Raw genomic sequence first — 134,266 nt, 5'->3', positions numbered from 1 at the left:
TCAGTGCTGGTCTTTCTGTGGATACTGGGTGTTGATGGGTTAGCAGGGAGACCAAACTGAATGGTCTGTGCCTGCAAACCTGCTCCTTGTAGCTGCTGTGGGGGCAGCTCAGGACATCTCCCTCCTGGCAGCTTGGGGTTGTTTCTAAAATGTTCTTCAGCATTGATTTGTTCTCTGAAGTTTCCTTTCGGTATTGAAAACCATCTGTTTTCTTCTGCCAATTTGGCCCCACTGACTTATTCCTGCTGGTTTTTTCCTCAGCATCACAGGGGAACGCTCAGGGAAGCAGCCTGTCCTTCTGGCCAAGCTACCTAGGCCCACCTCGCTTCTCCAGCATCAGCAAAGGCACTGGATTTGTCAAGCCTCAACTTGCCACCTGAGCCCTGGAAGAACTTAGAGGAGATCCTCAACATCTCTGGTTCTCCCTCGATCAGTGGTGGTGGGTGAAGTGAGCAACTGCCTGGGGTGGGAGAAGTGCTTGCAGCCACGTTCAGGATGGGTTTGGTCACCCCAAGGCTGGGGGAAGTCTGAGGTGGATGTGATCTAGGCTTATCTGTGAGATGGGAGGGCATCCCTGAAAGATTGGAGGGTGGTCAGATAATGTGAGTACAGAAATCCTGTTGGAACTGTTAGAACAGAGAGGAAGTGCTCTCAACCTGTGCTGTTCTCGCAGAGGCAGAGCAGCAGCACGGAGGAGCAGGTGAGCCTAGCGGGGCTGCCTGCAGCTTTGGACAACACTCTCATGGTCCCCAGGAGTGGCCTTCAGCATGCAGCTGGCACATCCTATGGATACAAACTGCAGTGCCTCTGGTAAGGGCACTGCTCCCTGTGAGGAGGGCCCCTCTGTGGGCTGGGTGAGGGGCCTCCTAATGCCCTGCTCGCTCTGTCTGTAGGAGCCAGGTGAGGAAGATCGCCAAGGAGAGGGACAAGGCGAGGCTCAATTTGGAGAAGGCAGAGAGACACTGCCTGCAGCTGGGCAGGGAGCTGGATGAGCAGTACATCGCTCTCGAGCACACCCAGAGCAAGCTCAGGTAGGAGGGGTTCTTTTGGTGGCGTGGAGAAGATGTGCTTACACATCCCAGTGTCCCTTTTGAATCTCCCACTTGTTTTGCCCATGTGTCAGTGGCAGGAAAGTCCTTGAAGACCCCTTTCCACCTCCTATGGTCTCAGCATCCTTCCAACCAAACTCTCATCTCCTGCTTTGTGCATGGTGAGAGAGGGTGTCTGTACCCTGTGGCCATCCAGGAACATGCTCTGTCTGTCCCAGCCGTGTTGCTTATTTTCTCCAGGAATTTTCAGGCAGAAATAGAGGCAAAAGAGCTGCTTTTGCAGCAAGCAGTGAGTCACCAGGCAAAGCTGGAAGCTGATACACGGCTCCTCCAGGGCAAAGAGGCCAACCTGCAAGGGAGACTGAAGCATGTGATGAAGGTAAGTAAAACTGCCTTGGATGAAACATCTTCACTCCTTCAGAGGCGGCAAAGCAGAGGTGGTGACAAATATAGATAGTTCATGTTGCTCTTGTTGGGAAGGACAGGAATTTTATGCAGAAGAATCGTCAGCCACATCCATACAATTTTATTAAATATGGAGCTTGTTACCTTACCATGACATTACTAAACTGCTGTGTTGTCTGTTGGGACTGTTACCCTTGGTAACATCTGAAAACACAATGACCAAAGCTGAAATTGTGCCAGGGACCCTGCTGAAAGCAGAGATGGTGATGTCTGCATGCCCAGTTCTGTTCAGTGTAGAAAAACAGGTGGAGATAGCTGAGGACTTGCTGCCTTGGTTAGCTGTGAAGGAAACCACACAGCTAACAGTGTGCTCCCACAGTTTTGGGGAAGAAGAAGAGATGATCCTGTGGGGCTGTCTAGCTCATATTCTGCAAAACCCACTCCTGTCCTTTGGAGAGTTGAGCCTAACCCCAGCCTGTGTGATATCAGAAGTGTGTTGTGCTGTTGTGGTTTAGGAATGGTGCTCCCCAATTTAGCTCTCCTACCAAGGCTCTCCAAACCACACTGCTGCTTGCTCACTCCCTCTCCCTGCTTTTCAGTGGCTGGAGAGGAGAATTGAAGGCACAAAAGGCAAAGATCACGGGTTGAGATAAAAACAATTTACTGGAAACAGCAATGAGATAAGAAACAACCAGTGACAGCAACAATATTAGTAACAAAAGTGTACAAAAGAGAGGGTGATTCACATGCAGAATGCAGAGCAGCCACATTTTCCCTGGGAGGAGTGTCCTTCTCCCTGGAAGTAACAGAGAGTCCCTTCCCCCTGTCCCCAGCAATGACTGAGGTGGTGCAGAATAACATCTGGGCTTTAGCCACATCCCCTCCTGGTTACTGCAAAAGTCAACCCTGTCCTGGCCAAAAACAGGCCATGCCCAGGGTGTTCTGAGAGCTGTGCTGTGTTTGGCATGCTGATGTGTCCTGCTGAGGACCTGTGGCTGATACCCATCTTGCCATGTCAGGACCCGCTGCATCAAGGAAATCTCCATTTTATCTGCAGGAGAACTCACAGCTGCAAAACAAGGTCACGGAGATGGCTGAGAAACTGTCAGCCTCTGAGGAAATGGTGTTGGAGCTGCAAAAAGAGCTCAGCCACATTGTGAAGGATAAGGTAACCTTTCTCTGTTGCAGTTAAATAGGAACTTTTCAGGAATGCATGAAAAAATCGATCTTGCATGTTTTGGGTCAGTAGTTATGGCCTCCCAACCCGTGAGCTCTCCTGCACATTAATGACAACCTGGAAGCTGGGGGAAAAAAAAAAGGGGAGTGAGGAAAACTTCCAGTTGTAGAGAACTCTACAAATCTGCATTCTTCAAGTGAAAACTTTATAGAGTTTGGTTTCCAGAAAAGTTTTATTTTTCACTAGTATTGAAGTAAAGGGTTTGTTTTAGTGTCTTTCACTCCTAAAATGAATCTGGGGAAGGAAGTGAGTCTGTGTTCTTGTTAGCCAGCAAAACCTGCCTGTATTTGGGTGTCTCAAATATGGAGAAAAATGTTTTTCCTCCTCTTTCTGACCATCCCACAGGTGATGGGTCCCGTAGGGAGCTTTCTGTTGAATCTATGGGTGTAGCACCATGACCCCAGTGATTTAGTAGAGCTTTTGACTCTCCATTTGGAGAGGTGATGATTTTCTTGATGAGAAGTGTTTCCTTGTGCTTGCACAGCTGGAGCAGGGGGAGCCCCACAGCCCAGAGTTCCTGAAGCAGAGCGAGCGCTTTGCCGAGATTGTCCTGGAGTACGAGCAGCAGTGCCAGGTGCGTGTGGGCAGCTCTCCAGCAGTGCTGGTGTGACAGTGCTGCTCTCTGCAGCACATCTGTTGGGCACGTTGGTCTGGGAGAGTGGAAGGAGGCAGACCTGATCATAGGGCAGAGGGATCCCTCTTACCTTGCACAGAGTCCTGTCTCCTCGCTCCTGAAGCCCTCCATGGGTTGTTTGCCTTGCTGGGATTTTGGCGGGGGAGAGTAGGGGTGGATCATAAATTCCTTCCTGCTTGTAGGCACGAACTATTTTGTTAGGGAACCATGTACCTCTGTTGTTAAGGACAGACCATGCTGGGCTCTGCTGGATTTCTTCTTGAGCACAAGGAGAAAGCTGTTCTTCTTATCTGGAAAGCTTATTAACAGCTAAAGTCTTCTATCTTTTTGTTTTTCCCTTCCTTCTCTTTGCCCCCACTTAAAAAAAACCCAAAAAAACTTGTTGCTGCTGAACTCTGCTAGAGAGTCAAGGTGAGCTAGTCCAGATATGTGGTGTGTGTGTGTGTGGTCCAAGAATTGGTGCTGTGTGTATTGTATCTCCTGCAGGGTGCTGTGCTCCTTCCCAGAGCTTGGGGCTCTCCGGGGCATGAGCACAACCTCTGTTTCCCTTCTCCCATTTTTCACTTGTGTATTTTGCATGCTGTGAGTTGCTGCGCTCTGTTCTGTGAGACCTGTGCTTGTCACATTGCCCATTTGTTCCCAAATGCTGTGTGTGGCTGGGGAGCACCACTGAGTGGGGACAGTGACAGTCACATCCCCCCAGCAAGGGCTGAAATGCAGACTTCCAGCAAAGCCACTCCGTGGATGCATCAGGCAGCCCCTCTTGAAGCTGTAATTAAAGGCAAACATTCTGAAGCACTATGCAGTGCAGCATTGCTCCAGGTGGCACCAGAGGGTTGGATATGCTTGGTGCTGCAATTTTTCCTCCCATTCGGCAGCCCCAGAGTTGTCCATGAGAATGCTGATGGATGGAAAGGTTTGACCTTCAGGCTTCACCCTCTGAAGGCACCCACTCGTGTTTATTCTTTACCCTCATTGAATGCTCACAGCCCCCCTTTCCTGCTTAGAATGGAGATGAAACAAACTGGTTTTGCACTGATCTACATCTGCTCAGTAATGATTTATTAATTGGGAGTATCCTAGTTCATAGTCTCTTGCAGCACATCAGTTTCTGGGTGGCAGGATATGGGATGTAATTGGATGTCTGCTCAAAGTGGACAGTCCAGAAGAAGGCAGGATGCCTTGTATACTGTTGCTTCCAGTACAGGACAGAGGATGTGAAGTGAAGCAAGCAGCTGCCCATCTCCAGACACCTACATGGAAGTGGCTCATTGCACTGGTGTGGTGGCTCATCACTTGGAGTTCAGCTGTGGGACTCCTTGCTGGTGGAATGGGATAAACTCCTGTGCTGGCCTTGGGGTGTCTCTGGCACCAGGAGACCAGCAGGACCTGCCTCGTGCTGTGCTTCCCATGGGATCAGCACCTTCTTACCTTGTTTTATTCCTTCTGCAACCTGGAAATGTTCCCTCCCAGAGGCCTGTGGGCCTTGCTTCCCTGTAAATCCTGCTGGTTGCCTTGTCTGCGTAGAGTAGTGCTTGTTGGCTGGTCCACATGCCCACAGGAGTGTCTTGAAGATGTAAACACAAACCTCTGGGCTCGTGCTGAGATCTTGTTTCTTCTGTTTTGGATTCTACCAATGGTTATTTAGGTCAGGAGGGTGTCAGGAGGCCCAGCCCTCTGAGGTGTCTGCAAAACCCCCTGGCATTGTGTGCTTTTGCATTCAGGGGCAGTTGCTTTGTGCTTTACAGTGTCTAGTGATGGTGGTCTTGGAAGTCTGGGGTTATTATTTCTTCATTGGCTCTTCCAAATTCTCTCATGTCTGCCTTTGTTTGGGAAGGCTCTGCTGGAGCTGGGGGAGGCCCTTCATGTTCTTGGTGCTGCTGGAGCTTTGTCCTGTGTTTTATTTCAGGTGCTGTACGACCAGAATGGAGCACTGCGAAGAGAGCTGCAGAGGCTGCGCCTCCAGCTGCAGGAGAGCAGGGCTGAGGGAGGGCTGCCAGCAGCAGGTAACATGCAGGAGGGCTCAGTGCCCATCTTCTCAGCAAGAACAGCGTTCCCTCTGGATCCAAGTTAGCATGGGAGTGCGGGGAGGCTTGTTGTGCCTGAACTGCTGCTGCCAGTTCTGGTACTGGGCAGCTGTGGGAGGGAAGAAGAAGATGGGTGGTGGGGAGGAGGGAAATGGGGAAAGGAGGCTTTCCTGACTCAAGAGCTGGTGATGGTAGCCTGTGCACTAGGCAGCTACAGTGAACAGGCAGATTTTTGGTGTCGAGGATGTTGAGGGAACACAATGCAATAAAGAGGAAGTAGCCCCAAACTGTGGGTTGGAGGATTCAAGTTGAACATGAGATAAAAACTTCTGGCTGAGAGGGGTGATGCAACCCTGGGACTGGTCACCAGATAGATAGGGAATCTCCATCTTTTGGGGTTGTATGGACTGGATGAAGCTGCAGCCATTCTGATCAGTCCTGTCTTGTAGGCCTATCCTCACAGGCTGCTCTCTGCCAGCACGCCCCTCTCTAAGCCCTTGTGTTCCTTCTTCTGTGTTTACAGACATGTCGCTCCCAGTGGAGCAGCTCCAAGAGCAGCTGCAGGACCTGAAGGTGCAGCTGGAAACCAAGGTGAGTGGGGTGGGGGGAGATGTCTTGACTGCTTGGTAAGCACAACTGCTGCAGCGTGACTGAGAAGACATCTGCTCCAGTAGGGTTGCTGGAGAGAGAGTTCAGGCTGGGGAGCAGGGTGGTACCTCATCACTCATGTGGGGTTATTTCATGTGCTTCTCCAGCCCATCTTAGCTGGTAGGAGGGTCTGGAGCCCTCACTGTCTGGCAAGGGCTTTGTGGAAATCACTGTCACCTTGTGAAATGTTTGTGTGGGTCTTTTGGGGAACCAGAGATCACTCAGTGTTGCTGTCACAGTAAAATCAGGGACAGGACCAAGGGGAGAAGCAGCCTGATGGCAAGGGCTGCATCAGAGCCCTGTCACCCTTGGCTTGCAGCACGCTTCTAACCTGCTTGCTGTGAGGTGACAGTGTGAACCCAGTCCCCTCTTTAGACAGCCATGAATGCTCATGGGAGAGGCCTCAGTTTCCACATTTACTCCTTTTGCTGCTGAACTGAGAGGTCAGTGATGCTTGCTGGGTTTCTGTTGCCAGCACTGCAAGAGAAAATCCTAAACTGCCACACAGGTGACAGAATGGTTCAAGGAGCACAAAGCTGCCTACAGATCTTCTGCCTGCTTTATAGTCCTGCCTTTGTGCACATCAAATCCTGGAGTTTCTGGTGTTCACAGGGGAGCTGTGGGGAGCAGCAGCTTCTCACCACCTCATCCTGACAAGGAACCGCTCTGCAGTGGAGGAAGGATATGAGAAGCAGTGGCAGATGATGCCCTGGCCTCTCCTTTCTCCTCTCTGGGGTTCCTTGTAAACAAGGAGAATGGGGAGGACTGTGCTAATTGCTGGCAAGAAATGGGACCTTGTTGTGTTAGAGACTGCTGCATGAGACTGATGCCCTAAGTTCAGCAGGGACCAGAATCGCCTGAAGAGAGTCGCCTGTTGAGTGGGACCAATAGATCAATCTGAATTGGAGCTCTTGGAGGAGAGGAAAGCTCTCAGGAGCATGGTGCTAATATCCCAATCACATCTCCTTCCAACAGATAAACTGTTATGAGGAAGAAACAGAATTAATGCAGAAAAACTTTGAGAGGGAGAGGAAGGACAGTGAGGAAAACTTCAAGGCTGAGATGCGCAAGATGGAAGACCAGAAAAGAGATCTGGAAGAAACAGTTGCAAAGTACTGGGTTGTAATTAATAGCCTGAAAGAGCAAAAATGTGAATGGAGCCTGGAGCTGGAGGAGAGGATTGAGATGGAGCAGGCCAGCTGTCCCAGGGTGGGACAGCAGGACACTGAAGACATTTGCCATCCAGGGCAGCAGCTGGACCAGGACAGAGAAGAGATAAAGAGGCAGCACAGGGACAGACTGAGCCTGAGGTCTGGCACCATTCTCTTTCTGGGGCTAAGCAGGAGATCAAGGGTGCATCTCCTGCTCATACCAGAGTAGGTTGGGCTGATTTTTCACAGGGCTGGAGATCTGTTTTAATTTGGAAGAAAATCTGGCCAGTATTGCAGGGCTGCAGTTGTTTGAAGTGAGACATCTAAACTCCCCTTACAGGAGTGCTTTTATTTCAAGACTAAGTTTCCCTGCATCTTCTACAAGGTTGTGTTAGGGGCAGTGCCCAGCAAAGACTGTATCTTAAAATAGTGAGAGATGTAAGAGAGCTTTCATTACTGTTTTCTTATTACCTCTCTCAGTCCTTCAGCAAACCTGCCTCTACTTGCTAGATGATCACAGCTTGCTATCTTAAACACAGTAAAAAATATCTTAAATTTCTCCATAGAGGTAAAAGAGACTGGCTTGTGAAAGAATGAGGTTGTCACTGAATAACTGTTTATCTTCCCTTCCTCCTGCCTCTTCCCTGCTGTGTCTCCTTTTGGGAGCAGAGTTCTCCTTGGCAATATGCAAGCTGAGGATTTTGCTAGGTCATTATCCCTGTTTTAGGGCTGAGATATGGGGTAGGTGAGGGAGAAAGGAGGTGACTTGGCTGAAGTCTGTGGTAGAGCAGGGAAACAAATCCAAATAACAGGAATACAAGGCATTTAAGCTATTTTACCTTTGGTGAATGGCAGATGGACTGACTGCAGTGGGGAGCTTTCAGAGTTGCTGGAAAAGATGCAATGGGTGTGAGTCTTTGAGAAGTGCAAAATGTGTGGGAGCTTTCTGTAAAGTTTAACAAATTGCCTTGACTTTGCAACATAAAAACCCCTATGTATTGCATCTCCAGAAATGTACATTCAGAGGCTGGCTGAGTTTTTCAATCTGTGATATCAAACCCAGGTCAGGAAAATGGTTTTTATCTTAAGGAAAGATGCAGAGGTTGAGCATAACCAAGAGCTGTCATGGAGTGAATGCCAGCATGAGGACAGCTGTAAGGCTTTAATGCAGCAACACTGGTGTGAGAGGAGGTGATTTCCCAATGATAAAGGCTCCAAGGTGAGGCCTTCAAGAGGAGGGCACCCATGAGAGGCAGCAGTGGAAGCGTAAGAAAAAAGACCAAGTCTCTGTGGAAGCAGAGGCAGCTCAAGTTGTAAGAAAAGGTTAGTGATAAACAAGCCAACAATGTGTGAAATGCTGGCTGTTGAGTATAAAAAGATTAAGGCACCAGGGTGAAATGGAAGTAATGCAGAGACAGTGAAGCTGATAGCTCTGGTTTTGGAAGGGACAAGGTGTCTGGAGAGATGTCCTCTGGGGGGAAAAGGAGCTGATCCCCTAAGACTCAGATGAGCAAGTAGACCAAAATCTTCTGTTGCAACTTCAATGCTGAAGGAACAGATAAGAAATGAACAATTGTGTGATGGGCACGCCAGTGCAAACAGTGCAGATGTCTGTTGTAACAAATGGCCTGTTCAGTCTAGAAGCTGGAGCCAAAGTGGAAAGCATTTGTCACGGAGAAATGGAATCTTGATAGACAAGGGGAAGTGCTCTCAAGAGAGAGCAAAGGTAAATGCCTTCAAATAGCAGACAGAGCAGCATCTCAGGATATAGACCTGACCTGCAGGGCAAGAAAAGGAGGAAAAAAGCTCTGGGAGACAGAGTGGTGTAACAGCATAGGAGGAAACCTGACATTCAGGCTGTCAAAATAGAGCTGAAAAGGAACAGGTTGAAACTGGAGCTGATGCATCTCAAAGATGTCATGCAGTAGTTGGAAAATGAGCTCAGAGCTCAAGAGAGTGTCAGGTTTGAATGCAAAGGCAGTTTGCAGAACTAACATGCTGCTGCTGCAAAAAAAAAACCCAAACCCCAGATGCCTTATGAGACACAGGGATGCTTAACACTGTGATGGTGCAGAACACTTTTAACAGCAGCTGTGTTCTTTCTGGGTGTTCTAACAGCAGCTTTGTTCTGCCTTGTTACTATTGCAGTAGTAACACGAAGTGGACTGTGAACTAGGATACTTACAATTCATAAATATTACTGAGCACATGTAGGCAAATGTAAAAGCTATGTTATGTCTTTTACTGACCATGGGAGTGTGGTCAGGCAGCTGGGATGTGCTCCTGTGGCTGACTGCACACTCATCTTCTCTGCCTTGCACATGGGTGTTGGAGATGCCACGGGAAGCACAGCATGTGAATTCTGATGTAAAACTCGGAAAGCAGCTGCTCTGAGATGAGCAAACACCACACAGTCCATGGACTGGTCCTGGTGCTTCAAGGAGAGAGGAAGAACTTCCTCACACAGCTCCTCTGCGTGCCACAGGCAGTGCCACAGACTGCAATGCTGTCCTCCCTGCCAGGATGGACGGTCTGTTATCCTGTGCCTTCCCTTGAGGAATTTGGGTCCTGGATGGCTCTGGTGTTTAGCAGCAGTTATTGGATAGGACTGTCCAACACAGGACTAAGCTTCCTTCCCACAAGTGCCAGTATTCATGGCCTCCTGGGAGACTGGGAGTACCAACAGAAATGGAAGGATAGTGAGGCCACCTTGGATTTGGGGTCACAGCTCTTGTGTCCAGCACTGTAAAATCACAGAGGCCTGACAAACAAGCTGATTTCTCCAGACGTGGCTTTATTGCAGTTGAGGAGTTGGGCTCACAACCTGGTTATCCTGTAATTGGTGTGTCTTGATGAGTCAAATCACTTTGTATCCACAGGACTGCAAAAGAATTTTAGCCAGCTGGAAGCCACCTAAATTCAGTCTGATCCTCTTTGTCCTTGTTTCCCTTTATTTCCTTTCCCTTGAAGACCTGCTCCTTCTCTACTGTTGTCTCTTGATTGTCCCCACATGTTTTGCCTGAGTTATGGGAAGGTTTTTTCTCAGTTTTCTTTAGTTCTTGCTGCCACTGGAAACCAAATTGGACAAGGCCAGGGAGCCAGCACAGAATGCCAGAGTAAACGGGGCTTGTACATGGTTTTCTCACTCTGCTGCCTCTCCCTGCATGGGAGACCTGTGCTGGCTGCTGGAGAACAGCTTGCTGAAGAGTTAACATGGGATGGATTTCTTCCTTAGGAAGCTTTAGATAGGTACTGGGGTCACCCACTGAGCCATAAATCTGGGGAGAGACAGGTTTCTGGTGAAGATAATCCCAAGAGTCTGCTAAGCTGTCCCTCCCACTGTTCTTCATCCTTTGATTTTAAGGCCTCTGACAGCGTTGCAGGACTTTGGATGTCCCCAGGCTGTCTGCCCTGGGCTGAGCTGAGTCACCTGTTGGGGCAGAGACACCTCACTCCTGAATCAATTCAGGGCCATATCTGTTCTGGCTTGGCTTCACTTCGTGTTGCAGGCCAAAATCTGATATGAGACTACCCAAACCAGGGCTCTCCTCTGGGAGGCTGTGCTTTGCTGCTCTCTGGCCTGAGGCTGATCATATTCCTCTTCCCAGTAGGAAAAACAGGAGTGAGTTGGGTAGAGGGAAGGTGGAGGAGCTGGCTGAAACAGCAGAGTTAACAGCATTGGTAAGAAGCCATTAACCCCAGCTGACAGGCTCTTGGCTGAAGGATTTAGAAGGACAAAAACTGCACATGCTCATAGAGGAGAGCAAAAATGTTTGTTTCAAACATTCAAACCCAGTCTTGCTTTGAAGAACCAGCTTCATCTTAAAACTTGTAAAGTAGTGAAAACTTGTGTGACAAAAGCCCCTGAAGGTCTTACAGAAGGGAAAGTCTTCAATGACTTTCACTGCTTTTACTCCTTCTCCCAGAGGTTTGTCTCACTCCCAGAATCAAACCCACATGCTCAGCCAGTCTTTGTTGCCTCTGTTCCCACCCCAAGCCTCTTGTGCATGATTTGTTGTTTTTTTTTTTTCTCAACCTTATCCAGAGTGAGAAGAGCAAGGAGGAGCTCTCTCACCCAGATGTCAAGAGGCATCAGCTGGGCTGTGAACCCCCTGAGCACAAGGCTGGTCACAGTGATGGCCTTGGCACTGCCCAGCTGCAGAGCCAGAGGCTTCTGGAGGCTGAATGGCTACTAGGAGCAGAGATTGCTGCAAGGCTGGAGCACCACCAGAGGCATGCAGCATGTTGGATGGAGATGCAGCTGCTCCAGCAGCAGCTCCAGGCCTCGCAGGAAAAGGTGGGTATCCTTCATTTGGTGGCACACTGCTCAGTGGTCTCTGTGATGTTGGATTTGCCCTGCTTGGGGCTGTGTTGGACACCTTCCCCAGCCAGAAAAAAGTTGTCCTCTTCCTCTTTGTGGGGGACAAAGGATTCTCTCTTCTGCTCAGGTATGGCTGAAGCCAGTTCAGGTGCAGCTGGGGACAGCTCCTTGTTTGCAGCTGCCCCTGGAGTATCCCCTCTGTCCTTGTCCTGTGCAGGCTGGCTGGGCAGAGGGGATGGAGGCTGTGTGCAGGTGGTTCACACAGGCACCAGGAGCTGTGGTTCCTCATGGCTCAGCTGACAGAGGAGCTGGAGGAGTGGTAGAATTGGATAAGGGTTGGACAGGGATGACAGCAGCCAGACGGGGCTTGTCTGAGGGATGGGAAACGAGGTGGTCAGAGCAGAGTAACTCGGATCACCAGGACAGAGAGAGGAAAGCCAGTGTGAGAAACCTTCCAATGTGTTAACATCCCTCTCCTGCATTCTACCCTGGGGACTGGCTTTCCAAAGTAGAGCTTACCCATGCCAGCCATTCCTAGTGCAAAGCTGGACCAGACCTGCTTCCCAGTACCAAGTTTGCCCCTTGGTGGTTACAAGAAGCAGAGGACATATAGTACAGGACATGCAGTACATCACAGCTAGCCTGGGATGTATCCAAGAACCCAGGTGAGCAGCCCCCTCTGTATCTTGCCCTTGGGGCCCTTGGTGCTGGGATTCCCTCCCAGAGGATCCCTCCAGCAACTCCTGCTCCTCGCTACTCAGCAAGGGGAGCATCTCTCAGCGAAGGATCTCTCTTTTTCCTCCTGCAGCTCTCAGTGCTCTCAATCCCTTGCCTTGCAGGCTGCCCAGTGAGCACCATTCCCGTGGTCCTGAGGGCTGAGGGTGCTACCTAACCTCTGCTCTTCCCCAAAACACAGCCTGGGCCTATCCCATTGTTGGCTGAAAGCTGTAACCAGCTGCCAACCTCTCTGTGTTACAGCTTTTGGAAGCCAAAGCAAGCCTGAGCCTGGCCCAGACCCAGCATGCTCTGCAGTTGCAGCAGGCCAAGGCCCAGATAAACAACATGGTGCCAAAGAAGCAGTTTGAGCAGCTGCAAAACACCTTGAGAGAGGAACAATGCAAGACTCAGCAGCTCCAGGAAAGCCTTCAGCAGCAGGCTGAGCAAACATGCAGGCAGCTGCTCAGGACCCAGGTAAGCAGGGAATTGCAGGAGCTCAGTCAAGGGTACTGTGAAGGGAACACTGCTGGCCTGGCAGCCTGAAAGGCAGCTGTGCTTGAAGCCACCAGAGGTTTGGGTGGAAGATGTTATGCATAAAGAACCCACATGGAAAATGCACTTCCCTTCAAATTCAGCTGCAACTTTAATTCCTCATGAATCCTCCAGTCACCACCCTGCACTCAAACAGGTGGCTTCATCTCTAGGGCACTGAGCAACCAGGTGTTGGGTTTTTGTGAGTTTGTCTTCTGGGCAAAGATAGAGCAAATTATAACCTAAGGAATTATAATGAGCACAAGGCACAAGGACTGCATCCAAGGAGACTGTCTCTACCTGAGCTTTCCTGAACATGGCTGGGAGAGGGGAGGCCAATGGCTTATTTTTATAGAAAACATTGCTGGAAAATCTGTGCCTTAAGACTGGTTGGGTGCAGACCTAGGGAGGGTTGTACATCTGTCCCACTGCTCTTTGTGTCCTGCACCTCTGATGATCCCCCCCTGCTCTGTGTCAAGGAGTGTGAGGGTCCATGAACAGGGCCCTGGGGAAGTGTACAGTGCAGGGTTGCCAGAGGCCAGGAGAGTGCTGGGACAAGCCAAAGATAGGCTTTCTTGCCCACTGCAGGAGGAACACGAGCATCTGCTGCAGGCAGCTGTGGAGCAGGCAGAGGGGCTGGAACACAGTCTGAGGAATGCTGAAGCTGTGCTGGCAGAGAGGGCAGCTCAGCTCAGAGATGCCCAGGTGAGTGCAAGAGGGGCCAGTGCTGTGTGTCCCTGCCTGTCTGATAACCCTGCATGGGATGCTGAACCTGAAGCCTCCTGTTCCTGCTGTAGGCCCAACTCTCCAGGAACAAACTATTGACTGAAGAGCTCCGTGGAGAGAACAGGAGGTTTGCAATGGCCCTGCAGGCTGCTGAGCTGAAGCAGAAGAGCATGCAGGAGAAGAACCAGCTGTTGGAGGAGCAAGCCTCAGCTCTGAAGCAGCTTATTGGAAAAATCACACCAGCATCTCTGAGTGGATGATGGGACATCTGCAGTGGCAGCCCCTGGTCCTGGCTGGGGTTGGTCAGGTGCAGAATGGGAGGTATGGCTGGGTTGGGAAATCAGTCTTGTCCTCTCTGGTCTTGCCAGGATTTTCCTGTGCAGAAAATAGCAAATGGGGAGCCCAGAGTCCTTTAAGGAAATTGGTCCTGTGGATAGCTGAGTTTTCCAACTGAAAGCAGGAGCTTTGGTGCCTTTCTCAGTGGCAGTGTGCTGTTAGGTCAGATCTGTCTCAGGGCAGCCATCTCACAGGATTTTCTTTGGCACAGTGTTTGGTGGTGATGCAGGTGCTCCCTCTCTGCAGAAGGTTGATATTGGAGCCACAGTTACATCTCAAAAGCCAGGGCAGATGGGCTTGCAGGTCCCTGTGCTTGGCTCACTCCGAGCAGGAAAGCTGAGTTGTGGCATAAAGATGTTTGTAATGTTACAGCACCTCCTGCCATCCCCAGTCTGCTCTGTATTTCAGTAACCTTGCCCAACTGCTGCTGAACATCTATTCCTGACAGCTCCTCCTATAGCCTGAGCATGGGATCCAAAGCCAACCAGATTGTTGCCTCTGCAGTGAGCAGGACAGAGCAATGCTGTAGTGCCCCAGGCATTTATCCTGTTCCTGCATTCTTCCCTGTTTGCTTTTTCAGGTCCAGTCTGAGATGGGGGCTAAGCAAACCTCTAGTCTTACTTAGGGCTAATGTTTTTCCAAGTGTTCTCTCAGACACTGTGCAACAGCAAACAGCTCCAGTAGGAGAACCAGACAGGGAAAGCAGTTCTTCAGCCTTGTTCTGGTTTTGTGCTAACTGCAATCCTTAAAATCCTCTGCTCCCTTTCCCACCCCTACTCCAAATAGCCCCTAGGCCCTGCCAGACCAGTGCTCTGGGATAAGAGATTCTTCAGAGGAACAGAGGCACAGCCAAGCATACTGGGAAAAACCCAGGCCCATGGCCCAGACTGCAGTGATCATTCACACAGCGCCTCAAGAAACAACATTTATGGGTCTCTGATGGGGGACAAGGCTTCATGTCTAATCCTTGTGCAGCCTTATCTGACACTTGGAGGAGCAGTTCTACTGAGGCACTTAAATAACCATCACACTGCAGGGTCAGGATGGCTTTGGCTGGAGAGCTGGATCAGAGTGCTGAATGAACACCACATTAACTCTTAAAACCCAAGAGACTGAGGCTGAAGCAGTTCTTTATTTTGCAACCATGGAGCTTTCCTGGCTTCTAGAGCCCAGCCAGTCGGTATCTTACTCCCACATGCACAGTGTGAACGAAGAACTACTCCAAACAAAAATGCACTTACAAACCCTGGTTGTAGCTGTGGGGCCTGGATAAAGCCCCCCCACTATCCTGGATTCCCAGGATTGCTACATTACCAGTATGCACCCTTTGCTCATGAAGAGCTGTGGTTTTAAGGCATCAAAGGCTGTTAGGAAGAGTGGCGGGGTGCCACTGCAGAAATACTGATGTGTCTGAAGTCCTGCACACACCAGAGCTCAGTCCCCATCGTGGGCAGGCCACCAAGCAAGAGTTGTCCCTCCTGTCCTGCACACTTAGGACAGGACGTGCTCCAGGACTCCTTGTCTGATCAACTGCTCGCATTTCCAGCGGGGTAAAAAGTGCTGCACAGAAACACAGAAAAGCCCTCCTTGAAGTTGTTGGATTTGTTGCTGCACACAACCAGCTCTGTTTGCTGTGCTGTATTTCCAGTGCCTCATGGTACCAGATCAGGCAGAGCTGCAGTCTGGACCATGCAGACAGCACGTGCAAGAAGCTGTGTATGCAGGGACTGGGACATGCTGCAAGGCCAGGATAAGCAGGGGGATGTCATGGGAGTGAAAGGGAAGGAAGAGAACAGACCACACTCCTGTCACAGGTACCTGGCTGTTCTTTTTCAGCAGGATGGTAGTGCCATCATCGATCTCAAACTCCCCGTGATCTCTTAAACACCGCACCTGCAAAGTGGAAACACAGCTCTGTAAGAGTCCATTGAAAAAACCAACCACCCCCCTTGCTAACAGTCCTCAGCACAGGAACATGGTTTCTAGTTGGTCTAATTAGTTAAGCTTCTGCAGAAAGCTGCAAAAACCTCTTCCTGGATAGTTCACCTCACCACAAACTCCCTGCAGACTAGAAATGCCACCTTTCAATGTACTATGTGCCCTCAGTACAAGGAGTAAAATGCTGGCAGGCAGAGTAAAACACAGAAACCTGTGAAAACTTTGGAACTCTGAAAGGCTTTGCTTGATGAACTGAATTGGGACGGGGATGAAATGCTTGAAAAGAGATGGTCAAGAAAAGGTTTATTCACAGATAGAAACCAGAAATCTTACACTTACTTCAATGTACAAGCTTTTAGGAGGTTTAATGTCCTGTGTGAGATCCAGCCCCTCCTCTCCTCCTACTGACCTCATGTAGGTAGCCAGAGACTTTTTGTACCGATTGAACCACTCCACCTGTGGACATTAACAGGGTTGTACCCACAAATGATGAACACACACAAATAAGTGTTTACAGAAAAACATGTTAAATGTCATGTTTATAGTGGGGGGAAGACTACCCTGTTTTGATTGTACTAAATAATCCTCCAGGAGGAATAAATGGAAAGAGGGGAAGAGTTTGAAACAAGGCTGACTCACTTCCTCAGCCGACATGTGGAACTGGATGGTGTTGGGCAGAACGCTGCCATACTCCCACCTCAGTGCTCGGATCCGCAGCAACCGGTCGTACCTAGGGGAAGAAATGGGGCAAACCCAGCATCTCCGCTGAGGTGAGTGCTGGCAAAATCCCCAGGCAACACTGACACCTAGTAATCTAAACTTTTAAAGAACAGGAGGAAGCAGAGCCTTCTCTTTGTGGTGATATCAGCAATGAACACAAGGAGAACCAGCTCCACAGCTGCCTTGCTGCTCGTGGAAAAGCCACCTGCCCCGGCCGAGTCCCAACACCCTGTCCCTGGAGACCCTGTGCCGGCAGGGATGAACCAAAGGACGGCGGCCACCCCCCGTGACACTCACAGGTAGGCCAGGAGGCAGCGCTGGTTCCGGAGCAGGCAGCAGTGCCGGAACCGGATGAGGAAAATCAGGTCCGTCCGTCCCGACTTCGCTTCGGACCTGGGAGATGTGGGGAAGGAGAAAGAGGAGTAGGAGGAGGGCTGCGGGCCGGGGAGCAGCACCACCCGTGCTCTGCGGGACGCGCCGGGACCAGGCGCCCAACTCACACGTCCGCCTGGTTCCGCTCGTAGAGCGCCCGCATCTCCTCCAGCGCCTGCCGCAGCTCCTCCGTCTGCAACAGCGGACACAGTCAGCGAGAGCGGGCCGCCGGCGGGGCCCGCCCGGTGTTCCCGGAGCCCCCCGCTCACCCGGAAGGGCGGGAGGTGCCCGCCGGCCGGGCCCACCCCGGTGTTCCCGGTATTCCCGGAGCCCCCCGCTCACCCGGAAGGGCGGGAGGTGCCCGCCGGCCGGGCCCACCCCGGTGTTCCCGGTGTTCCCGGAGCCCCCCGCTCACCCGGAAGGGCGGGAGGTGCCCGCCGGCGGTGCGGTGCAGCTCCCGCACCAGCTCCATGCCCCGCTCCGCCGCCATCGCGCCGGCCGCGCGCGCGGGAAACCCGCCCGCGCACCGGCCAATGGCGGTAGGGGCGGTGCCGACCGCAGCCAATGGGGGGCGAGGGGCGGGGCTTGGAGGCGGAACGCGTCTCCCGCGGCCCCGCCCCCGCCGTTACCTGCGCTGAGTTGTGCCGGTCTCGACGGCCGTGGGTGACAGCGCTGCGGCTTTCGGGCGCCGCTGGTGACACTCTTGGGGTCACGCTGAGAGCCCCCGAGCGGCTGAAGCTAAAATTAGAATTTCTACCGCACACTTGCCTCTAGCAAGCCTGTTTCCCCCAGTCCTCTGGATCGTTTGCGGGGTGCCGCACCGCACTGCCGCTGGCAGCCTCCACCCCGTGCTACCCCCGCCCTTCCCATTGCATTTTCCCCCTTTGGCAGCCTTCAAACCCGAAGCATGCCAGCACTAAAGGGAGAAAAAGGAAAAAAAAAAAGGATACGTTTGTGGATGGGATGGGAATTTTTTTAGCACTAGAAGCTCCGGAAAGAAATTCAATAGCCCAGGACCACAGCTTGTCCTGCTCCAGGAGCTCTTTTCTGTGGCCGTGTGTTTCTCACGGTTACTAGACATAAAAAATGAGCAGCGTTTCGTGTGCAACTGCAGCCCGGATTGGAAGAGTGGGGAGAGCACGGTGGGGCTCTCACAGCACGGCTGAGACACCTCGGCGTGGTTCGTGTGCCCGAGACATTTCTGCTGCTCGTGTTCAGGACGATGCGGCAGCTGCGCAGCTGAGCAGGGACCGTGTCTGAGTCTGGCAGGAGTGTTTTAACGATCCCAACAACTGTTTAATTTGGGATTTTAGGCATGGGGGCGGAAATGTCCAGAAATGCTCCAGTCGTCTGCCAGCTGGAGATGGGCTTCTGCGGGTCTGTTCCCCAGCCCGAGCTGTTTCCTGGCCGCACTGTGCTGCTGCCAGTTGTGTCTGCAGAGACTCCCACCCCTCCCTGCCTCCCACCCAGCCTGGGGCACGGCAGAGGTGCGGGGCCTGAGGAAGGCGCTGTGAGGTGCCGGGTCCCCAGAGCGCTGTCGCTGCAGGAGCGTCACGTCTGGCTTGTCATTAATCATCGCGTTCTGCAGTGATAATGGCCCATCCGAGCCAGGAGAGATAATAGCAATAAACAGACATCCCGAATGCCAACTGTCGCTGCTGAAAATTGGTTGTTGCCTCTTGCCGAGGGATAGAAATGTAGCTGAGCCTTGATTGAAAATTGCCGGGGAAGCTGCCTTATCTTACTGCTTTGCCAGATTAAAAAAGCCTCATACATAAGAATAGACCAAATGAATGAAGAATTTACAAACATCTATATTTTGTGTTAGGAATTGTGTTAAAATTAGGAAAACAGCTGAAGACACTGATTTATACAACTGTGACTATTTCAGGCAATGAAGGTTTACATATCACAGTTTAACAAGATAAAAGATCTCCCACAAAATACATAGATGACAGACAACTCATCTGAATTTGACATAACACAGCATCAAGTACACATGTAATGTGATGAACAGTGCCAGGTCATTCCCCAGTTAGGTAACATACAACCTCTTGAATAAGGCAATTCAAATATAACTCTTAATTCAAATCACAACATACCCAGGCAGCATGCAGGGAAAAGTAATTTATTTTGTATATTGGAATGACACAACTTGCAACATGTTTCCATTTTATGTAGTTAGAGCAACAGGATATAAACCATTCAAATTATATATATATATATATTTATATATATCTCAAGTCAACAGTTGTCTTTACTGGAATAAAGATTATCTGTTTTTGGTAAAAATAAAACTATTTGAATTCACTAATTAACAAAATGCACAGTGATCAGAAACCCAATTCTTCTCACCATTGTCTTCCCTGGCTTGCTTGCGGTTCCCTGTGACGCAGCAGCTGCGCAGCCCCGGATTCAGAGAGCTCTTGCACAGAGGAACAAAGATTCCCTGGCACGTGGTTCCCACGGCTGCAGAGTGTGCCACCCACACCCCACGGACAGCAGTTCTCCCATCACACCCGTCACACCTTATGGCTTGGAAACTGCTTTTCCCATCTCCATTCCCAATAAAACACACACGTGCCTGACCTAGGGGGAGTCAAAAGTTGAATTGCTTGTGGAAACACATTCACTGGAACAGGGCTTTTATTTCCTTTTTTAACCAGTTAATTCGTCCAGACCTTTATGACCAAGACATTCAAAAAACTGTGAATCTGCTCAGAAGGGAAAAAAGTCTGAGCCAAAAATCTCTTTGAAGTGGTGGAGCCTAACAGACATGGCTGAGGATTTATTTCCACCGCAGCAGACCTGGGGATCACAGAGGATAATGAAGGCTTTCCCTAGTATTGAAAAGTTCTTTCAAAAGGGAGAAATGAAGAAGGGAAAGAAGATTATTCTCTATAACAAAAAAAAAAAAAAAAAAAAAAAGGTAATTTCTAAAAGACTTGTCTAGGCAGCTTCTCCATGCTAAAAGGCTCTACTTCCCCCTGTTTTAACTGGATACCTGCAGGGACGGATCCTCTTGCTAAAGTATCGTGTCCCCTGGTGGCTGGGTGTCCCCTGCCCTGCCCCCGTGTGAGGAAGGGGACAGATCTGGATGCCAGCAGGATTCCCTGTGCCACTGCTTCAGGGCTGCTGGCAGGTGCGTGGAGGGAATGGCTGAAGCCCCTCAAAGCTGTGGGTGAGGGCTCCCCATGTGCCACAGGGCCTATTAAGGACTAATAAATAAATCATGCCCATAAATTATGAAGAGGCTAAGATTGGATGCAAGGGGATCCAAATGCCCCAAGCCTGGGGATGGGATTCTCGAGAGATTTCTCTCCTTTGGGTAAGCTACACAGCAGCCACAGCAGCAGCAGCCAAGGTCTTCCTGCTGGACAGCTGTCCTAGGGTTCAAAACCCATCTGTCAGCCAGAGGAACTACGGGAGAAACCGATTTTCAGAGTGATTGTTACCGGATCCTGTTTATCACCTTTGCAAAGTTGTCTCGTGCCTCCTTGCTACTCTATTTACTGCTCTAGTAAAAAAATCATTGGAATATTTCTTTGCCCTTAAAGATACAAAAAAAAAAAAACCAAAAAAAAAAAAAAAACCAAAACAAACTTCAAAAGATATGGGGAGAAAAGTTCTTTCACAATGACATTCAGAGCAAAAAGAGAGAAACGACATCTTACAGATCATTAGAGAGCTATCTTTGGCAGAATATTTCAAATAAATTATTTTTACAAAGATTTTCTGCAGTCATATATTTATTTTGAATAGTTCACTTTCAGCTATAGGGTTCACTACTCTCTATTGATAGGAAAACACCACAAATATAAAAATATATGAGCTCAGCACAACTTTTAGGCTACCACGACTGTGTCCAATAGTTTCAAAAGTTGTAGATTGATACCACGGAAAATATGAAACAGGTTTTCTAACAGCGTGTGTCGGGTTAGAAGGGCACAGCTCATGACTGCTGTAAAACACACCAAGGAGGGCAGCTGGGATTGGCGTGGGAAGGAGCTGGAGAAGCCGGATGCTCGGAGCCAGTCTCTGCTGTCACCAGCCGTCTTCCCACAGGGAATTGTCTCTCTCGGACCCCTAAGGCTTAGAGATGTCGTGCTGGGTGGTGGCTGAGGGGTATCCTCCCTGGGGAGCAGGTGGCTGACGCCGGGCGTGCTGCGCTGAGAGTTCCCGATGGATCCGGCCGTGCACGGCCCCGTGCTGTGCCCCGGGAGGGAGGTCGAGCGCGGCCGCTCTTGCTCCCAAAGCCGCCCCCTTTCACCTTCGTGTGGGGAGAAGCACCGAGGGAGCCGCAGGCTTTGTCCTTGCACCTTGGCCAGATCCTGCCCCAGACCGTGTCCAGGGCCCAGCAGGATGGTGACTCTGCTGGGACCCCCGCGCCCGAGCCGTGGTGGCCCAACAAGGGGCCTTGCCTGGTCCCAATCTCCCCCTGCAGGAGGTGCCACCGAGTCCACCGAACATTTAGATTTACATATTTTGCTTTGTTTATACAGCATGTACAGAATATACAGCATCGGACAATTATTTCCCAGTAGACTGGAAGTGTCTCCCAAGATGACCTCTTTTATCAACAAATATATATATAAATTGACAGTAATAAAAGAGTCGTACCAACAAATATTATGGCTTTTCAAATAGTGTAGCTGCATTGTGCCATTGAATTTGTGAGGAACTGTGACAGAGACAGAGAGACTGGGGGGCTCCAGCTGCTGAGCCCACGGGCGACCCTCAGCTTGGGGCACAAGGGCTCTGCATTGCTGGGGCAGTGCCAGCTCACGGCGCCAAGCACGGCGCAGGTGGCAGAGGGAAGGTGGAGTTGAATTTATGACCCATGCTCTGGTTTCTGTCTCCAGGCAAACCAGTTCTCCTGCAAACTCTCAGCCCAGCTTTGAAATAATTTGGCTCTGTCCAGCTGGGGTCTGCCTGCCCTGTCCCTGGTGGGGGGACCAGGGGGCTGGTTGGGCTGTCAGAGATCTCTCTCTCTCTCTCTGTCAAGGTTTGCACAAGATGTCTGTCTGCCCTAGAGCGCCTTGTGGCTGTTGGGGGGACACACACAGGGTGATGGGTGACAGGATGACTGTGGCAGGTGGCTTTGGGTGCGTCAGGAAGGGTGATTGCAGCCTCCTCCCTGCCTGCCTGCCCCGTGCTGCTCTCGGGGCCACGGGGAGCTCCCCTCGGGCTGCTCAGCAGGGGCGCATTGGTGGCTGTCAGAGATTGGTGGCTTTCAGAGGAGACCAGGAAAGTGAGAGCCATTCTTTCTGCAGCACATCCAAAATTCCAGAGGACAACTTGCCTTGGTAGTGCTGTCCCCAGCCACCACCCTGGCATGGGGTGCCCATGAGGAGAGTCACCACACGCCTGCTGCCTGCCTCCCCTCATGGGCTGCATCCAGCCACCAGCTGTCCCCCTCACTTCTCAGGCCCAGCGAGCCAGTTTGAGCTCTCTCCCACCTGCATCCTGCTGTTCCAGGGGACCCTTGGTGTGGGGAGTGTCCAGCAACCCCGGGACAGGCTGTGCAGGCAGCTCCCTGCCCGAGTGTCCCTCCACTCCTGAGTGGGACAGTGTGAGAAGCTGCTGACAAGAATTACTGCCAAGAAAAGATGTGTTTCTTTCTGAGATGGTTACTCTAGAAGGAGGAGCAGTTGTCCAAGTGTGTGGAAATTACTTTTGAGAACTGGAGTGGTCACTCAAGCATCAAGATAATTGGGCCACTTCATTACAGTGGAAAATAAGTGATGGATCTAAATTACTGCTACTATCATTTTTTTTTACTAATTCCCATCTCATTTATCTCTCCTCTGAAATACTATGGCCACTCCCTGCAGGTCTCTCTGGCTTATGCTCCCACAAGCAAGCCTGGGGAGCCCAGGTGTCTCCTTTGGCTGTGCCTGCAGGATGCTGAGCCACGAGCGGCCCCTCCCTCATGGCAGCGATGTGGGGAGCAGCGTGGAGTGAGCACCATGGGGAACCTGCTTGCCTTTGAGGTGGGTGAGGTTTCCCAAGGACTGCTGTGCTCCTGGAAGTCTGACTGCTTTTTGCTGGGGGTATCCTGTGGGCTTGTATTTGGGGTGGGAGGTAGAATGTCGTCTGTCTACTCCACGTCCTCTTCTCGCTTGATTAGCGGTGACATTCACAAGAGGTGAACACCAGGTGTGCCAGAGACCTCTCCGGATAGCCTGGAGGCAGCAGTAGGGATAAAGATGCCCATCTCTGCTGAGTGGTCTTCAGGAAGTTCATGATTTGGATTTTACAACCTCATGCCAGGTCTACTTGGCACAGAGACCCAGGATACAAAGACTGCATTTTACAAAACCCTGTGTTTTGTGGGTTTTGCCAGCATGGCTGTGTGTCTTACAGCAGGAGCTAGAAATTGTAGGAGAATTCACCACCTTCTGCCCTTCATCCACAAATAAAACTGCTGGATTGCTGAGCAATGTCCTCAACAGGTAGTCTTGAGAGCTGGACTGTGTGCAGAGCTGTGCCTCCTAATGCTTAATGCATTATGGAAAAAAGAAGTAGGACAAGTATTGTCAGGGAAAAAATAAATAACATTTTCTTCCTTGCTAACGCAGTGCCTGTAATGTAAGAGGTATTATTGCCATCTTTTGCTGTCTGGAGCTGCAGAGAGCAGAGCATGTTTTCTGATTAAGAGCAAGACAAGCAGGGCTCCTGCAAGGCTCCCTGCATGGGCACATTTTTCTCAAGAGCTCGCAAGATGAAGGAGGCAACATGGGGCAAGTGAACGAAGACACAAACAGGCACCAGTCCGTTCTCCTTTGAGCAGGGGGAGTTCAGCCAAGGGGCAGCTCATCACAGCCCACGCTGCAAGGAAAGGCCAGGGCAGTGCCCAGGGCTGTAGCTGGAGGCAAAGGGCAAGGGAGGCATCTCAGCGTTACACAGAACAAGGAGAAATCCGCTTGTGCACCTCCCTACATCCCTGGGAATCACAAAGCCACTCGTTTGCAAAACCTTTCATTAATGTTCCCAAATAAGCTCTGGGACATGTTTGCACCACTGGGATTCAACCTTGCCCACGCCAGCGCAGCAATTTTACAGGGACTTAGAAATTCTGCACGTTTCCAAGTATCTCTGCAAAGAAGCTCATCTGCCAGAATCTCACACTTCTGCGAGCGAGGAGCCTGCCAGGGCCTGTGGGCTGGGGCAGAGGGGGACACACTCTTGGGGATGGCAGTGCCATGGACATGGCAATTTCCATCAGGCAAACAGAGCAAGGCTGTGCTCCATGCAGGTCTCATCCTGGCATCTGCAAAGAGACTCCTCTGGGCTGGAAATAATGGACGAGAAATAAATCCCACCTCAACAAAGAGGTCGGGAGGTGCAGGGAGAGAGCTCTGTGGCAGTCTCCCATGTCCTGCAAGGGTTTAGGAGCTCTAAGTGTGGATAAGCATCCCAAGCCATTGCAACTTGCGCTACTTAAACTCTGCCCATTTTAAGCAAGGGCAGGAAAGTCTTGAACCCCCAGCTACAGCAAATCAGCTTGTTTTGGAAATGTAGAGGCACGTTTGGGTTGGGGGGTGGAGTTGGAGCATCTGTAGGACTCAATAATGGAAGTTCCACAAAAAATGTTTAATCTGCCACAGACTCATGAGCAAGGGACAGTGGCACAATAAAAACTGTGCCTGCAGGTAGTGACTGTGCCTGTGCCTGGGTGATGAATGGGAGGGGCTCAGCATGCCGGGGTTTTTGTGGAAGTTTGCCTGCTCCTTGGTTTGTAGGGGCTCAAGTCCAGCCTTGAGATACAGACAGCGAGGCTGAGCTAACAAGAATAATTTTTCGGTGCAGTGAGAAAAGGAAAGTGTCCCACACAGGAATGCCCCAGCTGTGGGGCAGGAGGGACAGAGAATGCTTCTCTGCAGGGAGCTTGGGAGAAGATGGCATGTGAAAAGGCTTCACAGGGGAGGCAAGCACAGAGCAAGCCCCAGGCTGGACTGTCACTGTGCATAGACAGTGATTTTGGGACCTCGGGATGGCTCGAGGCAGAACCTGGAGGACCCCAGCACCAGGTGGGGTCACTAATGGTGCATCACTAATGGTCCTTCCCATTGCCACCTGAACTGGGGTGGGGCTGCACACAGGGAGGAGCAGAAAGCTTTCCTGGTACAGTACAACAGGCTGAGGGCCGCTCTGAATCAAAGGAGATAAAAATATTGTCCGGGATTGGTGCCTCTGGACAGCCAAAAAGCTGTCCAGGGGCCAAAAAAGGAGGCTGTGCTATACCTGTGCAGAAATTGAGGTGCATGTCCACGCCCATGGCAGCCAGGGCAGGGGACATGCTGTGGCAGTGCTTGAGACAAGGTTTCCAGATCTGGGTGGCACCCCATGGCACTTGTCCCTTCCTGGTGCCCTCCAATGCTGGGCATCCCACCCAGCTCCAGCAGTGCTCCACAGCACCTGCTTTGCGAACAGTGGGTGCCCCAGTGCTCTCTTCCACACTTCTAATGAGGGCAGCCCCAAGCTGGCATTCCCTTTGGGAAAGGGGAAGGAGCCAAGGGAGGGTGCAGAAACTGCAGGAGAAGGGGGTGAACCACCCTGGGGGCACTGGGTCCCAGGGGCAGGACTGGCTGTTCTCAAGATGCTCCAGAGAGAGAGCAAGACCCTGTGGAGACTCCTTGGATGCTCTCAGGGACGTACCACAAGCAGAAAATCCTGCTAATAGCAGCAAGCTCCTGCCTATCTTTGCTGATAACAGCTCCTACTTGGCCAGGCAGGCCCCTTTCCCTCAAAGTGTCCCTTCCCTCTGTGTGAGGGGTGCTGCTGGCTGGCAAGAGGTTCTTGGCACCTCCAGTTCCAACAGCAGAAAGGCTCAAGTCCTTAAAAGGTGAGGAATCTCACTGTATTTATTGTCCCTTGGTGCTTTTTGCAAGAATACGGACGCCTCTGGATGCTTTCCTGCGCGAGTCAATTTTTTACAAGATAAACAGGCTTTTCCACAGCTGTGCTGAGCATGTGTAGAGGCGTCAGTAGTTGGTCACTGCATGCTCAGAGAGGCCAGAGAGGTTCCTGGTGCTCTGCAAACACATTTCTCCAGATGGGCTTGGGTGCCAAAGCCTACAGAAAATAATGCAGGGCTTTGTCTTGGAATTAGAGCATCCAGCGTTAAGTTTTCTGTCACTTTCCGGCTATGCCCAGCTCTGTCCCTCCAGGGACGCAGCTGAACCTCCTCCTGCGTTATGTATATGGCCACCAACGCCGACGATTCTTACCCGAGAATTTAAAAATAGCTGTAACAATAACACAGGGGCTCTGGTTCTCCAGTCCCTGCCCGTAGCAGAAATAGTGCAGCGAGTTCACAGCCAGGCTCGTGACCACGGCGGCCTCAAGGCCTCCCTTCTCCCCTCTGTCCTGTCAGGGAGCAGGGATGAAGATGCACTAATGACTCTTGCGATCACCCCTCGCCCCAGAGGCATCACAGGCTGCCTGGAGCGGGGTGGCACAGGGGCAGGAGCCTTGTTGGGTTGGAGATGAGGGAGTCACACCTTGGGATGGAGCTGTTCCTGGGCTGCCCTGGCACGGGCGGTGGTTTGGGTGGGCCCAGCCATGAGGCACTGCAGAGCTGCGGCTCTTTCCTGGTTTGCGCCTTCTCCGAGCGTTCAGGTTGTGACGGGGATTCGCCTCCACTCCCGCTGAGCCCTGACGAGCTGGGAATATGGTTTGTCCAAGATGGTTAGCGCTGTCACTAGTGTGTTCCTTCTGCTTGTCCTCAAGTGCTTGGCAGTGGCCTGTGGAGTCATTTGGGTGCCTGTCTCTGAATGGCCTTTGCACATGGACACGTGGTGCATCCTTTTCCATGGAAAGGTTTGCTTTTGGCTGGTGGGGTGATGAGAGGGGATGAGAGCAAATGAGGCAGATGGATGGAGGCCGAGGGTTTAAACTGCTGCTTCTGGCAACATCCATAAACCCAGGCCTTTATCTGAGATGCTCGATGTTCTGCCCATGTGAGGCAGGGTGGGGAGGCTGGATGAGGAAGAGGTGGGAGAGTTCAGGCATGAGACAGGGGATCCAGGGAGCTGAGCTGTGACAAGGCGTGACTGTGCTGGGGACTGTGCTTCCTCCTGCTGCACCCCAGCACTGCCAGCCAGTGCCAGCGTCTCCTGGGGGAGGGCAGTTCTCTTCTCCCTTTGGAGAGTGTGGTTTAAGGAGGAGACTGTGCACAAGAGCAGGCCTGGTACCCTCGGGAACGCTGGGGCACCCTTGGGAACATGGGGGCTTGGTGCTCCCCCTTGCTGCTCCCCCATGACCTCTCCATGAGCCACTGGGCACGCAACACATCACGCAGTGCACAGCCTTGTTAGAGATGCCCAAAAGCACACAGTGGGCAGAGAGCAACTGCATCAACAGGGCTGGTGTTTAGCCTGTGATTTAAGCCTCGTCCTAAGCAAGCACTGCTTGCTTTTCCCTTTGGAAAGCTCTGTGAGCAGAACAGTTATTCACTGTCTGCTAACCTGAGTGGCTACACAAGTCCCATTTGACTTGTTAATTACTTCAGCCATGGCAATTCATTCTGAAGAAGCAAATGATGAGGGGGAAATACCAAGATCACCTTTCAGCAGATGCAATTACTGGGTCAGAAGAGCTGCTTTGCTTTCACAATCCGCTGTCTGGAAAAGCACACGGACATCGCTGGCCACGCTCTCTGCGGCTTGGGGAGTGTTGAAGGCAGTGCTTGCCTGGGGCCCATCTCCAGAGCTGGTGTTTGAGTTCAGCTGTCAGAGCAGGACCTCCCAAGCGGTGCGGGGAGGGTTTATCTGGGGACAGCTCAACAGATGCTGGATGAAACACAGGGAGGAGCAACATGCCTGGGCATGGGGAAACTTTTCTCCTCCTCAGTGCTGGCTGAGCGGTGTCGAGGCACATGGGTCTGAAACGGCCCACGGCACCTGGACTGGGGCACGGGCAGGCACCTCTGGAGAGCAGCCCAGCCTCGTGGGGTGTCTCAGATCTGCTTTAGCACCCATGGACCCTGTCCTGGTAATGCATCTTCTGCATTCTCCCTCATAGTTAGCTCATGGCTTAACCCAGCACAGGTCACTGTGAGGCTGCAGCAGGAGCAGTTCTATAGAAGACACAAGCAGAAAGAGCTGCTCTGTACCTTGGGGGCACACCCACGGCTCTCCCCAAGCCTAGGGCAAGCCAGCACTGGCCAGAGATGCAGCACAGGAGCAGCTCCTGGCCCCAGGAGGGTGGGTTGCCCTGCAGCTTTGTCCCTGGGTGGTTTCCTGCATCCCCCTGAGCGTGGAGTGGGCTGTGAGCCCCAGCTGCACCGCAGCACGCACCGAGCCTGAGGCACCATGGAGATGGAACGGGAGGAGGGGCATGAGATGGGGCAGGAGCGGCTGTGCCAAGGCACCACTGCCCCTGTCAGTGGCAGAAACACGGTGAAGGCAAGCCAATGAGTCAAGGAGAGATGGGTACAAAGGGGAAACAATTGGACGGGAGAGAAGGGTTTTCCATAGAGAATATGCAGGAGCAGTACTGGATCCATCAGGAGTCATTACAAACTTTATTTCTCTGTGCATTGTGTACCATTGATAAGGATCATCACAATTAGTGGACTCACTGCCTATAGTGGTGGGCAATACACACAAAGAAAAAAAATGAAGCCAAACAGATGAAAATGAAATCATTGTACATAAAGGTAATCACAAACCTGAACAACCTGCACCTGTGTTTGATTTTTCCCCCAAAACAATGAGAAACTAAAAAGAAAAACCCCGAAACAAATCAAAAGTGAAAAAAGGCTCGAGAAGAAAAAAAAAACCCCACAACTTCATATTCCTAGAGAAAACCTTACAGCAGGTTAATTAAAATTTCCACAGATAGTTCAAAATGAGTACAGATACCCCCAGCCAGCTGGTTATGGTACAAGCATCAGACATGGTTTTCAGCTGAGTGGGAAGAGCTCACCACAGACATGCAGGCTGGGAGTTTGCCTGGCTGCAGCATCAGGGAGCCAGGCAAAGGGCATGGGGTGAGAAGATATCTCTCAACACCAGTGCCCAGTGCCTCCCCTGTGCTGTGCCCTGGGGAGCTCTACACCCACATTTCCCTGGCTCGACTCTCTACCCCAGCCTGCACTCCTGGCTACAGGGGAGTGATGCTGAGTTACACCTCCCTGCCTCATCCTGTCCAGTGATTTTGGATTTGGAGAGTGCAAAACACAGCCTTTTCCTGGGGGGATACTTCCTGGTCACACTCAGTGGAGTGGGAGATCTCGTACAGCCCTTCAGCCCTTACCTTGGATTATTCTGCCTCCAAATGGCTGTGGGAAAAGACCAGCTTTGGGGACCGGTCCTGATGGCTTAACACTCAGAAACAGGGGCTGTCACTACACCTCTGGGGATACAGGGAATAGCAGGGGGCCAAGGGCTTTGAGGCAGCCACCGACTCGAAAGGCAGAAGCACGTGAGGTGCTGGGAGTCAGCCAGGCTTGCTCCCCTCAGACTGCTCACCCCACTCGGGCTCCCTGGGACCTCGTGTAAAACCTCCTGTGGACAGAGGAGGCCTTCACACTGGCTTCAGCTCATCAGAGGACCCCATCCACAGAGCTGGGCAGGGCCTGCAGTCTCTGGGGCGCGGGCTTTCCTCTCCTGAAAACCTCCAGCTGCACGGCTGTTATTGCTTCTCACAGACCCATGCCACAAGCAGTAAGTGGGGACAGCTTTCCATCCTTTCTGCCCCCGCTGAGAGGAAACAAACAAACAAACGAGCAAAACCCTATGGCAAAACCGAAGTAACTAAAAATAAATAAAACCCAGTGAAAAGAAAATGCTTGTAATCTGCAATGCTCAACCCACATGGTTGGAAGGACTACTGCTATAGGATGCTATATACAGATAGATTTCATTTCATTCATGCAAATGTTACAAGTACCACGACAGCATGCCCGAGGAGGCGGAGGAGTGGGAGGAAGGCTCCCGCCGCTCCGCGCAGCCTCGGCTTGGAACACCGGACACGAGGCTGCGGCTGTGCACCCCCAGAGCATGGACAGGGAAAGGTGAGGGGCATGTGGGTGGGAAATGCTAGTTGTACACACGCCAAAACGAAACAAAAAAACCAACCCCAAATCAATGACAAAAACGGTTTGTGTTCTATCCTTAGAAAGCTCCCAGCTTCCCCTTGTCTTCAGTTCGGTCTCTTGCTCCTCTCCAACAGGGCCAGAGGGCCTGTTCCCGAGTGGTGAAGGCAGCTGGATGGCGGTGGGAGATCAGAACCCTTGCTTTCCTCTCCTTCCCTTGCCCACTGCTCTGTTTCTCACCAGCTACTCTGGCCTTCCTCACACCGACGCACCCCGGTCGCCATCACATCCGTCCTCCCGGGGGCTGGCGGGTGGGAGTCAGCGACGGGAAGGGGCTCGGTGGCCATCGGCCGCTCCTGTTGGTCGAGTTGCAGAAAGGGCCCTGCCCCTGGCTCCTGGCTGGGGCTGCTGCCTGGGGAGGGGTCCTGCTGGCTTTGGGGTCCTGCCTAGTTCAAAGGATGCTCCAAAGCCGCTTTCCATCAGCAGGTGTGTGAACATGGCAAATCTCTTTTATTCTTTCTCTGTTCATTATACACAGCTTTATATCTATATCTATACCTATATATCACTCTATATAGATATATATAGATATACACATATTTACTATCTCTGATTGTCCCTTTAGAAGCCCTTTATGTGGCAGTAGGCTTCCAGAGATGAGAAGAATATGTACAAGAGCCAGAGGAGGATAAAGAGTGAGGACGTGAGCAGCTTGGAAGTCCGCGGCCCACCCAGCTCACCTCCAATCTCGGGTCTCCGCCGGTAGAGCAGCACTCCCACACTGATAAAAGCAAAAATGGTGAAGAGGGTGACGGAGAAGGCCAGCGTGCCAGGGGAGACTTGGAAGGCTTGTCCGTGCGCCGCGTGGTAGATGGCTGCGATGGACCAGGCCACCCCAATGCCCAGGAAAACATTCACAGCATTGCTCCCGGTGACGTTCCCGATGGAGGCGTCTGCATACTGGTCCTGCGTTGCTGCTACTTTGCTGGCAAATGTGTCTGCAAAGGAAAGATGGGGAGAAACCCTCAGGAAGCACCCAGGAGAAGAGGGCAGTTGGGGACAAATGTCAATGGCAACACCTGGGGAAAGAAAATAATGGGTAAGGGGATAGGGTACAGCCCCTTCTAATGGAACTTCCAAGGAGCCAGGGGACTATCTGGTTCTTCTGGACTATCAGTATCCAGAAATGCACAAGGGGGAAACCTCAATGTTCAGACATACAGGGCTTCCCCCCGTGTGGCCTCTAGCACCTTTTGCCTTCCTGAAGTCCAGTGCCTTGTGCAGACCCTGGCACTTTGGTAAGCCAGCAGTCATCCTCCATCCCTTGGGAAGAAAAACCATGTGGGTGGTGCATGCTTGCCCAGGTGCTCTGCCAGCTTCAATACCAGTGACAAAACCTGGCTGGCCTTTTAAATGGAAAACCTTGTGTCAGGCAGACCAGCATGATGCTGCTCTGCACCACAGGGAAGTGCTGATTTTACATCCAAACCCACTCTGGATCTGCAGGGGGAAGGAAGAGCAGGAGGGATCAGCCCGTGGATTTGTCCAGGTGAGCACTCTCAGCTAACAATGAGAAGATGAGTCCCGAACATATCTGCACTCCCAGATCACCTTGGGCATAGGCAGCCCAGGGTGGCTCAGGAAAAGAAAACAACAAGGTTATATTTCACATTTTTTAATTCTACAGAATTTCCTTTCTGCTCCTCCCCAGCGGGCTCCAAGGTGAGATGGCGAAGTGCAGCCTGGCACAAAGATCCAGTTCCAAAGGACAGGAGGGGATGGGCACATATAAGCACAGCAAGAGGGTCCATTTGCAGCAAAGAAATCAAAAGTCTGCTTTATTTAAAAAAAAAAAGCTGCCATGGAAATGCACCTGATTGCTAAGGGAAGGAAAGGGCCTTGATTATAGTGCAGTAATGGACTTGTGGGACAGTGCTGATGCCTCCATGGCTCCGCAGCTGCCACTGGAGAGAAGGGATGAGTGTGGAAACAACCACATGCACTTCTGCAAGCTTGAGCAGTGATTTCAGTGCAGGGAAGGCCCCTGTCAGTGTTGATTTCTCTGCACTCTCTTCTGGTGCCTGCCCATCTCCTGGAAAGCAGGGGTGGAGGAGCCCAAGCAGCACCCAGCTAACACAGCATGACCTGGGAGCCAACTGAAACAAGAGTAGCCCAATGTATTCTAAAAAAGAACTTCTTCAATGCCACCTTATGTCAGCAAAGGCAGGAGGGAAGATTTTCACTGTCAAAGGTGTGAAGAAGCCCTGCAAACCTTCTGCCTAAAGCCTCTAGTGCCAGAGGTCTAAAAAATGCTCCTTCTTCTGTTCCTTGCCCCAGATCTGTTCTTCCTTTTGGTACTGCTGCTTCTTTTCTTTGCCTTCGGTAGCATTAGGACAATTTCAGGATCTTTGAGCATCTGAGTGCTGATAACCGGAAGTTTGAAGGTGGTGAGGGAATGTGTGACCGATGCAAGGGCTGGTTGAGCTGGGTCAGAGCCCCTTGTCCAGGAACCAGGCTCTGCCTGCCCAGCACAGCCCATGGGAGAAGGTGAGTGAAAGGCACAGGCTCTCTTACACAAGCTGATGAGGGAATCCCCAGAGCTTCACAAGTTGCATTTCAAGCAGCTCCCCCGGCTCAGCAACCTCGCCATGATCCATCTTAACCTGGTCTCACACAAAGGTGTCCATGCTGGAAAGCATGCCCTGAGTATGGACTAGCACTTAACTCACCTGGGAGCAAGGTTAAAGCAGCAGATGCTTAAAGTGCAGGACTGCCAACGCAGGCAGCGTTTTAACCAAAGACCAACTCCGACTCTGAAAGTCGATACCACGGAGGCTGCCCACAGAAATAGATACTTCACAGTCTTTGCAGTGGGAAGGTCCTTGAAATAATTCCCACGGGACTGAATCCACATCGCAGTTCTGCCCTTCCAGCCCATCTGAGACTGAAAACCGATTTCCACATAGAGCTCGAACCTGTGCTCCAGGATCCTGCAGAGCACAGCTCTCCCAGCCCAAACCCAAACCCCAACCCAAACCCCAACCCAAGCCCAAACCCAAGCCCCAGCCTGGGTGGAGATGGACCTTCACAACAAGCCCCGTGGTTGTGCTTACCTGGCACCGATGTCCCCAGTGCGACGAACACGACTGCAGTGACCGAGTCCTTCAAGCCGATGGTGCAGCCAAAGTGGGATGCCAGGTCACCAATGAAAGCTGTCAGGAGGCCAATCATGAGGATGGAGACAACGAAGCAAGCCCAGCCATTCCAGTAGTCTGTCGGGGGCACGAAGGCAAAAAGGACCTTCCAGAAGACAGTCAGAAAGTGCATCACGTAGTCGAAGCAGGAGGGCAGCTTCTCCTCCCCACATTCATCGTCATCGTCATCTTCCCCTGGAGAAAACCAGCAGTGCCTGATCAGACCTGCCCATCTTGGGGAGATTGGGCAAAGCTCCTGTGCATACTGCAGCCCCCAAAATGCTGTGTCTCATGATTTGGGCCCTGCAGGCCTTGACTTCCAAATATCTTGTTTGCTGGGCAACCATCAGAGTGGCTCAATGGCCTTTCCTTGGCCCTTCCCACAGCACAGAGAGACACCCCAGAGGCAATGGTTTAAAAATCCACCTGCACTCCAGAAAGTGCAGAGCCTTGTGCCAGCACCTCCACCTGAGTTTAACCATCAGATGCCTTCTGGGACTCAGCCTCTGCTCAAGACCCCTTGGCCCAGAAGATGTGGGAAATAACCTACCTCGTGCTGGCTGGAGCTGATTCGGGCAGGAGAACCTGCCAAGAACAACTCTTGCCTCATGGAGACTCCCCCAAGGAAGCCCCTTTTGAACTGCTTTGAGCTGCTTTCCACAAGTGCCTCCAATTGCTTCCAGCTCTCTGGAAAGGCAGCTGCTTTTGATGGCTGCTGAGCTGCTCTGGCACTTCACCTTACCTTTGCTGCAAACCAGGATCCAGTCATGGATTTTTGCCTGCCCTAAAGCCTCCCTGGTCAATCACTGCTGGCTGTCCTTCCCTGCTGCACTTCCCTGCCCCTTCACAGGCTTCCCTATGAGCTCTGGTTGCCCGTTCCTTGGTGTCTGGTCTGACCTAGGTAAGTGGGCACTCCCTTTCCTGCTCCAGGCACTGGCACCTCACCTGTCTCTGCAACACCACTTGGCATCCAGCCTACAGGGAGTCCCCACGGTGTGGGGCTGACCCCACCAGAGAACCCACTGGGGCTGGTGACCCCTTGTCTGACTCCTGCAGCTCTAAGGAGCCATCTGGAGAGGCTGCTGGCCAGCCTGTGCCCTGGGCAGGCTGCATGGCAAACGTGGGGCTTCCCCAGCCTGGCACAGCGCACAGTGTCACTGCTGTGGCATAGTCAAAAACTCCTCCTGCTCACACTGGAACCACTCCCAGACTTGAAGGGGAGGTGACATTTTTCCAACTAAGTCAGTGGGAGCCTTCCTGCTGCCCTTAAGGAACAAGGATGAGTTTCTAAGTCACGAATGTTGGGGATTCCAAGGCCACTGCAAGTTGTGTTAAAGACATCCCTTGCACTTTGGTGATTTTCCATGTCCTTGATCCTTTTTTTTTTCCCACCAAGGATGTGGACCACCAGGTCTCCCTGCATGGCTGTTGGAAGAAGCTCCTTACCAATGGGAAGATGCAAGCTTTAGAGCTTCAAACTCACTATGGCAGGAACAGCACCTAATCAGTGTTATTATTTTGGCAGATATAAATACCTATTCTTGTGCATTGTTGTGAAGATAAAGAACAGTTTTCCAGCCTGGAAAGCCTATTCTGACCCGTGTTTTTCCTCAGTGTGCAAAGGCTGCTAATGGCAGGATACACCGTGCTGTGCTCATGCTGTAATTTTTGCAGCAGGTATTTCAATCCTCTGCCAAGCTCGGGGTGCCATCAGGACTGCTATGGACCTAAATCTTTGCAGAGATGATGAAACAGACTGAAAAATGAACAAGAACGACACCGTCATAACACTCATCCAGATCTGCCTATCATTTTGTTAAGCAGCCATGATGTCTCTCTTTTGAAGAGCGGGCCAGATCCTGTGGAGGTGACTTGAAGCACAGAGTGGGGTTGGATGGTGACCCAGGGGGGCACCCAGAAACGGGCCTGCAAGCCCCAGAATGTTTCTGCTGTGGAAGAAACTTTATAGCTTTTGGGTGCAGACTGAAGGAGCCATGAGTGACAGGCTCTGGAATGGCACAGCAAAGTGTGGCACAGCCTTGCCTGCACCTGCACTGCCCTTCCACAGACCTCACCTTCTGCTTCTCCATCCCCCTGCAAACACTGCCCTGAGCTGATCATTGGGTGGGAAATGGGGATTTAATGTTTCTTTTGTCAGCTGGTGATGGGTGACTCTCACCTGGTCTCCACGGTGAGCTTTGGGGGAAAAACTCAAACCCAACCTCCAGTGTTTAAGGCATTTTAACTTGTCTTGCACAAAGCTTGAGGAGCTAAAGTCTGGATATCTCCAGAGCTCAGAGACAAACTGCTGATCCACAACTGCAAGGGACAGCTCATGTCGACCAAAATACATCCCATTTATTAAATGCTTGTTAATCATCTGTTAGCACTGATCATGGCTATATATTCAAGACATTGGGGCAACAGGGTTTCCACGTAACTGCAGTCTTTACACGCGTCACAGAAATGGGATCCAACCGTCAGTGACTATCTTTGCTTTAACATGGGATGCAATTAAATAATTGGTTCTGGCATAGATTAGTTTAGCCGTATTAGCTACAAAACCTTCAGCAAGGATTGTCTTGCATGATAAGTTCATGCTGAATCCAAAATAATGGGAGGCTCTTGCCTGGAGGCTCTGAGAAGAACTGTGCTGAAAGAGGAGGGATCACAATTTGAGGAGAAAGCTGCTGCACAGCATCCTGCCCTTGTTTCCAGAGGCAGAGGGCAAATGGTTCTGCCATCCTTGTTAATTACCTGGTGCTGGGCAGAGGTTACCACGTATAGCAGACTTAGAGGCTGGAAGCTGAGTGCTCCCCCATGCATTTCAGTGCACAATTAGCCAGATAAGAGGTAATCGCATTCCCCAGGGATTTAATTTAAGCTGGTTGATTTTGCCCTAATGTGTGCACACCCAGCCAGGGCTGGGCTCTGAGGCTGTAACATCCAGCCAGTGAGTAATAGTGTCTCCAGCTGTTAAAACAACATCTGGAGGAGATCTTTCTTTCTTTCTTTCTTCTTCCACATATATGGGAATGATAATAAATCTTGTACTGGGCATACTGGTACACATGGCACTGGCACCTGTGAGAAAGGTACAACAGGGCATTTGAGGGAAAGGCAATTCTCCAAGGGAGGGAAGATAAGACCACACAGAATCTGGTTTGACCACAGATACGATGTGCTGCTGCAGCTATTGGGCTGCTGAGCTGCAATCCTCCAGCCACAGCTGGCTGGGGCAGCAGGAGTTCCAGAAAGCAGGGCGTGTCAAGGGCAAATTTTGGCTCACAGAGAGTGACTGCCTTCAGTGTTGGCACCTTAGCTACTGCGTTGTCCTCACCGCAGAGGTACAGGGAGAACCAGGGATGGGGAGCACTGTTGCTTCACACCCGCATCATTTATGCCACTCTGAATCTCCACGCTGTGTTCACCTCCCAGATCTCTCCCACTGAACTGACATTTTCCCCTCTGCCGTCTGGTACCAGCCAAGGTGTTGCTCTGCCTGGTGCTACAGACACACTTCACGCAGAAGGTTTCCTACACATGAGACAAGGTGCCCTCACGAAAGGGTTCAATCGGCTGCCTTATTTATGCAGGCACTGTAAATAACTCTGCCACCTGTTTTGCCTCCTGCTGCTCCACTACAGTCTGTGTTACTGATACAGCCAAGCCGAGACAGGAGCGAGTGCGATCGTAATTCACCTGGAGCTGTGGCCCAAACTCACCTGCGCTGACAGTAATGGCCTCAATAAACTGCTCCCTCCAGCTGTTTGTGCCAACCACCAGGGCCAGGTTCGTCTTCTTAATGAGCTTGTCCACCGTGTTCTGTGGATGGAGATGCAGAGCACAGAATTAGGGGCTGGAGATACTGGGCTAAAACCCACCAGTTCTAGTGCTTACAGCCATGTGTTTATGGAACAAGCTGAGCGGATTTTAAGCTCAAGAACCCCAGCAGCAAACCCAAATATAAATACTTGCTATTCCCTTCACTGCTGCTAAAAAAGACCTTTTGAAATCTACTCACGGATGGGAGCTTGAACCACCTCAGAGCCACAGTAAAGGCGGCCTGTTATATTTTTATACTACAGAAAAATGGAAAAGATAATGAAATGGCCCGTTTTCAGCTCTTGGCCTGGCATATGCATTCACGGCCGCTGAGCTGCACAACCACTACTTGCATTTGGGGTATCAGCCCTTTGCACTGGGAGTGCCAGGCTTGGGGCTCACTCAAGGCTGCCTGTAAGTAGGACCAGCACATAGAACTCACTGTGAGAACAAGGTTGTGTTTTAAAACAACCTGCAGCATTTGGGATCCCAGCTCCCGTTCCGTGTGTGATTCCATTCACTGCCCCACTTTGCTCCAACACCATCACCATGTGCCTCCCACTGCTGTGCAAACCCAAAAGGAGGGTCCCCAGCCAGGGGAGGAAGAAGAACAGGGACAGAGGATGTGGACAGTACCTTGAACTCGTAGGATTCCTCAATGATGATCTCGAGTTTGGTGTGCTCCCCCAGGACTGGGCGCCCCATCTCTGCGATCCGACGCTCTTCCTCCTCCTTGCTGGTCAGTGGCTGCTTTTCTTCATTCTCCTCTGCAAAGCAAAGAGCCTGTGGGTGAATCAGGCCCAGCTGGTCACTCTGGATCTGGCTTCCTGCCAGAGGGGGAGGTCAGGAAGCCTCTAGGTGGGAGCATGAGCGACAGAACAGTGGAGAAGGAGTTCAGGAGCAACAGATAGACAGGATAGTTTTATGAAATGCTAGCAAGAGGTCTGCAACTCATCCAACCTCAGGAGGAGTCCTGCTCATCCTGGGGCTGGGGAATAGCTTATTGCTGTCTCTCCCACAGGGATGCTGGGAAGGGGAAAGATCAGCACTGAGGCTGCTCCATTCCTTAGCACTCCAGGCCTGCACTGAGGCACGGTCAGGACAATTTCACCAGCCTGTTACAACAAGAGAGCACTGTCAGCAGCCCCAGGGCTAAGATGCACATGAAATCTTGGCTCTGCCTCCTCCTGAACAGGGCTTTGCCTTGGAGAGGGGGCTGCCAGCCAACGCCTGCTGTGATGGTGGGGCTGGAGGAAATAGCACAGATGTAAGAAGCCATCCACAGGCCAGTGCCTGGCTCCAAACCCTTAGAGAGGAGGCAGCAGAGGGACTACAAGAGCAGTGAAGCAGGTCTGCACCTCCACTGTCATCTGTGCAACCTCTGGGGCATGGGGACTGCAGGTGGCATGCCCTTTGTCACTGTCCCTTGTGCAGACCCCACCGAACTCCCTTCCAGTCCACCTGAGGGATGAGCAGAAGAACATCAGGGCTAAAAAGGACTGGAGTTCATCTGTCAGTAGGCAAATGCCCCAGTCAGTCCACGTGAGACTGACATGGTGCCACACCACAGATACCTTGGATGGAGACCACGGTGCAAGGAAGAGGATGATCTCTAGCCTGGACCTTCCTGAAGACAGGTTTGCCTATTAAAGTGATCAGCAGGAGATCAGCAGGGGGGACTGCACGCACTGCACAAGCTGTCCCCATGCAGTTAGTAAACTCCACTCCTATGTCACACGGGGTTAGTGCTGCTCCCTTGCTGGCTGCCCCTTGTCTGCTCAGGTGGCACAGAGCTGAAGGAAAGCCCTTCTCCTCCTGCAGGCCAGAGGGACCCACCTTGGAGCCAGAGCCTCCCAAATCTGAATTATGTTTCCAGGGCTCTTGAGGGGCGGCTCTGCAACATGTGGGACCCAGGACCTTCTCGTCCTGCATTGTTCAGCTGAATGAGGGAAGCTTGGCTGGTTCAGGACAGATGAGCCAGCCCTGCTGCTGGGTCTCGCCGGTGGGAAGGGCAGGGGCTGCACATCTGAAGCAGCCATGGGGTCCTGCACATCCCCAGTGCTCAGGCACCTGGCTCAGGCCTGGGAAGTGAGGAAAGAGCCCAGTGCGCAGGGAAGGGACGACTGGATTAAATGGAGAAGCTCACTCAGCTCCAAGAGATGGAGAGTGGTTGCTTGTCACTTCAGAGGTGACAGGTCACCCTCCCCGAGGTGGAGTTAGGTGTGTGTGGCAGGCAGAGCACTCTGTGAGAGGACACGGTGTTAATGGGACCGGCCGGGGCGGGGAGGCCGCGGCTCAGCGCCTTCTTACCATTCCAGAGTTTCCCTCCAGGACAGAACAAAAGCAAAGAGGAAACCAAGAGGAAAGAGCGGGGTGAGCATATGGCCATGAAGAGAAAGGAACAGGGGACAGGGGAAGAGTAGAAATCCATACCTGTGATGGTGAAGCCACCTAGATGAAACCAAAAATGAGAAAAAGGGAGAGAGAGAGAGAGAAAGAAAATAAATGAGGATTAGCATTTGCACATCAACACAGACATGGTGGTCCTTCCCTGCCCCGCTGTGGACATGGGGGCTGCCCCCCAACGCACACCCACACACCCCAGGGATAGTGTGGGGACACCTGAACACAGGCTTTTCAACCCACATCTGCAAGCTGCCACCCCTTGGTGTCCCATAAATGCCGTGGAAGGGGTAAAAACAGTGCAAGTCTGCCCCGGAGCTGAGGGTGCTTTGGGGAACAAGGATGGCTCTGCTTCCCTCCCCAGCTGCCCTATCCTGGAAGTGGCCAGCAAGGAAATTCAAAGGCAAAGTTTGTACTGTCTCTTCAAAAAGGATTGGTCAACTTTCCTGTCCAGCCACAAGCATCCCTAAGTGGCCAGGAAATCCTGTTTCTGCCACGCCAGTTTAGAGGTGATGGGTTAATTTGTGTGGCACAGGTTTGTATCTTGGGGTATTGGCAGCTTTACTCTGGCTGCAACAGCACCACCCCCCAAAAACGCTCCTTGCACCACCTGTTAATATTGCTGACTTTGGGGCTCTACTTTCAGGAAAGATGGAGCATTAGGCACCTGAGCTTACTTAACTAGTGCTGACCACCCTAAAAGAGAATGCTGTGAGCGGAGAAAAACATCAAGCAAAATCGATTTTCTTCCACAAATATGCAAACCAGAAAAATGGAAAGGAAAAATGAATGCGCGCTTACCAAGCTCATTCAACAACAGGGCTGTGAAGAAGACAGAGACAAACACAGAAGAAGAAAAGTAAATGAATAATGAAATCAAAAGGGATATCCACAGAAAGACACCAGATCCCAGGGCAGAGATTTCAGATCTGTAAAGCTGCAGGATACCGTGAGTGTTAAGAGAAAGACACTAAAAACAAAGGAACAGAAAGGTTTCATGGGATTGCAGATTTAAAATAAAAACCATTGCAAACATGGGGTGGATATGGGATTAAAAGACACACTCCAAAAAATTCATTTTTCCCCTTTGAATTGTTTGTGCAAGATCTTCCATTGGTCTCGGAGGCAGTTCTGCCCCAGGGGAGGACACAAGATGTCCCATGTGCAGCAGCTACTGGCTTTGACCTCCTCCAGCTGCCTGATGGGGAGCAATGGCTCTGGCGGCAGCTGCACTTTTGGCACAGACAATGAGAGAAGAAAAATCTGTGGCAAGGCTTGGCTCAAGGGTCTTGTTGCTCAACATTTTAGATCTCCAAAATGAAAGAAAAAGCCTCTCCCTTAGCGCCCTGGTGGATCTTGGGCCACACCACAGCCCAGGGGTGACATTTCAGAGATGCCCTCCTCTCTCTGAGCACACCACTCCTCCTGCCTTGCTGCTTCTTGTACAAAACCAAGTACAAAGAAACTAGTTTAAAAGAAAAAAAAAAAGAAATTGCATGGCCAAAGCAGCAAATAGCTGCTTTAAATAGTCCTTTAAAATTTTGTCTTGTCTTCCCACCTAGTGAGTTGGCAAGGCTGAGCTTCTCTCAGGTTTCCTCAGTTATCTTTGTGACCAGGAAGATGACAAACTTTATTTCCTTTCCCTTTTATTTTTAGCTAAAAATTTCAGCTGAGATCTCCAGAGCTGGGACCACAATTTTTAAACCTTGGATCTGGAAAGCATGCTTGCTCCTGCTGGACTTGCAAGGCTGAGCCCACAATGGCCCCTGTGGGCAAGGATGGAGCTGCTGAGTTGAGCTGACCATGTGGAACTTTATCCTGGCAGCACTGTCTGTGCTCCACAGATGCCACCAGCACCATTTAGTGACACAGACCCCACCTGCAGTGCCTGAGTCATGCCAATGTGTCTGATTTTTTAGCCCAGCTTTTGTTAGGCAGTCACATTAGCCAGCAGGGAAGCTGATGGAGGGGATGACGCAGCTGACTTAGCACCTGAGCTGACAAGGAACGTGGCATGTCCTCACTCAGTGTGGGGACCACGGAGGGCCCTCTCTGTTCTGATCAAATAATATATTATAGCCCCATCCCTGCTGGAGGGAGAGCTGATGTCCCAGAGACTAGAAAGCAGCTCCAAGACAGACAGACCAGCATTCTGCAAAGGCTTTAATAATGGTCCATATTTAAAGTAACTCTAAAACTGCTTCTTGCTCAGCCACCAATTGTGTGCAGAACCAGCTGTTGCCATTAATCCTCGCCTAATTTTCTAGCAGAAAAAAAAAAAAAGTGAACTCCGTCTTTTTGGGAAGTTTAGCATTCTGTTTAGAAATGTGATGAAAGAGGAAACTGTTTTTATTATTCCTGTGAGAAGCTATTATCCAATGCAGAGCCATGAAACTTCATTTGAGCATAACCTGATTTACCTAAACGGATTGCATCTCATGGTATTACCTACTTTGGCTGTGATTTTCATCTATTTTCAGATCCTAGCGCCAGTATAAAAAGGCTAAAATTACTGCTCTGGCCATGCATTTTATTTCAAGTGAAAGCTGTTTTATCTTCTGGTAAAAATGATGCAGCGTTGCCCTTTTCACTTGTCGAGGCTGGATGCTCTCTTTGATTAAATGAAGGTGCAGCAGGGCAGCACTCCCAAAATGTCTCAGGGGGCTGGGTGACGCTCCTCGTCCCCTGCCTGGATGCCCTGGGGTGGCCCCAGGAGCACTCCTCGCTCCCTGGAGCCCCAGTGAGTGGGATGGAGTCCTCTCCAAATGAAAGAGGAAAGAAAACAGAGCAAAAAGGTGCAGCGGCCAAGCTTCGAAGGAGGGAGGGCAAAACGGCCAGGAGCCAAAGTGCGAGGAGAAAGGAGTGTGAGAGTAGGGAGACACAGAGAAAGCAGCAGCGTCTCGAGAGCTGGTCTGGTTTTACTCTCACACCTTTCACTCCTCGTCGTAGCCACACCGGATCCCCAAGCACAAGGAAGAAACTGCACTCTTTCTCATACTCCTCACGGTCAAGTACTCTAAGGGTAATGAATTTCCTGTGGGAACACAAGACAAAGGCAAACACATGATTGGCATCGCACACACATGCAGGTCACGTCTGCCCGGGTGCTGTGGTGACAGAGATGGTTGAGTGGGGGAAAGGGGCTGCACATCCCCCCACGGGCATATGGGGAAGGGCAGGAGCGTCCTCACCACCTGGCTGAGGTTGTGCCTTGGTGGTCTGGGGAAAGGCTGTGTTCAGGGGCATGGGGAGTGGCCTTGCTCCTGCCCTTTTCCATAGGCACTGGGGATGTGAGCTCAGTGTTGCAGGTGCCAGACATGAGTGAGCCAGACAGGGACACACAGGCTGGGCTCAGCCCCGGAGCACGTCCCCCACCTTTCTTCTCACTCATCTCCACCAGCCGGGGCTCCCCGATCTCTAGGTAGAAGGTCTTGTTTTTCTCATACTCCTCATCATCTATCACCTTGATCGATATCGTTTTGCTGGAACAGAGAAGAAGAAATAGAGATTCAAGAGTAAGGGGGGAAAAGGGAGGAGGAGTAACAGGGAGCAGAACAGAAGGAGGAGGCAAAGGAGGAGGGCGGAAAGAGCAGGAGAAAGGGGCTGTGGACAGAAAACAGTGGTTTTGGTGGCACAGGCTGGAGGGACAGCACAGCCAAAAGCAAAGGGCAGGAGCCAATGGGCCAAGCTTGCCTCAGGATGGGCATGGACCACAGAGCACCGGCAGCCTGCAGGTGCCATTCTCCCTGGCATGGCCAGAGGCCATGGCTGGGCGTGACACAGCCTGGACCAACCTTCCCCAGAGGTGTCTTGGCAAGACATGTCCCTTTCCAAAAACCTGTGGTATACAACAGCCCCTTGACAGCTCGCACACGTTGCATAGGCACCAGCACTGGGAACCAGCACAGACCAAGCCTCTGGAAGCATGATGCACTGCTCAAGCTTGGATATGGAAGAGGCTCTGCGTCCCCAGGCTCAGCAGATTCGTGAACAACCTCATGATCAGCTGCTCAGTTTGGGCTTTGGAGGCTCTAATTTACAAGCTTGAAAGGGACATTGGAGTTAGGACTTTCTCTGTGAAGGGAATGTGAAGGAAAAACGGCCTTCCGGCTTAGGGCAGGCACATGGAAAGCTTCACTGATAGGAGATTTTACTTTTCAAATTTTACTTTACAGGCAGCACATCCTGTCCCAAGCCTTCAAGGTTTAATCCTCTCCCGTTGGAGAGACGAGCAGCAATTCCCTCTCATGTGACCCAGGGTGGCTGAATTTGCCCCTGGAACATCATCAGGACAGGTCCAAAGGCAGAGTCACTGCTCACAGCACAGCCACAAGCACACAGCACAGAAGCTGAAAGCCTCACAGGAGGCTGTGGCCACCGGGAGAGAGATTTGCTCCTTGAGCCACCTGATAAAGTAAAAATTGCTCTTCCAGTGGAAAAAAATTGGCACAGATGTTTTTCAGCTCCTTTCAGGGACTCACAGAAGCACCCAGCTGAAAGCTGCTCCCCAGAAGGTGACCATGCCTGGGGTACAAACATGGGGGGGGGGGGCACCTGTGCTACTGTGGTCCTTCCTACAGTGCAAAGTCCTTGCAAAGACAACAGAGACAACAGGCTCCTTCCTGGAGGCTCTGCTCACTGTCATGGCATTGCTGTGGGGACAGGACCTCCTCCTGGCTCTCATCTTGATCCAGACAAGAAGTAAGAAAGAGTAACAGCACAAAACAAAAAGCCAAGGCAGTGATTGTAGTCCTGTGCTTGCTGCCGGCCTTCTGGCTGGATTTGCTTTCCCCCGCACTCCCCTGACAGCGCTGCCCTCCTGTGAATGCTTTTACCTGAACCAGCTTCCCTGTTGCTCCCTCCCTGCCCAAGCCTGAATGCCGTGTCCTTCGAAGAAATATTTCATTTCCCATCCCCGGCTCCCCTGCACTTTCCATGAGCACCCAGTCCCAAGGCTGCTCCAGTATATGATGAAGGAGGTTCTGCTGTTCCTGACAGGTCCCAGCACTGAAAACCCATAAACATGGAAGAAAGCCACGCTCTAGGGGAGTGAAACTGAGGCCACACTGCCGTAATTTCTGGCTTTCCCCCCTCCTTGCACATCTGCACTGGCCACCCAGAGCCCCTCTGTTAAGCTGACAAGTATTTGGCAGCAGAGTCAACATTTTCTACTCATTCAGGGTAAACACCTCAAGCATTCGGAGGAACAGCCAGGATGATTTCTTGTGCTGTTTGCTGTGAGTCAGGAGTGTATTAAGTTTGCCCTTCATGCTTTTAATGAGACCATTTACTCAAGAGCGAGTGATGGCTGTGAAAATTGCAACAATGCAGCATGGCTCAGTGTAATTGTATTTTATAATGAATATCTGTAATAATTTGTTCAGTTTGTAATTATTGTTGCAATAGGTTTGTACACAGGAAAAATGGTTACCAAGCAGGCAGCTGATCTTGCTTTGCGTTGATGAGTTAGGGGAAATTACCACATATTAAAAAACTAATGAAGGATATAAAAATGCTCTCAGTTAAGCTTTCAAAGAGAACCTGATAGAATTACCAGAATGGTATGATTTCAGAAACATTACTAACAAAATCAATAATTTTTCTGACGACTCCCATTAAAATGTACACTGCATCCCGGCCTCATGTAGGAAAACCCCCCTCAGGAAAGTTAATTAAGAGAGGTGCCTTCCTAAATTCTGAGGGCAGCAGAGGCATCAAGACATAAACTTCCTATGGGTGTGCTCCGGCTTGCCATGTGTGGCATTCCTCAAAGTCCCACAAAATAACTCTCTCTCACAAAAAGAAACCTGAGTGCCAATTAAAAAATTACGTTTCTGATGCTTAGATACAACACCAATAGGACTCCTCTGAGTAAAGCAGACTAATGGGGCTTTAAGTGCCACTGCCAGGAGGTGGTGGTGTTACGCAGTTTTCCAAGTGATCGTTCCAGGGTGGGAACAAGTGCCCTGTGCTGGGTAGACATGTGCGCTGCTGGTGCTGCTGCACAAGGCTGCTGGGAAAATGGGTAGGCAGAACAAATGGCAAGTCTGCTCTCTGGGTGAATTTCCAATCAGCAAAAATTGCTGAGGCAAATTTGTGCCTGGGATGAGACTGCAATCCTGGAGAAAAGGATTACCTCCTAATGGTGTTTGAGAAACAGCAAGGATGTGAAAATAAAACAGGCTATTTTTAGAGCGTGCCTGATCTCCATCAGAGCCTTCTGCCTGCTGCAGAGCCCCTTCCCAGGGTCCTGCTCGCGTGTGGCACGGCTCGGTCAGTGCAAAGGAGGAGGGCCAGGCAACTGCACGATTTATCCTGCATCAGAGTGAGGACTGCTTTCTACAGCAATCCAGGACAGGCACTGATGTCCCCCTGCTCTTGCTGGACCCTTCGATGTGGTCCCTGCCTCTCACTCCTCTCCCACGCAGAGATGTGCCGTGGCTGTGAGGATGTGAGCAGCATCGAGCCCCCACGGGCTTTCCTTGCATTCCAGAACGTGGTGGGAATGAGGCGGAGCGTGGGCAGAGCCAGGACAGCTGGCTGAGGCTCACAGAGCAACCACAGCACTGGGTGCAGCAGCATCTGAACTCCTTGTCCCTGGACTTTCCCAGCTGCACACCGCGGGATGGGGAGACCAAAGTCCCCAAAGCACAAGCACATCCTGAAATTTGCATTTAAGATATCTCTCTCTCTCCTGTGACTCAGGGGCTCTTTCAGAACAAGCTGTGATAGTGTATAACAGAAAACCAAAGGGACACTAATTAGCACCCTGAAATCCCCCATGCTGCCTCACTGCAGGGCCAGGATCCAGGAATCCCAAATTCACAAGAAAGAGGGAAAATACCGAAGGATTAAAGCAGAAGATTAAGCAGCCTCTAAACCATTGCCTCTAAACCATTGCCTCTAAACCATTTTCTTCACCTCGTGGGAATCTGGGATCAATACAGAGGGTGTTTCCAAGCTGCCCCTTCTACACAGAAGCTGAGAATCAGCTTTGATTTGGGGCTGATGGTGGCGTTTTTGCCATAACCAAATGTCTGCAGGAGCTGGGTATTAAAGCCAAACACCCAGGATCCCATGAGTGCAAAACACCACAGCCCCTGAAACACCTGGATTATTTTTTTCCTCTTTTGACCCTCAGTCACGCTGCAGGTGGGAAAGAACAGTTTCTGGAGGATCTCTCCAACACATGGAGATAGAGGTCCTGTGTTGATATAAACCACCAGCCTTGACACACCTCCCTCTCCCTTCCTCCAGTGATACCATGGGGCAAGTTTGCAGCAAACCACGGGGTTTTCCTTCCACTGGTGTTGGGTGCATCTCACCTGAGCTAAGGAGCCCTGCCCTGGCATGAAGACTGAGGGCATCCATGACCCATCTGACTGTCTGCACTTCTGTACCAGAAATTGCACTTCCCTGGGTCTGCAGTCAAAGCAACTGCTGAGGGAATGAATTTCATTCTGTTTCCGTGTACTGGAAATCAAAGAGTAAACACGTCTTGCAGAATTGCAGCTCCATCCCTTCTCCTCTTGCAGACACCCAGCAGCAACAGGAGAGGAGTGGTGTCTTTGTACCAGTGTCATACAAAGCTCTGCCCTCACTCCAAGTCCAACGCCCTCCATCAGGACTTACTTTTCATTTCAAACCATGCTATTTCATTCGAACTGAAGAGGTCTTTTATCACAGCATTCCCAGACAACCCTCAGTTGCAACAACCCACGGAAAAGTCCTTTTGGCTGTAGATGCTCTAGGGAAGACCTGCTACGCCAATGTACAATGGCAAAGGCAGGGCATGAAGAGAACCAATGCTTGGAGCAAAATGCCAGCTGGGGAGGGCACCCTGTGAGCAATCTCGTGCACGTGCAGGGACAGGTACATATGTAATGAGCTAGAACAGTCCAGCACAGGGTGACAGGAGCAGGACCGAGATCAACAGCGACATATTTCTCTGCAAGTATTTTTTTGACAGCAGGAGAGAAGATGGGTGCAGCATGGGGCAAAGATGTAAGGATCTGGGAGTCCCAGCTCTCCTGTCTCCACTGGCCTTTTCCCTCAAGGGAGCAAATGGCATCAGAAATTACTGGTATGGATCTCCATGGACCTTTGCATTCGTTTTGAACCTGAATATCTGCACAGTCATGGCAAACCTCTGGAAATCCTGAGTATATCTGTGAATATACTGCCATTCCCACTCTACACGGTACTGCTTAGTTCCATGAAATGGCAGAAACTGCTCTCCTGGCTCAGACGAGCAACCAGCATTGCAAAAGGACCACAGGAACTTGGAGGGCATCAGCAGTCAGCTCTGGAAAGATTCAGGCAGGACACGCTGGAGGACAGGGGACATCATCCAGGGCACTTCTTGACTGGACCAGATCTCCGGGAGCAGAGATGTCTCAAGTCCAGCACTCACTTCCTTAGCTCTCTTTCAGAACCACAGTCATGCCAGAGCTGGAATAGCCAAGAACTTCTGCACACAGTCAGTAATGGTGTCTCCAGTGGGCCAGGAAAATGATAATCTCTAAACACACAACCAGCTGTTAGAGCAGTCAGTAACAAGCTGGCCCATGAGAACATGGCACGCTGCTGCTGTCTGCACAGACACTTGTTCCTGAATCAATAGAGGGAATTATGCACTTCTGCAGCTTGTCACCCATCCAGCTTCCACTGATCACCCAGGAGAGCTACAGGAGTAGCTCGGAGGATGTTCAACTGCAGATTCAGAGCTACAACACCCGGGCTGGGCAGTCAGGAGTGGGTTGTGTTGCCTAAGCCTGGTGCCGCCAGCCCTGATGTCCCAACAGACCAGCACTACCCACCCAGAGGGCCATCAATTACAGTGAGGGGATAGCCATGAGGGACACATGTTCTGGAGGTGACACTGCAAAGCCACATCCTAGGGCTGCCTGTCCTAGCACGCACTCCCAGACTCCCACAGAACCCTGCCACATTGATTTCTCATACATCTGCCTGTCAGCCAGCCACTTAATTAGCTGAAGTTAGAGCTCTCCATGAGAGATGGGCACGTGGCTTGGGAAGCTCCGTGCCTCACACAGCTCATGTGGTCACTGGGCACCGGGCAGTGCCTGCGCAGAGGGGCTGTGGTGAGGCACCATGTGCCAGGGGGAAGAAAGTTCCCAAATCATCATCATCATCATCATCATTACAGCTGGACACCACCTGAGCCAGAGGTCAGGGCCACATAAATGGGCCTCAGCCACAGGGAGGAGCCTGGACCAGACCCACAGGCATGGTTGGAGCCAATCACCAAGAGCAGCTTCCCTGCTCCAATTCCTGACAGATACTCGAGGAAGGAAGTTGCTTGTTGCTGGGAAGGGAAAGGAGCTGATGGGGCCTTTTTTCCACCAGTTGACAACAAAACTGCACCTTATGGTGACAAGGTGGCAGCTTCACGTGCAGAGAGACACCCAGGTCTGTGGTGGAGGCGTTTGTCCCAGCCACAGGGCAAGTGTGTGTGGTGGGGGACACAGGTGAGGGCAACGTGACACCTGCTCAGCCAGTGCAGGGACAAACCTTCCTGAGGGATGGAAGAGGGGCAAAAATGGGCCAGATTATGTGAATGACCTTGTGCCACACATGCTTTTAGCTGTTCCACAGTGGTGTCTGACAGAGAAGAGGGTTCATCAGGATTTCTGTCCCTGCTGATGGGTTCCCATCTGTGTAAGATGTCCCATGAGTCACCCACCCATGCAGGATCCTTTGCCGAACCAAGCCTTGCTGACACGAAATGTCTGTACTTAATGAAAATCTTGCCTGCAGCGCACTGCAAACATGACAGGGAGGGAAAACGAAAACCTGCCTGAAACGAAGCATGACGCACGCTTTGGGAAGTGTGGATGTGAGCTGATCTGATGTGGCAGCTTGGTTTGCTGGTCCAGCAGCCCAGGTCTGCGTGGGGCTTCACAGTCCAATGCCTCCCAAAACTGATTGAGCACACCAGACTGGACACTGCAAACAAGGGGAGGGGGAAGTGGAAATGGTCCCTCCATACCTTTCCCCCCACCTCTGTAGCCAAAATTCATCTGGCTACGCTTATTTTCTTGTATGCCCTCCACCTCTTTCCCCAAGGCCTCCTGAATCAATCAGATGGCAGGGCTGTGTTGTCATTTCCATGTCTGCCTAAACCAACTGCTACCCTGGCCTCGGGATGTGCTGAGTTTAAATGACAACATACGGCTCAAATACATAACACCGTCCTGCTCCAGAGCATCACTACCAGGAAAATCCTGGAAAAAGATCCAGCCTGCTCTTTCTTGGCCTTGCAGGAACACAAGGCATGAGAGGTGGTCTGCAGAGACAGGAAGACTGAGGGCTGTTGCTGCTCAAATAGCTGGGATGATGCTCAGTGCCTCAGAAAATACTTTTTAGGAGCAGCGATTGCCAGGTAAGATGATTTCCCATGCCAGACTGAAATGCTGCTTGACTCTCCTCCTAGGAAGACCATATTGAGAAGGATTTGTCAGATCAGAAATGTTTTTCTGGCGAATCCTCAATGTTTGCTCTGCTGTGACTGTGAATTCTGTGCTCTGACTAATGCACTTCATTCATCTGCCAGTGTCACATCTTGCAAGGGACCAGCTGGGCAAAGATGAATGGCACTCTCTTGATCTGACCCAAACCAGTGCCTGAGCCTTTGGTCATGCTTAAATATTTCCACAGCTCCAGCTGCGGCCTCCTCTTCCATGGCTCCAGATGTGGTGACACAAGGACAAAACTATTTTCCTGCTTTTCCCCAATCTCATTGCCATGCACATCTAGTGACAGCGATCCACGGTCCTCAAAGCTCCCACAGTGCCTGCTGGAGGCAGGATCCCTGGGGGATCAAATAAGAGAGACCCATCTAGATCCGTGTCTGGAGCCCCAAGGACAGCCTGCACAAAGAGTGCAATACCACTGATGGCTAGGAGGGAAAACACATTTGATGTGAATTTGATCAAAAACACCCCCAGCAGCAATTACTTAAGGTACCCAGGAAAGCTGACAGAGTAAAATGACTTCTCCCCTGGCTGTGCACAGCCCTGCCCATGCCAGCTGAAAACTGCATTAGTCCTGAAAAATCCATCCTGCACTGCAAGCAAAGGATTGACTGCCCAGGGCTCAGCCCAGCCCAACATCCTTGCTCAGTGTAAAACCCTGCAAATCCCACTTCTAAGCCTTCAGGGTTAAGAGCCAAAATCTGACACATTCCCCCATTCTGCCTTTCTGGGATTTTCTCTTGACTGACCCGGCTGAGCAGTCAGGTCTGTGGGTAGTGCAGGCAGGTAAATAAGGGGAGAGAAACTTGGCACACAGTTGCTTCTTGCATCCAAATACACATCCAGCTTTTCTTTGCAGCCAGGTTCCCCCTCATGACAATAATTGCTCTCACCTTTCAAATAAATATGAGTTGCTCTTCCCTGTGTGCACCTGGATAGTTGCCATGACAATGCTCCTCAAACAGGAGACATCACTCTTTAAATGGCTTTTGGCCTCCACAAAATGAATTTCAATGAGCACCTGCCAGCAAAAAGGGCATTTCTGCAGTTCTGTATAACATTTAGCAAACTTTGCTGAATTAAACCTGACTAAACAAAAGAGTGGGGACCACCGGAAATAACAGGTCAATATCTAATAGCATGGCTTCAGCACCAGGAATCAGGATTCAAGGAAGCCTGAAATACATGTGCTGTGCACGAACTGCTCCAGCACTGCCACTACAGCAAGGGGAAGGCACATTTCAAATCCTGCTTGCCTGGGTTTGAGAGAGAAGGAGAATTTCCCTTCTTGTTTGGGAAGACACTTGACAAGGAGCCTTGATTGTGCCCTGCCACTCTGCCAGGGCTGCTGACAGCCAGCTCTGCTGCTGGAAAAGCAGCTGTACATGGGAAAAGAAGGAGAAGACGAGGAATGCTCAGTGACAGCAGAGGGCATGCCACAAAAATTCAAAGGGCAAACATCAATACAGAATGTGCAGGTCTGATTTCAAGAGCAGCAACCACAGTCTTTCTAGCTCCATGCTCAGCCAGGCACGTGTCTGAATCCTCTTATTTGATGGCTGGCCCCAAAGACCAGGCCCTGCTTTTCCAGACACTCCTCCAAAATTCTTGGCATGGTGACCCAGCTGCAGGATCAAAGCCTCCTGATGGTGTGGCAGGAGCAAACACTTCACCATCACTACATTTATCATCCCTCGTCCAGTGAGGGATGCAAGGGGCTGATTTCAAGACTTGGACAGTAGAGTCACACTGAACTTTTATTAGAAGAAGTTGTAAGTGGTCTCCTGTCAGGGTTCTAGGGAGGCTCAAGTGGAATCCTCACATTCTAGCAATTAAAGTGACTGGATGCAGAGATTACTCCTGGTCCAGACTCCCTTTGGCAAGTGCCCCGTGCTGGAACAGTATCAGAGGTTACCTGATGGCATAAAAGAAGTGAAGTGTCTGGGTACCAGCACATGAAATGCTGTCATTATGCAGGCTTGAAACATCAGGGATGCTCTGAAGACCATCACCCAAGCTGAGAGCTATACCCCAGTGCTTTGCCATGCTGTCACTATGCCACAAGGCAAGCCCTGTGAGGGAGGTGATACAGATCCTGAGTTCTTAACCCCTCTACCCAGGGATAAGGCCAGCGAGCTCAGACTGTGCCCCATAAAGTATTCAGCCAGCCCCAGAGAGGGGCTGCTGCTGGGACAATGCTGCCTTAAGCAGTGACACTGTTTGGACCATTGAGTCAACAGATGACCCCAAAATCTCAAGTCTGCACTAAAGGTGATGCTTGGTGTATTCATGCTGCTATTTCCATCCTTTGGGGATGGCTCTGGCCAAGGAAAAGCATGTGCATGAGTACCAGCAGTGGGGTTCTATGTCTCCAGCCCAGCAAATCTTCAGACAGCTTGGTAGTTGATTGGTTTGGGGTTTTTTTCCCCTCTTCCTTTTCAATGACTTCCATCGCCAGAGGGCAGATGAAAAAAGTGTGTCAGTTGAGGCCTGTGTGGAGGGTGCTGCCACAGCAAGGAGCCATTCCCTGCCCTTGCTGAAGGGTTTTGCCACTCTGGTGGCTGCAGCATCCTGACAAGGGCCATTCCAGTGGAGTTTCCTTGTTGCTGGACGCTCTGGAGGTCAGGAGCATGTGGGCAACTTCAAGAGCCACCACTCACACTGTGACTGACACACCACCTGTTTACTGCCAAATAAATTAAGTTGTGAAATATGTCCCTCTCAGCTGTAACTCTGTGCATAAAAACCCTTTGAAAGAGACACCAGGTCTCCTGAAGTCCCAGTGATCCATGGGGTTAAAGCCTGTGGTGGGAGCACAAAAGCAAACACAGGTTTGCCAAGGATCCCTCCCAGTGCTGAGATAGGCAGGAAACCAATCCGATGAGGAGGATGAAAAAATTCTGCTTCTGTCTCCAGTTACCAAGGAGATTGTTCAAACAAAGCTAAAATAAGAGGAACCAAGTGGCCAAGAGAAATGTGAGAGTGGAAGAGCACTTGAATGCTCTGTGACGGCTTTGCTGCCTAACAGGCTGGGCAGGGTGCCTGTGATGGGCTCAGTCTTGGCCAGCAGCTCTTCCCCTCTTCCCAGGGGAAAACATCCATAGTTTGGTTGCATGTACCTGGGTGAAAATGGCCAGGAGCTTTCAAAAATGGCAATACAGAAAAGTCCCTGCCCACAGAGGTTTCAGCCATGTGCTAGCCCCATTTATGGCAATTGTGGCAGCAGGACACAGCATTTGGTGGCCTCAGCCTGGACCTGTGTGTTCAGGTTCTCAGAGGAGATCTCCCTGTGGGAGCAAAGTAAAACCAGCTGTGTGTGGGGCTAAAAGTTACACCCTTTGTGACCAGCTCAGCAGCTCCAGTGTCTGTCTATAAGTTCAGAGAGCTGGCAGATACACGGAATACGTGATGGAAAAATCCTACTGCAGAGCCCCGTGGACACACATGTGCTGGATTCGCTCCTGTGACAGTCACAGGTTCACAGAATCATTTAGGTTGGAAAAGACATCCAAGATCATCAAGATGCACCATTAAAGGTCAGAAGACAAACACCACCAGACTGCACACGAAGACAGGGCTTTCTCCAGCCCCACCTCACGCCAGGGCTGCACAGGAGCTGCCTCAGGTCCAGCTGCACATTTCTCTTATGCTGAGAACTGCAGATGTTATGTGGAAGTGGCAATTCCCACACAAACCCCAGAGCCCATAAGCTGCTTCGATCCCTCTGCAATCCTTAGTTAAGGCAAAGGAGCGGGAAAACTTCCCAGATGCTGTTTCTCCAGCAGATCCTCATATCTTACACATGCTCATCCGGATGCCTGATGCAGTCAGGGCTGTGAGTTAAAGGCAGTGCCTGTTGTTAAGCTTGCCCACAACTTTCCACTATTTTAGAGTCTGTCTCAGCTGCTTGGTGCTTTGCCAGACTTTAGCCATTCAGAATGAAACTTTCCATGTAGAGTGGCCACTGATGAGAGAGTAATGAAAAGCCTCACCGTCTCAGCTTTGGGAAAAAAAAAATGCTGCTCTGCCCATGCAAACGTTTTTTCCCCAAACACTATATTGAGTAATTCTCTCTTCCTTATGCTTTGCTGCAGAGGACGAAACTTAGCAGAAGGATCTCTCTCTAGTGCTCAGGATGTGCCAATTTGCTTAAATTAGACCAAGTTCTAAGACTCTAAAAACTTGCAAAATGCGTAGGCTTCTTCAAACTGGCAGCTCAAAGTCTTGGAAGATTTAATCTGCTCTGGAAATGCTCCATTCTTTCCCAGTGCCAAACCTGCTTTTGCACAGGCTGTGCCCTCAGCAGGGCTTTTCCTGTGCCTGGGAGCCACTGGGGAGCAGGGAGCTCTGGCAGAAACAGGAAAGCTGGCTGGCCACCCATGGCAGGGGCAGCCATGGGGCCTGAGAAATTCCACAGCCATGCCTCCCCTCCTCCTCCTCCTCCTTACTGCTGGCCTCTGAGCTGTGAATGTCTCCAGGCACATGGACTCTGCACTACAGACCCTGCATCCTTGCTGCAAGGATGGCAGGCTCTGCAGTATTTCTGGTAGCCCTCCTTACCAGCTTGTGCCAGGTAAATGATGAAGCTTGCTGGCACACAGACACTTGCCCCCTCCTACTCAGCCTGGGATCTGCAGGGGATGATTCTCCTTTTCTGTCCATCCTGATCCTGAGCTTGACTTAGTGAGCCAGGGCTGTTGTGGAAAGCCAGAGTTTAACTCTGTCCAAGCACTTGGCTAGGCAGGTAGAACCCGCTCCTTGTGCTGTATTCTCTGGCTGCAGGTGGAGTGATGCTACAAAAAAACCCCCCTGCTGCTCCTGGGAAGGGCAATTTAATACCAGAAGACTTAGAAGCATTTAAAGCATGAAGAAGTGGGAACACACCTCAGTATTGTACTCGGGAGTTTCTTCCTAGTGTGGGCCTGGTGGGAACCACTGGGATGGTTCAGGAGCTGGTGGGTGGAAGGAAGGCAGGAGGGAAGCCAAGGGAAAATGGTTTCCGAGAGAGTCCTCCCAGGGCAAAGCTGGGGAGGGGAAGAGAGAGAGACAGAAGCAAAGCTAGCTTGAGTTGCCTTTGGCTCCAGAAGGCCTCCCTAGTGATGGCAACTGCAGTATTATAAAAGTAGATTTTAAGAAGTGTTCTAAAGACACTATCAGGATTCAAGGAAACTGTAATAAAGTGTAGTGAGAGGAAACCAAATTGACCAAAACAACCAGCCAGGAAGTACAAGCTGCCTTTTGTATCTTGCCCCTCTTCCTCTCTGACACTCATTTGCTTTTCCTTCAAGCATGGACAAGTGCTGTTGTGGGGCTATTAATGCTTTCAAAGAAGAGAATGAAATGTCAGCTGGAGACTCCATTCAAAGACACACTGAGACACCCTTCCAAATGCTCTGCAAGGCAGCCCCCCTGCTGTCATTCATCACATCAATTCACATCATCTCATCATGATATCTAGTTTCCTATTGAATATCAGGATGCTGAGCTGACCATGAACATATTTATTTACTACAGTCAGGTAGGGATCCTCTAGTAGCCACACACAGTTAAGTTTTATTTTCTCACCAGCATTCACATTTTAAAGCTATTTAGGTTAAATTAAACCCTTAACCACCCCAGGGCTCAAGCATGGTGAGTTAGGGTCATGTGCATGAGTGTGATGGGCCAGAAGCTGCAAGAGCACCCAAAGTCTCAGCCTACGGTACCATCAAGTGCAGCAGAATGTGTGGGGATCCGGACCAAAGCTGAAGAGAGGGGCTGTGACGCCACACAATCCTGTCAGATTTCCCCCTGCTTCAATTTGCAGCATGGTTTGACTGCATTTCAAAATGAATGGGGAAAATCTCAGCAGCAAGCGGGGGATGAAGCTCCAGAAGAGCTCCGAGTGCGGCAGCACCAGGAGAGCCGGGGTGAGCCGCAGCTCTGCGTGCACAGGGCTCATGTGTTCGGCTGGAGCCCAGGGGCAGCTGCAGCAGCCTTGGAGCCCTCCCTGGAAGTGAACATTTGCTCACGGTTGCTGTTTCCCCAGAGGAACCTTCGCAGATCACATTAGCAAAAGTCTCTAATTTTATTGGCACTACTCGGGAAAGATGTCAGGGCATGGGAGAAAAACAACCCCGAAACCTTAAGAAATTGGAATGCTGCTGCATGTATTTTCTGAGAGAGATTTTCAATTTGCTGCCTCCTTTTCTGAGAGCTAGACAGTGTATCAAAGAACATGATTGGGGTTTTGTTTGTTTGTTTGTTTGTTTGTTTAAAAAAAGAACTCTCTAGCAATAATCTTTATTGTTTTCCAATTCATAGCTGCCAGGGAGCCTGGAGGATTATTCTGCACAGAGCTATAAATGATGCCCCATATTAATGATTGCTTTCACTGATCTTCGGAGGAAAATTCCAGAGTGACTCGTCAAGATGAGATTTCCATTTCTACATCTCACATGAACAGCTGCATGTCAAAATCCTAGAAATAGGCACACAAACATGTTTCCCAGCTCCCAGAAACCCAGATAAAAATGCCCAAGGTACATTCCAAGTGGACAACGATTTGCATGCAGTGGGCCTTGCCAGAAAAGCAGCGAACAAAAATGATTTCCAGCTGAAGAGCAGAGAACCCTGCACCACATCCTGGGGCAAGGCAGCAAGCCCTGTCAGAAGGGGAGACCACAGCTTTTCCAGGGGGGCAGAAAATGCCATTGTTTCCCACCTGAAACAACTGTGCCATAGAAAACGGCAGAGAGAGGCTGGTTTGAAAGCTGAAGATGGCAAGATTTACATCTGATTCATAGAAGATCTGGGTATAAGCAGCGAGTTCTCTGTGCTTGCTGAGCCATCACACGTCAGCCCAGCCACCTTCCTGGTACACACCCGGTGTCCCACAAATAGCAGGGCCATGTCTATTTAACAGGCACACACACACACACATGCACAGCCTGGAGGCACTCAGCCCCAGCACTTGTAGCCTCCTTGCTGGCTTGGGTTGCTTTTGCCTTTTTAAGCCCAGAGCAGCCCCGTGTCCCTTCTGCAGTTCACAATCACCAGGCAGCCACAGTAAGGGTTTGTTTTCCAGCACACTCAAGCCCTGTGAACACGGTGTGTGGAGAAGGGCAGTGCCACAAGCAGCACAAACCTTTGTTTGATGGGACTTACACACACCATGAATTTTGTCCTTTATTAGGCCTCCTCTATCCATTCTATTATTCATGGTTTCAGCCTTGTTTTCTCAAACTGCAGGGAAAGCCAAGAGCTAATCAGGATGAATAATTTTTGGGCTGGCACCCTTCACCCTCCAGCACACCATGGAGATGCACTGGGTACCAGGGGAGCCAGGATTTCCATTCCAGGGCTGTTACGAGCTCTAGAAAAATGAGCAATATCCAGGCAAATCAGGACCAGCTGTGAAAGCTGCAGCCATTGGGAAAAAATCTGACAAGCCTGTAGGGCTTCCCCTCTCCCAGCATGCTGATAGCTACAGGAAACAGACACTTTTTAAAGTTTTCACAACCGGGTTTCAGGAGGACCCATCAGCCTTGCTAAATATAATATTTCACTCTGTGAGCCATTATTTATTTATTTCTCTTGGCCCCTCTGCTGTCCCCACAAAGCTGCCTGGAAGTGAGGAAACTTGGCCTCACTGCATTTCAGACTAAGCAATGCTCTGAATCTGCAAGCCAAAGGAAAACAGGAGTCAAGTTAAAAATATGCACATATTTTTGTGCATATATATTTGCAATTATTCTTTGTGGCAACGGGTTTGGGGATTTTTTTTTTGCTTTTGTTGTGTTTATAGACCCTCTTTCCAAATCTGATCCTTAGAGAAACATGTTTTGTTACTTTATCCAGCAAGCATTATGGCATTTTGATTTGGAAAGGGACAGGCCATTCCACAGACAGAACTGCAGGAAGGCTCTGGCAAACAAGAGAAAGAAGGCTGGGGAGTGAGGTGTATGCTTGAGCTGTTTGTAGCTGTTTATTTAATAAAGATCTTTGCACAAGCTCCATGGATTGATGCACCCAAGCTAGGTGTCATTTGGTGAGTGAATCCAGGTGCCAGCTGATTTTCCCCACTCTCTCCACGCTGTTTGCTTCAGCTACGTGCTCGGGTCACAAGTGGGTTTGTCCAGCTCCCCCACGTGAACATTAAAAGTGCCCAAATGCCTCAGAGGAAAGGAAAATGACTGACTTTGGAGCTGGCTGTGCACACCAGCCATTTGCACCAATTTGCATGAGATTTGCATTTCATACTAATCACTACTCAAATGTGTGGAAAATATGGTTTTAATCAGCTGACTGTGGGCAAGCAAAGTAATCTCTCTCTCAGTTTTGAGCCAGTGACCTTCTGTCCCGGCAGCAGAAGTGACATAAATTGCCACTTGGATGGCCTGGGCTTTTCCCAGGCAAGCCAAGCCAGCCTGGAGACACCAGGACGCCCTGCTCTGCCCATCCGCTCTCCTCTAGTTCCCTCTCCCTTGCAGTGATAATTTCTTCTAGGAAAAGAGGCACAGGACTCATCCCAGAGCTGCCAGAACCGATGCATTTGCTCTCAGCAGCCCCCTCCATCACTGGACAGTTCGGTATGTCCAGGGGACAACATTTAGGCTATTATGAAGCCAAACAGAGTGGATCACCAACGCACACTCGTTTTCCTGCCTTGCCTTCCTCCCCTCCCTCTCCTTGGGAAGTCCTGGGCTTTTTAGCCATGTTCAAAAATGCATTTTGGCACAGTGTTGTTATTAGACATTAGAGAGCTCTGGCCTGCCAGCAGAATTCTGGGGACAGAAATGGATGTTCGTGAGCCTGGGGCTGAGACGTTCAGCAGAGAAATCCCAGCTCTGCTTGTGACCGACTGTATGAGGTCTCAGGAGAATGAGCCAGGCCAACAATTCGTCGCTGCCTTTGGAGGAGGATGCTGAAGTCACCCAGTCAAGCTGGCCCAGTGCCCAGTGGCCAGTGTCACCCTAGTGGGCAATGGGCCAGTTCGGCAGCGCTGTTAATGCAGCCTTTTTACAAAAGTATTGAACTGGATCAGGACATCTGGCCTAAACAAGCCCAGATTAACCAAGGACTGACTCCACTCTGCTGCTATTTTTAGCTCCCAAAACCAGTCTGACCATGCGCCGCCCTACAGTGCCTGCCTGTGAACGCTCTCAGCCTGATTTGACTCAGAGGGGGGTTTGACACAAGCATTCCTGTCTCTGTTACTCATCCCCAATGTCCCCATGGTGCTGATCTTCCATCTCTCCCCATGTCATGCCCACTTCGGGCTGTGTCCACACAATTGAGTGGGTGTCTCCAAACGCTGCCAGAGTGGTTCCCCAGGAGCTGCCTTGGAGCAACGGGGCTGCCAGGCTCAGTGGGATGCTTCCTGGCAAAACCACCCGAACACGCAGGCGGCGTCTCCTCTGAGCCTCGGGTGCTTTGCTAATCTAACAAACTGCTACATGCACTGCCTCTCAGGCTCGTTTTGCTGAAAAAATGACAAAACACACCTCTGCAAGCAGCAGCTGTTTGGGCTCATGCACCAAAATTCCCAATGGGACTGAAGCGGCTGTGAGGCAGGAATGGCATGGCCACGTTGGATTTGACCGAGCAGCCCTGGCAGGTGCCAAGTGAAATGTTCCAGCCAGCTGGTGGCATGGGGAGGGCTGTGGGCGCATCAAGATGTCCATATCTGCCTGGAACACGCTGGAAAAGTGATGTCCGGCTGGGTCCCAGCCAAACAGCTCCAGCTCCAGCTGCCTTTCTCTCAACACCTCCAGGGCTGAGTGCTGGCACAGCAGGCAGGAATGCCATGTACCTCTTTCCAAATAGGTAAGGCACTGCACCAGGCAGAAACTCTCTGATAGCGAGGTGTGAAATCCAGCACTGAGCTCATGTTTAAAAAGCAAAGGTCCTGCAGGGCTCCTTATCTCTCCTGCTCCATGAAATGCAGTCAGATGAAGCCGTGAAAAAGAAGCGATGTGTTTTTTCCACCCCACTCATGACTCCCAGAGGAAGGCAGGGTTTTTAAAAGCATAGGCATTTATTAGTGGTCTGCCTCTATTTTTGCCCAAATCTCACTCCATCAGAAGACCACAACTAAGTTTCGATCTAGAAGTTTAAATCTACTTGAAAAAAAGACACTCAACCCAAGCCTGAAACTCAACCCAAGCCTGAAACTCTTCAATATAAACTTAAATTCCTGCTAGACTGGAAGCTGCTCATTTCGAGTGACTGGGTTTTATAAGTGGAAGGAGAAAGTTTTTTCTACTGCAATTCAGCAAGGTTTTTTTTTTGTTTTGTTTTCATTTTTTTGGGATTTTTTTTGGTCAGAAGGTGTAAGATGTTAATTTATTACAAGTAGCTATTTCCTGCAGAACAGATGGGGGGCCCTGTTGTACAGATCTGAGCACTAAGCCTTTTCTGCACCTCACTTTGCAGCTGTTCACTGTAACTCCCCAAGCAGCAGTAACACATAGCCCATACCTCACCCATGGACACATCTGGTCTCATCTTGCCCAGGACTGTGGTCCCCAGTGGGCTGCACACAGAGAAGCTCAGCTCTGGTTCAGCCTGGCAGCGGCTGCCCCCAGCTCTGGGGGGTTTGGCAGTACAAGTGACAATGCCCTCACTGACACTAAAGGCTGAACTGCTCTGTTATCCCTCCCACCCTCAAAACCTTCTTGTCCTGGAGGAAAAATGATGCTGACGAACGGGAGATCACCGGAGACCCATTTTCTTAAATACGGTATTTATGACCCAAAATATGTAGATGCCTTTTTTATTAAAAATGATGCCTTTCCCTATGTCTTAGGATCCATTTAATGTACCTTATGCTATTGGTATTGCATAAGCTGAATGCAATATTTATATTGCATTTGCATTAATATTGAGCTTATGCAATATTGGTATTGCATAAGCTAAATGCTTATGTATTTAGTTGATTCATTTACAATCCTACTTTCCATGTTTGTAATAACATAGGGGCCACAACACCCCTATGAACACCCTCACCAGATCCTCTCCACAGTGACTGAAGCTCTCACCTGTATGAGAGCAACCTCCCAGTCCTAAATCCAGCTGTCCTTACACCCTCATTAAAGCACACACCAGTCCAAGGGCAGATCACAAAAACTGTTTGGCCCTCTGGCCCAAATAACAGAATTCCAACGCCTTTCCTCACATCCAAGGCAAACTCTGGGACTCCCATTCGTGTTGCACCACTCATCCTGGTGGTTTCCAGCTCCATCCTTCTTACATCACTTACTAACCACAGATGGACTCAGCAACCTCAGCCAACAAACATGAAATGAACTCCGTGATATGACCAATCCTCTAAAAATACTGCTGTTTCACAGGGGGGAGGGCCTGGGTGGGAGAGTGCCAGCAGTTCTGCTCTGACACATTTTGGTCCGGCCCTGCTTGGTTTCCAGGCTGCTCAGCAGTGTGGGACAGCGATCCTGCATCCCACAGTTAAATAGGAACCACTCCTTCCTGCCGTGGGGAGAACATGGATCCCCTTCACACTCACCATCTCCAAGGAACCTGCAAAAACACTTAGCAAATCCCTTCTTCTCCCCCAGGTAGCTGCTCCTGTCTGCTGACAACCTGACTTTCAGATGGAGGACAGGGAATTGTGTGTGGGAGGTCTGGGGACACCAGGCAGGAACTTCATGCCCCTGTGAAACCGGAGGGTAATGTGCTGCTAGTGCCAGGTGTGGCAGTGCTTCCAAGTCCTTCCTCACAGCCTGTTCCTGCCAAACACACCTATGCCATTAGGCTCTTCATTCCATGTCAAAAGCAGGCAGGCAAAGGCTGCTGGTGCACCAGGGCTGTGGGCAGCAGGCAGCACCCATGGGTGTTTCAGGCTTTGACAAACCCAAGCATGATTTCCCCCTGAGTGAGCAGGATCAGTCACCTTACATATTGCTCATCCCCTTGATTAAAACATTGGTTTGTTATGCCTGCAATCCATGCAGGGAGCAGTGCCACCTGCCAGGTACTCCACAAGAAGCACCCATGGCCAGGGAAGCCCCTCTTTGCACTCCCTTCCCCAGCATGTTCACCACCGAGCACCCTGAGCTGAGTCACCCCTGCTCCCTGGCATTTCTCCTGCCCTCTCCATCACTCCCTCTGTCACTGCCTCCCTCCCCAGCAGCAGGGGCTGCAGGGCGGCCCTGACTCCTTTCCCAGGAGGAGATGCTGAATTATTCCAGAGTCAGCAGTGAGTGCTGCCTCCTTGGCTCATCCCTGAGTCTTGATCTGCCAAGACAAACCCAGGCCGGTCACAGAGAGCTCCTGGAAATGTGCCCAGGTGCTCCTCCCGCTTATTTCCTCTGAAGTGCACACCTGATGGAAATAGCATTAAGGGAAGCCATACCCTCTCTCCAGGTACATCCCACATGCTGGCCTGCCACAGAAAGAATTACGAAATGTAATTAACACCTGGCCCTTTTTCCAGGGTTGACTTTTCCTTCTTGGGAGAAAAGGGGAGTTGTGTGATAGCACCAGCCCTGCCAGCACAATGAAAGTGCTGTCATGCAGCTGAGCCTGGGGACATGCCAGGAGTTGGCCCAGGCTGGCCAAGCAGAGAGCAGTGCTCATCCCCAATTTCCACCTCCTGCTAGGCTGCTCCAGCATGGCCTTGGCATGTCCCAGGGCACAGCCTGGGTTTTGGGGAATGTGAGACATCCCTAGGGCAATGGAAACACCAGCAGCAGCTCTTCAGGAAAGGATCCCAAGGGTTAGGCAGCTTTTGGGAATCAGTGGGCATTACTTCTGCAGTAATGAGGAAGGTACCCAGGGATGTGTAGGGACTCCACTGGAAGATGACAGGGCACACAACCTGCCCTAAACGCTGCATTAATGTCACAATATCCTTGGAAAGGTAAAGGTGACCTTGAGGTGTGTTAGAGGATATTGAAAAAGCTCAGGAGGCACCAGTCATGGGAGAGGAGAGCTTTCCTGAGAAAAACTCTGGGTGTAGGGGTGAAAACACCCCATCTGTTGGGCAGGGGAGGTGCTGGTGCTGGTGACACACAGGCAGGTCAGGCTGCCTGGCAGGGAGAACTCGTGGCAGGACAGTCTACAGGCATCCCTTGGTGCAGCAGAGACCACACCGTAGAGTTACTCTTAGCCAGATATCCTGGCTTCCCTCCCCGCTTTCCCCCCACTGTTCCAACGTTTTTCTGCAGTGAGGGAAACCTTTCCTCCACCTGCACCAGCTGTGAGCTGCCCCAGGAGCAGAACAAGGCCAGAGTGGGGTCTGTGGTGCTGGAGGTTTTGGCATAGTAAACATGGGAGGAAACAAGCAGGTCGCAGAGCAGCCCCAAGGAGGGGATTACAGAGCTCCTGTTGCACGCGGGACTTGACGTCCAACATAGTTAATGCCTTTTTAATCACTCGTAAGCCATTCTGCTCTGAAAGAATAATAATAATAATGATAAAAAAAACCCTCTTTAGTCTCTTTGCTTTTTATTTTCCTGTTTGTAAATCCCAAGGCCTTCAAAACACTGTCCCTGCTGAGTGAACTTAACCATTAACCTACAAAGAGCCACCGATGATTATGCCTCTGAAAATAGATTTTATCCATTCCCTCCACTCGCCTCTACTGATCTAGACACAAATGCTTAGTGATTGTTACTTGGCAACCATGGTAAAAATGTACTGAGCCACACGTGGCTACAAAGGATGAAATCACTGTCATGAAATTTCCAAAATAAGTACTGTAATACCAGAACACTTATTCCTAAGAGGAACAAACAAACCTCTGCCTTATATATTGTTGTTGCTGGTGGTTCTTTTAAAAATAATTCAGTTTTTTTTTTATTAGCAAGGCACAGTTTTTATTCTTGCTTCTTTGTGACTTCATTCAGCTTTGTTTTGCTGTAGTGAACATCACATACATGCGTATGTGGACACAGAGCACTCAGGGAAGCACAGATACCCTCTCCTGAAGCCTGGACAGAAACACTGAGTTGTAGGAGGGCTCACAGGTGGGCAGGGACCTCAAGAGGTCTTTGGTCAAAGCAAGGCCCACCCCCAAGCAAGGCCAGGGTGCTCACATGGGTCTCTGTATAGATGCATACATATGCACACTTTCCAGGCTCTCAGAAGCAAGACCAGAGCATGTAATAAAAGGTGAATCCATCTGAGACTGCTTTAAACTAGAAATCACTAGTGCACTGAAAAGCTGGGGTGCAGCTCTCAAACGTCCAACTCAAGTCCCTGTAAATCCATTCTTCCCCTGTGGTTGAGCTCCTGTATCCAAAGCTATGTAGTCCCACAGACTACCAATACCGAGATGCAACTTGCAGGAGATACATTTCCACGTAACAAACATCTGAGCTTTAATCTTTGATAAAGTTATTTCCCAATGGGAGAATGTTTGTGTCATGGTTCTTGTAACGAAGAACTCTGTGCCTTTAGATCTGATTGAAAGCTGTCCTGGGTAGCCTTTGATTAACACATGTTTCTCTGTTGGTCTCTCAATAAAGCAGGGAAGATACGGGTATTTTTGCTTTGCTCAGAGATCCAGGGGCTGGGCCAGCTTCTGGACAGACTCAACTCCACACAGTCAGAAAGATCTGAAACCAATGCACACCAAGCTGAATTTTTCAAACACGAGCCTCTTGAAGTTGCCTAACTTCTCACCAGGGAAATATTTAATTTCAGAGATTAAACACTGTGTTTGGAGATTCAGAGGCAAGATGCAATGCTGATTAGCATTTGTCTCAAAGCCTGATTATTCACACTGTTCCTCTTTTAGGGAACATACTTCTTTCAAGCTCTCACATGAATTTGTGCCCACAGATCTGCTTTCTCCTCTGATCAATACCCATTAGTTGCAACTTCTCCTAGAGTAGCAAGGGCATCTGTTCCTCCCCAGACCAGTGCTAGGTTGGATCAGGAATCTGAAATCAGATTCACCCCAGTTTTCAACCCAGCTTGTCCCCTGAGCCCTGCATGCTGCACTGGTGCTCCTGGTGAGGGCAAGGAGCACAAAGAGGTGCTTGTCCCTCTCTTCCATGCTCCCCCCAGCAGTGGGAAAGGCTGCAAGGGGGTTTCAGCTCCTGCAGTGGGAGTACCTGCTCAGCTCCCTTCTGCATCTTAAGAGTGGAATTTTATGGGCAGTGAAGTGACCTGTACCATCTCTTCCTGCATGAAAGGGCTCAGTGAGCAGGGTCTGGCACCTCTCTGGGATATTTCCAGGCTGATGCAGGCACTGCAGCATGCTTGCAGCGTGCCACGGGTTGAACGCCCTGGTTTGCAATAGAAGAAGCCTTTCCCTGCTCTGCTGCTGCAAAGGACTGAGAGATCCTGGTGGCAAACACTGCACTGTGAGCCCCGAAGGGGTCCAGCATGGATATCCATCGAGGATACTCCCCAGGCACAGGCAGCAGGGCTGGTTCAGCCCATCACAGCTGGGGCTCTATCCCTGAGCCCTCTGAACCCCAGGTTCTTCCATGGCTGAGCTTGGGCCCCTCTGAGCCTTGCCCTGGTGATGTGGGCTAAGCAAGGGAACCTGTGAGCCCTGCACAGACCCTTGCTGACATCTCCAATCCACTCTCAAATGCTGCTTTCCTTCCTATTTTTCTGTCTATAATGCAAGCACAAATCTAGAAGGGACATCTCCCCAGCCTTCCCTCTGCCAGGATTTGGGAACAGCACTTTGAAATCTCTGTGAGGCCCTTGCAGACCATGAAATGGTGGTGAAAGCAGCTTAACCGAGTGAAATGGGATGATGCCAAATAAAAAGAATCTTCCCTCTTTACTGGGTTCATCTTCCCCACCAACCTATGCCTACCCCCGTACACCTGGCCAGAAGGTTCAGGATTCTGGGACAGGGCTTCTCTGATGGATGCACGGCCCATCTTGTTGGGATTTTTTCCTAGGCAAAGCCAGGAAGGAGGCCTCCCAGCTCCCTGTGGTTATTTCATGCCTTCTCTCCAAAGCCTTTGAGAAGCAACTGGCCAGAAATCCCACAGACACAGGGAAGAGCTCTGGGGCTCCCTAGCTCAGAGGGAGATGCTTTCATCTGTAAAGTGAAATGAAACTACACTGAGAAGGGAAAAGATCCATGAAAACAATTTTAACTTCCCTGCCCAGGCCAGTGACATAAACCAGCCTTAGACAACAATACACCACAAAACCACACTCAGCATTTTGCATCTGTTTCCTGAAGCTGGGCTCAGGGTTCAGCTGGGTTCTAAATTCTGGCAGGAACCATTTCTGTTTCCTACTAGCACTTTGGAAATGGGTTTGAACAGTGGCTTTTTAATCGGTGAGAGCTGCCAAGCTGTATCAAGTTTTCCACACTTAAAAGCTGATTTTTCACAAGTGCATGTTTAAGAGATTCTTAAAAAAAAAAAAAAAATTAATATAATCCCCTGACCTCCTAAATTACACCTTCTTTCTAAACTCACAATGCAGACACGCAGAGCTATGGATGACTAATAGGTATTTAAGCTAGTTATTATTTTCTTCTGCAAACAGTGGCAAACCACAAAAGCTAATAATCTTGTATTTCATTATCTCATGTGCTGAGGACTTGGTGCTCCAGGCAGCTGAAAGCACAGGGAGAAATTAAAACTCTGCATCACAAAAACGCAAGCCCTACATGAGCTGGTTGGAAGAACGATGACCCCAACCCGTTTCAGCAGGGTCCACCTGTCAGCATCCACTTGCTGACGGATTCCTGATGCGGGTGGTTTGTGGGAATTTAATGCTTTGCTTGCCCAGCAGCAGGGCAGTGTGACCATACAGACACAGGATGGCCCCCATGGCCTTCTCAAGTGCTGTCTTGCCTCAAGCAAGTGCCCTGATAATTTCATGCCACATTCTCAGTGGCTTGGCAATCTCTGCATTGCACTGAGTGTGTTGAGAGCTACCTGTGCACAGAAGTGCCTACGGGCAGGAAAGGAAAGCTTGTCCCTACAACCTTAATTCTGCAAAAAATTCACCATAAATCCAAAGTTCAGCGTTCCCATACTACAGCTTCAGCAGTCAAGTGTGATGGTGTTGCCTGCCCAAATCTCTCTGAGCACACAGCAGGGCCAGCACATGCAACTGAGTGCTCCTGGGAGAGTGGGAGGGAAACAGTCCTTTTAAACCATTTCCACACTGAGCTGCCATCACTGGGAGCATTCCAAGCTCAGCATCACTTTCAAGACTCAGACATAACTAAAACCCATTTTCTGGCTGACAATATTGGCATAAAAGATGAGCCCTGCCTGCCCCTGCTCTGCTGCATGGACAAAGAGCAGGGGGGAGGAAATATTCCTACTGCCTTATAGGCAGCAAGAGGAGCTGTTTCTGTGAGATTTTTGATGTTTTGGGTTTGTTTTCCCCAACACCTGGGACAAAAAAAAGGTTTCCTATTTTAATTCCCCCAAAAGCTGATGACCTCCCTGTCTCCGGGTCAGCCCATTCCCCCACCTGCCAGCAAGTGACAGATTAAAACAGCCACTTTCACTGCAGTTCTCCAGTCTGGGAGCTTTTTGAATCAAAATGAGACAGGCTATTTGCCAATTCACTTCTACATAAAATGTGGCTTTCAGCTGGGGAAATGGCAGCTCCCCTGGTGCCTGTGCTGTGCTGGCAACCTGTGAGTGGGGCATATCACACCAGGGCAAGAGGCACAGCAGGGATGTGGCTAAGAGGTGACTGAGGTATGACTTCCGTGAGGGTCCTGTGTCTGCCTTCTTCAACATGTCCATCCTGCTCCCATTCGGTTCATCTCTGTCCTCCTCTCTGCCTGCCTCAGCTTCCAGCTCTCTCAGGGACCAAAATGCCAGTAAGCAGCCAGGGCAAGCAGTGCAGCAGAGTCATGGGCAGGAGGGGACACCTGCTTAGCTCGGACAAGCGAGGACCAAATCTCCTCTGCAATGGGACATGGACACAAAAACCTGACCAAGCACCATTGTGCAGATGCCTTTCTCCATTGGTCCACTTCTCTCTCCACCCCTTTCCCTCTTCCCATCCACTGGAGACAGCATCCATCCGCGCAGGGAGCTTAACAACCCATCCCAGCCTGTGTGTGTGTCCCCAGCACAGGAGCCCTTATATATCTGTTAGCTGAGCCAAAAGAAGGCTGCCAGTTCTGTCCAGCCTCCCAGCCAGCACCAGCAGTGATCATGCTGGGGAACAATGGGCTGCTGCCCTGGGAGGGAGCTCCTCACCGCACATCAACACTGGTGCTGGGCTGGCACCCATGACCCAGGCCCTGCTGCAGCGAGGCCAGCGATGCCATCAGTGCACAGCAGTGCTTGGAGCTGTGCCAGCTGCCAGAAGAAAATGATTGTATTTTAATAGGGCTTATGACTTCCTCATGAATCTAGGAGCCTACAGGCTCTGGTCAAGACTAGTTTAGCAATTTATCTTTGTGTATGGGACAACATCCTACAACAGGTGATGAGCTGCCCCCATCTCCACAGGCATCCTGGGACACACACGGACAATGGACTAAAAAGTATGTAGCCTCCATGGCTCTAAAACTGCTCAGAGATAAAGAAAGATGTGAAGGCAGGAGGTGTTGGGAAGGCAGCAGCTGTCGGAGGAGCCAAGGGACGAATTAGTTTGCATAATTCATTCCTGCACTTCAAGGGGAGGCTCGGGAGCCAAGGTCTCCTCTTGCTGGAGTCGCTCTCCTCCGTCAGCGTGCAGCAGAGACACAATCAATCATGGCCACTGCAGCTCCCCAGTGACATTTCCAAGTGCTCCACTGAGCAGGGATGAATTAGAGATGGCCATGATGTAGCCGTGGGGTGCTCAGGTCTCTCTCCCGGACTCCTGCAGCCACCGAGCTCCACCCTTGCTCTCCTCTCAACCACATTTCCTGAGACAGATGGGATCAAGGAGATAATGCTTGTACATAGCTGCACCAGTCCTGATAACAAGCTATTAACAAGAGGCATTTTCGTACTGTACCACTCTGAACAGGAGACTGACAACTGCGGAGTAAATACCAGCCAGCAGAGAAGCCCCAAGCGCTTCTCTGCCTGTACGAGGTGCTGCTCACAGCCCCGGGCAGTGCTCAGCCTGCCAGCCACATGCTGGGGAATTCCGAGGCCTGCTCCAGCACACATCACCTCTGTGTCAGCCTCTCCGTGGCTGTGTCCCCCACCTTTGTGACAGCACGACACCAGCCAGGCTTTGTGAAGCACCTGGGGAGCTCTGAGCTGGAAGTGCTGCGTAAGGCTCTGGGTGTTGCTGCAACTTGCTGAGCTACTGCAGAGTGGCACTGATGGCTTCCTTAGGTTGTGTATGGGATGTGGATGGCAGCATGACCAACTGGGATTTGGCCTCCTGAGCCTAAGCAAGCTCTGGATTTCTTGTGTGACCACTTCTGATACCTATTGGTATCAGATGCTCCTCAGCAAGCACAGAGAAATCCTTTGCCAGGCACAGTGCATTCCTCAGGGCTGCAGCTGCTCTTCACTCTCTGCTTGTCCAAGCATCTTGATCTCAAGAAGAAAGCCCTGAGATGTGACACATTCCCTCCTGGCTCTCTTTGGAGCCCCAGCTCCTGCAAGGACAGAGCAGGAGAGCTGCAAGTGTCCTTTGCTACGAGGGCAAGGACTGCTCCATCCTGCAAGTGTCTGCTTGTGACATCCCAGCCTCTGCCTGCAGGGATGTGTCCCCTGTTGGGGCCATGCTCCCCAATGCCAGGCACAGCTCCCAGCTACAGCTATTTTTTTCTTACTGGGTTACTATTTTTACTGCGTGGTTCTTCTGCAGGTCACACAACCTTCCACTCTGTCTCTGCCCAAGGAGCCATCAGTCCACTGGGCAGTTGTTTCCACATTTGGGAAGGAAGGAAGGAAGGAAGGAAGGAAGGAAGGAAGGAAGGAAGGAAGGAAGGCAGGCAGACTTGGGCTGAAGCAGTGCTAGGATGGCACAGTTTGAATGTGGCGCTTTCCCTTCGTCACCTGCTACCTCCATCCCCCAGCAGCTTCAGAACCTTCAGTTCTCACCATCATTACCAGGGTCACAAGCCTCCTGCATGAGGTTCAGAACATCTGAGGAGAGCAAAGGGGTGATTTGGCACCGCTGATGTGATGGCTGGATCCAGGTGTGACCCCACCCCATCATCCAAGCTCAGAACAAGCACAGACTTACTCCAGCTGATGCAAAAGACACCCCCTAACAATTTAGGTGGCAGTGAATCCCTGAACATGCTAGGCTGGGTCAGAGGGTCAGCATGCCAGGGGTGAGTGAGAAGGCAGGCAGGATCCCAAGCTGCAGGGTGAGTACAAGCGGCTCTCGAAAGCTGACAGAGGGAAGACTGCTCCTGCAAGAGGAAACAAGGGGTGAGCAAATGAAGCTGCTGAGTGAGGAGGTGATGGTGGAGTTTGTGCCTGCAAATGGAGGACAGCAGCTGAAGTGGGAACAGGCAGTTCCCAGGGATCCATGGACTCCTCTGCCATGTAGAGACACCTGGCCCCAGCACCAATAGCTAAAAATACACGGCTCCCAGGAGATGCCTGGGAAAGAGCGGGTTTCCCATGGCACAGACAAAAAAGCAGAGGGTATGCAGGGTGGCACGGTAGCACTAGGGCTGCTGTGCAAACCCACTGCCATCCCTGTGAGGGAGCTGGTCTGGGAAATGGATAAAGCAGGTGGAAAATGTGCAAATGGTTAACGACTCCCATGCAGTGGACAATCCAGATGCTTCAAAGGCAGGTCTAACCCTGACACCACAGCTTCAGGTGATGGCTAAGGTTTGAGCTTTTGTTTATTTCCCACTGGAAGACCCTGACTATTGCCAGACTTTTACTACTGTGGCTGATGTGTCCAGGCTCAGTGTCAGCTCTGCATGGACCCTGCTGGTCACTCAGCTGGAGCAGTACACCAACCCTCCCCCAAAAACAGACTCATGGCACCACTGCTGCCGTGACAGAACACACCCTCTGTACCTCTGCTCTGAGCTCTGTTTGAGGGGGCGAGTCCTTGCCAATTCACACAGCCACCTGCCAGGTGAGGGATTTAAACAGCTTATGTGCATTAAACAGGGGGAGGGGGTGTTGCTTATCACTGCAGCATGTGAGATCTAGTTTGTCACCCAAAGAAGTACAGGTTTAAGTCACAGGCAGCAGCACTTTTGAGGTTGCTCACCCGCCTGCTTGGGTTGGCATGGAGGCACGCATGCTATCTACACTCACTTTGTTCAGAGGCAATGTTCTTGCCAATCTCAGCAATACAGGGTGATGTAAGCATATCATCCATTATTACTATTTTCATTCTTGACACATGGAAAAATTAATTTTCTTTTAAAAAGTGATGTATGAAGAACCCAGATTTGCCTGAATAATATACGAACCTATAATCTGGCTGTTACCCTTTGTCTGAAGCATTAATATTAGCAGAAGGCAATTTAGGATGATTGCTTTTAAGTTGTAAAGCCAATGTTCAATTAGAGCATGAAATGAAAGACTTATCACTAGTACTGGCATAGAGATTTATTCACAGAGTATTTATTTTCAGCCAGAAAGATGCTGGTTTTGTCAAAAGTGACATGTTTAGAACAAGCTGCTTTTGTCTAATATTACTATGAAAAAATGGTTTGGAATCAAACATTTTTATATTTAGGATAATGACAGCATTTTGTTAAAAAAATTCAGTGTCATGCTTTGAATTTCAGTCACCGAGTTTGGTTTGAGGAGGTTTCTGTTCCTCTGCAGGCTCTAGAGGATACTGTTCACACTCTCCAGCACCTTCTGCTAGGGTGAGGATAGTGGAAGTGATACCAGTGTCTTGGGGTGACTTTATGATGTGTATCCCATATTGTTGCCCTATGTCCAGAAATTAATTTTTGTGCCTTTTTATGCCTTTAAACTGAGCCTGAGAGGGGGAAGGGAAAACTGAGCAAAACTTTTTCAAAGCAGTTTGCAGCTTGTTCAAGGTCACACAGAGATAGTGACTTTTTTTCCAGCTGTGGCAGGGGAGGGAGGAGGCACCCGGCTTGCAGCTGCCCGGTCAGCTTTTGGCCAGTTGTTCAGTTTCTTTTTCTCCAGAGAGAGACTGAGAGTTGAACTTTTTTTTCTTCCCTGGAATTTCAGATTTTTTCCCTTTTTCTGTGGACTGCTTCAATATCAGAGCACATCGGGAAGACTTTCCACCGAGCACAGAGGGCCTGGCCCTGGGCCAAGTCCCAGCTCTGAGGAGACCAAAGGGAGGACTCTTAACACTTTGCCAGGTTTTTTCTCTACAGCGAGAGATTTTATTATTTAGCATTATTTTCCTTTTCCTATGTGTTTGTTAAATAAATAGTTTTTATCTCTTTCTCTTTCCTTCGAGGAAAATTTATTTTTCCTGAACCTGGTGGGGGAGGGGTGGTTGTGCCTCCTCTCAGAGGATATATCTCTAAATTTGACCAAACCAGAACAAACTTAGTGGCGCCCAATGTGGAGTTTGGAGGAAAGTGAAAAGTCTGTGCTAATTACATTTTGGTTTGAATTTACTTATTTTGTGTTGGGGTAAAGTAGTCACCATTTTGGTTGAGTTCATAACATTTCTCTGGCTTGATATATTAATGTATTTCTGGTCCGTAGGCTTGTTTAAGGTACTAGTGCCTTTCTGGTCCCTAGGCTTATTTGCCTATCCACAACTTGGTCCGATCTTATCCTTGATAAGGAATTTTTGCAGAGCAGGGTCACAAATTTGGATTTCTATTTTGCTGTGCTCGGTAATAATGATTTATAAGAAGTTAACAGAGGTACAGGCAGCTGTTCAAAGTGTGTATGATATGTGGTTTCTCCGTCCTAACCCCAGTCCTAGCTTCAGTAGCCTCTTTTGGAAATTTATTAGTAATTGCACCTGGATTGTTAGAGGAGGAGGAGACAGGGTTTCTCTTCCCTTTAAATTTGATAGGTTATCTTTTGAGAATGTTCAGTTTCCCCTGGATGTTAAAGAGACCACGTTCCTGGTATTTTATCTGGTAAGCTTCCTCTATGTGGTTTGCAGCTTGTCTAGAATGAGAGTTCAGATCTCCAGGGTGACTGCTGTGACACTGGACCCAGAGGTGGAAAATCCTGAGTGGTGTGGGGAATGGGAAGATATGGGCCAAATCCTGAAGAAATTCTCTGACACAATGGTTTGCAATTTACCCCTGAACAAGTTCAGAAACCAGCTAAGGTGGCAAAATATCTGAAAGAGAAATACAATGACAATTCTAATGAGAACAAGCTCCTTGCAATATGTTGGGCTTTGGCATATGCCTATCACACACTGCAGCAGGTAAAGGTAGAGAGGCAGGAAGATAAGTCAGCAAAGCCTGCAGATACCCCAGTCACTCAGACTGCAGCCAAACCAGACAGCAAGCCCAAACCAGATAGAGAGTCTAAGCCACTGACAGTGGCTCCTGTCACGAGGAAAAAACACACAACCAAAACTGATCATCCAGTGAAAGATGAGGATAATGCAGGGGAAGGAACCTCAAAAGATGCAGGGGAAGGAACCTCAAAACCACCAACGGACTCAGGCACAGAAACCGAGTCCATGTCCGTAAAGGACCTTCACACCCTAAGAAAGGATTACACCCGACGGTCTGATGAATCCATAATAAGTTGGATGGTCTGTATTTGGGATGCGGCAGGTGATGATGTGATGCTGGACAGTGCTGAAGCGAGGCATTTGGGATCCCTGTCACATGATCCAGTGATCGACCAAGCAATGATAAGGGGGGCTGACTTTGCCAGTCTCTGGAGATGGGTTTTGACAGGCGTGATTGAAAGATATCTGTGCGGAGATGATCTCTACATGCAGCAAACCCCATGGAAGACCATAGAACAAGGGATCCAGTGCCTGAGAGAACTAGGGGTGGTAGAGATTGTCTTCACAGATGACCCAGGATTGAGGAGCCCAGACCGGGCCAGAGTTAATCCATTCATGTGGCGAAAACTCATACAACTTGGGCCACAAGAATATGCTTCTGCTTTAGCAATAATGAAACCAAACTACAGTGCGAATGAGACCGTGCAGGATATGGCAGTGAAGCTCCGAGTAGATGCAGATTCCGTGCATGGCCCAACACATGCAAGAGTCACAGCTGTGGAAACACGTGTGCAGAAAATGGAAGATAAGATGGAGAAGAGTGTCCAGGAGATTAAAGAGTGCCTTTGTCCAAATCTCAGCAGTACAGATCAGAGATTCTGATACCAAACGCGGACATTCCCCAGAGAGAAAGTACATCCCACGAAGTGAGCTGTGGGATTTCCTGTGTGACAGTGGGGAAAACATGAGGAAGTGGGGTGGACAACCCACTTCTGCTTTGGCAGCACAAGTGCATGAATTGAAGGAGCACAAGTCTCAGAAAGGAAGTTCTACCAAAAAGGAAGTAGCTCCAGTTGCCTGTAGCCAAACTGCCAGAAATGATGGAAAAGACGATGACATGTCAGATTCCCATGAAGGAACCTCTAAGATGCAGGCCCAGGGAAAGAAGGATAACCAGGCATAGAGGGACCCTGCCTCTAGCCAGGTAGGGGCCAGGGAAAACCGTGTTTCTTGGACTGTGTGGATTCGTTGGCCTGGTACATCAGAACCACAAAAATATGATACCTTGGTTGACACTGGTGCGCAGTGTACAATAATCCCATCACAGCTTGTGGGGGTAGAATCTGTTTCTATTGCTGGTGTAACAGGTGGATCACAAAATTTGACCCTGGTGGAAGCTGAGGTGAGCCTGACTGGAAATGAGTGGAAGAAACATCTCATTGTGACTGGCCCAGAGGCCCCATGCATTTTGGGCATAGACTTCCTCCGAAGCAGGTATTTCAGAGACCCAAAGGGACTCAAGTGGGCTTTTGGAATAGCTGCTGTGGAGACAGAGGGCACTAAGCAATTGAACACCTTACCTGGACTATCAGAGAACCCGTCTGCAGTGGGCCTTCTGAAGGTGGAAGAACAAAGAGTACCAATTGCCACCTCGACAGTGCATCGCCAACAGTACTGGACAACTCGAGATGCTGTGATTCCCATCCACAAGATGATCCGTGAGCTAGAGAGCCAAGGGGTGGTCAGCAAGACCCACTCACCCTTCAACAGCCCCATCTGGCCTGTGCGCAAGTCTGATGGGGAATGGAGACTGACTGTGGACTATCGTGCCCTGAATGAAGTGACTCCACCATTGAGCTCTGCTGTGCCGGACATGTTGGAGCTCCAGTACAAGCTGGAGTCCAAAGCAGTGAAGTGGTACGCCACTATTGACATTGCTAATGCATTTTTCTCCATTCCTCTGGCAGCAGAGTGCAGGCCTCAGTTTGCCTTCGCCTGGAGGGGCGCACAGTACACCTGGAACCGACTGCCCCAGGGGTGGAAGCACAGTCCCACCATCTGTCATGGACTGATCCAGACTGCACTAGAAAAGGGTGAGGCTCCAGAACATTTGCAGTACATTGATGACATCATTGTGTGTGGGAACACCTCAACAGAAGTGTTTGAGAAAGGAGAGAGAATAATTCAAATTCTCCTGCAAGCTGGTTTTGCCATCAAGAAGAGCAAAGTCAAGGGACCTGCTCAAGAGATCCAGTTCCTGGGAGTGAAATGGCAAGATGGACAGCATCAGATTCCCACTGAGGTTGTCAATAAGATCACAGCAATGTCTCTACCAACCAACAAGAAGGAGACACAAGCTTTGCTAGGTACCATAGCGTTTTGGAGGATGCATATTCCTGAGTATATCCAGACTGTGAGTCCTCTTTACCTGGTTACCCACAAGAAGAATGATTTCCATTGGGGCCCTGAACAGCAACAAGCCTTCACCCAGATCAAACAGGAAATTGCTTATGCTGTAGCCCATGTCCCAGTCAGGATGGGACCAGAAGTGAAGAACCTGCTCCACTCTGTAGCCAGGAACAATGGTCTGTCCTGGAGCCTTTGGCAGAAGGTGCCTGGTGAGACTCAAGGTCAACCACTGGGATTTTGGAGCCGAAGCTACAGAGGTCTGAAGCCAACTACACCCCAACAGAGAAGGAAATCTTGGCAGCCTATGAAGGAATCCAAGCCGCCTCAAGGGTAATCAGCACTGAAGCACAACTCCTCCTGGCACCCCGACTACCAGTGCTGGGATGGATGTTCAAAGCAGAGGTTCCCTCTACCCACCGTGCTACCAATGCCACATGGAGCAAATGGATTGCTCTCATCACACAGTGTGCTGGTATCGGGAAACTGATTTTTGAAATAATCACAAATTGGCCTGAAGGTGAAAACTTTGGTCTCACTGATGAAGAGGAACAAGATCAAGTGACATGTGCTGAAGAAGCTCCACCGTACAACCAACTGCCATCAGAAGACACACACTACGCTCTTTTCACCGACGGTTCTTGTTGCATCATAGGGATGAAACGAAAGTGGAAAGCAGCCGTATGGAGTCCCACACGATGGGTTGCAGAAGCTACTGAAGGAGAAGGTGGATCAAGCCAACTCGCTGAACTCAAAGCTGTTCAACTAGCCCTGGATATTGCTGAAAGAGAGAAGTGGCCAAAGCTCTACCTCTACACTGATTCATGGATGGTAGCCAATGCTCTGTGCGGATGGCTGGAAAAGTGGGAAAAGGCTAATTGGCAGCGTAGGGGAAAAGTGGAAAGACATCACTGCCCGAGTAAGAAAGCTGGTTGTGAAAGTCCGCCATGTAGATGCCCATGTCCCCAAGAGTAGGGCTAATGAAGAAAACCAAAACAACAAGCAGGCAGATCGGGCTGCAAAGATAGAAGTGTCACAGATAGACTTGGACTGGAAACACAAGGGAGAGTTGTTCCTAGCTCGATGGGCCCATGATGCCTCAGGCCATCAGGGCAGAGATGCCACCTATAAGTGGGCACGGGATAGAGGGGTGGATCTAACCATGGACAGTATCTCCCAGGTGATCCATGATTGTGAGACATGCACTGCGATCAAGCAGGCCAAGCGGGTGAAGCCCCTGTGGTATGGTGGGCGATGGTCCAAATACAAGTATGGGGAGGCCTGGCAGATTGATTACATCACACTGCCTCAAACCCGCCAAGGCAAGCGCTATGTGCTCACAATGGTAGAAGCCACCACTGGATGGCTGGAGAGCTACCCTGTGCCTCATGCTACTGCCCAGAACACCATCCTGGGCCTGGAAAAGCAAGTCCTTTGGAGGCATGGCACCCCTGAGAGAATTGAGTCTGACAATGGGACTCATTTTAAGAATAGCCTTATTAATACCTGGGCTAGAGAACATGGCATTGAGTGGGTGTACCATATCCCTTACCATGCACCAGCTGCAGGCAAAGTGGAACGGTGCAATGGATTGTTGAAAACCACTTTGAAGGCACTAAGTGGGGGAACTTTCAAAAATTGGGAACAGAATCTAGCAAAGGCCACCTGGTTAGTTAACACCCGAGGTTCCACCAATAGAGCTGGTCCAGCCCAGTCTGAATCCTTGCATACGACAGATGGAGATAAGGTCCCAGTAGTGCATGTCAGAGGTCTGATAGGAAAGACTGTGTGGATAAATTCTGCCTCGAGTACAGACAAACCCATCCGTGGGGTTGTCTTTGCTCAGGGACCTGGTTGCACATGGTGGGTAATGCAGAAAGATGGAACAACACGTTGTGTACCACAGGGAGATCTGATTGTTGGGTGAAAACCACCTGTAATGTGAAATGCCTCTATACCACTGCTTGCTGAGTGTCACTGTCACTGTTTGTACATAGCTGTGTATATATATATATATATATATGTGTGTGTAGAATTAAAATATACTAGTTTGGGTATTGAGCCAATGATACGGGATAAGGGGTGGAATGTCTTGGGGTGACTTTATGATGTGTATCCCATATCGCTGCCCTATGCCCAGAAATTAATTTTTGTGCCTTTTTTTGCCTTTAAACTGAGCCTGAGAGGAGGAAGGAAAAACTGAGCAAAACTTTCTCAAAGCAGTTTGCAGCTTGTTCAAGGTCACACTTTTTTTTTTTCATCCAGCTTTCAGCCAGTTGTTCAGTTTCTTTTTCTCCAGAGAGAGACTGAGAGTTGAACTTTTTTTCTTTCTCTGGAATTTCAGATTTTTTCCCTTTTTCTGTGGACTGCTTCAATATCAGAGCACATCGGGAGGACTTTCCATCAAGCACAGAGGGCCTGGCCCTGGGCCAAGTCCCAGCTCTGAGGAGACCAAAGGGAGGACTCTTAACACTTTCCCAGGTTTTTTCTCCACAGCGAGAGATTTTTATTAGTTAGCATTATTTTCCTTTTCCTGTGTGTCAAATAAATAGTTTTTATCTCTTTCTCTTTCCTTTGAGGAAAATTTATTTTTCTCGAACCTGGTGGGGGAGGGGTGGTTGTGCCTTCTCTCAGAGGATGTATCTCTAAATTTGACCAAACCAGAACAACCAGGAATATTTTAATAACCAACCAGAGTGCCTAGCAGTCTCCCACAAATTTGGAGCTTTGTTGGACCCCAAACTGAACTGTGAATTAAGTTTTTGTGAAATGCTGGGGACCAGAATCATAGGCAGCCTTCCCTCCAGCAAGCAAAGAAGCAAATATAAGTCCATGGCTAGTAAAAAACCCCCAAACATTGTTTGGTACCTGCCAGCACTGCTAGCTGGAGAGCCCTTGTCTGTGTGCAAACCCTGGGGCTTTCAGGCTGCTTCAAAATGGAAATTCCCATTTTGTCTTCACCTTTGGATGGCCAAGACTCCAGACTTTCTAGTGAGATTGCAAGAGAGGCATGGGGAGGGATGGGTTTGTGAAGATCCAGCAGCTCCATCAGGAAAAACTGCACACAGTGCATGAGATTTCAGTGGGGAGACAAAAGGGGAGGCAGTGACAAACAGCCTGCTGGGTAACATCATCACACAGTAGCTGCTCTGTGAGCTGCAAGTGACTCCTTTGTCCCAGGTAAGGCTAATTTTCTGCACACAGTGCTCTCCAGGCCCCAGAGTCCATTTGTCCCTGCGCTTTCCAAAGGGAAGCAGTTTGTGGTTGAGCCACTGGCTGCAGACTTGGGGTTTGTGCTGGATTGCTGCAAGAATAATGGAAAAAAAAGCACTTTGCTGCTTGCTATGCCATGAGTGCTTGGAAATATCTGGAGGGCACTGATGGGAATGAGCCACATGCAGGGACAGCTGAGGTCAAGAGGGCTTGTGCCACCCACTGCTGGTGGTGGGGGAATGGAGAAGGTGCACATCTCTGCAACCTGCCTCTCCCGAACTCCCAATATGACCAATCAATATGATGCTGAAGGGGAGCTTAAGGGATGCTGGGGCTCCTGGAGCTGTGAGAAAGCCAGGCCATCAGGGCTGAACTCTGCCTGGGAGAGGGGAGCCCTTCCCTTCCCTGGTTCCCCTGGGGGGACAGCCAGGACCCACCTGGTCCCAGGGACACTTGCCAGTACATCTTGTTCCTGCTTGGCACTATTAATTTGGCTAAGCAGCCAGAGCTGGCAACTTCTTTGCACAGAGTCCTGCACTGAATAAAAAGCCCTGATGTTGAGACTCAGTTTAGGGCCAGGATGGAGTAGTGACCTACTCCCCTTGGCCTGGCACTGCCCTCCATGCCTCCAGTGGGTCTGTCACTACCACAGTTCTTGCCCCTCCAAATTGCACCACAATTCTTCCCCCTCCAAATTGCCCCTCCAAATTGCACCACTGCCTCCCAGTTTCTTCCCCATTTACGAGTTGTGATCCGGCCCAGAAGCCAGATCAGAGTTTAACCTCTGGAGATGGCAGCTCCCATCGCTCGCTGATCCTCTTGCAACATTTATGTAAACAATATGCATTCAAGCAGCAACACACACAGCAGCTCTCTGCCAGCACAAGATGGCCAAGTGTGCTCAACGGAGAGGCGCTGATTTTACCAAGGCAAAGGTCTGAACCTGAACTGCCACCAGGACTATTTCTTTTTGGTAGAGGAAGAATGGCAGTTGGAGATGTTATTTATCCATGCTTTCAGATGCTTGGGTTGGCAGTTGTTTAGTTTAATGGTATGAGATGGCTAGTTAGAGCAGGACAGCTGGGTATCTGCCATTAATCCGTGCTTAAAACACACTGAAAATGAGCAATACAGACTGGTTGGGCCTTAGGCTGCTGATACGGAAATCCCAGTGAAAAGATTAAAGGAGAGAAAGGACATATCTCCAAGAGAAGTTTATTCCCACAAAAGAAATCTCTGGGTTCATTTACACAAAGCTGTTGCTCAAGGCCACAGCAATTATCTCCTTCCTGAGATATTTCCCAGCTGCACTTTGCAGAGGTCTGCATGGATCCGAATTACACCTTGGTTCTGAGCAGTCTCTGGCATAAGTTTACAGTGTCACGAAATGGAAAAAAAAGAAGTACTAGAAAGTTTCTTGCAGTGGGAACATTTGTCACTGAGATGTTTCACGGAATAAAGCCTGGGCACGAGACCAAGAGAAGTAATTGGACTGGCCGTGCTCCATGTTTAAGATACTTGTCTGAGGCTTTTCAAATGTGCAAAGAATCTCACTTCTTTCTTCCAGAGAGCAAGGATGAGAGGGCTTGATGGCACTTGTTTCTTCAGCTTGCATATCCTCTAGGCCTTTACCCTGAAGTCACGCCACTCTGTCCCTTGAAAAGCTGCCAGCATGAAAACCTGCTTTTTATTGCTGCCCTGAAAGGCCACTGAGCTGCCTGCACAGTGCTGCCAGAGCAGGCAGGAGCAGGCAGGGGCAGGCAGGAGCGTGCCCACGTGGGAGCACGCCACGTGGGAGTCACACTGCAGCACATGGTGAATTTAGCCCTGGAGTCGTGCAAGGACACTGTCTCCAGAGAGGCACCTCGCCACATGCCTCTGGCTCAGGAGAGCCGGCAGAGATGTTTCCAGTATGCATTTTGCTGGCACCACCCCCAGGCCATCCATCTGCGACCTCAGTCCCAAGGGTGCCTCCAGACTGCTGAGGAGCAGGCAAAATCCCCACCCTTTGTGCATGGCTCCCATCCCTCCCCATGCTCCTGACAGCTGGGAAAGGGAGGGAAGGAGGTGGTGTGAAACGCAGTGGGAACACTGGAGGGGTAGAGGAGACTGGCCGGAGATCTCCCCCATGCTCTCACACTGCCGGCGCAGGGAGAAGCCAGCTTGGAAAGGTGTCTGCTTCCCCACTCCATGCTGTGGATGAAGCCTTCGGGCTGGCACCTGCAGTGGGCCTCGCTGCCTTCTGAGCTGAGCACCCACCGGTCTCATCTCAGAAATGACTCTTGTGAGGAGCTCCTGCCACACGGATGGGCCCAGTGAAAGGCTGTGAGAGAGGAAAAAAGCAGATCTCCAGCTTCAGGATTCACCTGGGACAGCCCTGAATTTATCCTTGTGCAGGCAGCCCTTCTTGGTCTGCTGGGCTTGTGGCTGGTTTTGGGAATCCAGCTCCTGTTAAAGGTGTGAGAAGGCCTGGAGGTGGCAGGGGCAGGATCCATCTGGGAAATTCAGGGTCCTACAGGTCTGTGTGTTTGGAAAGACTGAGTGTGTCTAGCCTAGGCAGTGATGCAGCCCACCTGGACTTGGGAAGCTGCTCCTCACTGCGTTAGTCCCTCAACACAGTGGCTCCCAAAGCTCCTCTGGCATCACACCACCTTTCTCAGCAGGGATCTGCTTTTTAAATTTTTTTTTTTTTTTAAAAACTAATCCTCCATGCTAATGTGTGACTGGTAGGTTTTGAAGTAAAAGAATAGCAGCCAAAGGCACGAGCTATTCAAGCAGCTCCACAGACGGAACAGCAGCCCTGCGATTAGAGCCGTGCTGCAGTCCCTGCTGAGGTGGCCTGGGCTTCTGAGGGATGTTCTGAGGATCAGCATATTAAACGCTGCAGCTCACTGCTGCTGTATTGCCATGTAGGTGAGCACGCAGGCACAGATTAATTGCCATCTTCGGGAGGTAATTAAAGGGACTCTGAGCCCCCTCTCCATCTCAGGCAGCACAGACCACATGTCTCAGCCGTGGCTGCAGCTGCACAAAGTCTCTGCCTCCAAACCGTGGCAGTGAGAGGAGAGGGATGGATTTACACAATCTTTGTTTGCCAACAGGCGATCCGCCATCAATATTTAAAGCTGAATGAGTCTCAAGAGTGGGATGAAGGGGGCTTGATAAGGCAGCATCCATCATTTTGGTTTTTAATTTTGCGCCTGCTCACTCAGTGCACGGCATTATATGCATACCGAGTAAATGAATAATGGATAAATAATTCACCAAATGGCTCATCCTCTTGGTTCTCCCAGCCATCATGGAGCTTGGGTGCCTGGCACAGGGATCCTGGAAGTACCAAGTGCAGGGAGGTGGTTTTGGGGCTAGTACCAGGGTGATACATTACTCAGCACTTCTGGAGTCCCTCTGCCAACAGCTGTGACTCCACAGCTGTCCAGCTGGCTTTATAAAGGTACATGAAAGCCTTCTGTCTCCCAAAACTTCTCAGGAGCTCACTGGAGTCTCAGCGGCCCCAGAGCCATATCTTTGTTGACTCTGCCCATGCAGTGGGTGCTGGACAGCCATCCCTGCTATTCCCAGTGTGCTGCAAGGGTGCCAACAGCACCATGGGCAAAGTGCCCAGGATCTCCTGCCAAGGGCGGCCATAGAAATCCTGGTCCTCCTGAACTTGTGCTGAAACTCTGTTGGTCTGGCAAAAAGAATCTCCAGCCTCTGCTGCGACCACTGAATAGGGAGGACAGGCTTTTGTCACCCCATGGGGCTGTTTGGCATAACCACTTGGACACTGCACATCACAGCTCTCAGCAGCACCTTTAAAAGTGGCACTTTAGTTGAGGGGAAAAGGGGCAATGATGCCAGTGGCTGCTCTGGGAAAGGCAGTGCTATCAAGGATGCAACAACTTTAGGAAGCCCTCCCCAAACTCTTGTGAGGCTACAAGCTGGCTGCACCCCACTCCACAGCCGTGACACATTTTTTCCTCCTGTCCCTTCCATGTGAGTACAAGGGAGCAGAGAGCTGCATTAGAGCAGAAGGGACCTGCCAAACCTTGGTCAGCGGCTCTCTGCTGACCCTTTGCTTTCCAGAAAAAGCATCGAGGTCTGCAGGACATGTATGCCCAGCCCAAATATAACAGGATCATTTGCTGGAGCACCCAGAAGCCTTATCTGCAAGAAATGCTGACAAACGCGTAGCTGGATGGTAAGAGCACGATAAGCATGGGAGGGGCTATGGAGCACAGATTTACCACTTTTCTGCCAAGCTTCTTCAGGGACCAGACACTGATCCTCAGCTGCCCCACAAGTCACTCTGACACCATCCAAGAAACCTTCATCTGCTTCCACTTGGTCTCAGCAATAACCTCTCAGTACTCAGCTGCCCACAGCTCTCCTGCCACGGGACTGGAGCATCGTGACCTCTGTGGATGAGCAATCAGGGCTACTCAACAGGCCCTACAAGCTGTTGGTGGCCTAAAGCAGAGCTGTGAAATGCCCAGAAGCCTGATGCCATGGCTGGAAAGGCTCCACCTTGGGTGCTGCTTTTTGCTGGGTGTTGCCATTCCCACAGGAGGGATACTGCCACAGCACTGACCTTTGCAGTGATGGCATGGCCAAAGCAGCAGCCCAGCTCTGGTTGCAACTCTGTTTTGAGGTTTTAGACTTAGACTGGTCAGCTTTCCCCAGCACACCACCCGAGAAACTCAGCTCTGCTGGGAGAATCCCTCAGGACACTAGGGGAGAGGAACCCTGTCAGCAGTGCTGCAAAGCTTCCTTGGTCAGCTTCTCCTTCTGGCTACCAGACACACAACTGAGCTGCCTGGGACAAACTTAGGAACCAACATGTCTTAATTTCTGGTGGCAAGCAGAAAATAATCTCCACATGTTTGGTACAAAAGGCTTGGCAGTTCCTGCTGGAAGATGCTGGAGTGGATTCTCTCCAGTGGCAATCAGCAGGTTCAGAATCTCTGCAAAGCAGTTTGCTTTGTGCTGAAAGCTTTACAGATTCACCAGGACCTCAGCAAGCCCTGGTCCCAGAGAGGTGTGCAGGCAGCATCACCCATTCCAGAGCAATGTCAGCCCCTCTCTGCCTGCAGATGTCCTGATCTGATGAGACATGATCCAGGTCTGCTCTGGTTTCAGACCTGGTTTGTGAGAGAGCTGCCGCCTCACAGCTCTGCGCATTTCCGGGTGTCCACGTGAGATGTTAGAGCAAGCCAGTATTCATGGAGACATGGCATGTCTTGAAGTTTAGCAACCAGATTCCTAAAACATGGATCCTGAAACGTGGAAAACAGATTTGGTTTTCCTGTAACATGGTTGCAGTAAACAGTCACTTCCCCATGCTCAACCGCTTCAGCCCATCCTCAGTAATACTTGGCTGGGGCTGGCTAAAGCATTTTTGGACCACCGACACGCAAGGCCTGTGTACAGCCATGGGTCACGAGTACCCTGTGACATGAGGCAGCAAAGGGATGCACAGAAATGCTTCTGGCTTCCTCAGGGAGCTTTCTGCTCCTCTCCTCAGTCCTCTTCTCCTGTATTTCTCCCAACTGCAGCTGTCACACAGCCGTGCAAGAAAACTCATTGAGGCAGTAAAAGTGTTGCTCAGCTTCAGCAGGAAACACATGCAGGAAATCCCTGGCAAGCCATGCGCATCCAAGCAGTGGCGGGGGATCGGAGGAAGCTTTTCCAAACCACCTCACCAGAAAAAGGCTCCACCTCACCCCAGTCCCTGCTGTGCCCATGTAGTTTCAGCACCAGTGCTTGCAGGGGACACTGAGGTGAAACACCCAAGGGATCTCTCAAGCTCTGGCAAAGCCTGGCACTAAAATTTGACATTTTGGGGGGAAGACAGATTTTATTACTTTTTTTTTTTTTTTTAATAGCAACAATAAATGTCAGTCTTTTGGTAGGTGCCTGGAGCTGTGCTTTGCCAAATGAGAAATGGCTCATCACAGGTGATGGCTGAGTTCACGGGCTTTGAAGAGCTTGGAAGAGCAGTGGGACACTGTCTTTAATACACTTCTTTTAAGGGGAAAATTCACAGAGGGGCAAATGAGCAGAAAGCAAAAGGTAGTAGTGTAAGAGACCCTTTGCCAGCCCCCGTGGGCAGGGCTCCCAGCACTGACAAGGTCCAGGTCTCTGGCCAGCTGTGTGCCCAGAATGAGGACACAGGAGCACAAGGGGAGAAGGGCACTTTACTTCTATTCCTCCCCCTACCCTCAGTCCAAGGAAGAGAAATAAGAGCCCTGTATCAAAGCAAAAAGCGACCATATCCCTCCCCTTCCTCGGTTCATTTTGAGTTGACCTTTAATAATTGCAGAAGGGAAAATGGGCTGGTCAGTTTGCATTAGAAATTCAATGGAGTGGCTGGTGCATTCCCTGGCTTATCAAATCCAAGACGCTTGGATAAGCCCTGTGAGCAATTAGTGCTACAACCTACAGCCAAAAATTTTAGAAGTCCATATGCATATAGTTAGGAAAATGTTGATTAATTTGTTCTGATACACTCCAGAAAGAAACCCCGCTCAAATAGCATCAGGGAGCTCAGGCAGATTATAAATTGCCTTGCTCAAGATTGTAAATATTGCATCCATGACTCCCTGTGTGTTTTAAAGACATCTTCATGGGCTGTGCCTGCGTGGAAGAGATTTGTTTTAATATTTTACTAAGGAAAGCATATTTCATCTGCATGGTGCTTGAGAGTGAGGGATTTCTTATTTTGAAAAGCTTCTTCATCTGTGAAGAGAGCAAGTGTGGACAACAGACAGACATGCCACTGCAATAAGGCAGGATGCTGCAGCTGCCCTGAGATGTGATTTAAAATGCACAGGGCAGATGCGAGAAAAAAAGAGAAAAAAAAATGGAGATCAGGAAAAATAGAGCAGGCACTGAGCCTTGAGCCTCTCATCCCCCCGATTCCACGAGTGCCAGGGGCCAGCTGAGGCAGGGCAGAGAGGGATCTTTAAACACCAACTGCTGTTAATTCAGGGCAATCACCTCTTGCCATCAACAGCCAGGCATTTACTGATCAGGGCTGGCACGGCATTACTATCAAGGGATGTTATTTGCATCAGGGGATGGCCAACATGAACAAAGAGACTTTCTTTTCTTTGCAAACATAACCAAGTTTCACCCTACACACTCGCAGAGGAAAAGCTGGAGGTGTGGACTGGGTACAATGTGGCAGCTCTCATGACCTACACAAGAGCCCTCCTGACCCAGATGTCTCAATCAGGGCTGCCCGGACCCTGGGTTTTCTTGCAGCACCGGGGCTGCCTGAACTGGTACTCCGGTACTGAGCCGTGCAAGCTCCCCCCTGGAAAGTTTCTGTCTCCTGCCATGAGGGGCTGTAGCTGCATATGCTCAGCAGTGTGCACACATGGCTCCCAATAAGAGATTTGCTGGGGGAAGCAATGAGATTGAAGTCTCATGCACCTGAAGAGCAGAAAAGAACCCCCTGCCTCGCCAGAGTCAAGGAGCTACCTGATCAGAGGGCTCCTCTTCCCAAACTGACCGAAGAAATGTCCCTGGCTCGGCACTCCCAGGGAGACCATCACACTCGAGCTGGAGGGTGACATAACCCCAAGAAACCCTACCACAGAGACAGCTCCAAATGCCAGCAAAGCTGCAGGCAGCTGCAGGACTGAGAAGAAAACGGGGCCCATTCTGTGCAACAAGCAGCATTTTTAGGGAGAAAGTTAGGAAGACAGACTGAAAGAGCTGCCGTTCAAAGAGCTGCTAACATTTCCAGTATGCCTTGAAGAATTTTGTCTATTTTTGTGCCGTGAGCTGAGCTCTGCTGATCTAAATCCAGATCAGCTCCGCTTCACAACTGCAGCAGCTCTGAATTCAGCCTGGTTTAGCTCTGGTCTTTTATCCTTGGCAAACATGTCTCGCTCTGAAGATCGGAGGGAGCACACGGAAGAGCACAATGCTATGAAAAGCACCAGGAATTCACCCCTGGAGCCAAAGAAGCAGGCACATGCTGCAGGGGGTGAAACCCACGTGCAGCCAGCCGCAGTTATCCTGAGACACCGCAAGCAAGGAGCTGAGCAGCCAGCCCAGCCATCCAAGGCAGCCAAGACATGGGAAGACCTCACAGAAATAACAGCAACTCTCTCCCAATGCTACCAGGGGTGGATTTGGGATTTGGCTTGGATGGTGCTAAAGGCTTGCCAACGACCATCTGCCACTAACAGCAAGATGCAGGACATGCTGAAGACCTGGACCAAAAAAGGTCTGCTTTGTGCCTTTGAGACCTCTCCAGCTTCCAGCACCTGATCCTGTCTGGCCTTCTGCAGGGCTGCACTGGGCACTGGCAAGGTTTCAGAGCAGCACAAGCACCAAGCAAAGCCTGTGTGCAGCTGCAAAGAGCCTGGCACGTTGCTCCTTGGTGCATACTCAGGCCCTCTAAAAACGCTCCATGCTTTTTACTGCACACTGCTGTGAGTTGGAGAAATGCTGTTAAACAGAGAGGAGACATGAAACACTGCCAACAATTGTCTTCTGCAGGGGTCAGGACAGACCTCAACACCCTCAGAGCTCTGTCCTGGCACGTGCTCAGACTCATCCCTCTGGTGACTTGCTCCTGGTGGAGCTGGTGGCCTGCCTTTCAGTTCTCCACTTTCAGCTGCAGGACACTAAAGCAAGGCAGAGTGTTGCTCCATGGTGGAGTGTGTCCAGCATGCACTGGAAAACAGTGCTCAGAATGCTCAAAATGCACCTAAACCCAACTGCTTACCCGGGAGCAGCAGGAAATGTCTTCTACTGCTGCACAGCAGCTGTCCTGCAATGTCTCTTCCAGGTACTGGCAGCTTATCTAGCACACATAATCTGCCGGAAATTGTCTGCATTTATCACTTTTGCCATGGTGTTTGAGCACCTTGCAAGCTTTACCAGCTCTCTGCAATACGGGGAGCTGCTGCTGCCTGCTGGGAGCGGGTGGGGAACTGGTGGGGATGGTGTGTGTGAGTCCTGGGGATGGGAGATGCCCCCCCTCAGCCCCTCTCTGCCAGGCTGGCCAAAGCTTGCTCCCCTTGCCTGGAGTGAATGAGCATCTCCCTTACCCTGGGGTAAGCAGCGAAGACCGGGAGCTCAATTTCTGCTCCTCTTTTACCCTAGATTAAAAAAAGCCTTTTAAAAGCTCCCACTTCAGCCTCCTTTTCTTGGCTGCAAGCAAAATGCCTGCAAGGCATAGGAGGGACAGCAGGCAAGCACCCTCAGGCACCCACTAGTAGCCCTTGGGGGACACCAGCAATGCTCCCAGCCTGATGGGTGACCAAGCTTGCCACTGCCTCTGCCGAGTGCGGACGCCCCAAGCTGTGCCACTGCTGCTCTCCATTTCTGTGAGAAATCCTGCACGGCATTTGGCCACAGATGTTTGGGCAGCCACACACCCTGCCTGGCCTGCAGCAGCCAGCCCCTGAGGAGAGAGGCGAATCGCTCCCCCAAACACATAACCTTGTGCCTGGATGCACAAGGGAGGTCTCTGGCAAAGGCCAGGCACCACGGGCAGGGCACTGCAGTGACCCAGGATTTAGTTGTTGCATCTGCCTCTGGTTTCATCCCTGTCAAGTGGCATAAACAATCAAATCAACATTAATAAGGGCATTTGGTGGAGGCTTTTAGGTTCTTATCTTGCTTTTAATGATTCATTCAGCTTCCCTCGGCTCTTGCAACCCAAGCCCTCTCCATTCTTTCTGATCAAAACCTGCCGGGAGCCACCCCAGCACTGTCTGGATAAATTAAATGGACTTGGGCTGTGAGGACTAAAGGACTCATATGGAGAGGATGAGTTCTCTGTAGAGGCACATAGAAATAAGCCACGTTTGCTTGAGCTTGTTATCCCTTATAAGCAGCTCCATGGACACGTAACCATGATACTCCTGCTGCCACCACGTTCAGCCATGTGGCATTTCCTGATGGCATTATCCTTGGCACCCCCCAGCCCTGTTCTGCCACTCTGCTGCGGCCCCATGACCATGCTAACACTCTGCTGAGGAGGTGGCCACCACGGAGAGGACAGGGGAGCAGAGAGGGGACGCTTTTTCCCCATACTGCACCATTTTCATGTCCCACACCTCTGTGTCAAGCAGCCTGAGTGGATCTCAACCAGAGCAGAGAAACCCTCCAGCACATCTCACATCTGCCAGGCAGCTCTTCCTGTTCCTTGATGCTGATGTATGGTCTCCCTTGTCCAGCTGCCAAAGGAACCCCTTATATCAGATAGCTTTTATCTCAAAATAAACCCTGGAAAAATAACATAGGCTTTGTCATTCACTCTGGGAAAATTCTGAGCTAATAAATAAAGTGAAGTTATTTTAAAGAGCAATAGCTTCCTAAAAACTTCAGCTCAGGGCTCTGACAGAAATAACAATACCTCCTTTGCCTAAATACCCATCCACTCAGCTTCTGCAAAATTTGCTTTCTTTGGCTGCAAAGAACAAAACTTTGCAAATGAATTTGCTTCATACTCATGTAATTAGCAATTAGCTCCCTGGTGGAAAATGATTCCCCCACACACTATTTGGGTGAATCATACCCAAGTGGGGTTTTTTTAACTTGCTTTGTGCATGTGCACATACATAAACACAGAGGCACATCAGAATCTTGGCCAAATTCTTCCCTTTGATCTCCCCTTCATTTTAGTGCAATTGAGACCAGAGGGCTCCCGCAACAACCGTATTTCTCCTTGTTCTCCTTTTCCTGTGGTGGCAGACATGGCCTTTCATCACTTTCCCAGATGGGTAGATTGGCAGGATGATGAAAAAATGAAAGAGCCTCAGTATGTTCAGCCAGCGATGTTGGCCAAGTTTGACTGAGTCCCCTCTGCCCAGGACACTGACACAACCTAATCACTCAATGAAGCTGTGAGAACCACGTACATCCATGTATGTATCCATATTTTCATAGGATCATAGAATCACTGGATGTTCTGTGTTGGAAGATTATCTAATTCCAACTCCCCTGCCTTGGGCAGGGATGCCACCCACTAGATCATGTTGCCCAGGGCCACATCCAACCCAGCCTTCAACAATTTCAGAGATGGGGCATCCATAACTTCTCTGGGCAACCTGTTCCATGTCTCATTTGATGTTTTGATGGCGAGTTACATGAAGATGGGCTTCAAAGCCACTTAAACCCTTGGGTTGGTTCAGTTCCCAAATCAGCAAGAGAAACAGCCCTTCTAGAGAAGGTTTATGTACACTTTGGATCTAATCCAGGAGCCCTTAGTCACCTCTTAAAGGTTAACAGAAGTCCTCTTGGCCCTGCAAAGCAGCATGGCACTTGTACCCATGAACGAAATGTAGGATGGGAGTCACAAGGGGGGTTTTGCCTTCTTTTCAGACTGGCTGAGACAGGGACCTGTGGGAATAGTGGAAAGCCACCTGCACCCAGTGGAGAAAGCGAACACCACTCTGTCAGGATGATCACATCATGTGCAGAGCTTCATTTGTGTGCAGCCTGCACCAGCCCATCTCCTGTATTGTTTCAACACACAGCTCAACCAGAACTGCTAACTTTAGGCCTCTGCTGGCAATTCTGCTCACAAAGTTCATGGGGTACCAAGTGCTTTTTTGTTGGGATGGGTTTCCTGGTCTGAAGGGAAATGTGACTTTACTGAAATGCGAGAATTCTGAATTCTGCCCCCCCTGCCTTGCAGTGCTGCTTGGGGATAAAAAAAGCTCATAGTCTGTTTTTATGTTCTCTTTCTCCTATATACCATTTAACATTGTTTCACAGCGACTCAGTAACAGTGTGCACGATACACTGCGTTTCTCCACCCAAATTTTATGTATCAGAGAGCTGCTCCTCGTGCTGAATGAGACACCAGAGTAAAACTAGACACTAGAGTAAAACACTCCTCCCTTGACTTGTCACTGGGATGTTTGCCACAAAGGGACTCAGTGAACACGAGGTTAGATTAAATTTGAAATTGAAAAAAAAAAACCACCTTCATAAAATGAAGGAATCTGGCTCCTCTTAAGGTAGGTCTAAAGCTGAAAGGCTACAGCAAAAGCAAGCAGGGCAGTAGCTCTCCTCATGTTCACCCAAGAGGATGCACCACTTATTTCAGGATGTAGAGGGGCCAGACAGCCTCACTGCCTTATGTAAAACTTGCTCGTGTTATTCCTGGCTTCCTTAAGCATTCCCAAAGAAGCTGTCCATCCTCCTCTGCTGAGGGAGGTTGTCTGGATCTGCAGCAGTGATATCACTTCATGGCCCACCTGGAAAACACAGAGCTTGGCCCAGGTCCTGCATGGACTGTTTCACTGGCCTCAGCAGGCTGTGGTGATTTACACTCTGTATGGAGCTGGCTGTGTGCTTCTGGATGGGTTGCTGGATGGGAATTAGATTTGATTACGTGCTTGCTTATTTGGGTTTCAGTGCACCAAGTGGGGCAGCTGCTGTGTGGGGTGAGTGGCCAGTAGCAATTGACCTGCTCAGCCTCACTGCTTTGCTGGCAGAGCAAAGAAAAGGCCTTGGATGTTTTGTCTTCCTCTCCTGCCCCCAGCTCACGTGTGGCACGAAAAGTTTCCAACCTTTTTTTCAGGGTACAAAGTGGCTTTGTGCAGTAACTGAATTAAATTTGAAGAGAAAGTGAGCCATCAACCAGAGGTGTCTGGTGTCAGAGCAGGAAATTTGAGGATAAGCATCTAAGAGCACTCTGTGCGTATCTCGTGCGTAGTTCAGATGGCTTCAGCCTGGTCCAGCTCCCATGAAAGGACAGCAGTGAAAGCCAGGGACAATAGTTAAGGGATCTGAGAGAGGCTGAGGCTTTGAAAATATCTCAGAAGTGGAAAACAAGGAGGAAGAATAAGTGGTCAGTTTTCAAAGGAACAAGCTCACCTGCAGGGTGCATGGGAGGATATACAGGGCTGCAGAAGTTCTTCAGCAGGCTGAGAAAAATGTATGGACGTGTCCACGGCTGTATACACACCCAAATGGACTAATACACATGTACATGCATATTTAACTCAAGCTCAGAGAGAACTGTGAGAACCTTCAAAGGCACCCAAGGAGGACAAGGGAGTGGGAAGATGAAGTCTGAAGAAACTAATGCAAAGCAGCGCACATACCAATGGCAAAAGACCCAAACTACTCCTACATGCCCTACATTGTAAATCAGCTGAAGCTGCTCCTGAAAACGACTTCCCAGCAGTCAGCCCAGCGGAGAACTCTGACATCATGAAAACAAAATACAACCTTTTGCTATGCAAACAGCAGATTGAAAAAAATAGCATCAAACCAGCACAATAACATTCAGTAAAGCAGCTGCAAGGGCACATATGAGGTTTCTGTCATTCCACTTCAGAAAGGGAGAACATCAAGTAACAGGGTGACAACTGATAAAGGAGTGCAGAGATTTCCATACTAAGCCAGGCTGCACACAGAGGATTTGTTTAGCTTAAAGATAAAGCAATATATAAAAGGTCTGCCTGACACTTCTCATTTATTCTTCCTTGACACAGGAATAAATGCTCTCGGTGAAATGAAAAAGCAATGGGTTTCAAAGAAACAAAAGGGTTTTTATATTCTTACCTAAAGTGCACCGAATTGTGACACTGACACATTGTTGAAATCAGGAGATTAGCATGATTAAAGACAGAATCAGATGTTTAGGAGGAAAATACAGTTACTTTAAAGGAAAGTTTAGAAAAAAACATGCAAGCTCCTGTGCTTTTATGAGGAAGTATTAACAATATGCTTTCTCATTCAGTCCAGGCCAAACAACTAGGAAAAAAGAATTGGTCCAAAGATGCTGGAAGGTAGCCCCAAACCAGTGATTCTGGAAATGGTGCAGCTCTCCCACCACCATGCTCTGTGTCCTGTGTCCTAAAAAAGGGAGACGATGATGGGCAGGGAGTCAGGGATGTGCCAGCACCAGCCCAGCACCAGTGAGACCACCAAAAGGTCTTTAACTCCTATGGTCACCTCTCAGTATGGTTGTTCAAGGACCTGGTAAAGTCTGAAGACCAGCTGAGGTCTGGAAAGCTCACCTGGCAAGTGTGGACCCAGAACAGGGAGCCTTCTGCTTCTTTGGGAGAGTCTGACCTAACCTGCATGGCCAACAGCACAGTAATAAGGGGATCCTAAGGAATCCAGATGATTATTGAAACGTGTTAACTGCATGCAGTAAGATGAACAAAAAAAAAATTGCTATGTCTGTAGACAGCAAAAAGGGTTGAATTTACTGGATGAAGTGAGTAATTTAACTCCCTTTTCTCTGGACCATGTAAGACTCAGCATAACCCATGGAGAAGGGTTTACCCTGGCTCTCAGCAGATAGGATTTCAGCCATCAGCTGTTTTTATCCTACAGCAACCTTATCTCTCCATGCTCCCTCCCTGGCTTGACTCCTTTCAACCTTGTGCTTCACGGCTGAGTGCCTGGGTTGGAGGAGATGGGTTTGGAAATGAAATCACTGCAAGATGCAGAGGGCAAACAGGCAGCCCAGGGTGCCGTTTCAGGTCACATCCTCCTGTCCTTTCCTATGGGAAAGTGCTCTCTAGATCTGCTCACACCCTTCTGCAACAGTTTCAGAGCCCAAAGCTGACCACCCAGTCACATGCCTGTGATGCCTTTCTCCAGCTGCGGTACCCTGGGCAGGGCTGCTCCACCGCAGGAACAAAAGGCTTTTTCCCCTCTCTGTCTTTGCTGGGATCCTGATGGTGTCACTCAGAGTCAGAAACTGACTCTCCCTGAGCAAGAGTGAGCAAAGGGGCTGCTCCTTATCAGTGGCTGGGGTACAGAAAGGGACAAAAGATCTTCCCACAGTGTGCTCAGCTTTGTGGTGGGAACGAAACTCCAGCTCCTGGCAAGATCCACAAACCAAGCCAAATCAAACCACTCACCATGCTAGGGGGATGTCTGCAGAGTGAAACAGCTTAATTGCTTATCTTTGTGTACCCCTGTGCACACTGGTATCTTCTCCTTGTGTCATAGAAGCACTGACATCTTTCATATGGAACAGCTCTGGGATGATGGATAGGGAGGAGCAGCAGCACAGGAACAACATCACCCTGCCAAGGTCCTGCAGTAGCTCAGCACCTGGACTGAGTTTGCTGGAGGGCTCTGCCCATCTGGGCCCCCTAAGTGTGCTCTCCAACAGCGACTGCTTCTGGCTCAGGGCTTCCCAGCCACAGAAAAACATGGAGCTTTGCCTGGTGCTGAGCAAGTGCAGCCAGGGCCTGGGGGGCACGGTGATGCCTGCAGCAAAAGCAGGGGGACACAGAGGCCTGCTGGTCACTATAACCTCCATTTCAATGGTCCCACCAAGGGGAAAAAAGACCCATATTTTCAGTTGCTGCACTGCTCCCAAAGGCAGTGCAAAGCAGATCTGCATTTACCCAGGTTCTCTGCAAGGTGTTGGACTTGTTGGACTCTCTCCATCCTGTTTGCCACCAGCAGGCTTAGACTGGCTTTCAGACAATGTAAGTTTGTAATTTTCTTCCAAAGGCATCACATGATGTTCAGAGGTGTTTAGCCCCAAAGCAGTTTTCAAACAGCACTACAGAGGGGCTGGGGGAGTTCCCTTCTTGCCCCCCATCAGGGCTGTTTCATCAAGGGGCAGAGGGAAAGTCTCCAAGTCCGTCCAGTCCCCTTGCATTGTCCCTGTGAGACAAACAACCCCTCGGCATGGGAGTAGCTTCACCACTGGCCACACAAGGGCAATCATGTCTGGCCAAGACCCAGTCCCACCACGGCACTGGGACCAGGAGAATGGACGCAACACAGTCCCATGCAAGTCAATGCGGTCTGGGGAGGTCCTCTGGTCCCTGGATGATCCATGGAGAGAAACAGGACTTGGTTCACGGTAAAGGGAAACTCAGAGCAGGACCACCACTGAGACAGAATGAAGGTGTTGCGTGGGCAGAGAGGAGGTGCACAGACACAGATCCAGGGAGGGGAGCTGAGCAATCACATCTAGGAATGGCCAGAGAAATCATTGCCACCAGTAGCTTTAGGGTCCTCCCCACCCCATAAAACCCTGTCAGAAAAGCAGGGAAAGGGGGTGGAGGGCAGCAGCTGGTAAGAGGAAAGCGCCAGCACTGAGAGCCTAAGACTCATCTGGGATGTACAGAAATGCAGCTGGGCCTGTCTCTGGCACATCCCCAGCAATTCCCCCAAAGCTGAGGATCAGACAGCTTTAAATATAAGGAATCTTGATCCTTATAGAAGTGCCAATCCTACACTGGAGTCCTTTGGGAAATAAAACCAACAGTGACAAGTCCCTTCCCTTTGGAGCAGGAGCAGGAGCTATGGCTTTGCATCACTAAGCATGTCAACACACATTGGACATGCTCTCCTGCAGTTCCAGCTACTATTTCTGTCCCTGGGTTTCCACAGCTTCTTCCAGAGATGCCCGTGTGGTATCCAATTAACTCATCAGTCACAGCTCCACGAGCTTTGCTGGGTGCAGACTCTCAACGACATAAATAATAAATAGGAAAACTAACATCTTGCTTCTGTTCCCCTGCTCCTTTCAATTGCAAATGCATCTGGTGTAGTCACCTGAGTGCATGCTCACACACACACACACACACACACATGCACATGGAGACACCAAGTGCCTGCACTCCACTTTGATTAATTGTGCATTTGGTGACGAGTTCAGCTTGTGGCAAGGCTGTGCACACGACTAGAAAACAAGGCTGGCTTTAATAGACCTAATTTTCATTAATCTTGTTGCCTCTCTCTGCCTCACTGCTGAAAGGAACTGAGGTTAATCAGAAAAAAGGAGTCTCTTTCCTAGAGCTGGTGGGAGGTTGCAACAGGGCTGCATTGGTTATTTTCCATCCTCCCCTGAGGCTCATGTAGGAACAGACATTTAGTCCAAACTATATTACTTGGCTAACAAGATTTACAAGCAGTTTGAGATAATGCAATCATTTCCAAAATTAAGGAAGGGCATTCTCTAAAAAGTAAAGCTTGGGAGGAGGGTGCCGAGGGCTCATTTTCTCAAAATTCATTATCTGCAGCCTGGGTTTTGCACACGTGTGTGTGCGTGTGTTGCTTTCAGACTATGATGACTGAATTAAAGGCCAGCTCTACAGATTCAGAGCTAGCTTTATGTGCAGCATCATTTTACATCCTCACCCAGAGTCTCTCCCTCCCTCTGCTTCCGGTGAATTTTATACAAACAAATAATAGCACCTAAGCAGGGTGCCCAGCCTCGCCTCATCACCCGCTGTGTTACCCCACGCAGCCTTCCCTTGTGAGGAGCAATGCAAGAGCAGAACATGCATCAATACCAACAGGAATGCTGAGCTAATGCAATAAAGCTCTCCCAGATGGATGCCTGCTTCACAGTGTGTCAGATCCCCAGGGAGTCTGCCTGCTTCCTTATTCACCTGAAGCTGTGGAGTAATGTGGTTAGCTTTCCAAAATGATCGATGGTCGCTGACTCACAGGAATCAGAGATGGAAAAACCAACTGCATCATGCTACTGTCCACCACCTCACCTATGGATGCATCCATGCCTATACTCATAAACTTCCTGCTGCCCATGCAGGATCCCTCCCTAGGGCCGATTACATTTGGATTTTAAATTACTCCAGTGGTGGGGTTCCCAGCGTGTCCCTGGAAGTCTGTGAGCTAACCACGCAGACGTCACCTACTGTACTGACAGTCCTTCCTTCCCAAATGACTAATTTTCCCTTGTTCCATCATCCTTGCTGAGCTCCAGCATCCTGCTGGGTTCCCTGCCAGTAAACAGTCTTGTCTAGGTTCCACCAAGCTCTGCACACACATTTCTGCTGTTTCACTACAAGCAAATCCCTCAGTCTTTCTCTGCCCGTGTTTGTGGTCCTCCTGGGCTGTGCACTGAACCATGCCCATGTATGCAGCTGAGGTTTTAGTGCAGAAGGATGAGAAGATGTGGGCAGTCGTGGTTGAAAGGGCAGGATGGCCAAAGCAGAGGAACTCTGAGGACTGTGCTCAGCACAGCAGAAGATGCACTGAGGTGTGACTGGAGCAGCAGAGAGAAGAGCAAAGGATCAAACCTTGCTCCCCCCCAAACAAAAGAATGGAGCACATTAGAAATCCTGCATGTCTGTGAAGACAAACCACCTTCATGCACTTCATCTGCCAAGTTTCACATGTGCAACAAGGTCTGCTAAGTGCACAGGATGTTTAATATTAAATGTTCGATTCATTATTTACACCACAAAAAGTGCATGCTAAGGAGCTCTTCCAAGGCGAGCAATGTGCTGAGCCTGGCCCCAGAAAACCTCCCTGCTGGCTCCTCCCAGCAAGGCCAAGGGGAACAAACTCTTTAAAAGTCTGGGAACGCATCCACCAGCAGCAGGGGTGTATGTAGGTCATGGTGATGCAGCGGAGCCTGGGGCTGGGGCCAGGCTGGCCAATGCTGCCTGGGGCCAGTGCTGTGCCTGGGACTCTTTCCCCAAGCTCCTCCTGCCAACCAGCTCTGCCCATGGCATGGTGTCCCTCCAGGCCCTCCCTCCTGAGCCAGACCATGGGGAAAATGCCCCGCCCATGGTCTTTTCTGATTTCTGACAAGGTGAAGGCACCAAGAGGGAGAGTGAACAATTTCAAAGGAGGACAATGACATCAACACAGAAAAGGGGAGAGGCTGGACAGGGAGCTCAGCAATCCAGGTTGTGAGCATAGGGGAACTCTGGACGTAAGTGTGAGGAAACAGGACTGTGAGGCTGCAGAGAGGGACTCTTACTAGAGATGGTGGGGAAAACTCCAGATCTCTTTGGAAATCCCTCTCATTTCACATGGATACAAAACAGAGCTGGGCTGCCAAACAAATACAAGAGAGTTAAAGCTAAAGGTACCTACCAAAGCCTTCAATCCAACCCCAGATAATGCTTCTTTGAACGAAAAAAGTGTTTTTCTCTTAACTGGTTAATAGCTCAGACTCTGGCCAAATTTGTAGGAGCCTACAGAGAACCTGAGGATCAGCTCACATCACTAATGTCTGCCCATTATCCTTGTGCTGCTGCTGGGAGCACGGATGGACCCTGCCTCCTGCAGCTTTTTCTTGGGGCTGTGCCAGCCTGTCCCAAATCCAATGCTGCCATGGCCAAAACCACCCTGTGGCTCAGGGCTAGGCAGGCAGGCTGCCCTCCCCATATCTCTGGAAGTCCTGACTATTTTATTTTGGAAATACTGATAGCAAGAACCATCTTCTGAAGCAAAGAGTGAGCTCCTGAATTATGCCACCAGCAAGGCTTGTCTCCCAGCACGCTACTGGGATGGCTGTGACATAAACAATGTTTTCCAGGGAGTTTCGTGTTGATGCATTCAGAGTACCTCATTGCCTGCCTCCCAGACACAGGAGCTGCTTAGGAGACATGACTTTTCAGAGAAAGCAGCTGTGGTATTTTCCCCCTGCACACAGCAAGGGGAGAAAAAAAAAAAAGGGAAAAAGTTTGCAGCAAGAGCCAGCAGCACACAGTGTAAGAGACTTTCAGCTGATCCCTTTATCCCCACTGCACCGTGAGGAGCCGAAGTTGGACACTTTCATATCAGTGCTTCTCCCACAGAGCTTCCACCAGAACCTTCTCCAGCACTTCAGTGCTTTCCATTCCTGCAAGAACTTGAATGTTGGTGAGGAAATGAAACTCAAAACTCCAGAAAATGCAATGTAAAATCCTATTGCACCCAAACTCCATGCAGATCAGAGAATGTGCCTCCTCGTGACCAATGCCCGTGTGCTTAGCAGCAAAACACAGAGAGCTGGAGAAAGCTCCTCACCCAAATGCCACCATGCTGAATATTTCCAAGTGTACCTGATGGAAGGCCACAGCTTTCAGCTTCCAGGTGCCCAGTGGTTTGCACAGTGCACTTCCAAACCACTCACTGCTCACCGGCAGGGCTGCCTTGCTCTGAGTCAGCAGAAGCTGCCTGAGACACTAAAGCTGCTCAATGTGATGGAAGAAGCAGCAGGCAAAATCGTGTAACTCATCAGACAATGTAAGATATCATAAGTAATAAGCAGCAGTGGCAGTCTACAAAGTGGTTTATAAAGGGCTTGATGAGTAACTCAGCTGAGCCTCTGGATTACACACAAGACGAAATCATTTCATTTCTGTCATGCAGCAGCCCATCTGCAGTGTGCAAGGAACCATCCCTGCTTCTCACATCTCGAGGGCTTCGGATAAAAGGCTGAGAATCTCGCTGCCAAAACCAGGAAACACAAGGCAAATTTTTCACTTGCTCTTGAAAGAGATGAGAGATTCTCTATGCCAGATTTCTGTAATTGGGGAGCACTTGACAGGCACAGATGTGCAAATCCTGAAATGGACACACAACTGTGAAAAGTTCGAGAAGGGGGCCATGCTGGTTGATTGCTGCTCCCCAATTCAAAACCAGATTTGGCTGGAGGCACGGACTTACATCCTAAAAAACTGCACTGATTTCTGCCCTGTGCAATACTGCTGAAATTCAAGGGACTAAATGCCTGCAAGGGGGACCCAGAGTGAACCTGCACACTGTCAGGCGCAGGAGCTACAAGCACCCACTTCTCTGATCCAATCACCACCTCCAACGTTAGCAGTCCTGCTTCCTCACCAGAGCCTCCCTGGCTATCTGCCCAGGGGATCCTACTGCTTCAGCTTTCCTAATCTCCCTGCATTTTTCACCAGACCATCTCCATTCTGGCTTCTCACAGAGGGTCCCTGAGTAAGCCACTCTCTACTTTGAATTGCTTGAATAATTCAGAGACATGGAGAAGCCAACAAAGAACTTGCCTGATTCTCCTGAGGGTTTTGAGTCAGCATCTTTGCATCTACCTGCAACATGGAAACCTGCTGCATGTGCAGCATGTGTGTTACATCCTAGGCACATGCTTCCTTGCAGGCTTGCCTGGAAATGCACAGCAAGGCTGATGTGGCCAAAAGGCACTTGGCTCCCTGCAGAGCACTCACAGAGTCAGACTGATAAAGAGCATTCCCCCAGGACTGACAGGACTTCAGCCCTGATACTCCTCTGCTTGCAGAGACAGTGTGGGATGGGGTGGGCAGCTGAGCACGAGCCAGCTCATCCCCATGCTCCTTGTGAGGTGAGTCCTGCTTGCTGTTAGCGAGCTTCTGCTGGAGGGCAGGAAGGCTCTGCACAGGGATCTGGACAGGCTGAGGGGCCGAGGCCAATGGTAGAAGGTTCAATAACCCCCTGCAGCACTGCAGGCTGAGGGAAGAGTGGCTGGAAAGTGGTCCAGCAGAAAAGGACCTGTGGGTGCTGGTTGACAGTGTCTGGACATGAACCAGCTGTGCCCAGGAGGCCAAGGTAGCCATGGGTATCCTGGCTTATATCAAAAACAACATGGCTGGTGGGACCAGGGCAGGGATTCTTCCTCTGTATTCAGCACTGCTGAGGCCTCACCTCGAGTGCCCAGTTCTGGGCCCCTCAGTTCAGGCAGGACACCGAGGTGCTGCAGTGAGTCCAGAGAAGGGCATCGGAGCTGGAGAAGGGTCTGGAGCACAAGTCTTGTGAAAAGCAGCTCAGGGAGCTGGGGGTGTTTAACCTGGAGAAAGGAGGCTCAGGGGAGACCTTATCACTCTCTACAACTCCCTGACAGGAGATTTGACCCAAGGTGGGGGTTGGCCTCTTCTCCCAGGAAACTAAGTGACAGGACAAGAGGAAATGGCCTCAAGCTGTTCAGATTGGACATCAGGAAGAATTTCTTCACTGAAAGGGTGGTCAGGCATTGGAACAGGCTGCCCAGGGAAGTGCTAGAGTCACCATCCCTGGAAGCGTTCAAGAAATGACTGAATGCGGCACTCAGTGCTGTGGTTTAGTTGACATGGCAGTGTTTGGTCAAGGCCTGGACTCGATGATATCAGAGCTCTTTTCCAATCTTAATGATTCTGTGATTCTAAGCAACAATGCACTCCTGGGCCCTTGCCAGGAGAGCTGGCTTCATGTCAAATGGAAAGACATCAGGAGAAAACATCTTCAAAATGCTTCTGATCACTGCCTTGCACTTCAGGGCACTGTGCTGAGGGAGAGGTGCCCCAGCCACCCTCCCTTTTGCATCCCCTGTGTGCAGTGGCACCACTGCCACCGCCTGAGAAAACCCCTGGCTGGACTTTGGCACAGCTGAGGCACCTCAGGCATGGGGAGAGTGGGTCCTAGCTTACTCCTAGGACAGCCATTTCCTGAAACTCATCCACCTCTCACACAGCCCTCTGCTGCTCGAGGCAGCACAGACAACATCCTCCAGCCCCCACAAGCTCATCTGCCTCCTGCTCGGCAGCAGCAGGCAGGCTTTTGGCTGCAGATTTCACCAGCAACCCCAAAGTGGAACTCTCCATTCTATGACATTTCCAGGCAGCCCCGCTGCTCCAGAACCTCTTGCTCTGTATGGTTCAGCACTAGCTAGAGCTGATTTTAAACCCTGAAGAGTTGGTTTCCACCCTGCCACAAAGAGCCATATAAAAGCACCCTGAGAATCACCTGGTGTTCAGAGGAGGAGAGTTTTGTTATGAAAGAGGACAGAAGTACCTGGGATAGTCTAGTTAAAAAATAATTTGGAGCAACCCAATTGCCAATGCTGTTTTTTATTAATCTCTGGGCTGCCATTGCTCCTGGCTGGTGGCAGGTGGGAGTCCCTGCAGCAGTCGCTGTCTGGCCCTGTTGGAGTGTGGGGTGTGGGAGTGGACTCAGCAGTTCCTGTGCCATGGCTGACACGTCCAAGGCACAGCTGTGCAAGCCAGGCTGGCTGGATGTGAGGCCAGGAGCACACCAAGCTGAGCCTAGGGAGCAGGCTGGCTTCCCAAAGCACAGCAAGGTAACAGCACAGTCCAGCCTTCCCTCCAAATTCATCACCATGAGACATCTGCGCTTTGCTGCCTTTGTCCATCTGCTCCAAAACAAAGACTCACATTCTCTGATGGCAAAAAACACGGCACAAACAGCTGCCCTTCACCCAAGAACCCAAAAACTACCCAGGGAAGTGTGCAAACCCTGGCTTCTCCTGCTCTACAGCTGGGGCACTGTCAGTAAGGGGATGGGAACAAACCCCTTCTGGCTGAAAGACAGCTTCCGAGAGGGCTGTGGTGAGGCAGAGCATTTCTATTCTGAGCCACATCTCATAAGGTCTCCAGCACACGGCTGCTTTCCCAGACCTTGCTTTAACTTCTCTGGAATGATGGGAGGGAGGGGCAGGCCATGGAGCCTGCCTTCCTGGGGGGCTGCCTTTTTGCACCATGACAGTGGGCTTTCAGTTGCAAGGGGGCAACATAAATATGCCAAAGTGCTGCGGGCCGTGCTGTCAGTCAGTTCAGTACACCTAATTCTGCAACATCAAATGTGTCAGGCTCTCCAGTGCTCATTTCCTAATTTATTCTCCCAGGCTAAGACAGTTGGTTTGTGCCTGTGTAGCTCCTCTGCAAGGCAGATTCAGAGACTATCCCAGCTGGGTAGTAAACCAGGATAATGGTGTGCTGCAGCAGAGGAATTAGCAAATGGAAAGGAAAGCAGAGAGAGGGGATGAGCATGGAAGAGAGCTGGCAGGAGCCATCACGTCTGCAGTGAATTATTTTCAATTTCACTTATGAAAACCTCCCTGGGCACAGATTGCCTTTCCCCACATCATCTTTGTTATCACTCCACCTTGAGACAGGGTGATGTGGGCGTTTGATAGACTACCTGGAAGCCCAGTTTATTTCCCTGGTGTTTCCCTGTGGCGTGATGAAAGCTCTGCTTCAGAGAGCTGTGCCAGCTACAGCCAGGCAAAGCCCTTGCTGTCCCCAAGGAAGGTCTGTGTTGCAGTGCCCCAAAGAACAACTGTGTCCCCACTTCTGAGGTGCATCTCAATTCCTCACAACTGGAGAGTCTGCACACCAGCCAGCACAGGATCTCTTTGTGTGGGAAGCAAAATCAAGCAGGGTGTTTCCTCCTCTTGCACTGATAGAGACCACAAACGTCTCCCTTACAGGTGGCAAGCTGCCAATGACTCTCAAACGTGCTGTGGCCTGGACCATGCTCAAGAAAGCATCTCGTCACATTAATAGCATTATCAGTTATTGATCAGCTTTTTACCTCTCCTGCCTTTTGGTCATCAAAGTGTTGAGGGCTGGTGCTGCTCCAAAGAACTGAATTCCTTCCACGAGAGTTTTGTACCCATCTCTTCTCCCCAAATAGCTCGTGTCTTCCACATCCCCATGGGTTTGTGAGATCTAATCAGCCAGACCCAGGAGCACCTGCCATCCTGCATTTTGGACCCTGGACAGGACAAACTGCAGCAAAACTAAATAAAGGGCACTGATTTCACAAGCCAAATGCTTCTTTGGAGCAATGGAAAAACACCTACTTCCCCTGATAAACCAGGATTTGTACATCTGCCTTCAGCGTCTCGCACAAGGAATTATGGCTGCCTCATCGGCAGGATTTAGAGCTGCAGTCAGCTCAGAAAGATCACGAGGCTGTGTTTTTTTTCTGACAGATCTATGGGTTTATCACATCCTCTCCTTTGAATACATATCCCCTCGAGTACACATACCCAAGGTGTCTTTGGGTAGAACTCCGAGAACGTGAGTGAGAGAAGATCCTGGCTTTTTCCTGAGTTAGGCTCCCTGTCCAAGCACAGCAGGACTGATAGCACAAGGCATGCTGGAGAACGTGTTTCCTCACTTGTGCATGTACCATTTTGGGTCTAATTCACCCTGGCTGACAGCTACTAATTTGACAAGTACTTTAACCAGACATGTTTTTAGAGTGTTTCCCTTGCTCATGCGTGCTGGGCTACACCGTTGCACACTGTGATTGTGCATCTAAAATTATGGGAGCTGATAAACTGAAGGCAGAAAAGGCAGTTAGAGCTCAAGCAAAAGCCTGCCAAGTTTCTAATAAAATTCAAAACACAGCAATATTTAAGAGCGTACACGAAGCCAGCATTTGTCTGTGTTTCAGTCTGCCTTGAAATCCCCTGAGCAATCAACCCACATGGAGGCAGCTTAAGGAATGGAAAAATCAGTCACTTCTATTTCTCATGTCTTTTTTAGTTTGCAAAGTACAATATGCAGTGGGAAAATAGGATCCAAACCACTTACTCTGCAACAAAAGCAATTTTGGTTATTTTCAACTTGAGAAAACCAATGATACCAGTTCCTAAGGCCTGCCATGACAGAAGTCCATGGATGCCTGACCAATCACCTATCCTCAAATATGATGTTTCTTAAAAGAAACCCAAAGTCCCCAAATTATCCTTTAGTTCCATGGGCACTAAAGAAACTTGCTCACAAGTCTAAGTAACAAAAAAAAATATCGATTCCTCCCACCATTACAACTGCAATTCTTAGCTATTTAGTGCCCCACTAGCAAGCACAGGTTTTTAGTCACTCCTTGTTAAATACCCAGAAGGGAAGAGGCATTTGTGCTGCATCTGTGGTCATCTCTTACAGACCAGTTTTGGAAGATCTCAACTGCCAAGGCTCCTAATCCCCCCTAGTCCTGCAATGAAAACAGAAGAAACAGCTCTCTGCTGACATAAAGTGCCCCTCAGAGGCCTTATCCAGGCCTAGATGGATAGCTGGAGAAATCCTTAGGAAAGCTTTCACTAAACAAGATGCCAACAGCCCTGGGTTGCAGGTGATATTTCCTGAGCTCTGATGATGTGAAGTTGCACGCTGGTGTTTGGCACAACCCTTTAAAATAGCACCTTGTGCAATAAGATCATTTTTCTAAATATCATAGGTGACATTTTAGCTGCTTGTTTTATCAACTGGAATTCCAGCTCATGCAGTATGAGAAGTAGTGCCCTACAATGAGAAATACCTTTGTTTGTGAAAATTTTGGCTCTAAATTTCACATCTGAAGTACTAATTGCCCTTATGGTTGGAGCCTTTCCCAGTTTTCCTTTTGAATATAAGGGATCTCAGATCCTTGAACAAGGCAGCATGAATCACTACATTTGAGTGGAGGCCACTTGCAGCTCTGGCTTAAGGAAAAACTCTTTATTTCCTCTAAATGTCCACAATTTTCTTTAGAAGAATAATATTTACTATCAGACCTGCCCAAAAATGTCTTCCTTTAAGTTTTTTCCCCACCCAAAACTTATCTTGGAACTATTTTCTGAAAATGTCAAGCCCTCTCTATTCTTCAGACAAAATGTCTGACTACCACATTTCCCCTGGCTGATTTTCACAGTGTTCTTTTCAGTGTTCTTTTTAATTCCTCCTACTATTATTATTATTAAAGTATCTAATTCCCTGCCATTACTTCACATCCTCACTGTTGCTGATTCTTACCCCTTTCTTTGACTTTCCTTTCAGCATTTCATTGATTTCTCAACACTGTCAAAAAATGGAGGGGAAGAATGACTACTCTCTTACTTCTTTTTGCTAAACAGTTTTCTCAATTCTGACATGCTGCAAGTTACCACAGCCATGGTTTTACTTTTCATTTGCCATATCAGACATTTCTTCCCATAAACTCAGGGAATTCTGGGAAAGATGGAGAGTAGAAAAAGAGACGTTTAAAGAAGAAAGTAAATAAAGAATTTCTTCCCCATCCCTACCAGGGTCTTGACAGTCACATATGGTCCTGTTTCATAAGATTGAATAAGAGCCAGAAAACAAAGAAAAGGTGATGATTCTAGGGTTTGGGTTGGTTTAGGGATTTTTCCTGGATTAATCTAGCATTTTCTTATTTCGACACTCTAAGGTTTTGTATTTTTTCAGTTAAATTTCTTTTCTCCCTCTTCAATGAGGGACTGTGTAACTCAGACTATGTAATAACTTTTCCTATTTAATATTCCACCAGCTCACCTGGCATTTGCCTCCAAAAATAGGGCTCAGGGCTCAGCACTGATTATCTCTGGTTATGGGAATAATTAACTCCCCACAGGCAAACCCGCATCGTGCATCGCATCCGAGCACCGTCCTGCAATCCTTCGTGAAAAGAAAACTGCAAGACACAGGTCACATGCCCTGCCCTGGTGTCTGCTCAGGATGCACCCCGAGGGCTCTGTCCTGGGGAAATGCTGTCTCCAAGGACAATCCAGGCCCGGGAATCCCAGGCACAGGCAGTTTCCCGGTTACAAGGTATTTGTCTTCTGCACCAAGCGTCCGCTTCCCGCTGGTGAGATACAGAGCACGAAAGCTCTGGGGCATTATCAGCCTAAGTCAACAGGTCCTATTAATAATCATTACTTCTGCACTGCATATTGCCTGGCACCCTCAGCCAGACTTAGCTCTGCTTTCTGCATCACAGCCCTACACATGCTCGTTACCACACAGTTTACAAACATGCAATTACTTGGGTGATTACTAAAGCTACAGATATGGCAGAAAGACTTTTTTTTATCTCTTGAACCATCAGAAAACCTCCAGGCTAAAAAAAAAAACCAACCAAACAAACCAAAAAAACCCCCCAAAAACCCCACCAAACAATAAAGTGATTGTTACAGGGATTAAATTATTTTTTCCCCTCATACTTGCTTAAGTGTTTGCCTTTTTCCTGGTTACCGGTTATTATGGATTATTGCCCTAATCATGCTGGCATCAGCACTGCCAGGCCCTGTCTTCTGTGGGGAGAAGGGGAGCAGAGGAGTGTGAGCAGGTAGGTGCTGCTGAGCTGGGGAAAAGCAATTCAGGGCAAGACAGTTGAGATGGACCAAAGTGACTGGCTCAGACAGGGACAGAGGGAATCACTGGCCCATAATTGCCAAGTTTCAGGTATTTTCAGAGCATAACTAAGATTGTCTGCTTTTAATTCTGAATCATAACTCTTACAGTCCTTTAAACTGTCAGAATTAAGAGAGGTAAAAAGAAAACCTGGAGTAAGGACAAAACAAACAGAAATTAACATTCAGAGAACACTCCTGATACCTCTCAATGTTTATAAATGCTAAAATCTTAAGCTTTCCTACTTCCACTACCTGTCACAGACAGCAAATCCTGGCTCTGCAGGGCAACACCATGGACCCACACTGTTTTGGACAATGACATCATGTTCCTGCTGTCCAGCATCCTGTCCATCCAGCCTGACACAGATGTGCCCTTGTTTGACCCATCAAATCAATGCTCTCACATTTTCTGAAAGCCCTGTGTCTCCCAGGTACATGGATCAGGACCTCCAAGCCATGAGCAGCTGCCCTTACAATGCACATTAAGGGACACAGACTAACTAGGAGGCAGGTGCCAAGGAATATGAAAGACCTCAAGGAATTATTTTTTAAAAAAAGCTATGTCCCAAACCCATGAGGTTTTACTCCAGCTTTGAAATGCAGTGTGTAGAGCTGAAGCCAGCCTTTCAGCTCAGCAAATGCTAAAGCACATCAGAAACCCTGGGAAGGTCTGCTGGTTTCCCTCAAGAGACACTTGACTGAAGCCAGCAAGAGGAGGCTCTGAATAGGACACAGCTGCTGGTTTTCTCCTGCCAGCAGACTCAAGTCCCACCTGCGGGTTGCTGAATTTCTCAGAGCTCACCCCAAAGCCCCCCAGCTGGCAGGGGAGTTGCTGGAATGCTGCAGGCTGCTCCCAGAGCCCTGTGCCTTAATTTTCCATCTCCAAGGGCACGATTTATGGGGGAGTTAGGTTTGTAGAAAGTCTACAAAGTCCTGTGAGTGGGATGGTGCTGGCATGGCATTGGATGTGGCAATGCTGCTGCATCACCTGAAGGAATAAGCTACTGTGGGTGCTGGGAGAGAGTGAGTGGAGAGGGGTGATGCACGCAAACTGGAGATGCTAGATGCCACACGCAGCAGGGCAAAGATTTCCCCCACTGGCCTCAGACACCTATTTTTAAACTACTGCATATGTTTCCTTTCATTACCAGTCATACTCATTTGCTTTGAAAGGAGGTTACAAATAAGGAGAAAGTCCCTCGGTAATTGACTGGGTGATTTATTGCATCCTCCCTCTCTTAGCAGCCACACAGGCTTAAAAGCTGTGTGAGGAATAGCTGGTGAGCTTTTGTTTGGAAATGAGCTGGGTGAAGACTAATGTGGAGGAGATGGGAATAACCCCAGTCACTGGCTGCCTGTTTTTCAACTATAGAGAGCTCTTCAGTGGCAGGGGGTGGTCCCCAAAAAGGAGGTCCTCCCTGCACTGTGCCGGTCACAGGTCTAAGTCTGTCCACCACTCTGTCTGGTGTGTACCCTGGAGCATCAAAATTTGCCCTCCCTTGGCACTTTTGAAAGACGTAAATACAGACAGGGTAAGTGGACTGAGATTTTCTAAAATCTCATTTACAGGCACGTTTTCAATGCACAGAAGTACCCTCACACTCTGCTAACCCAGAGGGCAACTTGTGCTGTCCTTGAAGTCAGTCCCAGCAACCGATTTAGCAAACAGGTTTCAGCATGCTTTGAGAAAGGCCAGAAAGTACCACTGAGAACTGGGCTTCCCTGGGTAATGAGAGAGGGGGAGGAAAAAGATAAAAAAGCCTAAAGGAAAAGGAGTATAAGGAGTAACATAAGGGAAAGGAGAAGGGAATAAAGAAGAGGAAGTAGAAACAAAGTTTAAAACAAGCTTCAAAAGCCATCAAGGAAACAGAAAATAAAATGAACCCCTGATCTCCAACAAGGTGTTCTGATGTCTTGGTTCTGGGCATGAACAGAAGATCTTGGACAGGCAGACCAGAGGGATGTTATTTGGAGCTGCTTGCTGGCTTTCCCTGGAGTTTAATAATAGCAACTGTATTTATACGACTAAAATGTTTTTGTTAAAAGGCTAAGTACTGGTATGTCATGCTAGTCACTTTAATTTAAAATAAATTCGAAAAGTTCTCACTGGAAAGGCTTGCAGCTAACTATAAATATATGCAATATGCTGATGGATTTTTTTTAAAGCAAATTTATTCTTCTTCAGAGGCACTAAATCGCACAACTGTGCAGCATTTCTGTGGCACAAATTTTCAGAGGCCCCGGGAGTCAGGATTTCTAACTGATGTGGCTGCATTTTTATTTTTTTTAGCCCTTCTGCATGTAGTGGCAGCTCTGGCTGGTTTGATGTGGGTTTTTGAACCATGAAGAGATTCAAAAAGATAGGGGAGAGACAGAGATGAAGGGAAAAATGAAAAAGGAAGAGTCCTGGGCAGGGTGACAGCACTTTTCCTCCCTATTACTCTGAGCATTTGGATGACAAACTAGTCAGTCAACTATGAGTCTGAAAGGACTTACCCAGGCTCCTGTCCTGGGGCTTCTCCAGATGAGCAGTGATGGCCCCAAATGCCCACTGCACTCATTACTTTTCCCTAAGAATGGAAACCACAGAAGGTTTCTCCCAGGAATGTCCAACCTGTGCCCTGCAGCACCAGCAGCACTCATGGGGAGATGCTCCTTCATGAAACAAGGACAGCTGGATGATGAGGTGGCTGGCACTTCCTTCCACTGGGAACTCATTACTGGTGGCCAACAGAGAGCAGAGCCCAGGTGAATCCTCTGGCTCCCACAAAGTGAAGAGTGCCCAGTCCCATCTCCCATGCCCTATGTGGCCACAGCAGCAGGCTGCCCTTTCCACTGACCCTTTCCATCTCCTTTGCAAACCTCAGGATGCATTTCAACCCCCAGCTTCTGTAAACTGGCCCAGCCCTGGTCACTCCAGCAGCGCCTTGGCCAGCAGCACCCTGCCAGCAAGAAGGCAACCAGCTAGGGTCAAGACTGCAAAAGCAGTGCTGGTGAGTCCCTCACCCAGGACTCCAGCCCCCAGTGAGCTCTCTGGTATGTGGTGCAGCTCCATCCCACCGGGGCAGCCGGAGGACACGCTTCATTCACCGGCCTCCACCAGGAGCAGGGTTTTCATTGCAGTTGTGTAAAGGATAATTATGGTGAATTCCTTAGAAGGGACTGAAGTCAGCCTGCTACCAGATAGCAGGAAATATTTATAACAATCACTTCCAACTGCAGCCTTTCATCTGAAATCTAAACAGAAAGCTGAAATCCCAGGCCTGTAAGTTGATACCTTGGCTATATATGGTCAAAGAACTCCATGGGGGAGAAAAAGATGCTAAGTCCCCAGCACTTCTCATACACACGGCTCCAAGAAGATCCATTAACCTCTGTAAAATTAGCAAGCCCGTGTCGTCAATTAGCTTTGAAGTATGATTGTCACGCTGTTGCATTAAGAGCTCTGCTCTCCCAGGGATGTCTCAGCATGTCACACTCACAGCCACGTGTACGGCAGGGCGCAGCATTCTCTAAACGCTCAGAGATGTCCCCCAGCCTCCTGTCCCTGTGACAGCAGTTGGGAATTATAAAGCCCTGTTAAGTATTGCAAAGTTATGGGGTGACCCCCTGCACCCCTGCAGGAAAGCACTGCCAGGCAGAGGCAGGGCATTTTACAAGACACTCACTGGTCAACAGAGGAATGGTGTTTTCTGGTATTCAGGCTGGCAAAAATGAGAGTGAAACAAACTCCTGCATGAAAATGGACCTAGAAAATCACAAGGCATTGAAATGCATTGCTTCAGACTCTACTAGTGACTATGACTTACCCTTTTCGGAGGAGTTCTTCTGATAGCAAAAGTCCACATTTTACACGAAGGTTTTTTTTAAGAACTCCCACCACATATCCTTCTGCAGCAGCAGGAAATGAACTGCAGAGCTTTGCTCACAGAGGTGCTTCTGCACTGCATCCCCCCTGTGCAGAACACAAGGTCCTTCTTCACAACCTGGAGCCTGGCTGGCGTCGAGGCACTTCCTTGTTGCCCCCCTCTGCTCTTACCTAAGCATTTGCTAACAGGAACAGGTTGCCCAGAGAAGCCATGGATGCCCCATCCCTGGAAGTGTTCAGTGGCAGGTTGGATGGGGCTCTGAGAAACCTGGTCTAGTGGAAGGTGTCCCTGCCCATGGCAGGAGGGTAGGAGCAAAGTGATCTTTATGGTCCCTTCCAAAGTAAACCATTCCATGATTCTAAGAGTCTGTGTTCAGAACCAGACAGGCCTGAAAAACAGCATTGCAGGCTTTTCTTACAGGGGGGGAAGAACAGGTTCATGGCCCCTGAAGAATCAACAGCGTTGGCCCTGTGATATTAAAAACTTCCTCTCGCTGAGACAGTGCTGTTCACCACAGAGATGGCGGCATCGTGCTCAAAAGCAAGGAGCTGGCATTCCTGCTCTCAGCCTGCTGCATGTAGGCTTGCAACAGCTCACCCATAATGTTAATCTCAAACCAGCCAAGTGAGTTTGCCAACATGTATAAGCCTTGAGATGGAGCCCACAGTGCTTGGTCCTCATCAAGACATCAGCCTCTGCACAGGACATCTCACAGAGCATTCTGACAGGCATGTGCCTCTGGGGCAGCCTTTCCTTTTCATTGCAGTTGAATGCTTTCCCACTGTTTGCAACTGAATTTCAAGAAAACAGCAGTGAACATCTAAATTACAAAAAATAGAGATTATAACCAAAAAGTCACGTTTCCTTTTGTGAGATCTAACATACTGTCTCAACCTGCTTATTGTTATTAACCAAACAGCAGCAAATTCATTTCTGCATATGTCCCTGCCATATGGGGAGTCAAACCCATGAGAACCACTTCTATTTCAATACAAACCCTTCTTTGTCTCTCTTTCTTTAACTCATGCTGTATCTCACAGGGCATGATCATGAAACCACCAGCCAGCTAAATTTCGGTCTCTCTCAGTGCCAAAGCAGCAGCCAGCTGTGACACAGCAAATGGTGAGTTCCCAAGGTGGAAACAACCACTGGACACAGCAAACCTCTTTGCAGTGACGGCAAAAAAGGATATGCAAGCTTGAGAACAATAGCTCAAAACAGAATTCCCCCAATAGGGGGGTTTTGCTGGTAGTTATTATTTGTGCTAGTTGTTATTGTGTGGGCTGCATCAGAGGGCACTATTGGGCTTATCTAACCAGTGCTGGTGCATTCCCAGCAGGAGCTCATCCCGCAGACAGCACCAGGCTGGGCGCACATGCACCACCGCACATCCCACTGCAGCCCGGGGCACGCACCCAGAGGGCACCGGGGCATCCTGATTTATATCCCAGTAAAACACAGCTCATTTATTCATTTTTGACATCTGAGGACTCAGCCTGACAGGCACCAGTCCTCTCTGCAGGGAGCCCACAAGGCCAAACCAGGAGCAGTAGTTCACCTGTGTAGCACATTTTCACCTCGCAGCACATTTTAAGGCAGGATGATCCAGGATGCTCTGAGGCAGGGCCTCCTAACCCTGAGATCATGACACAGAAGATGAGCAGAGAAAACTGGAATGGCAGGACAGAGGGAAGGCTGAGGTTGAAACAGTGACACTGTGATGAAAGACAAGAGGTCTCTGTGGGAAGAAGGGGCTTTCTGGCTGCAGATGAGGATTAGGTGCAGTGCGGAGAGACCTTGATGCCTGCTGCCTTATGTGAGAGCCCCTTTGCTGCCGACCCTCATTCCATGTGCCTCGGAAGCCGGGCTACCTCTGTCCCTCCCATGCACACTGCTCCCTGCCTTGCGTGCCACAGCCCAACACGTGGTGCTCCAAACACTGCACAGGGAACGGGGAAGGACAAATCTGAAAAGAAAGGCACATCTGCCAGATATGCCCAAGCACAGGGCTGGAAACGAAAAGGAGCTGCCCCCAAAAGAGCACAGTGATATTTGCATGCAGGGTCACCCTCCCCAGCTGCAGGAGCAGCCGTCTCCTCTCTTTCATGTGAATATGCAGCATCCTCGGTAGAAATCTGTTACAAATATTTGTTGGATCTTCTCTCGACAATCTCAACAGATATAACCCAGGGGTTTAGCTACTGGGAAAAACTCTTCAGGTTTATCTGCAGTCTTTTGTACTCCTCTAGACTTCAAAGATGCACTGCCTTTGCAGCTGGGATTTTTGAGATTTGAAAAGAGCTCCTCTGCCAAAAGAGCAGCCATAGAGCCCCCCAACAGGAGCAGTGGCCAGTGGATTAGCCCTCCTGCTCCAAGGCATTTTCAGCCCCGGTTCTGGCTCAGCTAGCTTCCCTCTACCAGGCTGCAGCCACCCTTACAGCTCCTCTGGCAGAAAGAAGAATAATCCTTCCTTCACCTGGCAGGAGCTGCTCCTGAGGCCTCAGTGCCCACATCTCCAAGGCAAAGGCTCACCGGCCTCGTGTACCCTGCCAGTAAGTTTTCCTTCCTCCACTTGGCGGCCTATTAACAAGATAATGAGAAGAAAGAAGTACAAGCCTGAAAAAAGCATCTCTGATGGGAGCATTTCAAAAGGCAGCCAGTTTCCAGAAGGCAAGAACTATTCTCCACATCAATTATCTACAGAGATGCAAGAAACTGGATGACAATGAGAAATTAGATAATAAAAGCTCTGATTTAACTCATTAAGTTATGGCTCCAGGTATGTGTAGTCCCAGTGCATGCCGAATTTTATTTATGCCTGCATTGCAACCACCTCTGGAGAGCACTGCTACAAGGCACAGAGCAACTGAGGAAGAAATTGAAGGTAATTTTGTTCTGCAGCTCAAGAAATGTGAGCCATTTCCACTGTCACAGCATGCAAGCAAACATCCACCTCCCTCTCAATGGAACCTCGAGCAATGTGACTGCACCCCCACAGCAGGATGATGGCCCAGGGCCCTCCCAGCATTGTAAATCTCTGCAGGTCATCGTCAATGTTGCAATGCAGGTTTCTGTCATCAGGGCTGAAGTAGGCAAAAGGGACATTTTATTTCTTACCAGGTGTTTTCTCTAAAATACAAGCCAACGACACCTCTAAATCTATATGGTTTCTCCTCCTCCAGCTTTCTAAATGAAAAGCAGGTATGCTTCTGTGGAGTTTCCAATTTTCCTCACTTTCACTGAGAGGAGAAAACGCAGCAAGGTACTTGCGGGGGAAATCCTCATTCAAACACCGCCCCAGTATCGGCTGTTGTGGGAATTAACAACCAACAAACACATACAACCTCTGTCCCACAGGGAGGTAAGCCAAATTATCTTTATAGGCCATCTCCAGCAGCTTTGGCATACATAGCTATGTTGCATTTGTAGTTTAGATCAATTTGAGATGAAGCCTTTCTCTACGGCTTGTTATGTTGTAAACTGATGGTCTCCATCTCAACCAAATCCTGCCTGCAGCCAGCAGAGACATCCCACAGAACAATGAAGAAAACCTTGCTCAAACATCAAGGTCACCCAGGCTTCTTGGACACGCCAGCAGGCAGAAGAGGTCCTCAGGAGACCCACTGCACACCCACTGCAGCATGCCCACACCCTTGCGAGCATGTCCCTGAGGGAAGGGCTTCCCCTTACGGTGCCTTCCAGCCTCCTAAGGGTTTAAACTCAGCCACTTAATCCCAGCTTTGTTACAGGTGTGACATAAACTGCTCTGTCCCAGATCCTGCTTTGCCTACAGCAGATTCCCACCACCCTGTTGCGTTAATGACACACTGCTCTTTCTGTGCTGGAAGTCATTAGTGCAGTGGTGTTGGGGAGATAACTGCTGCCAAATCAAGGCCCCTGCTCACAATAGCTGGTGCAAAGAGAACATCATTTTACTTCATTTTTAATGACCCAAATGCAAGCCTAAAGCTACCCGTGTTCAGATGCGTTAGCTGAGCTCACCAGTTCTCCTCTAATTAGTCCATGAGTCTAAGCTCAGAAAGAAATAAATGAATAAAAACTTATACCACAAATTAAAGGGCGCCATACCCAGCCAGGGCTGGAGGGCAGGCACTGCTCCCCACTCCCCATGGGTGCTGGGGGAGGTCACCATCACGTTGAGCTCTAGGTCCAAAACCGGCACGTGGCTTTGCCACTGCCACCTGCTCCCTTGCAGGATTTTCCATCTCAGAACTGGGGTGCTAGGAGCAGATCCTTACTTGCAAAGAGCTGTTGCACAAGTTGCCTGACAATAGATACCTTCCCAGCGTAAGGGCTTTCACAGAGAAGTTGAGGTGCTGAAGTGTTGTTGCTTCACCTTCTGTCACACTTGCTGTTGGCAGGGTTTCTTAAAACACTTGGCCTGAAATGCACCCCCCCTGCTTAAGTTTCCAGAGTCAATGAAGGAAAGTTTGGTTCAAAATGCAAAATGAATGTTCTGTGAAGCAATAAATAACTAAAAAAAAAAAAAAAAAAATCAGACAACCCCAAACTTCAATTAATTTCTTTAGACTTTGAAATTGATTTATTCAGTTGCAGATTTCCTGAAGGTAAATCTTTCTTCCCTAAATAAAAATGCTCACACGGATCAGTACATTTTCCCTCATGTACAGGAAAGGAATTTTAAACCTCTGCTCTAGCTGGGAGGGAAGGGATTAACACAATATTAAATATGGAGCTCTTCATGTTATCCCTTTTCTTTCCTCTCTCACATGCACTGCCTTGGCACCAAAATGCTGATGAATAGCAGGAAAACTCAGATCAATTTAGTTCTTCCTTTCCCAGACAAGTGATTTTTCTTGGCAAGGCTAGAAGTATTCTCTTTTCCTCATTGCTTTTACCTTTGATGCCTAGTGACAAGCCAGGGTTCTCCCTGCAAACACACTGAAGATGAAACTCGATAGCTTTTTTGAAGTACCTGTTGCAGACTTGAGCAGCATAACCTTGCTCTAAGGTTTGATGGGACAGGGGGCTCTGAGGAGGACCCAAGCATTTTGCAGCTCTCAAGTGCTCAGCAGCAGCAAAGATGAAGCATGCATACGAAACGTTGTGATTCTGGCCCTTCTTTCACTTTTTCCTTCCACTCCTTTTCCAATTATTCACATTTTACCTCAGCCCACCTCATCCCCACAGATGCAGTTCCCTGGTCATCCTTTCACCTACACTTAATTGCTGAGGCATAGGCAGGTGTATGTGGGGTGCAGCCCTCAGGTGTATGTGCACCTTGAGGTATTTGCATCCCTTTTGGAGGCAGCCGCAGTTGCTGCCTGAGTGAGCCCATCTGCTCACACCCAGAGGAAAGGGCAGTGGTGTGGATTAGCTTCGTGGCTGAGCTGTGCAATAGCTGCAGGTGACAAATGAGCTGTGCCCATGAGGCAGAGCAGTGGCTGAGCAGTGCCAAACTCCCTTTGATGTATAGGATTAAGTGCCTGTTTTTTAAGCCCCGAGAGTCTGTGTTTTCCAGAAGGCCTCTGGTTTATACTGTGTGTGTGGTTAAGTAGGTTGCTGTGGCTCTCCCTTGCCACTGGTGCTGACGCTGGTCTTCTCCATTTCACACCAAAAACCCGAGAACCCAGCACAGTATCAGCATGCCTGGCCCTGAGATTACAGTGATTGGGGGTGGAAATCAGCCTCTCTTGTGTGTCACAACCACAGCCTCATTGTGCTTGTGCCCACAAAGGCAATGGATATCTCCTCTCCCAGGCTTCCTCCCAGCACTGCCAACCAAGCCTCTGGCCCTGCCTCACAGCTGGCAGCTAACAGCTTCCCAGCATCTCCCCTAAAAATGCACTCCTTCAGCAGGGTAATGAGCTCCCCAGGTTGAGTCTTTTACTGACTCCCCACAAATCACTGAGAGGACAGACTGCTGGTTTGGTTCATTAGCAAGTGTTTTGTAGAAATCTGTTTGTGTATTTGCAAGTCACCAACATGCTCATTCATACTAATGCAGGAATGCTCGAATGGAGAAGCAACTTAAGCCTTCCACCCTTCCTTCCAGCTCTAGAGGACTGGCAATTGAGAGCAATTCTTCTCCCAAAGCATGGCAGCTTCTTCCCTGGCACACCAAGGACCAGACAGGGCACACTAGATATTAGTCAGCGTCTTTCTTAAGACCACAGCTCTTGGAGCCCTGGGATTCAACAAGAAATTTAATTTCCACCTAAAACACAGTGAGTGAAGGATGCCCTGAAGTTTTAGCTCTTGGCACAGCAGAGGAAAACATCACCAGAAAGGCTCAGACAAATAAAATGAACTTCAGTGGCACTGGCATCACTTTGGGGTCTTGTAACATTTTAATCAGCTGTATCACCAGGGAAGGAAGCTGTTTGTGACAACATCACAGATGTGACTCATGGGCTTTGCGCACTGAAAGGAGAAAGATTCCTAGCGAGCAGAATGTGGGGGCAAAGGCCAGGCAGAAGACTGCTAAGGAATCCTTGCTGTCTGACTATTCAGGACCACTCTGGCAGTCACAACTGCACCACCCAAGACTTTCACTACTGGGACCAAAGCCCCCTTGCAGTGGGCAGCTCCAGTGAACCCCCAGGTGCCCAGCTTGGCTCCCACCACACACCACACTTGCAAAGACAAGATTCCCTCACTGCCTCAGTCCCAGGTTTCCTGCAGCAGAGTCCCAGATGTCTGGTTCTTTTAAGTAATTTAATCGACGTGCAGTCGCACTGTAACAGCTTGAGCTGATGCCTCCAGGGTCAGTGAAGGAATGAATCCCTGGGCTTCTGCACCCTTACAGTCTGTGCACCCGTTCCTCTCATCCTCTTTATGCCCCTTGCACCTGATATCTGTTTGGGGTCTTCTGCTTGTTTATCTGGGTTCTCTAGAGTCTCTAGGGGACTGGCCACCCCCAGCCAGTGCTGCAGGTCCCCCTGTCCTTTGTCAGACAAAGGGTTGGCACCAGGTCACGGCCCCTTGCCCGAGGTTAGAACCATTTCCCCCACCCCAGGCACAACCTGCAGCTCCCACTGCAGCTGCTCAAGAGAGACCTGCACTAGGTGTGGTCCTCAACAAGAACAGGTGACAAGGATGCAGGAAAAGGAGCCCTAGCCTTTCACCTGTGCTTTTCAAAGCAACTGCCTTCAGGAGGCAGAAGCCCTATGGCACTTTATATCTACATAAATTAAAACAGGGACCACTTCCTTTGGCACCCAAGGCTGAACGAAAAGCCTTCCTTAAGGGTTTGAAGTTGCTGAGGAAGAGGAATTCTGGAAAACTTGAGGCTGGTTCTGCAGTTCTAATCTGTCAGATGATATGAATCTATCCAAGCTTTCCCTCATCGTGATTCTGCATTAACACCCAGCAGCAGCTATGGGATGAGAGCTGCTGCTGCAGTCCATGAAGCCTGCTGGCTCACCTGGCACGGTGCAACAGGGAATGTTTGAGCACAAAGCAGGCACTCTACAGGGGAAACCAAACTGCTCCCCTGGCTTGAAGAGGACAGGTGAAAGGATCAGAAGTCAGGGACTACACAGATGATGCAGCAAAGGAGCAGGGAGGGGAAGTAGCTGCTTTAGTGGCTAGAGGGAACTTGTAGGAAAATAACCTGATAAATATGCAGGGTTTGTGGAGCAAAGGGGAACACCGGCATGGTGCTCCCTGGAGACACTAGGACACCCCTGGCTGGCAGGCACAGGGAAGGAGATTTTTCTCCTGTGCATTGGGAGAGAAGGGGACAGGTCTGTTTTTCAGACCAAGTATTTACAACCTTCTCTGACTTCCCCTACATTCTCAGGGTTGCTTTTCCTTGCGCAGGTGCCTGCAATGGTCTTGCCTGGTTGCAGGTAAGAGCAGAGCAATCTCCCTTTCTGTTCCCAAGATGTGGGAACAGAAGAGTAGGAACCAGGAGAGGGAGTAGAACTCTCCTAGTAGAACTAGGAGAGGGAGAACATCATGCAGGAATAAGGAGGTGCTGGTCCAAGGGAATTTTCGTAGCTCTTCTCTTCAGGTGTGTTTCCCAGGTGAAGTTTGATAAGCATAGCCCCTAGCCTACTGCTGCCTTCAGATCTGTTCATTAGCACCTTTGTGAGGACTTTCCAGGACTGCCAGTTCCCAGGGGGCTGAGAGACGGTGTTTTAATTGTATATAATTAACTACTGCTCCCTTATCTAGATTTCAAAGTTTACTGTTGAGGCTTCAGCACCAATGCTCTCTCTCTCTAATTAGCTTCCTTAATCTGTGCAGCCTTGCTTCTTCCCCCACGGGGACAGGGCTCTCCTGCAGGGAAGCTTGGATTGCATCTAATTACTACCAAAGGAGAGAGAAGGCAGCACTGCCCCTGCCCCAGGTATCCCTTGTGAGCAGGGAGCCCCGAGCGGGTTGCCACAGGGAAGCTGTGCAGATTCCATGGGTGTATTTGGCCTTTCTGCTCCATCTGTAGGTTGCTTTGCATGTTATCCCATCAAAGGTTGGTAGCAGGATGGGGACCATCTGACTGAAATGCAGCTCACACGATGAACACTTCTGCTTGGCTAGCACATAGCAAGAGGAGGCAAAGAGTTCCCAAGGCTTCATCTGACCCAAGGTGTATTAAAAGAGACAAAACACCTGATATCTTCAGTAAACTTCTGGGGAGTGCCTTCTAAGCTGTCTTTGCTGTTGACACGAGGCCACCCACTGCCCCAAGAGAGAACACAAGGATGGTTAACCTCCTCTTGAGTATCTTCAGGATGTCATCTGTCTCATTGATTGCAAGAGCACGATGTGAGCTCAGATTTGGCTGCCAGGTCATAATGACACCCCTGACTTGGTTGTTCCCCTCCCACTCGAATTTGTGTTTATGACTATTCTTACACAAGCACTTTACAGAGTCTTGCTTCTGTTCAGGCTAATTCACATCTCTGTAAAACCCCATCCTACCTCTGATAGTCTTTCAGACTCTATTCTCTTTCTACCTGCAAGTTTAAACACCGATTTTCTCTTTCCCATGCCCAACAAGCTCCATTCCAGGAAGAGCACCTACTGAACACCTTTTCACCCCCATCCAGTGACACATTTCTCTTTCCAGACAGATTAGACCCCATCACCCCAGTGGCCCATTTAGCCAGGGCTTGCTTATGACAGTGCTAAACAAGACAACATTAAAAGCCCTTCTGAAGCTCAGTGATATGACAACACTGCTTCTCCCTTACCCAAAAGGCTGGCATAAAAGGAAATTAGGTTGGCTTGATAAGATTTGTTCTTGACAAATATATGCTGGCTGTTATTCCTCTCCTTGTTATCTTTGAGGTACTTACAAATAACGTGTTGATTTATTCCAGGCTCTTTTAGGTACAAAAGCAGACCTAATGTGGCTGAGCTGCTTTTGAAGGCAGCTTCTGAGCTTGCTGCACATGTCACCTATTGCCCAGGAAACCTTCCAGAGGGAGTGCTAAGAGCCCCTCATGCACTGCCCTTAGAGCACAAGGCTAGATTTCTGTATGCTTTCTGGTCTGAGGACAGGCAGGCTGCGTCACCTCTGTCCTACACCTGCAGGCCTCATGTACATCCACAGAGGGACCTGCTTCTTGGTAGAATCTGTTGTTCAGCTCCCTTCCCCTTCTTCCTCTGCATTGCTAAGGTGGGAATGTCCAGAATATCTCCTTTCCATCTAATTCTTGTCCAGTTCATGCTCGGCCTGATTCTGATCCACCCCTCCCACACTTCTCTGTTACAATCCTCCCTACTAAACAGACCCATTTTCAGATTTTTGTATGAGTCTTTCTGAGTTCCAGGTCACCAGAGAGCTCATGAGTCAGGTAAATCTCCTGCTACACTTCCCTCCTTATTCCCAGGATGATTTGTGCCTGGGACATTGATACTGACTATGTTTACCTAATTTTTACCCTGTGTAGGGGTGATACCTTATTTCCCATACGTCCTGTCACATACCCAATCACTAAGGAGGAAGACAAATTTCAATAACCAAACGTAAAGTATGAATGGAAATCTACTGAACCAAGCAAATACTTGGCTCCTGTGCAGACTCTGGTGCCAGGTAAAGCCTGCTCCCTACCTGCCTGAGCCAAAGTAACAGGTTTTGTTTCAGATCAAGCCTCCTGTTCTCAATGAAACCAGGGCGTCCCTCCCCTGCTCGCTGCAGCTCGATTCATTTCAGACTCCCTGCAGAACTGGCTTTTTTTCTGCCTTATACACTGTGACAGGACTGTAAATTTCTGTGAGAGCTGTGCAGTGTGAGGACAGCAGAGCCTGGGCTGCACAGTGGCATTGCCTGGGGTTGAGGGAGGGCTGTGGCTCCTCCACAGAGCTCCTTGGAGCACAATGTCCACAGTCTCCAGACAGGAGTGTTGCCTGCCCTTATCCAAAGGCATGCCAGGATAAGTCATCTGTCACAACACTGGTGCTCAGGATGCATGAGGGAGGTTTTGGGGCAGAGGATGGCAGAGCCACGGCCACATGAGCGGCACAGAGATAGGAGGGCAAGCACCAGGGAGAAGGGCAGGCAGGGGGGTTGCTGAGAGCCTGCCTGGGCAGTTTTGGGGGCTGCTGAGTGTGCTCATGGATCCATAGATTTCTACTCCAAATTGATTGTGAAAACACACATATAACTGTTCTGTTCTTTAGGATCATGTGTACTGACAGATTAATCCAGGAGCATGCAAGCATGTCTCAAAATGAGCTTCTTAGTAGGAAGCAAGCAGCCAAGTTTGGAAAAGAACTCTGAGCAAATCAATCCTTTTTTGTTTTCATGTCCTTCTTATGTCCCAGCCAGCGAGACAACAGCTTTGCCACCTGGTGACAGTGCATCTGGCCCTTGGGACAAGGGTCTCTGCAGGGTGTACCGGGCTTGTGGTTGAATCAGAGCCATATTGCATGACCCCAAAATAGCACAGTGTGTGACTACCACACACCAGTGTTTTAACAGGAGCAAATAACCAGAGGAATCACTCAAGCCCTCCAAAGAAGCTTCCTGATAATGCCATAAAATTTAAACCATCCCTCGAAAAACTCCAAAGGTAGCATGTCTGCACTGGACTCCACTCAGCTGGGCCCTATCCCTGTCCCCAGCCACCTGCACTGAGGGGACCTTTCCCCGGAAAGGACTTTGCTCTGAAGGGGCAGACATATGCCATCAGTTCTGTCTCTCTCCTTCCAGTGTCCAGTTCACAGGGATCCAGCCATGTCCCCATTCTTTGTTATTGCTTTGTTTCTCACTGCCAGACACACTTGATTGTTACTTTGATTGTGTAGGAAGCAGTCCAGACATTATGGAAATGGAACCATATAGGGACTGGGCAGAGGAGGCTCATGCTGGTCACCCTCTTACTTACACAGCAGTGGGAATATTTTCTTTCTTACACAAAGATATTTTTAAAACAGAGAATGCTGTTACTATTTGTTGTCACCCAGGATCCAGCATTGCCATTCTTGGAAACCAGCACAGTGCCTCTAATGTCATTGTCAGAAACTGTATTAGTAGAGTTTTTGATATCTCCCAAGATGTCCTCAGGCTAACTGGCATTTATGGCTTGGAGAGGATTGACCTTAACTCCAGCCATGCTCAAGACTGCAAAGAGGAGGACATACCCCGTGGTACCGGTGCAGCAAGGCCATGCACACACCATGGCAAACACTGTAGCTGTGAAAGGCTGTTAACCAAAACTCCTCATCTAAGAGTACTGGAAAAGCACAGGTGGCTCAGCAAGACCAGACTGTGAAGGTTAAGCCAAAACAGTTACTCTGTGGTGCTGGAGAACAGGGGAAGGAGCAGAGACAAGGGATGGGATAAGATAGGTGACTTTTCCCTTGCATGGCAGTGATGTAATGTCCTTGCTAGTGGACACATGATTTTGTCCCTGGTGTGAGCAGGGCCAGTGGAGACACGCAGAAGCCAGATCCAGACATGGAAGACTGTGCATCTGACAATGGCAGGGCAGCATCACATCCCCCTGTGAGCTAAGAGCTGGCTGATCACACTCATTCCCCTGCAGCATGCAGAATGATGCCTCCAGGCTCAGCCTCTCCCTCTGAGGAGAGTCCGCTTCTGACTCAGTCTGCCAGGTCCAGCTTCTCCTCTCTGTTTGGCTTTGGATGGCAGCAGATGTTTCTCTGCCCGTCTGTACAGATGCTTGAATGCTGGCTGTGGTCAGCTGTCTGCTTTTTGTTCTGTCACTCTCATTTTGAGCCCACAAATTCAGCCCTGCTGCTGAAAGAATACTGAGTGCCATCCACTGAGTTCAAACCCAAGGGCAACGTGTCAGAGGAGAGGAGTCTGCTCCCAAGGCAAATGCACAACTTGAACTCCAATTGCATTGGGATCCTGTTTACTAATGAATTACCTCTCCCTGCTCAAGGATTTGCCACAGCCATGGATCCTATGTGCACAGCTGGGAGAGGGATGGATGCCTGTTCTGCTGGAAAAACCTGCTGGTGCCAATGCTGCTCCCAGCAGTGCTCAAGCACATGCCAGGGAAAGAAGGGTCTGCAAATAGGGATAGGACTTCTTCTACTCCCTGTTCTTGCCTCCCCATCAGGGAGCTGTAGAGCAGTGCTTCACTCCGAGATAACTTTCCCATGCCAACAAGCTTTGCTAGGGTTGTTTTAATTTCTTAAAACAAGCCTAGATCCTGCATTTTGTGAATCACTACAATGCATTTAATAGGTAGCCTTTTCATAAAGGAGCACAGCAGATGTGTACACAGGCCCTGACGAAGCTAATAACTACCTCTCAATGGCTTTCAGGGAGTTATTACATATTTAAGATCCAAGCTCCCTTAATCAACCACAGAGATGCAGCTGGCAGCAGTAAATTGCCAACAACAGTTCATTACAAATAAGGAAACATTGGTTTTTCAAGGACAAAAACTGTGTCAGTTCTTCAGCTAACTCTTGTCCTCACCCTTCTCCCCCCGCCACTCACCCCCAGTGATGTGCTGGCACAACTTCTTCGTCCAATAACAGGACTTCACTGCCTAATCCCCTCCACAGGGGACATAATGCAATCAAGTTCCTGGATTTCCTGACTTATTTGGGCAAACGGCACAGTCTGCATCCCATGCTCACCCTGCCGGAGGAAGCCGTGGGCAGGACGTGTCCCACACCACCACGATGACCTGCCACAGGTGCACCCTCAGTGGCTTCACCCTGGGGAGCACATGAAGCCGTAGGACACTTGGAGACACAGCTGCGAGTTTGCCCTTCAGGGGCTTGAGACCTGATGTGGCATTGGGAATGAGGTTTTCAGGACCTGCCACATCCTGGGCACAGCACAAAGGGGAAGGTCTGTGGACACCACGGGGCCTTATTCCCCTGCTGTCTCCCAACAGAGACCTGGCTGACCATGCAGCTGAGGCAAGAGCACAGCAGTTCAAGAGAGATGCCCATGCCTGGGAGATATTAAGGCTGACACTTTAAGAGCATTCAGGAAAGACTAAACACTGTTTGAAGGAAGAGGAGAAAAAGAAAAGACAGCTGACCCTGTTAGAGCCGTATCTTCCCCTCTGAAGAGGGGACAACCAGCTTTTGGCCTTCAGGAACCAAAGAAATTGTACATTTCAGGCCCAGAGAACTTTTCCTCCTCAAAAGGGAAACAGACCCCATCCGTGCCCCAGTGTGGTGCAACACACCTGCTCAGACCCCTGCTGTGGGCCACAGCCAGGGCCACCTCCTGTAAGATGGATCTGTACTGGATGGACCAGGAACACTGGGTGCTTCTGCCAAGGATCCAAGCCCTAGATCCAGCTAGCCATATCTGTACTGCCTGCAAATCCCACTGGGCCAGGCAAGACTTCCAGTGGTGAGGGAAGAATACTCTGTAAACCCCACATTGGGCTCTGGAAGCAGGCCAAACAAGAGTTTAATCTTTGTTTGGTCTACTTTGATATCTCACACTGTGCTGCCAGACCTTAACCCTGTGCAAGCCGGGGCTGTTGTGTCAGGGGATGCACACTGGCCCAGCTGAACAAAGTGGGACCACAAAGAAGACAATGTGCTCAACAATGAAACCTGAAAAGGGGAATGTTTGTTTGCTCCCTTCCAGCCTGGTTTACTCTCTGCCACATCAGAAGACATCCTCCTCTTCAACTGCATCCTACTGCAAGGCTGCTCAAGCTTGGAGGCTTTACTTTTTTTCTCTGAAGCTGGGCAGGCCTCAGATGAAAAACGGAGATAGAGGGGTTCCAGGGCTGAGTCAGGATATTATTTCTACTGTTTCTTTAGAAATACCTGACCCAACTTCTTTTTGGAAAAGAACTTAAAAAACCAGTACCACTTGGTTCCCCTCCTGCCACAATCTATATTTATTGACATTGACATTTTTAAAGGGCTCTTGGGAGGGAGCCTATGTGGTTTCTGGGGACAGTTCCCCAGAAAAAACAGAGGATGTAGCTGATGTTTGTGTCTTTTTTAGTATTCAGCTCCTAAATTTATGCTTACAGAGAAATGCCAAAACTGACTTGCACAAGTCAAATTCAGTGGGCAAAGAGTGTCATTTCCTAAAACTGCAGCAGACATGTTTTATAAAAACAACTAAACTGTACATTATGGACAGCAAGATCATTTGACATAAGGTTTTCCAGGCTTTTACAGGTGTGACTGCATAGGTGAAATATGAGTTTAACTGGTTGTCCATATAACTGTACGTATCATCTTCCTCACTGACACTAATGCAGTAAAACCTTTTCTTTTGGGGTGTGCAGACATCTGGAGCACAGATTGTAGCAGATCTCTAGTTGCAATGTTATCCCTAGAAAACCTGTGTTTTTTGAACATGAAAGAACACACTCTTTTCATATGGCTTTGCAGTCACATCTGGAAGAGATGCTCCTCCTGATGTTTCAAGACAGGAGAAGAGCTGATGGGGTATCAGCTGAGGCAACGATTGCTTCCTCCTCTAATATAAGAAGCTGGACTTCTTTTGAATTATTTAGCATTCAGTCAGGAGATAAAAATACACTGGCTGCATGAACCAGTGACCTCTTCTATGATCACAATAGCTGTAGTAGACGGGAGGGCAGGAGGAGCCTACAACTGCACATCTTCTCCATGTACTCATACAGAAAGCTTTAATCATTAATGGAGGTGCAAGACAAGGCTGGAGTCACCCTGTTGAGGGTGGGCCCAGAGGGAAGGCTCTCTTACACTTTAAATCACAGCACCTACCCCGATTTCTCAGAGCCCCAGGTACCTGTGCAGCATCACTGAGACTGACCTTGGTGAGACCCCAGTCACACAACTTTTCTCACGCAGCTTGGAACAGTAAGTTATGCAAACCCCATTTAAAAGCTGTTCCTTTCACTTGCTAACACGCATCCATTGAACACACAAGCTGTGCTTCAGGAACAAGGAGCAGAAAAGCACCGCTCCAAGAAGCAGTGCTGGGATAAAATGTTCCACAGAAGGACCAACATCATCTCCATCACACATCTCTTTTGGAAGCATCAGAACGAGATGTTTGTTTAAATGCACAGGAGCAGCACAGCTTCAGCAGTTAAACTCTTTATTTTGTGTACTCTGGGAAGGGGGGACATCAACAGATTGCAAAACCGGAAAGTCTCTCTGGACACTGCAAACAAACAACATGTTACGTAATTAGGCCTTTTGGGAACCAGAGGAAGGTCTCCAGAAGATCAGGGCCCTCCCAGCGCTTTCTAATTTTACTGGGACTTACCAGCAAGCCAGCCCTCTAATAATAGAGGCTTGTGCATGCTTTTCTTTCATTTTCCTGTCTCCCTGTACTGCCCTACCTTTGCTATTACTGCCCCAGAAAAACACATCTTACTCACTTTTATCAAGCTGATTCATACAGACTTGAATGGCAGAACTGAAGAGGCACTAAAGACCTTGAGAAAGGGCAGCAAAGACATCTCTTGGCCATCAGAGCATGGGAAAACCTGAAATTTTAGAACTTTATTGAATCCAGTGTGCTAGGGAATTGCACCATTCTACATAACTGTGGCTTAGCTGAAGTGCAGCACTATCAAGCAATGACAGAGCAAAAAGTCTTTAGCTCCATATTCCACATATTGTGCTAGTATATCTTCTTTACTGGAGCAAATTCTTCCAAGGGGGGATGCCTGTCAGCAGCAGCTCAGCATTGGGATCACTCTGCCTCTGTGCTGCAGCGTTGTTCCAAACTTGTGCCCAGGCAAAACACGGACCTGCAGGAAATCTTCTGCCAGTCAGACTGTACCATGCTGAACATGGTCTGTAGCAGCTACGTTTTAGATTAATGCCTACTGCCTTTCAGGCACATGAATAGATTGGAATAGTACAGCAGTTTCATTCTGTGCATGTCCTCTCCCAGCTGACATGAGAAAGCCCCTTGGTCAACATCTGTCCCTGCAGTCACCACCTCCTTACATCCATGCCCCAGACCCTCATCTGTGCCAGGCTGTGGACACTTCTGAGGTACCATCACTCACTGCGATTCCTGGGACAGTTTAAAGACAATAGAGATACAATGGCATGTGCACAGAAGAAGCACGCTCAGGTTTCTAAGGAAGCTGCTTTCCCGTTTCTTGCTTGCTGTGCACATTCTGGCAGCCGGTAAGAAGAGGAAGGAGGAGGCTTGCAGCCGTGGTGAGGGCACAGCAGCACAGATTCCACAGGATGTGGCCAGCCTGCTTCCAGCACACCCCTTGGTTACTGGGCTGTTGGCAAAAGTCAGCCGTGAACAGCTCAGAGGAAGGAAGGCCACCACCAGAGGCAGCAGGCACAGCAGTGCCAGCGACAACACCTCGCCTCCTCACAGCCTGAGCACCAAGAGGCAGCACAGACACCGGTCTTGGATGAAGGACAGCACAGAGATCCTGGCCACAGTGATGGATCCAAGACAAGGGGTAATCCAAGCCCTTCTGAACAACGTTCCAGAGTCTGTGGCCCTGTGTTTGGCCTGCCATGTAAACATGTCACATCCCATGGGAGCTGGGAACAAACGTCAAAGTCTAACTGCCACTAGCCCAGTTTTGCTAGTGCTGAGTGACCTGGATAAAAAGCAAAGAGCCTTTGGGAGATATCCTTATAGCCTAGTTCATTGCGTATCTGCAGAGAACTCCCTGCTTCTCCCAAAATGATAAAAAAAAAAAATCAAATAACTGCATTCCTCTCTATAACATCTATCATTCAGGAGTCAGGAACCATGTGCTCTTGAGCGTTGTGTAAGCAACATGCATGTTGTGGCCTCCAGATTGCTAGAGCTGAGAAGTTTTTGCTCAGTTTTTCCTGGGAAGTCAAAATCCCAACTGGTATAAATCCTGCCTGAGAGCTACAAAATCACCTTCCCCCCCCCCCCCCCCCATCTACTTCAAGAAGTTTTATGAAGAAGTTTCATTCTCCCTGTGCACATGCAGCAGATCCAGGTGACAGACAGAACACAAGGGCCACTCTGGGCACTCGCCATGGTTTGTCTCAGCTCCTAGGAGACCAGTAGTACAATATACAACACCCAAGCCGAAACTTAGCTCTCCCTTGACACAGCAGTGCCCTTTATCAGTTACTTCTTTCAGTTCTCTGCAGTGTTTTTGTGCTACAGAACTTAGTGCCTGTTGGCGGCAAACACAGAATTCACTGTAGGAAGAGCCTCAGGCTGGAACAACACAGCTCCCAACCCTTACTCCTCCCAGAGCACCAGCTGGGCAAGGAAATGTCTTCATGACACACCCAAGGATAGATGTTTTCTACCATGATTTACTGAGCAAATTTATGTTCTCCACATAATGTAGTAACGCTACAGCACTAATAACTTCTCCACCATCCAAAGAGCAACACTCAGGAGCCTCCAACAGCTTTCAGCCTCATTTATTACTTGCAAGCAGCGAATGAATGTGACTGCAGTTGCATCCTAACCGTGAGGCTTCCCTGCACGACAACACTTTTTCAAGACGTGTATTGGGTAGTGACTCAGGCGTGCAACCTTTAGAACAGGAGGAGGTGAAGCAACCTTCACCAAAGCCCTGAGCAGAGCATCACAAGTGACCCAGTACTGGCTGATCTGAGCCCCAACAGGAAAGAGGAAGCAGGTACCACAATTCACACATTCAGTTAAGGCCTTTGCAGGACACGCCCTCATGCCTGTGTGGTCACAGCCACTTGGGTTTTGTTCTCTGCTCCACTGCAGAGCTGAGGCTGTAGAGACCTGCTCAGTGCATGAGTACGGCTCCTAGATCAGTTCCACCTCCCTGCTGCTGGAAGGCTGGAGTGCCCCTGACCAGACATCGCTCACCAGTCTGCTGGCAAGGCAGGGACACAGCGTTTCAGGCTCCCCAAAGCACCTAAGGTCATTCATGGCTTATTGCAATACACTGGCACCCAAACACCTCCAGTGCAGCTCTGGGAGCTAACTGCATTTCGTCTCAGGAGAAACAGAGACTGTAAGAAACAAATAAAACCTTGACTTACACTATCTCATCATTCTGGAACTCCAGCTCCCCGCAGGTGTCTTCAAAGTCCTCTCCTCCACCTTTGGCCGTGCCTTCAATGGTTTTGTAGGGCACAATAACATTTCCTCGCGCTCCAGAGGTTCGCAACACTTTCACTTCCATGGTTCCTACACTTTCACTGATGTGTGTTACTGGCTCCTCGAAGGTGAAGATGCCGGCATGGTCATCGTCAAAAATGGTGACGGTGGCAGTAGATGGTGATCCCAAGCAGGCGAGTGTTGAGACACGACTGGCCTCAAGAACACCCTCATCTGAGGCCTCGGTGCTCACTCGGACGTTGCTGAGATGGACCAGGAAGTTCTCATCCTCCTCAAATATGTCATCATCGATTATGCCAACACGGATTTCCTTCTGGGTCTCTCCAGGCTTGAAGACCACTGTCCCTTCAGTGAACTCGTAGTCAGAGCCAGCATTGGCCGTCCCGTCCTCTGTCCGGAAGTCGACGTACACTGTGTTGGTCAGGTCTCCTCCCCGGCGGACGATGGTCAGGGCCACGGTGCCACAGTTCTCCAAGCACTGGTAGGTGCCCTGCTCAAAGTAGAGTTTGCTGACGGGATCATTTTCGGTCACCTCGCTGTTGACCTCGTGCATGCTGACGGCTTTGCGGGCCTGGTCTGCAGCATGTCTCTTCAGGATGTTGCCCGCGCCGGTCATGAGCCGAGTGGCCTGGATGCGGTAAAAAGCCCTGCTCTTCTGCTGCTGGCTCAGGACCTGGTAGTTGGCCAACTCTATGAGCTGTTCAACTTCCTTGTCTGGGTGCTTTTGTTTCAACTCCTTCAGGATCCGAGCCATTTCCCTCCTGGCTTCCTCGTCATCCTGGTCTTTCTCGTCCACCTCCAACACTAGTGTCCCATCCAAAAAGTTCTCCACATGAGAATTAGCAACCTTTCCATCCATCTCGATGTCAGCCTTGGAAGAGGGCCGGTCACCCTCATGCTCGATGATCATCCCTCTCTGCTTGCCAGCTCGGTATTTCTTGTAGACGTACTTGTAAAATAAAAGCCTCCTGTCAGCTATCCAGGCAAACACCACACAGATGGGGAAGAAGAAGAAGGTGAGCAAACCTTCCCAAACCTCCACAATCCCAGGAGAAGACACGGATAAAATAATGTAAAGCCAAGTGTAGGCAAAGATGCTCCAGGCTGCTGTGACAAAAAACACTCGCAAGTGCTTGATCTTCCTTATCTCTCCATCTGGCACCACGTACACACAGATTGCAATGATGACAAACATGTTAAAGGCAGCACTCCCCACGATCGTGCTTGGCCCCAAGTCCCCCGCCGTGAAGCCATGGCCGCACACCTCAATAACAGACAGGAGGATCTCCGGAGCAGACGAGCCCAAGGCCATCAGCGTGAGGTTGGAAACAGTCTCGTTCCAGATCCTCACAGTGGTTTTGCTGGTCTCGCCATTGGGCTTCTTGATGGTTATTTCCCGCTCTTGGGACGTAATGACTTCGATGGAGGACATGAAGCGGTCAGCTATGATGGATACTCCCAGGAACATGTACACCATTGCTACAAAATACACCGTTGCCCGGGCGATTTTGTCCCCAAACGAGGGGTCCTGGGGTTCCCATATTGGTAAAATCACACCCTTTTTGCAGATGTAGGAGCCAGCGCACTCCTCGGTGTCGTTCGCGGGGAGTTCACTGGGGCTCTCCGCGTGTGTGCCCCCTGCATGGAAGAGCAGCACCAGGACAAGGCTCAGCAGGGGGAAGCTCACTGGGAAGGTGCGTGCATGAGTTACCCGTGACATGGCCACTTCCACCAGGCAGGTCCCAAACATCCTCAACCTGAAGAGGCAAAAAGCAAAGATGCATTAAGTGAGGCAAACCAGAGAGAACAGATGTTCCTCTCCAAAGATATGATCGAGTAATCCTGTTACTCAAGAAGATCCAGCTGATGAGCCCATTTTGTTATGATTGGTGATGTTTTCCATGTAGAAATCCTCTAGTTCAGTCATCTGAATCAGGATGGATTCAGATGGTACCAGTAAGCTAGCACCTGCCCCCTTTAGCTACCATGATGTTTCTTTCTCTTTGTTGAAAACCTATTTGTTCAATTGCATTTTCTTGTTCCTCTAATCTAATTAAAGCCCATCGTTCTGCTTCACAGCTGGCAGAAGTGTTTACCATTTCAAAATTACAGTGCACTCACTCACTGGAATTCAGGGTAAGAGCAGGAGAGGACAGGGAAATCTGCTATCCCCTCATGAAGTTTAAAAAATATTTTTATACTTGCCATTTTAAATCACTGTAGGCTACGTGTTTCACAGCCTTTCCTTGCTCACAGTCCTCCCAAGCATCTAATCCACATCAGAAACCCGCACAAAGTGAGCCCTGGCAAAACCTTACTCTTAACAGTAACTTGGTCATAAGGTGCACCAGAAGGGCAGCCTGTAATTAATGATTTTGGAGCCATTCCTTCCACAGTGCATCACTTTGCACCTTCCCAAAACTGGAAGGAGCCCCATATGCATCAAAGCCTGGCTCTCTTGGCATGCTTCTAGACGAAGCATGTCCCTGTGCTCTTTTCCCACTAGGTCAGCTTTGACGGCTTCCCCTTCAAGGGCCTTTCTCACTCCATTTACAACATCAGCCATCAGGCGTGACAGCCGAACTTGCCCTTGTCCTGCCTCAGGATTTTCCAGCAATGCGGAGGAGCTGTTAAAGAGGTTTGCAGTTAGTTAACAGTGCATAAACCGACAGAACAGATGCCTTTAAGTACAAAGAGATGCTCAGTGAAAAAAAACCCCTGAGCATGCTCAGTGTTACATTCTCAAATTTGCTAGCCAATAAAAGCCAGATCCCTAGTTATTAAAGCTGTATTTTTTTCTCAAGGAGAGCCTTTGCTGTACCACGCTTCTCCAATCCAAGTTAATTTAATCAGATGGTACTTAAAAATGTTTCTATGAAGAGAGGAAAATGAGTACGTCAATACCTCGACTTCACTGGGAAATACAAAAAGCTGAGCTGATTTTGCTCATAAAAGCCCCACACCCCTGAAAGAAAAAAACCAACTGAAGCTCAGCCATGACAGGCTTTAACTCCTTGTTAGGGCAGGGGCATATCATGCAGGGACAGGGCTGTGTGCAAGGGAACAACTGGCTGGAGGAAGCAATGGGTACCATCCCTCACCCACGTTATGGGATCTACTCCACAAAGAGAGGTTGTACCGGTGGATCAAAGCCCCCTCCTCCGTTTGCTTTTATTTATGGATGCTGCAGTAGGATTATTGGTCTGGAAGAATAATACTGAGAATTTATCAAGACAGCTTTATATAAACGGCATTTTCTCACCAGGAACTGTTGGTCTGCCTCCAACCCCCTCCACTCCCTGGTATTGTAATTAAGAAAAGAAAAAGATACATAGTGGAGGAAGTGAGCAAATCAGAGAGCTGGGTGATAAGAACAGATAAACGGAATGAGAAAAAGCAAGTGTCTTCTAGGAAGACAGATTATAAAATAAAGTTGTTTGCCTTGGGATTCCTGCTAATGCTACAAAAAAGGTCTTACCACCAGACTCATTGCCCCCCTGATCATAGCCCCTGGGTACCTTCTGCTTCCCCAAATGTGATCTGTACCACTTACAAGCCCAAAGTGAAAAAAATGCAAGCATGATGTTTGTAAAGAGGAGCACCTTGTTGCAGGCCGTTCAGTGGCTGGCTAAGCTGAAACAGATGTGCATTCACGGTCACTGAAATTTAGCTGAAGCATGAATTAGTCACCCAACATCTGTACTCCTGTGTTTCACACTGCTCCAAACCAAGTCATGGACACATTTAATAAAGGGGCTGTCAAAACACAGGCTGACTTGGTACCTACTCTGTTTATCCAAGATAGTTCCTAAGTGTAGTTTTGTTTCCTTTTTAAATATGTAGGCTTAAAAAAATTCATTGTGGGCATAAAATATTACTCAGATGCATGGTTCTTCACCCTCTCCTTCTGAAGGGTAGTAGTTTCTTCAGAAAACTCAAGAACATCCACCTGTCCTTGTTCAGTTAATTTTTCTCCCTGTGGCAAGTCATATCCCTGCACATGTAAAATTATTCAGAGCAATCAGGCATTGTGAAATCCCCTTGGCAAAAAAGAGAAAACAGATGGTTCTAGAAAAAAAATTATGCTTTGGGTCACTGATTTAGGTCATGAAGAATAGGAGAGTCCCATCACACTTTGGACCAACTCTCCAGCCTTAAAAGGATTTGGGTACTGGAAGTCTCATTCAGAAAAAAAGACACCCATGAAATCAAATTAATAAGTAATTTGAACTTTATTTACCAGGTTTTTCCCCTTTCAAACATTCTAATATAAACTGGGTTTTGGTTGGGTTTATTTGTTTGTTTGTTTGTTTGTTTGTTTGTTTGAAATCGAGTCCCATACTACAGGGGGAAAAAAGGCCTAGAGGCTTGCATCTGAGCAATCCATATTTCTGGCATTCCCAACCAGCACTCCATGTACAAACAATATTTTTCCCTCAGATGTCAGGAGGTAAGAAATGTGAAGCTTTTCTGGAGAGGTATAAGAAATGGCTGGAGCTTTGGAAGGGACACCCACCAGCCATGTCAATGTGCCTCCTCTGAGCAGCAGCAGCATCCCCCAACTCTTGTTGTACTTTCTCCAGCATTTTGTGGTGTAGTCATCAAGCAAGATTCACACACCATGACCAGCTTTCCTACTTAAACCAAGTCACAGTGAGGCTCAGGAATTACGAAGAGCTAGAAAATGCTTGGCCACAACATGCTAGTTACATACATGCAGCCAGAGCCTGACACTCAAAATATCTCTGAGAAGCACCTGCTATTAAATCATCAGCATTTCTCTATTTGTACAATCCAAAATAAACAGCTTGGTCCCCAGAGACCCTCTTACTCTGCATTTGCCTACAGTCTCAGCTCATGGTCAGCACACTGTGGCACAGCATAGGAATATTCCCAGAAAAGCAAGGCTACCTGAGGAGCAGTCCTCCCTCCAAACTGAACTTTGTTAGCTTTTCATTAAGGTGTCTCAATTGCATTTCCCATCCTGGTCATCAGCAATAAAAGCGTGTGCAGCAGCTGATGCACAGCGCCAGGCTGGCAGCTCCAGCAAACCCTGCCTGCCATGGTGCTCGTGGCCTTGGTGGCACTGCCCCAGTGCCTCTGGGGCTAGAGGGATCATGGCAGCACTGGAGAGGGGCACAGGCTGCTCTCAGGCTTGGTGCTGGCCATACATGTGTGGTGAAAAATCCCAAAGTGCTGTCCCGGGCCAGCACAGCCCTGCCCATAAACACCACCTTGATGCCCAGGGACAGCACCCTGAGACCTTTCTACCACTGCAGGAGGGGAACTGTCCTGGTGCTGCTGGAGAGCTCTAAGGGAGAGCTAAAACAAACCAGGAGAGACAGAGCCCAGCCTGGGTTCTCCTGAAGTGGCACTGAGCCCCTTTCCCTTTTCAGACAAGCTCCACAGGGGTGCCAGCAGGTGTTTTTGCAGAGTCAGGGAGGAAACCCTGTGAGAGGCTGCACAACAACCTCAGTTTAGATGGAGTTCTCAGCCAAGGGCTGTCAGTCCAGCCTTTATTCCACCCCTTGGTGTTGTGAAACACCAGGAGGGCAGTTGTTGCCCACAGCAGGGTTGGGAGGGCTGCAGAGGTATTTGCCTCCCTGCTGGACGTGGGAGCTCTACATTTTACGAATTGGTAGGAGAGAGCTCCTGCTGCCAGCTCATGCTCCTGCCCCCCAGCTCAGGA

At 49.7% G+C, this 134,266-nt stretch overlaps 2 protein-coding genes across 7 annotated transcripts; both read right to left on the bottom strand.

The window, feature by feature from the left end:
- Positions 1-14,842: 14,842 nt before the first annotated feature.
- Positions 14,843-17,302, bottom strand: GINS1 (GINS complex subunit 1; the record flags this gene model as incomplete). The annotated part of the gene is made up of 7 exons (XM_082302311.1): positions 14,843-15,342; positions 15,601-15,675; positions 16,060-16,176; positions 16,360-16,450; positions 16,738-16,833; positions 16,941-17,005; positions 17,228-17,302. 7 exons carry the CDS (start codon positions 17,300-17,302, stop codon positions 15,274-15,276), a joined length of 588 nt encoding a protein of 195 aa, XP_082158437.1. The 3' UTR covers positions 14,843-15,273.
- A 13,176-nt stretch (positions 17,303-30,478) lies between these two features.
- On the bottom strand, positions 30,479-130,312 carry SLC8A1 (solute carrier family 8 member A1; the record flags this gene model as incomplete). Of its 6 annotated transcripts, XM_082276829.1 has the most annotated exons (9): positions 128,499-130,312; positions 42,655-42,761; positions 40,081-40,101; positions 39,310-39,327; positions 38,451-38,519; positions 37,513-37,643; positions 36,777-36,876; positions 32,971-33,246; positions 30,479-30,855 (listed from the first exon to the last, which is right to left on the bottom strand). In XM_082276829.1, the coding sequence occupies exons 1-9, from the start codon at positions 130,295-130,297 to the stop codon at positions 30,479-30,481; spliced, it is 2,898 nt and encodes a 965-aa protein (XP_082132955.1). In that variant the 5' UTR covers positions 130,298-130,312. The 6 variants fall into 6 exon arrangements, with proteins under 6 accessions (XP_082132955.1, XP_082132957.1, XP_082132956.1 ...); XM_082276831.1 differs by lacking the exon at positions 38,451-38,519; XM_082276830.1 differs by lacking the exon at positions 40,081-40,101.
- Positions 130,313-134,266: the final 3,954 nt, after the last annotated feature.

This window comes from Coloeus monedula, assembly GCF_965178545.1.
Source record: "Coloeus monedula genome assembly, chromosome: 2".
Classification (NCBI taxonomy): domain Eukaryota; kingdom Metazoa; phylum Chordata; class Aves; order Passeriformes; family Corvidae; genus Coloeus; species Coloeus monedula.
This window is presented reverse-complemented; position numbering and strand designations above follow the sequence as displayed.